Consider the following 121,615-nt stretch of genomic DNA (forward strand, 5'->3'; position numbering starts at 1 on the left):
CTGGAAGGTCAGAAGAAGAAGTCTGAACAACAGGAACCATCCATTGAGCACTGCTTGTTTGTTTAGTGGAGTGGGCATTTGTTTGGTGAATGAACTCAGTTGCTTCTGCTCCCACAGAAACTCCAGAAGCTTTGCCGTCCTGAAAAGATGAACAGCAACACAAAGCAACCTGAGCGGTACCCTTTGAACCCGGACAGCGGTCTTACACCTGGGGTTAGTGGATACAAGGGAAGTTATGCTTCTGAGATGGAGATGCAAGTGTGAAACACTTTTTGGTAAAGATATAAATATGGTTATTTTTGTTATTCTTAAGGCATTTTTTTAAGCTTTGTGTTTTTAGAAAATTATTACGAGCAACAACGACTTACAGATCAGATCTGGTCTGAAACCTGCATAAGAGGCAACTTTGAAGTTTTATGTGTAAACGATGTATGCACAGTGCTGTAGTGCTTTTAAGATTTATGTGAAAGATATTTTGATAAACAAAAATACACTAATTTCATGTGTCAATGTTCCTAATGGCCAAGGACTTGGTCATTATTAGCATTCTCTTTTTGATGCTGTTATACATTTTTTAATACGATCCCAAAAATGTATGTAAATGAATGAATACATTTAAAAGTAAATAAAAATTATTAAAAAATAAAGAGAATTGTTGGCATTCGTTTTTGGATTTATTTTACTGATTTGATTTTTTACTTTTGACTTTTTGTTTTTTGTTAACTGTTTTATCTTGTTTTTTCAATTACTGCATTTCTTTTAAGTCTGACCTGCAGTTCCTGCTTTGACTGAGTTCAGGTTTATTTCTTAGCAATATAATACGGTCAAGGTCATTTATTTAAACTTTGTTATATTTCTACAATTAAATGTAACAAGCACCAAGACAACATCTACAATAAATCACTACCATGTTCAACTCATCAAACAATTACATGCATGTAAAGCAGCATGAAGACGCCCTCTCATCATAGCACTCAGAAAGGAAAACAAGTCAAATGTCCAAATAAGTGTGGCTGACACAAGTCCTGGTCCAACATGGGCTAAAAAAACATTTAGAGACAAAGGAACCAATACTCCAAAAGCAGCATAAAAAGCCAGATTACAATTTGCAAATGCGCTGGAGGACAAGGAACTAAATTATAGGAGATGCACTGTAGTCTGATTAAATTAAAATTGATGTTTTTGATTATCATGACCACCATTACAGGAGAAATTTGCAAGCCTGAGGACACCATCCCGACTATGGAGGCATCATTTTGCTGTTTTTGTTGGTGAATTTCATAAAATAGACGGCGTAATGAGGAAAGAACATAATTTGCAAAATCATGTGTATTTATTCAATCATTTTAAATAGAAAATGTTGCTTATTTTGTCCATATGTGGTTTTCAATTAACATGTTAATTGTGATTAGTAAATCAATTGATTACACATTTTAATTGAGTCCCACCACTAGTTCATTCATATAGTTGCAGTTCACAACATGTCAAACAACTTTAAGACAATCAAATTTACATCCAAAAATAAGTAAATAAGTTCGATCATACAGACAGATTCAAATTCAGTTCCATGCATTCCAATAAAATCATGATTATTATACAATGCATTAAATTTCATTTAAAATGCCAACTAATAAGTTGCTTAAGAAAGCCTCATCAAATGCATCTAGTCACCAAATTTGCAATATTCTTTAATCTCTTAGTTTAGCCTTTTGTTCTGAGATCTACAGATCAGGATCCGGTGTAAAGAACTTGGAGAAGGGAAGAGATTAAAGTCACAATATCAAACTACGCTGCATTGTGTCCTATAATCCCATAGCATATTGTGTAAGCATATGGGGCTGTGATCTTAATGGATCAACTTGTATTGTATGAAAAGACCAAGTGATAAATAATGAGGATTTGTGATGCGGTGACAGCGGCGGGTTGATTGAATCAAATGGTCAAACGGTTGTCATTCCAGCAATCCTTCATCTTTGGTAAGCATGTGATGACAACAGGAAGAAACAGTCATATTTTTCAGAGAGCTTCCTATGAAAAGGAACACATTAATATCAGCAGTAGCTCTCTTACTGGTTTTGTTTTAGGGGGAAAAGAGTAGGTACAGATTGGTGCAGTGGGGGTCAAAAAATACAGATCACATGTCGTTTGTTTCTGCAGCAGCCCCTTTAATGGCTAGTTAAAATCAGAATGACTCAGCTGATCGGATCTTCGGCAGAGAAAGAACATTGAGTAATTGGCAGCAATGTCTTAGCTAACAGCCGCCTCCGGGAAGGTGATGGTTAAGCACATAGAAACGGAGCAAAAGACAGACAGAGAACATCAACCTGAAAACCGCAAAGAGTGCGTATAGTGCAAGGACCAGATGCTGAGTAAGCAGGTACATCACAATCTTTAAAAAAAACCACAAGAGACAAGTTAGGCTTTTTCCAAGTTCATGACTGTTGTTTCGGCAAGTCCTCAAGAACTTTTCAATATTACTGTGAGGATAACAGCCTGGTCTGGTGTTTTAGAACCAGGATCGAATTTTATGAGCACTCTGTCTATGTCCCAAGGTTTATCCTGGCTTGCCAAAAATCTTGTTGATCCCAAGTGAGAGTCTCACCAAAACTCAGCTGTCTGAACCATGTTTTTTTTTTTTAGCTTGCTGGTATTTGTGAGTCACTTCGTGCTCCTACAAGTCCACCAAAGCCTGGGGGACTCCTGCAACCTCCTGACTTCCTTCACCTCGTGTGCACGTGATTTACTGCCTAAATGTTGTCTGCCTAAACAAAGTGCCAATAAGTTATGAAGCACAGCCATTCCCCATCCCAACATCTCCCTCAAATAATAAGAAATGCATTGCATTATACAAAGCTACCAGCCTTTAAAGATTCAGTATGTAACTTTTATGAAAAATAAAAAATTTTCATAAAAGTTACATATAAAAAATTTGTATTTTTACATATTTTTTGAAACTGTCACTGTCATAATGAAAAAAATAGGCTCTTGTACCTTCTCCCAATTCTAACAAGAATCAACAAACAGAGTCAAGAAGAGGGTCTTAGCATTGTCAATCACCCTTGTGTCCATGTTGCTCAAATTAAATAATGTATATTATCATAAAATGTGACTGGCATATTATGTCAAAGAGGCATGATGCTATGTAGACAAAATAAAATGTTGGAAAAATAGTAGTATGGGTTTCCATGTCTACAGGGTGTAAAATACGTCTGTCCTTAAGAAAGTTTAGCTTGAGGCCCAGCAAATAAACTATCAGGCAGCAAAAGTAGCAGTTTTTTGACAAGCTATGAAGGAGAAGATACGTTTTTGTTTTACAGGAAATTATAATCTAAAAAAATAATTGTTTTACTGTTGTTTTTATTGTTACTGTTCTTTTTTATGCATAATTTTCAGTTTTCTTTAGTGGCCTAATGTGTCAAATACAATCCCTGAGGATGTTGGAATAGATAAATAAAAATATGAACCAGCTGAAATTATAGTTTAGTAAATGTGCAGGAAGAATGAAGAATTAAGGTATCAAAGTTATTAGAAGTTATTCTGCCAGAAGAAACATAAGCATAACAGACAATTCTTAGAATAATCTGTTTAAGAACTGCAGAGATAAATGTCAAGGTTAGAAAGTTTTACAATAAGTCAGCACACAAACAGGATGGATCAACAAGTACAATCTCTTCCTGGCATAAAGCCTCTGCTTTAAATCACAGGAGTTCAAGACTTTTTTGTCCAGTTTCTATGTCCACTGTGTGGATATTCTCCTGGATCTCCAGCTTCACATTCCTGAAATATTAATGTTAGGATAATAAGTATTTCCCCCATCTCATCTGGCGACTGTTCAGAAAGCCAGCAGCAATCCCCTGTGATGAGACTGCTGACATTTTTAAATTTGTGTGTATACAGAGCTGTACTTTGTTCTCACAGTTAATCACATGCTGCTTAGCAGACCGATGCTTCACATTACATATAAACAACTGATTAAAAACACTTGAAGCATTTTATTGTAATAACTAAGACTCTGTTGCTCTACTTGGGACCCAGTCAGCAATTTCTTGACTACAAAAAGTACTGTACAGCAGGATTAGCTCTTGTTAGCACCTTAGTGTAAAAATCATTTAACAACTTCATCATTTGTGGCTGTAGCATTTTGTCTCACTGGTTTCCCCGCCACCTCCTTTTTATTTTTGCATTTAGAGATATACTTCCTTAAACTTAACAACATTAATTAAATGGGGGAAAAAATCCTATGTTATCAAATAATTAACAAAATCACCAATGCGACAATTATTGGCTTCTTGGGTGTAAAGAAAAACTGTTTTTTGCATTTGAAAGCTTTAAGTCTTCTCTAGACTGTCATCAAATAATGTTGATTGACTTGTTAAACAATTTGTATTAATTTCAACATATTTTTGGCTCTTTATTATTGTCATGACGCATAATGAACAATGATGACCATGTTACATCACTGTGCTTCTCTGCAATAATAATTACAGAGAACTGAAAAGAATATGACAAAACTTACACAATATAAATAGATCGCCAAGAAATTATCAAAATACTAGCACAAAAGAAAACCAAAATCCAAATACTCCAGGATTGTGAGAGTTACAAGCTATGATAATGTAACAGAAACCCTATAAATTTGCAAATGCTTTGTTCATTCCATAAAAAAAATAGAGATTGCCTCCCAAACTTTCACTCCAGTTTTGTTGAGCATTGTTTAGTATATAGATTAAATGATTTTAAGTCCATCACTGGTTAATATTCAGACATTTGGCTGGAAGGGATAAAACGCTCCTGTGGGAAAACTGAAAATCCCAAATTGCCAGCCAACAAGCTGTAGCAGAGACATTGTAGATTATTGTGGTAGGAGGAGGGGCAACGGTCCTGAGGTGTGACTCCTGAGCTGAACAGAAGTAACCCTGGAGAGGAATGAATGACTGAAAGCCCTGAAACTGATTAAGACATCACTGCGACAACTCTATACTGAGAGGTGCAAGTATAAAACAAAAGTTTTTTATTTCTTGTGATTTATGTCTCCTGACATACAGTGTAATTACAGTTCATTACACTGACGTGTTCTGGTGAACATCAGCAAAGTTCATTGTGTGCCAGGTGAATAACAATAATCAGATATAGCTCTATCCCACAAAAATACCCAGATGTGAAAATTGCCTGTTTATAAAAACCCAAAAACTCTTTGCCACAGAAATGGTGCATTTTTAGGCTATTTAGAGCAGTAGTTGTAATTTAGACTTTAAAAGGAGATAACATGAGCAAAACATGCAATATGTACAAGGCTATGTGTGTAAATAAAAACTGGGCAGAATCATCTTGACTAAATGCTTTTCTTTTTTTGACAGAAAGATGGACAGAGCTAAATACACCGCAATCCTGTTGGAGGATGGTTGAGGTGGAAGTTCACTCTACAGCAGGAAAGCATTCCTGAGCTTTCAGCCAGAGTTATAAAAATGGTTTAGGACAAGGTCTGCTGATTTTTTGCGCAGGCCTAGTCAAAGTCTGGAATTAAATATAATTGAGGGCCTGTGGCAGAACTTCAAATTAGATGTTCAAACATGCTCCCAATGCAATTTGACTGACTTTGAGATGTTATGCAAAAAAAATTTGCCAAATGTTTCTGTCTCTGGATAAATAAAGTTGCTAGAGGGAGAGAGAGAGAGAGTTTCACACCCCCAAACTATTTAAGTTGTAAAGGGAGCATTTTCAAACATTTACAATGCGTCAGTTTCATCTGAATGATAATAATGAAAAAAATAGAAGCAATCAAAATCCTTTAGCCCATAAGTTTGTTTTTGCATCATTACAAAATGTGAAAAAGCTAAGTGTTACGAATATTTCTGCAAAGCTCTCTCCCCTCACAGGCAGCGCATATTTATACATTATTACTTAAATCTGACAAACTTATCTGTGTGAATGGAGACGATGCCTAGGGTAAAACTGTGTGTTACTGTAATTATTAGTCATTCATCAGGTATGAAAACACTCCTGTCAAAGTCATGTAATCACACTTCTGACATGTCAAACTCACGTTTCTGTTTTGGGACACTGCTGCAGCACCATCTTGTGGCTCATGCTAAGCACAACCTTTAAGTTAGGTAACCATTTAGGTAAGCCCATAACACCAGCTCCCACAGCAAGGCAATCCAAAGACCCACACCAGTCCTCCCAAAAGATCGTTTCTCTCTCAGCAGGATGGCAGACACTCCTTGCAAACTGGGCCATTTCCTGGAAAAGAAAGCCTCACGGGCTGCTGAGGAGCGCGGCAAGTGGGAGACCAAAAAAGAGTTCATCTTGAGTGTGGCTGGTGCTATTATTGGACTTGGTAATGTGTGGAGATTTCCATATCTTTGCTACAAAAATGGTGGGGGTGAGTATTTTTACTTACTAGTCCTCTAGTAAAAGATTAGAAGACTAGTTGGATAGTCATGCAAAAAATAAATTTAAAAAAGTTGTTCAAAAAACAAATTTACAGGCTTTGACAGGTAAGTCATAAAAGACTGGATGTGTTTTCCTAGCCAAGTTAAAGCAATGAGCACTCAACTTTTTAACTTTTACTGAAAACTGAAAACTTGTATTAGGTTTCAGACCATTCAAACATTTAAGACACATGATATATTCGGTAGGTAATCATTTAACTGGAAAATTGTATAAAATCATCTACACAAAATTAGAATATGAGTTCTGATAAGCTTGTATCAGATTATATGAGTCCTTTTGAAAAGCAAGAATTTAACATACTTTTCACTAAGCTAGCTTGTTTTCATAGCTGTAAGCAAAATATCATCATAATTCACATAAATAAAGCCTTTGAAACATTAGCTTTTGTGTAATTATGTACAATTTATTTCACTTTGTGAATCAAGTTGATAAAATAATTAAGTTGTCAATAATATTTTGGTAACACTTTATATGAAGGGGTGTGCATAAGACTGACATGAGACTGTCATAAACATGCATAACACGTTTCATGGATATGAAGGAATCTTCATAAATGTTTATGATTGTTGTCATGAAGTGTCACATGGCAAATAATGACACTTTTAATGCAAAGGTGCACTAAAAGTTTCATTAAAAGGGTCAACTTTGCATTATTCAGTAAATAGTAAAACTTTTAATGGAAAACTTCTTTATAAATTGCATGAAAAGTCAGTTAAGAAGGTAAACTTTGCATTAAAAGTGTTACTAATATTTTGATTAAAGAATTTGTCTTACATAGAATGTACTGTAGGTAATTTGGGCATTTAAATTAGACTTTTAAGATCCCTTTTTTACTCACACACTTTTAAAGAGGATATATGCAAATTTAACTTAATAAGATGTTTAAATTTGGTTTCAGTCCTGAATATGATGGAATGTGGTTTTATCTGAGGCCATGACCTCTAAACCAGTGTCGGCATGTCTAGTATTTCAATCAGTACAAAGGTGAGTTCATTTTGCAAGATGAAAACACTCAGCATTTCCTTTGAATTTGGTTTGAATAAATTTAAAGCTCATCAAACACTTCCCTTGTAAGTATTACAACTAACATGCTGCATATCTAACCCAACATCTCTAGGTAAACCCGACATTAAAGTTAACAGTTCATGAGGTAATAAATAAGTTTTAATATCGACATAACTGTCTGTTTGTAGAGTAAATAATTTGTAATGTAAATAGTTAACTTGGCCTTATTAGACTGAACTGGCTTTTTCTTTTTTAAAAATGCCCTGAGAGATATTTGTTGTTATTTGGTGCAATATAAAGAAGTTGAATTCAATTGTGGTGAGGCTGAAAGTCGCTCTTGATGTTTTCATTCTGCAAACTAGACAAAACAGTATGCATTCAAAGATTATGAACAGAACAGGATTGTATTTTCAACGGGACTCAGCTTCCAGAGAGACAGACTTTTCTGTTGGTCTAATTGGGAAATTCTGACTGTTTGCTGCTCCGAACAGCCGAGGTTAGCTACTTATATCAATGTGTTGCATTCCTCCCTGGTAATGGGATCTCAGGGTTCTGAAAAAAAAACAGTGGGAGTGCTTTTGATCAGCGCTTAGTTTTGTCTGCAGGCACCGCACACCACACCACAGGCTGCTGTGTTCTTTTCAAAACTTAAGTACAGTTTTTGATGGTATACTTAATTCAAAGGTCTGTTTGGTAAGAGTGTTACATAGTCTAATGTCACTTGCAGGCGCATTCTTCATCCCTTACTTCCTCTTCCTCATCACCTGCGGCGTTCCTCTGTTTGTCCTGGAAACATCACTGGGCCAGTACACCAGTCAGGGAGGAATCATGTGCTGGAGAAAGATCTGCCCCTTGTTTGAAGGTGAGTAACCTGCAAGATCAAATATAAAATTAAGACTATAAATTTCATAAAAAATGATTTGTTATTTCCAGGTATGGGATATGCCAGCCAGATTATCATTTTCTATGGAAACATCAGCTATGTTGTGATCTTAGCGTGGGCATTCCTCTACTTCTTCTTCTCGTTCTCCGGAAAGCTGCCATGGGCCAGCTGCAATAACACATGGAATACAGGTACATTATTTTAATTAAGCAAAAATACCCCCATGTAGCTCCTTAAAAGTAAGTGACTTTATTACTTCATGATCATCTACAAAACTATTTTATTTCATTGCATAAAGGATAACGGCCTTTTATAGGAAGTTTAAACTAAACCAAATCCACATCTCATGTTGCAAAATCAATATTGATAAGCCTACATGTTTAACAAAGATCTGCTATATTTCAGATCGTTGTGTGGAATTAGACAACTATAATACCACTGCTAACTGGACCTCATCTGTGAATGCGTCATCGTCATCTGTTATAGAGTTTTGGCAGTAAGTGTTTATGAATATGGGACTAATTTTAAGTTGAAATTAGTCACAGATCAACAGTGATTTGAAGGCGACGGACAACAACAACCTCCATCTTTCACTGGATGACTGTTGTGAGCTCCCTATGATCCTGAACAGGAAAAGGAGGGTTTGGACGGATGGACGGATGGATGGATGGACGGATGGATGGATGGATGGATGGATGGATGGATGGATGGATGGATGGATGGATGGATGGATGGATGGATGGATGGATGGATGGATGGATGGATGGATGGATGGATGGATGGATGGATGTGGGTCTCCACAGGAACAATATCTATGAACTTTGCAGTGCTGCACATTTCCATTTGAGGTATATCTCTCTAGAAGTCACTGATTATTTATTATAAATATGGTGGTAATTAGTCTTAATTTTGACAAAAAACGTCATTTAGTTTTAATCAGACTTTCAATAGAATTTAGTATAATTTCAGTCACACTTTTGACATCTGTACTGATTTCAGTTTAGTCAAATTTATTCAGCTAAATCCTACAATAAATAATAAGTCATAGAGGAAACCTTTTTGGAAAGCCTCTTGGGAAAATATTTTTTTAATTAAAAGTAAAACAGAAATAAGGCTGATATAATCAAAACAAGAGTAACACATCCAAACACAGATTACCAATGAACAAAACTACAGACCCAGATCCTGACCACGGTAAAGTAAAAGATAAAGCTAGTTGATTGCAAATAATTTTTAAAGATGTTTACTCAAACAAATGTTTTCATACATGGGATTCATTTCTTAGCCTGTGCAATGTCACCCTTTCTCTTTTCAGTCAGCTTTACTTCAGTCAGTGAAATTTTTCACCTGATTGTTGGGGTAAAAGAAAAACTGACCTATAGTCAGTTCAAATTATCCACATGCTCATTGTCCCCTAGCTCTTGGATGCCAACTTTATTTATAAAGCCACACAGACCATGTGTCACTTTTTCTTCTACTTTCCAGTTTTGTACTCATTTGTGTGGGTCTTTCACAAAAAATTCCTGTGAAAAAAATTTGAGTTTGTGTTTTTTGCAAAACACATACGATGAAAGACCTTATGGCTTATTTTACCAGGTCATGATCAACAGCAGTATGCGTATCACATGGACCATTACTGGAAAAGATCGTGGACCAAGACTAACCTCAGTTTAAATAAATAAACATGTCTAGCTAAATAGAAATAACACAAAACTATGATCCACTTTACCATTTTTGAATGCTGAGATGTTTTAAGATGTCATTAATCCCCTTTGGGACTGACTCTTTCCCAATAATAATAGTCAAATATAGCTAACACAAATAATCTGGTTATATCAACAACAGATATTATTTACTTCTAAGTTATTAACTTAGTAGTAAGTATAATGAAACCCTTTGCTCAATATGAAAACACCATGAAACTAAACTTAACAATTTTGTTCCGCATCATATTGCAAGATAACGACAGCTTTAACTTTCATCACTTTTATCCTTTTCTGAAATCAAATCATCTGACTTAAGCATTTTTACAAAAGTTAACTTGATGTAGTCATCTGTGTAGATCGAGTGAATAGATCCACAACAGTCTCAAACCTGCTGATTTGGGGTTATTATGCAGGTTTAATTACATTACTACCGTCCCCCTGCAGAGAGAAGCAGCAAAGCTGTCTGGCTTAGAATCAATTAATATTTCCCTTTACTACACTTTAAACAAATAAACAAAGTCTTCATTTGCTCTTGTTGCAGCTGTAGAAGTGATATTCTTTTTCTGTGTCACCAATTATTGCTGCATCTAAAACACCAAAAACTGACATAATCAACAAGCATATTTGAAAACTATCAAGCTAAGATATAAAACATTTTTGTAGTTATAATCAAAGAAATGGAAACAAATCGTCCATCATTGCAACTTGCCTCTAATCAGAACTAGACACCCAATAATCTGATTCAGATAATTCAGATATAAGAGCTAAAATAAAATGAGTAAAAAAAAGTAAACATCATCTATTTAAAAAGTTTGCCTTTAAAAATGGTTACCTGAAAGTCTGGCTCATTGGAAGCTTTTATTGTTTGATCCTGTACATTTCCTTTGCAAAGTAATTTTTCCAGATTATGTTGAGTTTGAGCATGCATAGATCTGTAAATATTTGTTTATCAATATTGACCTCACATACTTTTTGCAGGCGACGGGTGTTAAACATTTCCACGGGCATAGAGGCAATCGGAAACATTCGCTGGGACCTTTCATTGTGCCTTTTTCTGTCCTGGGTCATCTGCTACTTCTGTGTATGGAAGGGAGTGAGATCCACAGGGAAGGTAAGACTGAAATAAATTAATGTGCATCATGTGTGACGCAGGCTTTAATCTGAATGGACACCTTTCATTCAGACAGAAGATAATTGAATGATATTTTAAGTGTCATCACTTCTCACAATTAATCTGAAGGATGAATACTTCCTTTTGAAGGCTCTAACCAGTACCTGCTAAGTACAGAATACTGAAAACAAAAAATCAAAAATAAATAAACTTTTGGACAAAGGAGGATCGATTCACTCTTGGACAACTAAACCCCTCCCGGCCTCCCATTTTGTATTTATGAATGGGCATTTCATCTTTTCCATTAACAATTGTTTTCTCTTGGATAAGTATTTTTACACATCATGGAAAACGATGGTAATGGAGTGGAATGATTTAGTTCACTGTGTACCCATTCATTCTAATTATTTTGTGAAAGTGTTTGGAGCTCAAATTGAAGGTAAAGGTAGTTTGACACGTTATCAACCAGAATACAACACACAGCAGAGCTATCGGAATGTATTTCACAAAGAAAATAAGATACATCCAGCAAGGATGGATGTATCTTGCACTGATCAAGCACTGTAGGCTTGATCTGAGTCAAGCCTACAGTGCTTGACTCAGATCCAACAGTATTTTTCCTCAATGCCTGTGGATCAAATTACATTAGTTGACACTTGAACTCTTGGAGATCATTGGCGCCTCTAAGGTAACCTGAAGCTAATTCTTCTGTCACACATGAATAGATATGTTTTGTAATGCTCAAAGAGGAGGTGTGTAAATAGAAAATAAAACAGTGGGAGTTTTGCAACTAATTCAACATTTGACATCTGCTGATTTGTTGGATAACGTTTTGTCTCATCAGTTTAGAAACTGTATTTATGAATTTCCAAGCTGCCAAAGGTGTGAAATTTAAAAATTTGGTGGTCTCCTCTGATTGCATTCATTTATTACAGATGTTTTTAGGGGGGTTTTCTGTTTGTTTTTTATGCAGGCTACATACTTCACTGCCACATTCCCTTTTGTTTTATTGGTGGTGCTGTTCTTCAGAGGAATGACACTTCCTGGAGCATTGCATGGTATCAAGTACTACCTATACCCTAATCCTTCACGACTCGCTGACCCACAGGTACAAATGCGTCCACAGTTAAGCAAATAACCAGAGATTTTACAGTCATTGTGCTTTATTTAAATTATTATTATTTGCATATTTTAATTGAATTTCTGTATAAAGTCAAGATTGATACTAAACATCCACATGTCCAAATATGTCAGGAAAAACACGTCCTAAATTTTGACATGGCAGTACATTTCACTAACATTTAATATTTTTGCACGAGTAAATATGGTACATTATTAAAAATGATTTATTTTTGACTTCTTTAGGTCTGGATGGATGCTGGTACACAAATATTTTATTCCTATGCCATTTGCTTGGGGTACATGACCACATTTGGAAGCTACAACAAATACAACAACAACTGTTACAGGTGAGGAAATGATGGACATATTATTTTACATAAGTAAACAGCTTTTATTTGAAAATAAAAGTTTGAAGTTATTTTAATTCAATTCTCTACAAAAAAGATACAAGTTGCTTGTTGTATTTCAAACCCTTTTCTGTGCAAATTTTTGGTGCTTTATTTAACAGAACTTTTATGTTTTATGATTTTCTTGATTTTATACAAATAAGAATCTTTTTATGAGAATTCTTCCCGAACATTTGTGAGGTCAGACACTGATGCTGGACATGATGGCCTCACTGCCAGTCTCATCTCTAATTCATCTCAACAATGTTCTATAATGTTGAGGTCAAGACCCTAGACAGACAAATCAAGTTCCTCCACATTAAATGTGTTATTTTGCCTCCTAATAGACTTTGTTTTGTGCTCCATATGCAGTGATATTGGAACAGTCCAGGATTTTTTGGTTTTCTGCAGTTTAAGAGTTTCTTTCACCGGAACTAAGACCTGAGCCCAACTCATAAACAACCTTCATCATGGTTTTGTCATAATATCACACATATTGTTTCACAAATATTTATGAAGCCTTTGGGTTTTTACATGTGACCATAGATGGGATTGTAACACCTGAATTCAATGTATGGAGGGGAAAAAGTGTCTGAAAGATTCACTAGTTTACCCTCAAGAGATTATTTATTTAGCTGACTATTTATTGCTGTAATTAATCAAAATGGCATGTAAAATGATTAAACTGAGAACCAATAGTAACCACACTGGCACCAAACTCATAGTCATAACTGGGCAGCAAATAGGGGTGTATGCTCTGAACACACACTAGTTCGTTTTTAGCTAGCTTCTACACTAGCTAACTAAAAATAACAGCTTGATAAATTCAACGAGACAAAAAGAGTTTTACTTAGCATTCTCTGCACTATAATAAGTCATCCCAATTGTTTACTTCGGTGAAGATGTCTGTGCTGTGACTCAATAAATCACGAATAACAGCAAATAATTGTAATATTTCATCTGATTTGCAGAGACTCCTTCTATCTTTGCTTGCTGAACAGTGGGACCAGCATAGTGTCCGGATTTGCAATTTTCTCCGTTCTGGGCTACATGTCAACAAAACAGGGAGTTGATATTTCTGCAGTTGCTGAATCAGGTACAGATGCTCCAGGCCAGCATGAATGCTTGTTAACTGCCTTTTCTTTTCTCCAGAAAATGACCTTATTTTCCTTTTAAATGACACTGTGATTGATAAAAGAGGATCGCTAGATGTTTATAAGTTATTTGTTACTACATTTAATTTAGTACATTGCAGATATGGCTATGGTTTTGGACAGCAGTCTACCAATAGTATGTAATGTGTTGTTTACAAACAACCATTTCATATGACTAAAGTTTTGGCAACTTGAGTGACTTCCTTTGTGTATTTTCTGTAGGTCCTGGACTCGTCTTCATTGTCTATCCTCAAGCCGTAACTCTTCTGCCGTGGCCTCAGGTCTGGTCTGTGTGCTTCTTCTTCATGATCATCTTATTGGGAATTGATGGACAGGTCAGCATAATTATTTCTTTTATAACTTTAAGCTTTGTTCTAAGTTTTACTCTTGCAGTGTCTGTATTAAGCTCCCATTATGTTGCTTCATTGCAGTTTGCAGGGCTTGAAAGCAACATGACGTCTTTAACAGATCTTTACCCTTCCTACCTCCGAAAGGGATACCGCAGGGAGCTTCTTCTGTTGCTGTTCTGTATTGTTAGCTCTTTGTTTGGCTTGTTTTTGGTCACAGAGGTGAGTTCTTGGACATCATTTAAAGATGAGCAATAAATCCACAATAATTACAGCCATAAGGCTTAGTTCACATAAGCTTTGTTCCATCTGATGTGATGAATTTGATCGACTCTCAGGATATCATAAAAGAAAATAACATGCAGTCTGTGAGAAAGCAGAAGCTCGAGCATCATTGGACCTTCACAGAGGACAATGATCCAATGCTTCATTTAAAAATACATCCTGGATACTATAGAGAATGATTCTGCCTGACTTCAACTTTTCCAAAGAGTTAAAGTCAGGCAAGTTAGATGCAGAACAATTCAGACTTCTTAAAAATTGTCATAACACTAAAAGGATTCTCTCCTGTGTAGCAAAAATGCTTACCATAAAAATGTTGAATAGTTTTAAAACTGTTAGCAAAAAAAACTGCATTTTTTGTTTAATTTGGTGAAACCACTTGTAACACTAGAACCATTATTCTTTTTTTAATTTTGTCAGGTCTAAATACCTATTAAACAAACACAGGAAAGACAAGAGAGTTAGATTCTTTGTTTCTCGCGAGGAGAGCAGACAGAGATGTGCTTTCAGTTACAAATCTCCAACCGCTCTGAAACACATCTGTCTGTTCCTCTCTTTTTATTGCTCTTTAGGAACCCTGCCACAAGGGGCGCTGCAACTCTATGGGGTGGGGTCAAAGCATTCATCACATGGTTGCAGCGCTAAATAACATTCACTATCTAGACACATGTTATCTATACTCTAGATCCCTTTTGCTCCAAGAACGGCGTTGAATAAGACACGTTGCATAGCTTCAAAGCAACGGCTTTGTATCACAAAGCAGAGTTTATTGCAGGATTGTAAAACTCTGCTGGGAGCAACTAACACCTCTGTCTTGTAGGAAGTCCTGCAGGGCAACAGCTGCTGAGAGTAGCTGTCACCCCTATTTCCCAGGGAAGTCTCAGGATAGAATCAAAGTTATTTAACACACAGAAACATTATCTAAATTTAACTACAAGGCTACATGATACAACAAATATTTGATAATTACTAATAATACAATTTACCTAACAAATTTGTTTATTGCAAACAACTGCTTGACTCTTTTTAGTTGCAACTGTAACAGTTAAAACTTGTTTCACAAACTGGGGGGAAAAATGCACTAAACCACAATTGTTGTCTGTCTTGTTTTTAGGCTGGTGCATACATTCTGCAGATCTTTGATCATTATGTTTGTAGCGGCCCAACTCTCCTTCTAATGGCAATCTTCCAGTCAGTGATCATCGGATGGATTTATGGTAAGGCAGGTTTTAGTTCAATGAAGTTGCAGTAACATTTAGACTCTCAAAATGTCTTGTAAAAGACAACATGCAATTTTTAAAAACAATTTAACTTTATGATCTCTGTCCCAGCTGGTTAAGCAGCCTTGCGAAACTAGTCTGGCTGTCAATGACAAATGTGTTTTAACTTGTTTTAATCTTGATATGCAGGGTAAGCATTGGCAGTCAGGCCTGTCACCTGGTCCTAAGGGACACATCATGGATCCTGTTACTCTAATATCTGCTTGCCTTCTTTTTTGTTGAGACTCTATTTTCAGCCTGCTTTAAACACAATTTTTGTTAACTAAGCCCTCTCTCATGATGTACAGACCAACAATTTAGTCTGTTGTGCTTTAGCTCTCTTTGCATACAGCTAAATCTTTAGTGTATCTTATTAAATTAGTTTTCCTTTACACATACATTTGTGACTGAAACTTTATGTAAGCAAAGACACTGAAATGTGTCTTTTACCTTCTCAGCAAATGTGGATTATTGGCACATTTTATGAAAGTTAATTCCCAACTTTAGACATGATTGAATGTCATTCTTTCTTTTAAACAGTGCTTTGCAAATGTAATCATAACCCTTGAGATTTTCTACAGTTTGTCCTTTTGCAAATGTCAAAATTATATATTGAGGTTTTATGTGACGAACACCTAAGTATGTTGTTTGTCAGGTGGAAGAAGAAGAGGACATGGGTGTCTGATTTTTATTTTTGCTTAAAACAAAGCGGAAAGTCACTTGAAGTATATTTGTTACCAGCCTTGGTCATCTAGATTGATGCGGGTTTATCAGGTTACCCAACTTTCTCTGCTAATGCAGAGTGGCATCTCTGTAGAGTTGCTTCTCTGCAGAAGAAAACCGTTCCCACCACCTGGGTGTTCAAATTTGTCTCATTCTCTGCTGTTCTCTGCTGCAGATGGTGTGCAACCTTTGTACACTTTTTTCTTTTAGTAAAGCGACATATCTTTGTTGTTCTAGGTGCTGGGCGCTTTAGTGACAACATCGAAGACATGATTGGTTACAAACCTCTGCCGCTGTTCAAATACTGCTGGCTCTACATCACCCCTCTTGTTTGCAGTGTAAGAGGCCAAATAAGTGTAATCTGTATGGTTAATCTTTCACTTTGATTCAAACAATTTATTTTTTATTTTCTCTTCCTGTCAAGGCAACTCTTGTATTTTTGCTCCTGAAATACACGCCAATGAAGTTCAACAACACGTATGTGTATCCCTGGTGGACTTACTGGATTGGCTGGTTTCTGGCCATGTCATCGCTGTCCATGATCCCAATTACCATGATCTTCAAGCTGGCTAAAGAAAAAGGCTCTCTCTGGCAGGTCAGTAGATAATAAAGCATTCAAAGTTTTTAACATTATTGAAGTCTGTTATTTAGTGTATGTCTGGAGGTTCTGGGGAGAATTTATCACATTATTTATATTTTCTTCAGCGATTTAAGAAAACCTCCAAGCCTGCAGATGACCTTCCAGGAATGGCGGAATAGCCCTAAAATAAGAGTGTAAAGACACGATAAACATATAGAGACCACAATACATAACGCCCACACCTAACTATATATGCTTGCTGTCTTGCTCAGGCATTTTGGATAATGCCTGAGCAAGATAGGCTTAATTACATTAACATGCACATTGGGAGTAGAGAAGGACCTGCAAAAATGAATCAAAATATGGCAGTATAGCACCTTTCTGCAGAGCTGTGAGGGTGTGTTCACAATGTATTCGTATTGCAGAATGCAACTATCGTAAAACAATAGAAAAATAGCTTTTGTCTCATTTGTTTGCATTCAACTCTCCTTTTCCTGGAGGTAAAGTTTGAATGTTGAGTTTACAGACTGTAGGAATTATAAATTAGAGTACACCAACAATTAAGTCTGTTTTTTTGAATGTTTTTTTAAATAAACAACACAAAATCTAAAGACACATTTGTAAGAAAAGTTATTTTGTTAGTTGAGAGAGTGGGCCATGAAAAACTTTCCAAATCCTGCCTTTGCCAAATAGCTTTTGGAGGAGGCAGTGTGATAGTTTTTCATATTTTTATTTGTGCTTCTCAGCCAACACATATATTTTTATTTCAAATGAGTTATTTAAAAAGAAATAAACAAGCTGTAAATGGGATACAATTTAGAAGAATTGTTACAAGAACGAAATAACTGACCAAACACAAATTTTCTTAATTTTGAGGATAGTTTGTCTTGTGGAGGTTGTTTAGTTAAAATATGTGGCATTTGTTATTATTTTAGAAATGTTTCTTTTTAAAATCAGTTAATTTGTATTTAGTATTAAATATTTAAAGTAGAACTTGTGTAAATAAATAATGAAATGAAATTAAAGAGGTTGAGTTAAGCAATGATTCAACAATTGTACAAGAGAAATAGAGTACAATTAAGCTTCACAGCAACTCCATCGTTGAGTGACCAACCTGAATAATATATGTAATTTATTGTGATTTTTTTAAAACACAGGACCTCAAAAGTTACAGCATTCCTCTAAAACATACAAAAACTTATTTTATTTACCTTTTACAAAAGGTTCCATCAACAAAACATTGATACTTCTTATTGAGTAAAACTAAGCCTCTTTTTTGTTATTTAAGCACACAGTTCTCAAAATTAATCACATCTCTGTTTTCGCTTTACTTTTAAAGTTAGTCTTTGTTTCCTTTTACAGCCTGGAGAATAAATTTAAGTCTACATATTCCAATATGCATTAGTCTTTTTGGTTCCTTATTTTGCCTCAGAGGTTTTCTGTTGTGCAAGTCTTTATCCTTCATATTTGACCATGGGAACATGCTTCTTGAGATTAGGTGCTTATGATTTAATTTATCCAGCGAAACAAAGACTCAGGATGGTCCAATTTGGCTGCGGGGTAGCAATTTACCACTAAAACAATATGTGGAACCTCATACCATTTTGTCAAAGGAAACTTTTTTGTCACATATAAATTAGCCTTTGATGTCTGCGAACTGTAAAGAGGGAAATATGTATGAATGTAAAGAACCAAAAACTGTGTATGCACTGGTGAAGTAACCCTCCCCTTAACGTGTTAAGCTACGTGCTGACCCCCAATTTCAAGTTTCATTTGTATAGCACATTAAAGCAACAAGGCAACTTGCACTGATTTTGTTTCCACTCTGCAGTAACTACGCACTGGTTAGTCAATGAGAGCCTTTATGGTGCCTTTATTGTATGTTATATTATGTTTGATGTTGCAAAAGGAGTCAGTATGGGGATCTTTGCAAAGTTTGTGGCTTACTGAGAATCAGCATCTTTATGGGTGTATTAAGAAATGTTTTGGAGATGTCTAGCAATGACACAAACCCCATACTGGTGTTTACCAACCCAAAGAAAAGCCAAATAATGGTGATGTTAAAGCACACATCACTACTCAGTACAAATGCTTATAGCTTTACAGTAACTTTATCTCTTAATGTACAGGAAGGGCATTAAAGCTGTTTTATATTGTTGTAGTATCACTAGTATTTACATCACAATGCTGAAATGTGTAAAGAAAAACATTCAAAGTCAAAGCTAATTAGATTTTTCTGGAAAAGGCCATTCTAAACTTAGATTTGGGAAGAAAATAGATTTTAATGACTTTGTGGTGCTAAATTTGTGTATTACATTTGAGGAGAGCCATATCAGGCATTTTATTCTGATTGTGGCCAAACCAAACTGTTATGATGTGATTTTTATCCATTGGCAGGCAAGACAGTATACTATAAAGACATTTTTGACCACTGCTAATTTGATATGACTACTTATAATGGCTTTTATCTGACTTTTTTTTTTACATGAGATATACATATTTTATGCACTATATGAACCAAGTAAACATATTTTACGACTTTTAAGAAGCTACAAAACAACTTTTACAGAGCCTTATATCTTTTTTGGCACAAAGTATTTTTTAAAGTGTAATAAAGCCTTTTCTCTGTATGGCTGTAAAGTTGTACAATAAAATACTTTCTGGGGTAAGATAACTTTGTTCATTGTTATTGTGTGTGTCTTTGTAGAGTGAGTGACAGTTCAGTATTTTTAAAAAGAAAAAAAAAAACATAAAATGACCAAAGATGAAAAAAGCACTTGTTTATGAAAAATGTTTACTTAATGTTAAAAAACATAAAGGCTTGCAAATATAACAGGCACACAGTACAGATAGTCCGTCATGCATATCTGAAGCACATATGCAGACAGCATGATCTCAAGTTGGAAATTTTCTAACAAATTAAATCAATTAAGGGATACTTTTCCCCCACTTAATGTCGAACAGATAAAGCTGTTCACATATCGTCCACTGTGGGACAATATGTGTTTTAGAAAGCTCCAACTATCATCGTCTCATCAAGTCTCTGATTTTATTCTGGCCTGGTGAATCCATCTTTTGCCTCCTCCCGCAAGTCCTTTGACAGCACTTTGGTGGTTGAGAATTTCAAAGAAAGAAATGTGTTCATTTCTTTTTAAGAAAAATAATATTCCATAGGAGGGATTTATTTATATTTTTTAATGGAGATGGTGAATAGCTGAGCCAAACAGCAAAGTGCTTAATTTACTAATTTATGTAAATTGATAAAGGGTGCTTCCTGACTTTCATAAAAAGAAAGACATCCATGAGTTTCCCAGAGGACAGCTGATGTAGATAAATGTCAATGGGGATGAGGATATACAATTCATTTGGTTTCTTTAAAAGCTGGTGAAAACATGTCAAATGATTCTGTTGCGTTGACATAGAGGGAATATTATGTTTTAATTTTTCTTGCTATTGGTAATTGGCAATCTCTAAGCATTAACACTGCAAGGACAAAAATAAAAACTTTTGTGAAGTTTTAATATTTATTTTCCAAAGCAATAAAAAAATACAAATTAAAAAGAGACGTTTTGTCTAATTAGGTAAAGTGACTCTGACAATTTTAATATCATCGACCGAACGATCTTGACTGTTTGTTTCCACCAGCCCAATCCGGTTTAGCACTCCCATGCCTTGGCACACTCTTCCAAAAATACTATGCTTCCCGTCCAGCCACTGCGTGGGTCCAAGGGTGAGGAAGAACTGACTTCCATTGGTGTCTGGTCCTGCGTTGGCCATGGCCAGAATTCCAGCGCCTGGAACAAAAGAAAAAGAAAAGAGGTGATTTTCTCATGTTCACAGATACAGATATCTTAACAGAAAAACCAATGCACTTTTGGGCAGTCACAAGATAAATTATAGCAAAAAAAAAGACATTTATTGATTTAAAATTCTAAATTAAATATTGAATGTGGATAAAATCCACCTATGTGTTGACATATTTTTTTCCCTGAGATTACCTGTAAATTTCAGGTCCGGGTGAAGTTCATCCTCAAACTGTTTACCATAAATGGAGGCACCGCCTCGACCTAGAGGTCAAAACAAAGATCAGTAGCTGCAGATTTAGCCAACCAACCAACCAAAATAAAAATCACATACAGGACCTTCAACATTTACTAAAAATATAGCAAACATACATTTTAAAATAAATTGAGCCTAACAGCAGCACCATAATCTGACACTTTAAATTTAGAAAAATAAAATAATTAATTTGATTGCCTGTATTTGGTGGATTAAAAAAATCCTACATTATAAAATATCAGATTTTATGTGAAAAGCTCACACAAAACCTATGCACAAAAAATTGCGCACAAGGCTAAATCTGGTGCAAGGTGCCTCTTTTCATGGCGCTAAATGAACTCCACTATTTGATTGAATTTAAGGTTTCAGTTGGTGTAAAGTTTTTAAAAAACAGGCTTCTGTACTGAGCTCCCTGACTCTCTAAGAGATGAAAACATATTGAGCTAAACCAGCAGTCATAAGCTGCAAGTGGCTCTTTAGATCCTCCACTGTGGCTCTCAAACTGTTTTTTACCAACATTGTTAAAGATAATCTTTTAAAATCTTCTCAGCAATCTTTTAAAGTGCTATGATAAAAAAATAAAAACTACTTAGCAGTTCATTTATTGTTAAGAGTAATGAATACATTTGTGAAGTAATTATTTTGTGTTTATGCTGCAAACTATGTTTTTTTTTTTTTTTTTTTTACATAATTTTCTTTTAAATTTTAACATTCTGCTAACAGAAAAGTCATTTATCTTGCAATGTAAACATTTGGTTTTATTTTAAAACCCAAAAATATAAGTAAACTCTCTTTTGGCTTAAAAGTCAAAACAAATATACTATTGTACATAATGTAACAAGTAGATATTTTATTTTATACATACATTTTGCAGTTGTGGCACTGAACATATTTTGTTTAGTTGGAGCAAAGACATAAACGGCTGCTGACCCCTGATCTACATCATTGCACTGTATTTCTGGCTGCATGTTTTGGGTTGTTGTGTTGAAATGTAACCCAACCCTTCACCTTCAACTCTTTCAGGTGTTGTGCTCAACATGATGTTTCACTGTTTCTCCAATAAATGCCGTCTTTGCTCAACCTGTCAGCTGAGGAAGATAACAGGATGACCAATCCTTGGTAGTTTTTTTTCTTTTTTTCTTGTTTACTGCATTGATTCTTGGGTTTCATGATACAGTTTGTCCACTAATTCTCCCGAAAAACTTTTTACAATTATCTGTATTTGTACTTAAATTAGATTATCGACTGGTAGTGACTCTCTGAATTAGCTAACTTCTTAATGGACCTGGCAGAACTGGATTTTAATTAGGAGCATCAGAATAATGGAGGTTAAAGGTTAAAGCACTCCAAACTTTTTAAGTTATTTGTAAAGAGACGTGCACAATTTCCTTCCTTCAGGCTGCTTTGTGTTAAATCACAAAGAAATGCGATTTAACCTGAATGGGATCCTACCTGTTCCTGTAGGATCCCCCGCCTGCACCATGAAGTCTTTGATAATCCGGTGAAACTTGGTGTTGTTGTAGTAGCCTCTCCTGCCCAGCTCTGCGAAGTTCTTGCAGGTTTTTGGGGCATGGTTCCAGTAAAGCTCCACCAGAACCGTCCCCATCCTTAAAAACACATCATCTTTGCCATTAGTGTCGATCTGTTAAAAGGAGAACACGCTCTGCAGCACCACCTCGTAGTAAAATATGAAATTATGATATTAACAGGAGGTACGCTAATTTTTCAATTGGATTCAGAAGCACGTCTCCGTGCACACAAAAATTAAAGCTAGCAAGTTTAGCATGCAGTGTTTTCATACTGACGTGGTCTCCAAAGCCACGGTGGGCGGCTGCCATGTGTCTGGAGGTATCCCGGACATTATAACGGCACACAGTAGGATACAAGTCCAAGAAACCCAAACAAACCAGTTGGACAAAACAAATGAACAAACTATCGGAGCTGGTTGTTCATTCAAACCGATCTTGGAGCGGCTTTTAGTCTTCTTCTTTCAGTTCCTGTCGAGTCCTCTTGATGTTAAAAGTCTACTGTCCTCTGGTGGTAAAAGTCATACACAAACACATGTTTATTTTTCTTCTTCCTCGTCTTCTTCTTCTGAAGGAAGGCGGTTGGCAAACAGCTATTCAGTGTACATTACCGCCACCAACCGGTGAGGAGTTTTAGTTAGCGTGGTAATGTTATTCAAATTCGCTTAAAAAAAACTACCATTCTTCTACTCAGGGGTGTCGTTATTATTAAAAATGCTACCAACGCTGCTTCAGATAAAACAATTGATTATTCAAACAAGTCCGGGAATGTTTTCTTATTTCAAATCTTTGATGCACCAGTGACTTGATCAGTGTCTTGTGTATTAAAAAGACACAAGACACTGTGTTTATTGTGACTCTGCACCTTTTCGTGCAGAGTCCAGAAATAACTAAGGTTGTGTTGCACACAGTTGTGCTGTTGGATAGAAGTTCAGAGAAGATACTTTGCTTTCAGATTTTTTTTTGTGCTCCTCTGCTTATTGGGTAACACATTGATTTGAACATTTTGCTGAAATGTATCCTTGTCATTTTGAGTGACCCTTGTTCTTGTCATTCCTGTCAAGGTAAAACAGGAGTTTCTTTAATCATCTATAGATTATGTATAGTCTTACAATTAAATATCTGAAACAGTTCTTCATTCGTTAAGATACTGAAAAATAAATGTAAAAAAAACCTTGAAGTTTGCTTAAATAAAGAAATGTAAGTAAAATTAATTTATGTATCATTAATTACTATTATTATTATTAATTAGTATTATTATATTATTTTTACATCCCTTGTTAAAACAGTTTAAATGTTCCAGTTTTTTGTTTTACTTAGAGTAAATCTATGTGTAAGGTTTCTATATTCTCTATTTTCCTGCATGAGTCAATTATTTCTGCTGTATTTTGCAGATGTGTAGGCAGCCTGCCATCCTGCCTGATGTCAGCTCTGGATCGTGAAAGAAAGTTTTGTATTTAAAGTCCCTTTGGCTTCCAGAGAAGCCAAATTCACACCGGAGTTTTATCGTGGATTTCACAGTACAGTATCTATAGATTTTTAATGGCTTCACAAAACTTACTTTAACGCTTAATACAGGGAGTAAGAAACATAATATTTTCTCTAAAATTGTAGCTCTTCACTATACCTCACAATTACTCTTTGCACTCACAGTTAATATTTCTTGAGAAATGGACTAGATACTCAGAGACTTCCATTATTGAGGATATGAAACCATAAGATTGCAAAGACTAGAGTCTCTTTTGTGTCAAGAATTAAGCTGTAGGATTTTTTTTTAATTACTGCATGCAGGATCTAATGACCTAGATTGACATGTTATCACAAATTTCAAACATCAAAATGAAAACACTAAGCCTAATTGCGACGTGTCAGATTATTTAAAACTATTGAAACAGTGTCATCTAGTGGCTGCTCATGATTTAACAAGTTGGGAACCTTTCACATAGTCAGGTTAGTTTTGATAGTTTTTTCTTTGCCTTAATAACTGAAGTCATCCTTTGAAGACTGCTTTTTAGTCTGACTACATGTTCACAGTTTTTATTAACATCTATTGGCATTGGCAGGGGCATTTTTCATTCCTTACGGACTTTTTCTTATTACCTGTGGAATTCCCATGTTCATACTGGAAACATCACTGGGTGAACCTTGTGACCATCCCCGTTTGCTACATCTTTACTGACCTGTTCCATATATAAAATTATTTTTTTAAGGTTTTGTTGGCTCCAGTGGCCTTTATTTTTCAGTTGTCAGACAAAAAGGTTTTATGAGAGAGGGGGAAGACATGCGATAAAGGTCGTTGGCCAAACTCTAACCCCAGAGAGTGTGGTGGTCTAAGGCCTCCATACTTGTGTTGCTCTTTGCCGCCGCACCCTGCTGGACCCCATAAAAGGATTTTAGCCAGATATTTAGGTTAGGAGCATAATGTTCTGCTGCTTTCATGTTTTCAGAGCACGATTCATTTAACTTATAGAAAGCTGTTTTTGTAAAAGGGAGCTGTTTACAATGTAGACCTGGAAGACCAAAAATGTCCTTCACTTTTTGTTGGAATATGTTTTTCTGACAGACATCAGTTGACAGACATCAATGCCAGATCTTTGTTTTCCTGCTGCTTTGTGAACAAAATTTTGATCGATACTCACCATGAAATACATCTTGTAGTTTTTCTCTGAATGCCAATGGTATATAGGGATGTAATGAAAAGGGATATCATGATATATTATTTGATAGAGTGGCTATGGAGTGACAGGAGTTCTGTTTTAAACTTTCATGATGACTTGGCTAAAATTCAGAACTATAAACCCAAGCTTTCTAAAAGCAACTACACCCTTCACAGTCTCCAGTTCTCTGGCAGATGGGCTAAGTTCATTATCCTGCCATCCATGTGACTCATCAGCTGAACAAGCTTAATCCAATTAAAGTAGCAGTTTGTCTGTTGGCTCTCCTAAGCTTGCAGCAGGTCAGGATATTTTTGAGTACTCCAGGTAGAGGAAGAGGTTCAGTAATTATTATTACCTACTGATAACTTCATTTAAATCTTTTTGTTTGTTTCAGTATTAACAAGTGTACCTGTGTCTCATCTTCAGGTGTGCACCATGTCTATTATTAAGATTCACGCCAGAGAGATCTTTGATTCTCGTGGAAACCCCACAGTGGAGGTTGATCTTTACACTGACAAAGGTAGGCCTGCACACTTGACTTCAATATGTTTTTGTTCCTGGATTTCAGAGTGTAAATTGAATTGACAATGCATTCTTATAATGATAAACTATAACTGAACTTTGGGTGTCTTCCAGTTTCTCACCCGTCATTTAGGTGAACTCCCCCAAAGCACTTTAATTGCTTTACCAACAAACTGCTTGCAAACCTTTCAGGAAAAGTTGGAAAATATTGCCTTTGTGCTAAACTTGTATAGACTTTCCACCTGTGCTGATTAATGCAAAGAAATCTGGAAACAATGACTGAACATCTGTCTGTTTCTGGAAACTAAACAATTGTCTAGAAACTTGTTAAGCAGCAACCTGACTTTATATAATATTGCTGCTTTTGCACACTTTATGCACATTGTATTGTCACCACCATTACCATGTAGCATCCTCCTGCTAAACTTGAATATAGTACCAGTGTGGCTCAGTTAAAAAAATAAATCTTCTGAAGGGAAAATGTAGCTTTTTGAGTTGTTTACTCATTGTGTTTGGTGTTCTTGCTCCTCTGGATGATTTCCAGGTCTGTTTCGTGCTGCTGTTCCCAGCGGTGCTTCTACTGGGATCTATGAAGCTCTGGAGCTGAGAGACAATGACAAGTCTCGCTTCCTGGGGAAAGGTCTGTGTGTCATTATTGTTGTTTAATGCTAGAAACAACTCGCTGAATTTGTTCCTTTGCCTAAAATGTTAACAGGTTTATTTCCCTCATAGTTTAAATATTTACATCTATTTCAAGTATCTGTGTGCTCCCTCTCATTCATGTTCTTTGTTGTCTCTGCTATTTGACAGATGCACTGCATTTTAAATTAAAGACAATGTTTTCATGTCCATTTGGTAACAAAAGAATTATGCAATAAATGCTATCTCATTAGAAACTTTGTTTTGCAATTATTTATACATCGGTGCATGGTGAATGGAGAGCAAAATAGGATATTAATCAGACAATCGAAGGCATAATAAACCCTCCAAACCAGCAGGGGCCCCCTAGTTGCACTGGAACTGTATTTTGTACAAACATAAATTAGTTGGTTATCGAGGAAGAATTCTTGATGTTGAAAATGTTCCACTTTATTCCATGTAGTTGGACAGTAAAGACTTTCTATCTTTTTAAAATATTTTTATTATACCTTATAAGTTGGTTCTTTTACACATTCCTGCAGTGGATATGCATCTTTAGTCAAGCTGTAGTAGTTGATGCTAGCTGGAAGGCCCCCAAATCAAATTATTTTAATGTACAATATTGGATCGGCTCTGGCATCAATACAGGGTGGTTTTTTTTTGACTCCGATTAACTTCTCTATTAAACTAAAACATTGACACTCATACATTTGGTGCAAATTAGGGGCATTAAAGGTGTAATGTGTTCTGTAGTTTGTCCCTTTGAGTGACTTGTGCATTATGCAGTGAGAGCATAATTAACTCCTCATTACAGGCGTCTCCCAGGCTGTTGAACACATTAATTCAACTATTGCCCCTGCACTTGTCAGTGAGGTAAGACAGCAGTTATGTTCCCAGTATTTGATTTGTCTTCACTGATGTAAATCAGATGTGTGATACTTCCTCTTTCCTCAGGATGTATCTGTGGTTGATCAAGAGAAAATTGACCAGATGATGATCGATTTGGACGGCACCGAGAACAAATGTAAGAAACCATCTCTGTGTAACTTCACCTATCACTATCTTGTTCAATTTTAGCTGGAATCTCATGTGTATAAAATTTGTGCATTTTGTTGTCTTACTGCTATGCTTTCACTAATAATCTAAATGCATGAATTTGATTAAACCTTTTAATTTCTTGTAGCCAAATTTGGTGCAAACGCCATCCTCGGTGTTTCTCTGGCTGTTTGCAAAGCTGGCGCTGCAGAAAAAGACGTTCCCCTGTACCGCCACATTGCTGACCTGGCAGGTAACCCTGAGGTCATCTTGCCTGTGCCGGTGAGACTTTTCATTAAACAGCAAACACACATTCACAGGTTTCCTCTGATTCAGTTAACTACAGGCTTCGTGTCTCTTCTGTTTTCCTCCACCACCAGGCCTTCAATGTGATCAACGGCGGGTCTCACGCTGGTAACAAGCTCGCCATGCAGGAGTTCATGATCCTGCCCATTGGTGCCAGCACCTTCAAGGAAGCCATGCGTATCGGCGCAGAGGTTTACCACAACCTGAAAAATGTCATCAAGAAGAAATATGGACAGGATGCCACAAATGTGGGCGACGAAGGCGGCTTTGCTCCAAACATATTGGAAAATAAGGAGGGTGGGCATTCTTACTATTGATACTATCCCAACAAAGTGCAACTACAGAAACATGTGACTAACATAGATCTACATACAATTCAGTTCCCTGAAGACTTTCATGATCACATTTGTCATTTTAATAGCAAAAAGCAACAGAAAAATCACAACAGCATGTTGACAGTGAAATGTTTCATTTTTCCCACATGTGCTTGCGTTTTGCTGTGAAACCCTGAAGCTCTGGAGCTCCTGAAGGAGGCCATTACTAAAGCTGGGTACACAGAGGAGGTCGTGATTGGCATGGACGTAGCTGCGTCCGAGTTCTACCGGGACGGAAAATACGACCTGGACTTCAAGTCGCCTGACGACCCGAGCCGCTACATCACACCAGATGAGCTGGCTGATCTCTACAGGAGCTTTGTGAAGGATTATCCAGGTATGTAACTTTTTACACATTGATTAATTAATTATTTAACAACAAGATGATTAAGGGTAAACAGTGCCATGCAATCTGTTCATGCCCCTTGACATGACTTGGTTGTAGTTGTAACATGACATTTTCTCTTTTGTCATGTTACAACTACAACCTCTATTGTACTTAAGGGTGATTTTATGTGACAAACGAATGCAAATTATTGCATAACTAGGAAATAAGGAGCTCAAAAGTGTGTCATGCATTCATTTTTGGCCCATTTTATTCTGATACCCCTACAGAAAATCCACTACAACCAGACAACTTTAGAGGTTACCTGTTAAAGTTTCTACAGTCCTTTTTCTACAAAAAGGTGGAAGGTGTTCTTGTTAGATCGGATCAAATTTTAACTTTCTGGCCTACAGTGGACTCTAGCCTATTTATTATTCAAGAATTTACCCATTTACTGATTTTTCTGTGGAACTTAAAATCAAATTATTTAAAGAAAACTTACCTATTTGAAGATCTTTCTTTATTAGTGCATAAAATATTAGGAAGAAAAGCTTGGGAAGCTAAAACACCTAAGCACATTACTTGATTGGCTAATTTAGGAGCCATTATATATTTTAGTAGCACTGAAACTAACTGAGGTGATTCAGCTACATGTGACAAAAAGCCTAAATTTTAATATTGAAAAAGGTTTCAAAAGCTTATGGATATGGGGTGTTATTTGTACTATCACACACTATGTGTCTAATGAAAACCTGTTTATTCAGTGGTGTCTATTGAGGATCCGTTCGACCAGGACGACTGGGCGGCCTGGACTAACTTCACAGAGAGTACAGACATCCAGGTTGTTGGAGATGATTTAACTGTAACAAATCCCAGCCGCATCTGCAAGGCGGTGGAGGAAAAGGCCTGCAACTGTCTGCTGCTCAAAGTCAATCAGATTGGAACAGTTACAGAGTCAATGAGGGCGTAAGTCGACATCAGTTCACCCCAGAGTTACCAGTATGATGGTGACATTCCAACGAAATGTCTCTGCACCCTGCAGGTGTAAGATGGCCCAGGAGAGCGGTTGGGGTGTGATGGTGAGTCACCGCTCCGGGGAAACTGAGGACACCTTCATAGCCGATCTGGTGGTCGGACTGTGCACAGGACAGGTAATATGCAGAGCAATGTCCAAGCTTTAGATAAACATATATTCATGCAAACAGATAATATTCATGATGAACTTTCACCTTTTTGGAATGGATAATAAGTTACAGACTTGAAGCTGGTCACCAGCAGTCAATCATGTGTCTGGGAAACATACATTAGAACTAAAACTAAAAAAAAAACTAAATGTTTTTATCATGTCCAGATCAAGACGGGGGCTCCTTGTCGTTCTGAGCGCTTGGCTAAGTACAACCAGATCCTGAGGTGAACTTTAGTTTCATTGAAAAACATAATGATTTCTGTTACTTGGTCAAAATAACTTATTTCACTCTCTTCTTTTGTAGTAATAATTGCTTACAACTACATTGAACTAGAATTAGACTGAAAACTTTCTAAATACAATACCTTGCAAAAGTGTTTGCAAGTGTTACCCACTAACTGTAATTGGAGTCTCTCTGCCAGTTGTTCTGTCATATTAAACACAAAAAACACTAAATTTTACACTTGTATGACGGCATTATAAAGTTAAAGAACAATAAATATCTTTTGCAAAATACTCTATTGTATCATTTAGAATATCTAACACTGCAGTTTGAACAACCAGTTCAGAAATGTTTTAATGTTTGCTGCATTATAACACCCCGCTTTTTTCCCTCTCTCTGGCAGAATTGAGGAGGAGCTGGGGGACAAGGCTCAGTTTGCTGGGAAAAACTTCAGGAGTCCTGTGATTGAGTGAATGAGACATTTACTGGTGAATGCAAAAATGTGTGTGAACACTTCAGTTTAACGATTAGATGTGTAGAAGTCCTTCTCTCAGTACATAAAAACTACTATCCATGTCAGCCATGAGCTCTGATGAGGGAAATAATAGCTCTGATTGTAGTACAATATTGTTTTGACCACAAACACCTGCACTTTGGAAAGGAAGATAATAAAGTTTTGTTAGTGACAAAAATACCTTGAAATTTTGTGTCATTTTTCTCTTTTTGTCATTGATGTTTCCAATGCATGTTGGAACCATGAGTTTAAATCCCAGATTAGACCTTTCTGTTCTTCCTATTCATACCTGCTAACTGTTAACTGGAGAAAACATGTTTGCTGGTGATCTTTCTATGCCCTGTATGCTTTTTTTACTTATGTACAAGTAGATGGAGGGAGGAAACAGTAATATACGGTAAGTCATGCTATCAAGTCACTTCTGTGAGCCTTTCTGATGTTAAAGTTTTTACTTAAAGGAGTGTTTTCTTAGATCTTACACCAACTTTGGTTCTTTGCATGAGAAAGTATTGAATAGTTAAAGTTCAAACAGGAGTTGAGCACATTTTACATTGAGTTTGGTTTACAGAGTAACATGATACAGCCAATCAGTCTCACATCAACACAATCACAGAGGTTGATGTACAATGGCTGTTAGTTGTTTTGCAGACAGCTATGATCTGAACACCTTGCAGATAGTGATAGTGAGTTGACTATGAATCTTTCTGAATGCAAAAAGTGCCCATCTGTCCCAGAGCAGGTGGTTGCTCCACAGTGGGTCAAGCCACAGCATGACAAACCCAAGAACTACTGTAAATCCACAAATGAATGGGTGAAAAAGCAAGACCTCATTATCTTTCTGAGCCTAATGGCATAAAATGCTAAAAAAAAAAAATGCTGTTGCAAAGGGAGAAATGTCTTAAAATCGGCAAAAGCTACATAATTCTGGTTTTAGAACTGATAAGTTTGGAATAAATTACAATAAGTACCAAATGAATATGATATAACATGTCTCAAAGTTGCAGTGCTTTACAAACTATTGTCACCAGGAGCTTATTTTCAAATCACACTAAATCAGTGAAGGAGTGTGACAGAGCAGGAGAGAGATTGCTGCTGAATTTAGCCAATGGGATCCTCTGCTGGCCAAAGAGGAAGACAGCAATTAGAAAAAAAAATCTATACTAAAGAAAATAATTACAGTATGAAATCAGTACCATAATATTTATTCATCTATGCATGATGAATAAACCCAGCTCATAGGCCATAAAAACTATTCTCAGGAAACACAATGGGTTGTTCCCAGTCAGGTTGATTATCCTGCTTGTCAGGACCTGCAAGGCAGCATTTAAGAAAACAAAAAACAAGCCTGGCTGAAAAAGAAAGGGAAATTACAACAGCCAATGTGCTTAAAAAGATCTATACCACCTAGTAGAGTTAAGAGTTTATTGACTCCAATGTTAATACTAGTTGTGCCCTCCACAAGTTTGGAATTAAAAAAACAGGCTGGTTATAAACAAGAGGCTGATTATGAAAAGATGAATATTTTGTGTTGTGCCTAATTTTTTTTGTCTCAAGTTTGTCCTAATTAAATACCATCTGTCAACCAGCTTTAGTGCAGGGTCAAATTAGACCCATAATGCCAGTCGGGGGCCACAGAAAATCAGTCCTGGGGTCACAATGGACCCCAGGGGCCGCAGTTTTAACACCTCTAACCCTAAATCAGGTAGCGCCGTTACTGATAACGCAACGCAAATTTTGCAAACTTTACAATTCAAATAAGTTTTAATGCTCATTTTCCTTGTTTGATTTTAATAAAAATGTTTCTTTTGAAAACCGACAAAGTGTAACAAGATGCCTGCACCAGTTCTTACATTATTAAGAGCGCAGTTGTATTCGTGGTAGGAATGTCGTGCATAACAATGTTAATGACCGCAACAGTGCACACAGTATGATAAGCGGTTAAGATTCATGGCTGACTGTGCAGCAACAGCAGCACTAAGTGTTGATGAAGCCCAGCGTGTCTGCGGCACATGCTCAGTAATGTACATCCAGATAAAATGTGAACGCTACGCTGTGGCTGTTGAGGTCACTGCACTGAAAAAATAGAGCGAGTCTCTACACTACACCGCCTCCATTTTGAATAGCCATGTAATAGGGGATTCGCACAGTTGGTGTGTGTATGTGAGTGTGTGTGTCTCGCCCACTGTGCTGCGTAGTGTCAACAAGCCACAACCAACCAAACATCCGTCGACATGGACGACCTGTTCAGTCCGCGCAGGTAACTTCAATAACTTGTCATTCGCGTTGCGTTTGTGGTCAGTGTGTGCTAAATGCTTCTTTTCGTGTCCGGCGGCGTTACTTTGAGGGCCGTTCGTGTTTAATAGCCGGAGTGTCAGTGGTCACGAAGTTCGTGTGTGGCTAACAAGCTAGATGTTACCTCGTTAGCAGCTAGCGGCTCCCGCTGGGAAAACGCCTCTTTGCTCGCTTTAATGTGGCTAACACTTGTATCCCGAGGCATAATTTAAATTATTCTGTTATTAAAGACTTGTTTAAACATTTAGTGAACCAGCTGTTTAATTCACCCTGAGGCTAAGCGCCTATCTGTGCGGCTCGTTGCTAATGTACATTAACGTCTTATGGATGCTAACCTTTACGGTTTATTACTGATTGCACACTTTAGCCGCCGTTTTATCACTAAACAGGTACGCACAGCGTGCTTTACTGCCAACTTGTTAAGATCTGCGAACAGCACACACTGTTCTCGTAATGGTGACCGTAAAAATTAGCAGCTTATGCGTGATTGATTGACAGTGTTTTGCAGCCGCTGTGGAGTCGGATTTCATTCATGCAATAGAAGAAACAGTGAGCTGAGATTGGATCACAGGAGCGAGGGGCGGGATGATAATCTGTAACTAAAATCAGTGCCAGGCGATGGGAGGAAAGCCTCAGATGATACAGGAGGCTTATTAGATCATACTGTTTGTCTGCATATGCTGTATAAGAATTGGCTGTACTGTAGCATATCAGACGGATATGCTTTCACTCAGTTTCCTTTACAAAGAAATAATTTTTATATACTTTAAAATGCTGTTATAAGTTGAATTTATGTTTTATTTCAGGAGCCTGAACAGCACACAAGGTGAAATAAGAGTGGGACCAAGTCACCAGGTAAATTTAATTAAACTGTAGATGCTTATTCAGTGGTTATAAGAAAATGATTTAAAGTATTTCAGGTGTACGATTATTTAAAACTAGCTTTTGAGGCCTCATTTGCAGGTGCATTCATTACTGTTGCAAAGTTGGAGAAACAAAACCTTTTAAAGCTGAGCAATCTGCTCAGATATTATCATTGACACGCATCATACTGTGCATTGGAAAAACTGGATTTTTTTTTTTAACATTTCCTCAAATTGATTTAGGTCTGAACTTATTCATGCAGACATGTTCGGGTCTGTTGTCATGTTGGGAGGGAAACCTCTGTCCCAGTCTCAAGTCTTAAAACACTTTCAGTCCCAGCGGTTTCCTTTAAAATTGCCTGATATTTGGCTCAATCCATTTCCCTTTCCCTTCAGAAGTAATAATAAAAAAATCTTAACAGGATGATGCCACCATTACCATGTTTCACAGCGTGTTCAGGGTGATGTGCAGTGTTAGTTTTTCATAACTCATAACATTATGCATGTGTGCCAGAAAGTTGGTTTCACTCTTGCACATTTTTGCTTTGTTTCCTTACTTGTTTTGTGGTAAACATGACTTCCTGTGGCTTTCTTTGAACACTAGCTTTCTTCTTGCCACACTTCCATTAAGAGACAGTTTGTGAAATGAAAGATGAGTAGTTGTTCTGTCAACAGATCTTCCCACCTGAGCTGTGTATCCCTGCAGGTCCTCCAGAGTTACCTTCAGCCTCTTGACTGCTTCTCTTATTAACAATGTGCTTAAATGACATTGGTACATTTGCACCACAAGGCAACTACCATAAATATCTTCAGCATCTTATGGAATCTGTTATCCATTATGCAACACATTGTAGCAGCCTTTAGCGCTGCTCCCTCCCAGTAAGAACATGCTAGCTTCCAGTCTGAGCTGGGGTTTAGCTGTTTTGAGTTTGCTTTTTTTCTAAGTATTTCCATGGCTTCCTCTGAGCACTTTGGTGCTGACCCTTATCTATGGCCATGAGGAATGGATAATGACTGAAAGAGCTGGACACAAGCGAGTGTAATGATGAGCTTCTTTCGTATCATTTTTATTCAATACAATCAGACAATTCTGGAATATCGGAATATGTTCCAGTAACACCTTCCCAAGTTTTCTGTTTGTTGTTTAAATGTCAAATAATGTTTGTTTTGAGTTTTATTTCCTTTTTAAGTGTCGGAGCTCTTTCAGTTCACTCTTTGTTTGTTCTGCAGGCCAAGCTCCCAGAGCTGCAGCCACGACCAGCACCTAGTGCACAGACCCAGACGGACAATGAGGAGCTCATGTGGACACCTGGAGTCAATGACTGTGACCTTCTCATGTACCTCAGAGCAGCCAGGTCAGTAGCCCTCTTAGTGCACCTTTATTGCTATATGTTCAACGTAATTCTTTAAACATACATCTTTGTTTCCAAAGCACGTTAAACTATAAGCGTACTAATTAAAACATATTCTCAATAACGCATTTCACACAATATTTCATGATTTTGACCCTTTTTTAGGAGCATGGCAGCGTTTGCAGGGATGTGTGATGGTGGATCCACAGAGGATGGATGTTTGGCAGCTTCCCGTGACGATACCACGCTGAACGCTCTCAACATGGTGCGGAGCAAAATTTGTATTGTGTAACTTTGTATGAATGAGTGATTTCAATGCAGATATGGAAAAAGTATGTTGACATTGTTCCCATCTCAATTTTAGCTCCATGCAAGCCATTATGATGCAGCCAAAGCTCTGCAGCGTCTGGTCAAGAGGCCACTACCCAAACTGATTGAAAAATGCTGGTCAGAAGATGATGTGGTGAGACAACTTTTTGAAATGGTTCAATTCTAGAGATTTTCTTGCAGTGAGAAAGTCTTGGGCTTGAATCCCAGCCTGGAGACCTTTTCATGGAGTTTACTTGTTCTCCCTGTCCATGCATGGGTTCTCTCTGGCTACTCCAGTTTCCTAACTCTGCCTAAAAACACAACTGTAAGGTTAACATATCTGAACTGTCCTAAGGTGTGAGTGTGTGTGTGCATGGTTGCTTGTAATGTTTGTCTCTGTGTGTCCCCTCGATGGACAGGCGTCCTATCTAAACTAAAGCCTGGCTCTCACCCAAGATAGGCACCAGCCTTCTTTCAACCCTACAGACATTTGATAAACTATTAATTAATCAATAATCTTAATTAAGATACTTTGTAATTAAAATTTCAGACTTCTATAGCTACCAGATAACAGTTAACATTGATAATATTAGCTTCATTGGATATTGAACTGTATTAATATTCAAAATATTCTTTGCATTTATTTAAAATGTTAAATTAATGCAGTCATAATTAAAATATTTGTTTTAATTAATTGCTTTGATTCTGTCATCAGAATCAACTCACTATCATTTCAGTTCAGATAAGTGATTCGTTGAGGAAATTGATTTAAGTAAAAATGTTTCCTGTTTGCCTTCCAGAAACGCTTCATCAAAGGTCTGAGACAGTATGGAAAGAATTTCTTTCGCATCCGAAAAGACTTTCTCCCCAGCAAGAAGACTGTAAGTGTGTGGTTTGGATTAGTGTCTTGACATATATTACATGTTTTCCCTTTGTTACTGATATGTGAATAATGATTACAAATCATGCTTGTTATCAGGGAGAGTTGATCACATTTTATTACCACTGGAAGAAAACCCCAGAGGCCGCCGGGACCAGAGCTTATCGACAGCAACGCCGGCAGCCGTCCTCTCGCAAAGCAAAAACTCGATCTGCAGCGGCTACTGTCAACCCTCCATCTCGAAACTATTCAGGTCAGTTTCACTTTTTGGTTTTACTGTTCCAGTGAGAAGTTTGCATACATTAATCACAGCGATACATTTTCAAGACAAATTTGACTGCTTTTTGTTTTTTATTTCTGGTATTACTTAACGACTTAGTTTTTTAAATATCTCCTGTTGATTTTCTCTAAACCTCATAGTCAAAGCATACACAAAGGCACGAGCAAGAAAAAATGACCTTGTTAATGGCTGCAAAAAGTGTTTTTCTCTCCAATTTAGTTTGGAAATGTAAACTGCATATTGAAGAGGGTGTATGCCCATATATCTGGAGCTATAAAGTTAAGTTTGAACATTTTTAGAGAAAATCTATCATAACTTTATACTTGTTAACCAAATTGTATTTTGTAACCCTCATTCTAGTTATTTGTTGTATCATCATATATCACGCTGCTCAAAGGTGTTTTTAAAAAGCCCTAAACCAGTGATATTGAAGCCTGTAATCAGTTATGCACTGTTCTCACCTGTTTTTTATTTGATGCTGTTGAATGGAGAGGAACAAATTTGATCACAAAATGTTCCTGAATTTACACACGTGACGCTTACCCTCTGCAGTTGAGGCCAGTTCTGCCAGCGAGGATGATGTCGACAGTGAAGACAGCGAACAGGAAGCAAAGAGCTGCAGCCACTGTGGAACAACAAGTAGGTTGTTCAGCAGAAGAAAAGAGCTTTAACCAGCTTCTGAAACTTGCATCTAAAGCCGTTGTTTATTGAACAGCTTCTAAGGATTGGCACCAGGTCGGGAGAGACAACTCTCTGCTCTGCACAACTTGCCGCACATACGAAAACAAACACGGATGTCTGCCGCCTGCTTCTAAATCTGGGAATGCTTCCTTTATGTTCAAACCTGTGAAAGTGGAAGAAGAGGTGAACAACAAGCATGGCATGAGGACTCGGCAGAGCAGAGCACCTGTAAGCTCTTGTCTTCATATTGACTCACTATCGCAACTGAATTGTGCAACTGAAGCACAATTTAAACTTTATAACAAATATTTTTCATACAGAAAAAAAACAACATTTTATAAGTGATCTGGCTTCAGCTGTTGTTTGAAACAATAATTACTGTTGGTTGTGTTTTAAAGCAGCTGACATCGTTAAGAAGTGGCCTCAGGAGGTTCACTGGCTCTCCAAGCACGGAGGATTCACAGTCCGGTAACCAGAACTTCCCGACTGGAGGAATCTCTAGTTCCTTAAGATCCTCCGCAGATCATAAAAATGACTCCACAAAAAAAATAAACAAGGTGAGCATCGTGTTGTCATATCCAAATGATAAACTTAACCATACATCACCATTTTGAAAGAGAAATAAGCTGATTTAACTGTTTTTATTTTTGTAAAACTTGTATTACTGTGTTTTTAAATAAGGCTACACAGGTTGCTTAGACAGTTCTTTAATCTGAGAGGGGATGTTTTATGAGAGCAAGAACTAGCAGTGAAGACTCTTTGATAACACTGGTGTAATTATGTGTAATTTTGCTTTTTGTGCAGAAGATAAAAGAGGAGGCAACGGCGCCAAAGACAGCAAAACGTGTGCGGGAAAGTCCTGCTCTGGAGTCTGATGAACCTGAAAAGATGACACCTAAAAGGCCAAAGACACAGGTGAAATACTTCCACAAGTAAATTCTGCAGCGCACAGAACACACCAGATCAAGGCGTTTCATACTTCAAATTTATTCTCTTAACTACAGGAAACAAAGAGACAGTTACAGGCTCGGTAGAATAGCCTGAATCTGTAGTTCAATCAGATAAAAGCAGAAAGTCGTTCATTTTAACTACTGATAAGAAATTACACTATCATGACAAAATGATGTCTTCACAGCACCCTTGATGCATATCAGGGGGATTAAGGTTTGAATGATTAATTTCATTTTCTCACCACAATGTTCCCCATTCCGCACCGTGTCATCAGCAGAACAAATTATGCGAGGCTGGAGATCAGATTCAGCGAATTTAATTTCAGGATTTTTCAGGTCTGGATAAGCATGGAAACAGAAAATAACAGGATGTAAAAAAATATTTGTATATTAACACATTATTCCCTATTCCACTGTCTAAATATTATAACCTTTCATGTACTATTTATCCATCAGTCCTTCTGTCTGTCTATCCTTCTATCCTTCCTTCCTTCTCAATTGTAGCAGAACGTATTAAAAAACACCTATTAACTATTTGTTGTAATATTACTTAATAGCTGTTCTCAGCATCCAATGACTTAAATTAAATGCGGAAATTTTTTTAAAATTGATGTAATTTGGCAGTATTTAGTTAAAAACTGCTTTGATTTGATTGATAAAACAATATTTAAGCACACAATTATTAACTTAATGATACCATTTATGTGGCTCTAGAGTCTAGAGGGCCACATAAATAGCTACTGTGGGCCAGATTTGGCCCCCAGGCCTTAAGTTTGACGCATTTGATGGTTTGTACATCTTTGTTTACATTCATGTCTCTAAAGAATATAGCAGAGAAAATATTAGACACAATTTCCCTTTGACTGCCAGACTTGACTTGACTTGCTTCCCTGGTTTGCATCTGATTGGTTGATGCCTTCCCTTGAAGCTGTTAGATGAGAGGAGATATTTTAACCTTACATGGACTTATGCTTTGATGTTTTGTTCTCTGATATGAATCAAGTTTTTGTTCTTGAAGGAGCCACGAGGCGGGTCCCGGTCAGAGGGAGAGGCAGAGGAGGAAAGCTCTTCAGAAAGCCGCAGCGCGCAGGACGACGGCAGTGACACCAAAGACATTGACCAGGACAACCGCAGCTCCTCTCCCAGCATCCCCAGCCCTCAACAGGGCAACGAGAGCGACTCAGACTCTTCTGCCCAGCCCAGCGGGGCCCCAGCTGAGGCCGGTGCTGCGACTCTGACGGACGCCCCGGTCCTCCAAGCTGTCCCCCCTCAGGACCCTCAAATTCCTCCTCAACCGTCACAAAGCCTACCCTCCGCTGACCCAGCTCAGAGCCCCCCTTCATCCTCCCCAGACCCTCCACAGGGTGGAGCCACAGCCGGCTCAGGTTGCCGAGCAACGCCGGTCTCTTGTCCAAGGCCGCAGCCAGCAGCGGTGGGTCTGGACACGCCTCTCGCTCCTGCGTCGCACTTCTCACCTGCTCTCGGCTCCACGCAGCCCCCGCAGCCGAACGGTTCCCCCCCTCAAACCCTGCCGCGCTCTGTGCCCTTCTGTAGGGATGCTCAGCTGCCGCACCCACCTCAAGTCAAGCCCCCTCCTACAACCCCAATCCCACCGTCACACAAACAGCTGCCTCACCCATCTGCAGCAACTTTCCCCCAGATGCCCTCTAATCTCCCACCACCTCCTGCTCTGAAGCCTCTCAACTCTCTCCCCAACCAGCATCCTCCAGGCGCCCCTCCCCCTCCTCTGCAGCTCATGCCTCATCCTTTGCCTCCACACTCAGCTCCATCCCAACTTCCAGCGTCGTCTCAGGTGCAGAGCCACCCTGGGAAAAGTGGGACCTCTTCCCTCCCAGCGGCTCCGGCTCCGCTCCCTCTCACATCCTCCACTGCTGGCCCCGTTCCGACCCTGCAGCCATCCTTCCCAACGCTCCCACCCAGACCCTCTCCAAGCTCTGCTGCCGGAGGATCACAAGTTCAGATTAAAGAAGAGCCGCTGGATGAGGTGGAGGAGCCGGAGAGCCCGCCGTCTCCTCCCCGGAGTCCCTCACCAGAGCCCACTGTTGTCAACATGGCGAGCCACGCCAGTCAGTCTGCAAGGTATGTTCTGAGTCGTTCCGTAAATTGAGAAAAATAATGCAGCTTTGTCTCATAAAATACCAATAAAGTACATAAAAAAATGTGGGACAAAACTGTTGCAGGCATTATAAGGCAACCTATTATGCATATTTGAACATGTTAGGATGTTCATTACATCTTTTGGACAAAGTCATTGTTTTTGCCAAATGTGCTTGAGCTCTCCTTGGGTTGCTAGGTGATGACACAATGTTCATCAAATGAGACTTAACAAATGGGAGGTTTATGAGTTTACTCAATTTCCAGACCCCAAATTACATTAACGTATTCCCAAAAAACTGCTGGATGTTTTTATTTTTAAGTGCTTGAGCTGCTTTTAGAAACAGTTGAAACCCAAATGGAAGTACAAACGTACAAAATGTGAATTTTGTATAATTGGTCTTCTTTAGTGCTTTAGAAAAAAAATATTGATGCTGTGTGCTCATTAAATCTTCTTGTTACTTTGTCTTGCAGGTTTATAAAACACTTGGATCGAGGCTACAACTCCTGTGCAAGGACGGACCTTTTCTTTACTCCGCTGTCTTCCTCCAAGTTGGCCAAGAAGCGGGAGGAGGCCGTAGAAAGGATGAGGAGGGAGGCTGAGCTCGGCACGCGGCAGGAACGTGAGAGAGAGAAAGACAGAGAGCGGGAGAGAGAGACGGACAGAAACTCTGTAAGTTAGACTATGGTCACGCAGTTGGCAAATGCGACCTAACTCAATTTAAATTATATATATTTTTTGCTTGTATGCAACCTATATGTAGCATATTTGAAAATAACTAAATTGTTATTCAATATAAAATGGCTTTTAACCAAGTAGACAGGCTAGGTTTTCTTCCCGTATTCAGAAGAGTAGGTGCGACTCAAAAAAGGAGCAGGTAGGCTAGAGTTTTGCAGCTGCGAGTATTTTGTATTTGCATTGTGAATATTATATTTACATATTTACAGCCACACATTGTGATATGAAACATAAGCATGAATGAAAGAAAAAGGAAATAAAAAAAAGAAAAATACAAGGAAAAAAAAAACAACAAACGACAAAAAAACTAATTAATTAATCGGTCCCAAAGTTAAAGTTCATCTCACACCCCCCCTTAGTCCATCCACCCCGAATGGGGATCAATCAGGCTCACCAACAAGGCGAGTATCCGGAGCTTGATTCACGTCTTGGGTAAATGAAAGTCCAATCAAAGAAGGAGCAGAGTCCTTTGTAGGATTCTCCTACCGGCTGGGTAGGAGAAGTAAACAGTCCTTAATCACCAACAGGTGAATTCTTTCCTTGGCTCTAGGCCTGGTCTCATAGCTCGCCATCCATCTGGCCTGAACAACAAAACAGGACCACTTCCTCAATATAATTATATTTTCTAATATTCTTAGTGTATACACGGTTCAATAAATAATTCTATCATATTCAATCAATTGCAATAAATCTAAAATTCAATATAAATTACATTCATGAAACATTCAATAAATATACACCATATTATCAATTAACATGAAATGTAAAATACTAATACAAACCAGTGCTCAATAAATACTTCAGTTACCCGTTTTGGTTATCAAAAGCAATGTTCAATCAGTTTTTAGTGGCTACACAATAGCAGTGATTACAAGCCAACGCTAAGTCATTCATAAACACTCACCAGTTCCGCAGTTTTGTGTCATACTACCGGATCTTTTCCATCTCCCTTTCCGGCTCACAATAATGGGCTCCTACAGTTCAGTACATTAAGTGAGCATCGTACATATTTACAGACATTAAATGATACTATGCTTTAACTGACCTGCCAGCTCTGCTCCTTCCGACGCGATCTAACCTTCATGCCTTTCGCTCCAGCTAATATACCGAGCCAATAAACTGCGACGGTACACGTGACCCCAATACTTAGCCACGATTGGCTAAATAATCTCGCGAGAATCACTCCTAAGGTTATTAAAACATCGCGAGATTAAGGCTAAAAGGCAAAAGTAGAAAATCAAAAGACATGAAGGTTTAAAATGACACTTAGGTTACATATATTTGGCTTATTCATAGCAATCTGACTGGCCCAATTCCAATTTTCTACTCCTCAAAAATTACGATCTGTGCTATTTCCATACTTGATACTAATTCGGATATGCATTCGATTGTTTTCAAAGCGTCTGCAGTCTCAATGGTCATGTTGCATTTTATCCAGCTTTTTTGTCACTGATGTGAGACTGGCGTCATAATTCTGCACCAGATAAAGCCAGACGCAGTAAATCAGGGCGTAAACAATGGCTGAAAATCACTGTCAGTGAAGTGTGCATCTCAATCTCACCACTACTGGCTCTGACTACACATCAGACCAGCCTTCCCTACAGAACTTGCCATCTATGCTTCACAAAAGGCCATTGCTATTAGTTCTTTTTTTATTTTTATTAACTCCCGTCAACTTGCTATGATCTTGTGTTGATACTGTCAGTTCCTGTTGCTGAATAAACGTTAAAATTGTTCTTTGTGTTTGCGGGTCAGTTGAGGACATAAACACACAGAAGTCTCATTGCTGTCGGGTTTAATTAGTAGTATAAACATTTCTCTGACTGTATTTTTTTTTTCAGAGGGCGTCCAGCTCTTCCCATGACAGTCGCCTGAGTGAAGTGCAGATGACGGCTCAGATCCATGGCCGGCCCTCCTTTGACCAGCCCCCCACCACTGTAGCGGCCGTGCCCCCGTACATTGGCCCAGACACGCCGGCAATGCGCAGCCTGAACGACTATGCTCGGCCCCACGTCATGTCGCCCTCCAACCGCAACCATCCGTTCTACGTCTCGCTGAGCCCAGGCGACCCCCTGCTGGCCTATCACATGCCCGGCCTGTACAGCACGGACCCCGGCCTCAGAGAGCGGGAGCTCAGGAACTTCAGGGAGCGGGAGCTGCGCGAACGAATGAAGCCCGGCTTCGAGGTCAAACCCCCAGACTTGGAAACCCTTCACCCGTCAGCCAACCACCTGGAGCACTTTGCTAGACACGGGGCGCTGGCTCTGCCCCACATACCCGGACCATCCCACCCTTTTGCTCCCTTCCATCCGGGGCTGAGCCACCTGGAGCGCGAGAGGCTGGCGCTTGCTGGGCCTCAGATGCGCCCAGAGCTGAGTTACGCCGAGAGATTGACTGCGGAACGGCTTCATGCTGAGAGGATGGCCTCTGTGGCGACTGATCCAGCCGCCCGGCTCCAGATGCTCAACGTCACCCCTCATCATCACCAGCACTCTCACATTCATTCCCACCTGCACCTCCACCAGCAGGACCCCCTTGGTCAAGGTGAGGTCGAGTTGTTGGCACCTTTTCTGTTCGAAGGTTTGAAACTTAGTTCTTTTCATGTGTGACCCTTGTTCAGGTTCAAGTCCTCATCCTCTTGTCGACCCACTGGCTGCCGGACCACGTTTGGCTCGATTCCCGTTCCCTGGTGGCCCAATCCCAAACCCCTTACTCGCTGATCTCCCTCATGAGCATGAGATGCTGCGCCATCCACTATTTGGTTCGTAATTTCACCTCCTTCTGCAGCCTTTGCTCTGCTGGTTTTAATTAGTGGTTTGTTTTTTTTTTTACAGGAGCTGCATATCCTCGAGAGCTTCAGGGACCGATTCCTCACATGTCTGCCTCACATCAGCTCCAGGCCATGCATGCTCAGTCTGCAGAGCTGCAGCGGATGGCAATGGAGCAGCAGTGGCATCACCTGCACGGAGGCCCTCTGCCAAGTCAGGAAGATTATTACAGGTGAGCATTTTTAAGCAGATTTTATACCATCAAAAATCCTTGATGTTTTACCACTTAATTTACTGATACATCTCACTAAATGAGAATAAGATTCTTTATTCCTGTAATTTAATTCAACAAGTGAAACTCAAAGCCTAAATATAGATTAATTACATGCTGAGTTTTGAATTATGTCTTTCAGTTTCTCAGAAGATATGATATAGTCATTTTATGGTCTATGCAATCAAGAAAACAGCTACTGAGTTATCAGTTGTTCAGTTCTTGACTTCCTCCATATGGTGAATAAGCCACAGAAGTTTGTTGCTATGGATGGTGTCTGTTCATGTGCTGGTTTCAAGCTTTTTAATGGAAACTTGAGTGGAAGTAAAAAATGTCATTAAAAAGGTGCAGAGGCAACTGAAAAGCAAAGTCTGTCCATGTACAGTACAGTATATAGACTTGGTACATGGTTACATGAATTACTGTGATGTAGGAAAGAGGCGATCAGCCTGTGTTCCCTTGATATTCTAACCTTCTGAATAAACATGACTTTACGTTTTTATTACCTGGAAACCATAAATATCAAAATCAACAAAAAAGAATGCCTGAAATTAGTGTTTCAACAAATTCTTATCTTGGTAATCAATTTTCTATTGATTATTTTAAGGATCTATTATAAAAAATTAACACATTCTGCAGATTCTTAATAAATGAAAAATAAATATTTTTTAGCATAAAATTCAATAACATATTTCAGTTTGTTACATGGATGCATCTGCAGCTACAATAGGTACTTCTAACATCAAGATGTGAAAACCTCAGCCTAAGTCTAGGGCTAAACTGTTGACTCTTTTGATTAACCAATTAATAATTAGATAACAAAAGTTGCTTATTGGATATTTTTCTTTTACAGAGTTTGAACCAGGTGAAGCTAAAGGGTTTATTTTCTCAAGTGCAAAATGCATATATTTTTGTTCAGTTTTAACTTAATTACTGTTCTTAATATGTTGCTCCTACTGCAAATAATTGCCTTTTTGAGGTTGTATACTCTAGTAAACAAGTAATTGATCACTAAATTAGTTGACAATTATTTCAATCATCGATTCTTCATGACTAATTTGATTAATCGTTTCAGCTCTACTTGAAATGTCACCCAAGGTTTCCCCCAGAAAACTTGCTAAGCCCGGTGGATGGGCGCTAGGAAGGTCATTCATCCAGTGTCCCGTCGTGTTTTTGAGTTAAAAAATGTTTAAAGTCACTTGATAATTATTTTAATGAGAGATTGGAAGATTAATACCTGAACACCAACTATGTAAAAGTCTTAAAAAATGCAAACATTTTAAAAAGACTTAAATAAATAAGCAATACTTAGCCTGGTGGGGGCACAAGTAAAGTCTGGTTGGCCGCCAGGCTTATAATACACTGATCACCTTTAATTTGGATATACTCTACTTTTGTACAAGTACCAGAGTAAGATAAACAGATCTTCAGGGTAATGTTTATGTTATCTTTGGGTTTTTTCTCTCTGTTTGAATCACATTGGACTGAAAAGTATTCTGTAGATTTTAAATAAATTGTGACTGTTTTTAACTTTTGAAGCCGCCTGAAGAAAGAAGGTGACAAGCCGTCTTGAGGTGGTGCATGCTCTGAGCTCCTACAGATCAATGCTGTGTACTTTTAACACTCTAAATGTATTTTTGTGTGCTGTCTTCTGTTTGTTTGTGTTGATAAATTTTAGAAGAATAGTGGTGGAACTCAAAGTGTGTTTCGTGTTCTGCGCATCATGAAACCCTGAGATTTTCCTTAAGAATTTACACTAGTTTTATCATCCAATTAATGAACAGTCCCACCAACTGGGACTTAAAGTGACAGGTTTCCTCTCTAACCAACTATTAAACTGTTTCTTATGCAGTCATATGAGTTTGCTAAAGAATAATGAAAATAGACCGATTTTGGTGTTGACTTTAAATATGTTTATCGTTTCTAATAGAGTTACTGTACAGAATAATGTTTAAATCCATGTGTGTATGATAGATATGACCTAGCATGACTCACCCTTCAGTTTTTCCACTGAGATAGTAGATCGAAGTTGTATTGTGTTGGTAGGCTTTTAAAGCACTGTAGGGGACTGGATTTAATCCGAAATAAGATGAAATGTATCTTTAAATCCTAAATTTTTATATATCAATATATCTTTTCACAGTATAACCGAAGCTCATTTTTGAGAATGTAAATACTACATGTTCACAATAATCTATATGACTGAGTATTATTGATATATCAGTAGATGTAAACACTTGATTCAGCATGAGAACAATAAAATCCTAAGGTAGTGTTATAAAGTGTGCTAAATACTTGGACCATAACCTGCCTGTCTGTTTACTGACAGGAAGTTTTATTAGGAGAATCTATTTACATTGTTTCCCTGAAAATGTCACAGCTGGATAGAAACTAAATCTTAAACATTTGGGTGGAGTTTTTCTAAAAAAAAATAAAAAATACTGCCTAAATTCAGTATTTATGTGATATATATCAGTCTGTATCCATACCATATTTATTTCAATAAATATTTCTCCAATGATACAATTTTCTTGTCATTTTTGTCTCCAAGGCATTAATGATGCTTATAAAGTTAATCATTTGTTTAAGCTTTAATAATATGCAGCTTTCATATATTTTTATTGGGTGAATATGGCATATAATTAATAAAGGTTTTACAACTCCAGGTTTTAGAATGTTATTTAATGAGACCACAATAAATTCTCTCGTAACATTTTCCACCTTTATAGTGTAATATATATCTACCATTTAGCTGAAAAACAAACTAATCTGTTAAATGACAAATGTAAACAACTAACAAAATAATTGCATGCCTGCCTGTATAACTGATGCTGTTACAAAAGGTTTCAGCATTCAGTCTTTTTTGAGAGTTTATCAGCATTTTTACATCAACTTAACCTTCTGTCTGTGAGGACATCTCTTGTTCATGGCACATACTAATTAACTTTATCGGATTTAAAATCTTATTTGCTTACAGTGAAACCATACTTTTGCTTATTTACCATACTTATAAATTAAAACATCTGACTTCTTCAGATGTGAAGCAAGATTGATAGATTTAATTTTCACAAAAAGCAAAAATAACTCAAAAATGAGATACCGCCATCTACAATTTGTAACTCAATAATTTCATCCACCCCAACAAAATCCCTTGTTTCTCCTAAAGAAAAATAACCCCACACCATGATGGTGTCACCACCATGTGTTACTGCAAGCATAGTGAGTTGGTGATGCTCAATGTTGTTTTTGTGGACTAAAAGTTCAAATGGGGTTTCATCAGATCACAAATTATTCTACAACAGGTGTGTCCAAGTCCAGAGCTACCGTCCTGCATTATTTAGGTGCATCCTTCAAATCAAATAGTTGAATTTCCTCATCATCAGTAAACCAGCTCTGTAGAGCCCAGTCATTTGATTCAGCAACATTTTATTGCAGTAATAGTCACAGAGGTCAGTTACATGTGGAAAATCATTTTTTTAAAACAAGAAGGTATTGAGATAACCATTGAACTGATTTTTATCTTTATTACACATCCAGCAACAAAACCGTTACAAATATATGCACTAATATGTTTAAAGAAAATACGGTAACAGCTTTGGCCATTTTAAATATAATATAGAAAGTGTTGTTGCAAATATTGTAAAAGAATTACCAATAATATAAGTCATTATGTTGTTGGCTGTTATGGTGAAAAGAAAGCACACCCTTTGTCATTTCCAAGATTTCTGTTTACAGGGATTCTGTGCAGACTTTGAAAAAACAGTTGAAAAGTGTTACAAGAACATGTTGATTGACCTAAAGAGAATCATAGCAACTTTTCTTTGGACTGTTGAAGTCAAAACTGTTCTTTTACAGTCTAGGAGGTGCAGACAGTTTTGTCAAGTCATAACAAGGGTACGGAGATATTTCTTATGCTATGGTGTTGGGCATGTTTCTTGCATACAAAGGATTGTGGATTTGTTTGAATTCATAAGAGATTTTGAAGAAGTATTGCCTTTTGTCAACGAACAAATGCTCAGGTGTGTTCAACAAGACAGTGATCCCAAACACATCAGCAAGCGAGCAGCATTGTGGTTCCAGACCCACAATATCAGTTTTATGAAGCAATCAGGCCATAGTCCAGTGGAAAATGTGTGGGGTGACATCAGATGTGCATTTCCTGAGGTGAAACCAAGAAATACAGAGCAACAGCGAGATGCTCACAGGTGACCAAAGTTGGTCAATGTACAGTAGATGTGAAGCAGCTCTCAGAAACTGTTTATAAAGTGAAATATTAGTTTAGTGATTCAGATAAAAGCTCAAACTTTTATCTGTTTTAAAAATAATTATTTAAACAACAATCAATTAACACATATAGTAATATTTTCTTCATGTTTTGATTTGGAATAGATGGTTTACCAATACAGACATAAAGGTTATTAAAAGTATTTGAAGCTTTGCTGACTGTTTTTTTTAAACACATTTATGTTATTTTGAGCAGAGATGTACATTGCCAGCACTGGTTAGTCATTAAATACTAATTCAGATTTTTAATTTACTGAATCCTGTTTGTAGTTGAAACTGATTATTTGGTTTGTTTGTTTAGTATTATGGGGTGTTCACAGAATGACTCCTCTCCCACACAGACTCCTCCTTTCTATTTCACCAACCTCCATCTACTGTGTAGCTAATTGTGAATGTTTTCTGTGTTTTTAATCAACGTGGACCCAAGTGAGAATGTTTACAGTTTCTTCTTGTTTGTGTTCCTGTCAGAGGTCATCTCTGGGAGGGTTCTTCATCTTCATGTACTGCCGCAGGTACTGGATTGCAGACAGTGCACTCACGTTTGCTAGAAGAGCTGAACAATAGTTTAAACGTGTTAATTTCGTTTGATAGCCATCCCTGTGTTTGTTATCTTTTGATTACATTTTTTGCAGCCTAAATACCTTGAAAATTTCAGTATTTGCTTTAGAATGTTTTTCAGCTGCAAAAGTGGATTGTTGGGTATGACTATGTTTTAGTTCTGCAGGTTGTTTCAATGTGCCTCAGAATGACAGTGTAGTTGATAAACAGTAAAATCAAGAAAAATGTAGCAAATAGGTAGATACTATAGTATTAGAAAATTATTTTCTCTCAGCTAAATGTTATTCTTTAATAACATTTACTTGTCTGTTGTTAGAATGACAAAGGAAACGGTTCATACCTGCTTTCCAGGCATCTGCAGCCTCTGGATTAGAAGATCTTAGCACCCAAGAGGCAAAAGCAATGCAGACTAAACACATGTCTGACTGCTTCACTCTGGAGAAGAGGCCTTCTCGCTCTGTCAGAGGAATAAAATAGACTTTTAAAGAGAGATTTGTCATGTGTGGAATGCAAATCAATCAATTTGAAAATTACTTTAATCTCATTAAATGTAACATTATGGAGTTGATGTATTATTGTATTGTATACTGTGACTCTCAAAAGTGTGCACACCCCTGTTAACCAAGGCAGGTGTTAGAAATGCAAAAACAGAGTCTATGATCAACCATTTCAAAACCTTTTCCACATAATGTGACGTTTATCCTCGACAAATTAACTTATAAACAAACAAGTCCAAGATTAAAAAAAAACTAAATCTTGAAATAACAAGGTTGAATAAATCTTCAATTAAATGTATTAAAGGTAAATCTTCAAAGCTTTAATAAATTGAAGCACCTTTCGACTTAATTTGAACATGTTTTCTGTCGGGATTATGTCTGGACACTTGTTAAATAATTCCAAAACACAAATTTTCCTCTCATCAAATCAGACAGCATCAGTGCCACCCTGGGCAGTAAGCCATGTTGCCCATATCAAATTCCACTACTGAGTAGAAGCGACACAGAGCAGCAGAGAACAAGTGGCTCCACATGTTATGTTCTTTTTTTAATCTCTGACGTGAGAAATTGGGTATATGAACAACGTTACCTCCAAGTTCACATGGTTCTGGTTGCAATGTGGAAAACTATTAGCATGCTCAGGAGCCAGGCTCAAAATTGGCAACGAAAGCTAATTACGATGTATTTCTCGTTCACATTCAGACACCACAGGAACATGTTAACTAACAGCTTGTGTACTCCTTTGGAAATATTCAAATGAAAATAACATCTATATTACTGTAATTTACAGTATGTGGTAGCAGCCAAATTAGACTTTGATATCAGGGTGGATGAGAACCTTCAAATTTCCACTTGAAGTTTCTAATTCTAAGGACTTCCTGTTTATTTTTCCAAACTGGGCATTATTAGGCATAATTCTGCCTACAGTTCACCAAGGCCAACTGAACTGGTCTTGGTGAAATTTCAGAATAAGGTTAAAAATTTTCTCAAGAATTTATTTGTGTATTGGTGATTTAAAAAAATGAAGCTGCTGTGTTGTTTTGTTTTTGTCTCATTTATAAATTTCATTGCAGAAACATTGCTATTTGTTCATTATGAAATATTTCCTTTTTGTATCACATTTTTATGTGAGTGCTCTGAGAAGACTAAATCATATTTAAAGGTGAAAAAAAAACACTATCACCTTTATAGGTGATCCTGATTTGACTGCATTTACCCAGCTGTTCAATATTTTACAATTAACTGCTTAACATGGTATCCTCTAACAAAGCAGTTAACATTCATTGAAGTGTATCTTGCCATTGTTAGGCTTAAAACAGGACGCACTAATGGAGAAGTTGACACTGAGCTTAGACTGTCAGAGTGTTTAACCATCATAATCTGTTGCAACTCAGTAAGTTGCAACAGAGACACCGAGACTGGAAAAGTCATAGCAGTGGAAATCCTTTGGCCACATCCCATGCTGATGACAGCTTAATGATGAACTGGATGATCAATGGCACTAAACTCCAGATCCATATAAGGGAGACGAAACACCAGAGTTACATTAGACCATTTAAAACGTTGGGCTTTCATGGGTTTTTTCCCCCCCATGAAAATGTTTGAAATAAAGAAAAAAAATGGCACACTAATCATTCAACTTTTGCAGCGCATTATCACTTTAGCATGAACATTTCACTACGTCCACAATTTTCACCCGAAGGTCAAAATTCCCTAACTTTTTGCGAGCACTTAATGTGTCTGTGACATTTCAAAATCTTTCAATATAACTGGATTTAACTGATTACATATTTCAGTATCTAATTCAGTCATAAATTGGATCAGTTGTTTTTTTGTGTGTTTTGAAACATTTCAGTAAACTGAAAATTTTATGGAATTAAATGTCTTTCATGTGCGAGTGCATGGAAAACCTGGTATTTATAGAAGTGATGCTTGTTATAAAAAAAAATTCAAAGCAACTGACATAACCTGCTTTTTATGACAGCGTTGCATGCTGGGACTTACTTGTTGTCCATATAGTTTCCGAAATCCAGCATTGCTCTTCCAGCTCTCTGAACTCCTGAGAAAAATCCAGACAAGCTCTCCTCTCACTGAATGATGTTACTGCCTGATTCTGACTCCCCATCCGGATCTCTTTAGTGTCAACAGGAAAAATCCAGGCACCTGACTCGCTGCAGCAGATGCTGCCTTTGTCTGGAAAGCGAATTTTCCTCAAAGACAGAAAACTTTTCCAACTGTGGGATCCACCCACACCTGTTGCTCCTGAGGATCTGTTCAGACTGGCGTGAAAAAACGAATGAGATATGAGTCTCATTGGAGACACTTTGTCCATTTCCTCACAGTCTGTGCTCAGGAAAACGTGCGGATTTGGGAATGTGAGGTCTTGGACAGCAGGACGAGAGCAAGAGAAGATTGGGATGGGTTTCTCTGTGCTACACTGGAAAGGAGAGGTCCATGGATCTTCTCTGAAGGTACAGAGAGGAGAGTGAAAGACACGAGATACGAATATCTCTTCAGGATCACAAACAGAAAGAAACTGTGATGATGTGCTGTCGTCATATTCTGTGAAAAAATACTCAAAGATTTCCGGGAAGGATATTCTGTAATCCTCTAAGTCTGTGTGGGATAAAAAAGGTTGAGCCGCACTAAGAGGCAAATCGTTCTGGTCAATACTAAGAGAAGGTAGTGGAGCTACGTCCTCTGTGGTGATAGCCTGTATGTTGTACATACTTCTGCTTTTAGTCATCCTTCTTTGGCAGGAGATTATATTTTGGAAATCTTGACAGTCAAGACTTTGGTCTAGAGCAACTGGGGTTTCTCTTCGTTCGTAATCAGTGGAGTCGTCCTCATCTAACAAAAGACCAGAGTCACTTTGTTGGGATTTGTTTTGAAGGTCAGGGCTAGAGTTTTTACTTAAATTAGCAAACTGCCAGGGCTCTTCCTCAAAATCTGAGGTTGAAAACTCACAAACTGACCAATCACGCTTGGATTCATCTGGCTGTGTGAAGTAGTCTGAGTCTGCGGCGTCAGATGTGTCCATCATTGAGCTATCAAGAGGATCAACTTGGCTGGGGTCTGTAGGAAGGTTGCTTGCGTCGGGCCTGGCTGTTTCCTCTGGTAATCTACTGCTTCTCCCCATTCTGATCTGCAAAATATCGTTTATAGTCAGTTTTTCCACTTCATCCCAGAACGCAGAGATTGCATACACTGGCTGAGCCTGGCCTGCAGCTTTGGCGAATGTCTCTGGGCTGTCTGCTGCAGAGCAAAGTGACTGAGTTGAATCTGGACTGAGCTGAACCTTCTGGGAGCCACCAGATGGTGAAGGTGGTGGGTGGGTTTCAGAACATGTGTCATTTCCATAAATGAAGCTTTCATCTGGTATTTCTGGGGATGGAGGAGTGAAAAGGGGCTCCGGAGTGGCATAACCATCATAATTTGCTGCTGTTGCATCATTGGAGAGAGTCAAGCTGAAGTTTTGGTTGTCACATGTTGGGGATAATGGCCATTCCAGAGGGCGGTGTTTAATGAGATGCTCTTCAAGAGGATGCTGAGCTTCCTCCACTGATTCAACAGCTGACAAATAGCTGTCAGAATCCCAGCTGCCAGTGGAGGAAAATTCAGCACCATATTGAAGCTCTGAACATCGCAAGCACTCCAACGCTGTCGGTGAGGGTGAAAAGCTGTCATAGGATGTGTGTGCTGAGCTCCCTGGCTCCCATTTGTCTCTGTTCATTGCTGCAGCTGACCGAGAAATAAGCGGTTCTTCTGATAAATCTCCAGATTCCTTATTTTGGTTCAACTGAATACCTCTTGATTGTTCACGCTCTCGTTTGATATCTGAATTTTGACATTTTTCTCCCTCACCAGGTTTTTTTTGTTTGAGTTTTTTTTTATCAGAGGTAGAACGCCCTCGCCGCCATGCCAGATTGTCATTCACAGTCACGAACCAGCGCTCCTTCTCCGCTCTGCCTGTGGCGTCTGGCTCGCTCACACCCGGCGCTGCTTGTTTGCAGGAAAGTAGGTCAGGTTTCTTGTTGGATTTGAGGTCACTTGTCATTTGTGCAGCTCCATCTCTTGACAACATTCCTCTCCCTTCTGAATTGTAATTGCTCGGTGGATTTGTTTGCGGCGTGTTAGTGTTGCTGTCACTTGTCGTGACCAGAATTTCTTGTGCAATATCTTTGTGTGCAGACTTTGTGGAGATTGTGTTTCTTTCTTTACAGCTGACACCTATTTCCCCCTGTTTCATACATGTTGCATCACTTTGAAAAAGCTGCCCTAATAGTTGTATGCCACCTGTGCAGCTCTCCTCGGCGGTGTTGCTATCTGTACTCCCATTTGTCTCCGGTTTGCCTGTGTTGAAGTTTCCTGAATCCTCCGAGTCGCTGAGGCTGGAATCATCAGGGTAGGCAAGTGAGGCCTGCAGCAGATTACATTCCTCGCTGTCATCGTAGAAGCTACTCCAGTCATTCTCTGCAATGTGAATGCTGTGATCCAAATCATCCATGCTTGAGGGCTCACATTACTCTGAAAAACAAAGAGGATGAGAAAACGTAGTTTCAGTCTGATTGGAAATCAACTGCTTTTTGGGGTTATACGCAGTTTCCAGGTTCAGATTTCCAAGAGTTTTCAGCCCTTTTTAAACCAATAAACAGAAATGTTTATCAATAACTTAAGACATACATTTCAAAAGTGGTGAGGGTTTTTAAACGAAACCTTTAAAAGTAGATGGATGGGCAAAGTAGTGCCTTGCAAAGGTGTTCACCAAACATTTTCACATTTTGTCACCTGTCAACTACAGGTTTTGCTGCATTTTAATGGGATTTCATGTGATTGACCAACACAAAGCAGTGCAAAATTGTAAGGTGGAAAGAAAATAATATTTCATCTGAATTTATGCAAGAATTAAATTACACACAGGTGGAGTCTATTTGCTAACTAAGAGACCTTTGAAGGCAAATTGTTTCACAGAATATTTTAGGGGTGTCTTTCTCCCTCACAACTATGAACTCCTGTGTTGATCTATTACAATAAATCCTAATAACACAATAAGTTTGTTTGCAATATAATGAAGTGCAGCAAAACTCAGAACTTATTTTTCACAAGGCTACTGAAAACAATTGGATAAATAATAAAGAGTTGACATGAAAGTGTTTTCTTTTTCCATAATTATCTAAACCTGAAATTTCCCTGTATTAAATTTTATACAGACAGTGGAGGATCTCTGACTGAGCTGTTTGCTTGATACAATGGACCTAAATTTAGAACAGGAGCATTTGGTTGTTATCACCTGCCATGTTGGAAACTAGCAAACATTACCTGTTTTACTGTTAATAGTAAAGCAGAAAACCAATTCAAAAGCAATGCAGTCACATGCCAAACCCCAAAATACCCCCACAGCTCCACTCTTAGAAAACAAGTTACATGATCTGGTAGGGGGGGCAAAGAAAGCAGGGGTCCAACAGATCAGCTTAACAAACAAGATATGGGCAAAAGAAATTACACAGATACTACACATATTCATTTTAAAAAAATCCTGCCTTAAATGTTATGTTCTTCATGTTTTACAACTCGGGGAGCTTTATCTGTGGGACAAATACGCTTAAGATTCATATAAACAAACCTATTCAGCTCTCACAGCAAGGTCACACTGTTCTACATTAATCATGAAACATGCAATATTCTTTATAAACTCATTGATGTGTTAAGCAGCACAGAAGATCCTACCTGCTGCAGATGGACAAGTCATCCTGTGTGAAAGAGCTCTCAATGTTTTCCTGCTGGACATTTCAACTATGATGTCCATCTGTCCTTGCACATGTCCCTCCGTGGCCCTCCACTCCGCTGGTATAAATAGAGTAACGTGTCCTTGTCACATGCAGCTTTCCATGCTCAGAGGTGTGACATTTTACTTCTTCTAATAATTGATAATAGTAATTACTTACTAATAATGACAATTCTACAATTTAACAATGATGTTGAGTCTCTAAAAAGGAAGTGAGTGTTGTTTTGTTGAGTGGTATTTTTAAGAAGGTACACTATTTTTTTTTTTTTTTGCTGGTGGCAAACAATAACTGTCTTTTGACTAAAAAAGATTTCATGTGAGTCAATGCACAATAACCATTGTTTACAAGTCATGTTCTGGGTGTTCTCTCTTTTAATATAACAACTTGGTAACATAGCCTCTCCTCCATGCACCTCAACAAGCTAGACCAGGAAATTAATCAGGCCAGTAAGATTTTAGGTGTGTCACAGCTCTCGTTCAAGAAGTGACAGTACACAGTCATAATCAATGAATTAGAATATGTGTTCAGATGAGGCTTGTTTGCCAGTTTAATAATAGTCCTGTCCAAAAAAAAAACTGCTGGGGCTGAAGGTCACATAATCACATTGAAGATTTTGGGTTGCAACTGGACAAGTTGTGTAATGTAACTTTGCTAGGGTTTCCAGTTAATGAAAAGAGCAATGAAATCCCAATACAATGCATTTATCAGGTCGTTTTACACCTTCAGAAGACCCAAGTTAGATTCGCAACTATAAAGATTTCCAAGTGGATACAAACATTAATACTTAACTTATTTTCTTTGCATGTACATCAGGGAACCTTCATATTTAACTCTAAAAAATAAAATACAGCCTTTTGATTAGAGAAAGATTTATTTTTGCAAATTATACATCTTCTGAACTTTTATCATGGCAATAAAACAAAAAAAGGACATTACAAAAACACTCCATTTGTATAAAAACAATATATGCACATATCAAGCTTTTGTTTTACTGTACAACAAATACCATAAGTAGCAAAAAGGATGAATAGCTAAGGAGTGACGACTGCAATTGTGTGACTTGAAATAGTAAAACACATGGCTGCCATAGGGTTGTCAAAATAAAACAGAACAGAGACTTGGATGAGGAGTAGAGATACAGTAAAGGCCACTGGATACTATTCAAAAATCAAAATCATCACAGATATATCATCATCAAAAGCTCCTCAGCTGTGTTTAAAGCTCATAATGGCACAATTATCACAGTAATGTTATCACGCCATTTCCTTCTGATATTTGGCAAATTAAATATTAGGCAAACAGAATTCATGATGGAAAAAATATTGCTGCATCCTGGAGAAAAAACAACAAGAAAACAGCTATACTTGGTAAGATACTTGGAGTTTTTCTATTAAAAAGCACATTTTCATCATAAGCTTGGTACCTTAAAGTGCACATAAACCCGCAAAGGTTACGTTTTAAAAATATAAGTTTGAGTCTAAACTGAACTTTGCGGAACAAATTCAGTTGTTTAATTTGATACAATGATTTCTTTAATAAATATCCTTATAAATATTATGATTATGAAAGCCAGTGGAATGCAGTTCATGACAACTAGAATACAAGATAAACCTCAGTTGGTTACAAAAATAAATACAATGTCAACAACGCAAATTACAAAATTAAAAGATAGAAATATTGATCCATACAGTGCCTTTTGGAATTCTCCTTGATGAATTCTGACCCACCAGAAAACCAATATTGGTTTAATATAAGCAATAAAAATCAGTGCACAAAGCAAGAACAGAAGCAAAAACAAGCAGGTTCAGTAGAAAAAGAAAAAAAAAAAGAAAAAAGAATGTCAGTCAGTTTGCTTCACAAAAATCGCAGCTGCCGAACCCTTTTAGAGGAAAAATGTAACTATTATATGCCAAGTTATTTAGATGGAGCTGCTGAGCTCATATTCAGAAGCAGCAGATTAAAAACAGCTTATTTTAAAACATGTGTTGCAAACATAGAAAGGTCTTTCTATGTTTGCAACACACCAGGCTTTTCTCTGGTTTAAGCAGCTAATTTTCAACTATTTCAAGCATTTCAAACACAACTAGCCAACTCTGAAAAAGGGTCTACAATGCCCCTCTCTATTCTTGGCACTTAATTTATTATAGTGATCTGGGGGGAAAAAAAGAATCGTAAGGATGAACCAATAAAATTGGGGAAACAGTGTGTCAACTAAAAAACTGAAGTCATTCTAAAGATTTTCACTGGAAGAAAAAAGTAAAAAAAAAAGAAGAAGTGATTTTCCAGTGAATTTAGAGTATCAGTGTGACAGGCTATTGTTAAAAACACAAACAGTGTCAGCCTTAGTGATTCAAAGGCAGGAGCAGCAGCAGTAGTTTAATTTAGCCAACATTCCCAGAGTCAGCTGGTCTTCCTTCAGATCCGTCCTGAGCTTTCCTCCCTACCTGCACCAAACCCATCACTCCTCCTACAAATTATGCACCTGAGTGGCAGCTGAGGTGGGGATCGTGGTGATGTTTCGCGTTGAGGGCCGCTCCCTCCTCACATACCTTTGCTTCCTCCCTGCAGAAGAAAAACAATGCGTTTAATTAAATGTGCTCTGAAATCAGAGGACTTTCTGCTGACCTTAGGAGTTTTGAATCGAAGCATTTAAAGTTGTCGCTCAGCTTGAACATAACTAATTTAAACAGATTTGTATTTGCATTGTCCTGCAGAACCTGGTGAAAGGCTGAGGAGTGATACGATTCAATCACTTGAAGCAAACATATTGGAGTAGTGACAATCTAAAGATGCAAGACTTTTAGAATGTTATTGAAGTTGGGTTGTGCTGCGGTGGCGCAGGGGTTAAGCACAACCCACATATAAAGGCCCTAGTCCTCAACGCGACCGTCGCAGGTTCGATTCCCAGCCTAGAGACCTTTGCTGCATGTCTTCCCTTCTCTCATTACCCACTTTCCTGTCAATTAACTATCAAATAAAGGCCACTAGAGCCAGTGAAACCTTTTTTAAAAAAGAATGTCATTGCAGTGCTCATTTTTAATTTAAAGGCATTCCGTTTCTTGTGTGATGTACTCAAAACTCTCCTTAAAATTTATTTGCATTTCTTGAATTTGTCCACATTTTGTCACATAGACACCAAAGTCGATTTGTTTTATTTGGATTTCATGAAATAGACCATCATAAAAATAATTTGTTAAATTAAAGTAATGCAAGGCTTTGGAGGATTGGTGAAGGAACAACATCATGAAGACCAAAGAACACAACAGACAGCTTAAGGCTAGAGTCAGTTGAGACAATCTGTTAACAGAACAGCCAAATCTTGTGCTCCACAAAATCTGGCCTTAAGAAACAGTGGCAAGAATCAATCCAGTCAAAGGAAGGTCATATGAACACCTGCATAAACTTTGCCACAAACCGTTAAGGACAAAGCAAACAGGCGGAAGATGGTGCTGTGGTCAGATGAAACTAAAATATAACTTTGGGCAACATTTAAAATGGCCATGTCTAGCAAAAAGTAACACACATCACTGCAAACACACCATCCCAATCAGGACACATGGATGTTCCTAGGATGATGATATGAGCTGAGCCTTATTTAAAATAATAATAATAAAGCGAGTTGAGATATTGTTGGTAAATGTTAGGATGATGATATCAGCTGTGATTAGTCCAACTTTTCTTCTCCCCTCCATTCGTGACCTTCAGCATTTTGGGTTCTGTAATTCATGTCCGGTGTTGGCATTTAATGAGACTCAATTAACAGGTGAATATTACAACGTAAATACTACATGTGAGCTCCTGACAACTACTGCAGATCAAAGTCTCGTTTATCTTATTTATTGCACACACTGATGCTGTGATGATGAAGATATATGTGTGTTAAATTCTGCAGCTCTAGATGGGAAGCTTTTTTCCCCACCAGAAACTGATCAGAGCTGACAAGAAGTTGGAGAGAGTTAAAGCTACGTAATCTGGATTCCTGCACGACTGTTTCTGAAAACAGAAACAGTCGTGCAACCTTAACAACCTTAACAAAAAGAAAACATTTGAACTGCTGCAAAACATCTGAGCCAAACATTTTAGGCATTGCTTAATAGCTACACAACATTAAAACCTGTTGAGCAAGATCTTAAAACAGGTACTTTACAGACAGTCATCTTACCTGAAGGGATCATAACTGCCTGTAAGGGATAAAAACAAAAAAGCCATTAGCTTCTTTATGATTTCTAATGTTAAATTAAAATGTTTGGAAGAAAAAAGAAAGATTTACCGTCTCACTTGGTTGAAATATAAAAGCTGTAAATAGTAAAAAAAGGTATACATAAGATAAAAAAAAATACTAAGAGCCGATTCATAAGAGTCTTTCCTCTGAGCAGACTTGTACTCACCTTTGTTTCGCCGGTAGAAGAAACCAGGCAGCCGGTTGGAGCGTTTGAGGTAGAAAAAGGAGGCAACAGTGAGAATGAGGAACATACTGATCAACAGAGTTCCCAGAAGAACGGAGGCCGCCACGCCTGGGCCTCCTGCACAAAAACAGGAAACAACCCCCACTTACAACGCTGCCAGAACTCAGAACCTGGGAGACGGGTTTTAGTCTACCTTTCTTACCAATTTTAGGAATGACAGTAGTTACTGTTGTGTGGTTTTTACGCTCCAATGTGTAGTCTAGAAGAACAAAAGTCAAATTATATATATATATCTATTAAAACTCACTCTGAACAATTAGAATTAAAAAGCTCTTACTGTATGTGCAAACGGTTACATTCTCCAAATCCACAGCTGCAGAGTCACAGAATATGCAGACCACGTTGCTGTTCTCCAGCAAACGATAGAAGCAACCTGCAGAAGATAAGCAGTGAGTATTTCAGCATTTAGTATCTTTGATAATAAATCAAATAGAATAGAATAAATTATAATAAGCTAATATTCAAACTAACGTTACCCTACAATTTTTTGCTTTAATGTTGTTAAAATTTTAAAGTCTCCACAAGCACAAGAAAGAATATTAAAAAAGATCTTCAAACCCCTTGAATACCAAGCTTCAATATATTCTTTTGGTAGTTACAGCAAAAGGGGTCCTGAATTTCTTTACCTGTTAAAAATCTGAGGCCTGTTTAAGTGATGCCACTAAATAAAATTCAACACAACATATGGTCATAGCAGTAACACCACAATTAACATCCCAAAGCGGAAACATGTCAGTAGCTTTCTTTTCCTGCCAGGACATGGAACAGAAGTCTGGAGTGAAAACGCTGAAATCTTGGAAGAAAACTTGACATTCCTGATATAGGTTGCAAAAGACTCAAGGTAGAGGTGGAGTTTGACATTCTGGCAGGACAGTACCTCTAAAAATACAGCCAGAGCTGCAATGGTATGATTTGTATCCAATTTATGTGTTAGAATGGCGTAGTCAAAGTCCAGACCTAGATGTAACTGAGAATCTGCAGACTCAAAAACCTGACTGAGCTTGAGCTATTCTACAAAGAATGTCAGTTTTAGATGTGCAATGCTGATAGAGACATAATCCGAAAGACTTGCAACTGTAACAAAAGTTAAAGGTGATTTAACAAATTACAAACACGAGGTGTTGAATACAAACTATACGACACACTCTTATTTTATTTGAAAAAAAAAAGGTATTTTTCTTCTTCCAGTTCACAATTATTCTCAACTTGGTCACATATAAACCCAAGAAAAAAAAGCTAATTGAAGATTGTGGTTGTGATGTGATGGAATGTGGAAAAGTATGAACACTCCCACATTACCCGGTTCACAGTGAGTGTCATTAGAGCACGAATTGTTCACTTTCTGCTTCTCTCCACAGCACTCCACAGAGTTATGATGTAGGGCCTGTGAGCAAAGAACCAGGCTTGGATTAATAAAGCTGCACAACCTCAACTGCACATAGTAAAAGCAGATTACCATCCGTTCTGTACCTTCGTTACAGGCGTCTCCGGTCTGATCAGGATCACAGAGGCAGCCAAGACCAAAAGGAATGACAAACCCATACTTGAACCCTTGAAGATGAAACGGATTTAATTTAGACATAAATCAATGTTCCAAAGCGAGATAAAACCTTAACTCATAAACTCTCCTGTGGAAATAATCATGGTGACACATAAAGACAGCTTCTTTCAGGCACCAAACAGATCTCACCTAGCCTCAAAGTAGTTTAGCTTTAAAGTTAAAACTCAGAAGAAGTGCCTTCTTAAAGCTGCAGAGTGTAACTTTTATAAATATATACATATATATATATATATATATCTTTAGACATTTGTTGAAACTGTCAGCATGTCGTAACAGTATGGTATGAGAAAGATGATGCGTTTAAAATAAAAAAAATAAAAAAAATGAGCTCCTCTGCCTTCTCCCAGTGCTAACTGGGAACAACCAATCAGATCCAGGAGGAAGGTCTTAGTGCTGTCAATCACCCCTGTGTGTTTGACTCTTTTCTACTCTTTTCCCTCTACCTCCAACTCTTTCTCTCTATTACAGTTTCTTCCTGACAGCAGAAGAAAATTTTTTTTACACTATTGAGAAATAGTTTTGCTTGAGGAGCTCTGACTACATGCAGAGAAAGATATTAAAAACAAAGTTGTTTTTTGCAAATATCTTTTATTGTCATTACAATAAATACTGTCAATCAGAATCAACAAAATTAACAAGTTCGACCATCTCCAGTTAAGTTCAAATTGGAAGAACTGATTATTTCTAGCACATTTTCTTTTACAGTGACAAAAAGACCAACATTATTTTGATGTTATTAAGAAGCACAGACAGTTGTGGTTACACTGAATAAAGAAAAACATGTAGATACTATTTATTAATGTTTTATATCCTGCATTTGATTTCTGTTTATGATATAACTAAACTGCTCTTCCTCAAAATAACTGGAAAAAAAGTTCAAATGTTCATACAAATATTTTTAAATAAAACAAAGACAAATTAATGCATTTCATTTTCAACATATATCTGCCTATCTTGGTCCTCAGATTTCATTTTCTAGCCTTGCTTTCTCTAATTTTACAATCAAGGAACTATTATAAACGGATGCATTTAAAAACTCTAAAAATAATAGATGTCAATTTTAATGAAAAAGAAGTCAGCTTGTTCAGTGCTTGACATTTCAATCACCAATGCAAGAAAGAGAAATTTGCCTTTTTTTTGGTCAGCAAACTCTTATTTAAATGATGAAGATGTACTTTTATAACAGCACAACTATTGTAAAATGATTTTTTTCTTCTTATATTTTGTTTCGTTTTTTACTTTCTTATGAGTGGTGGAGTTTCAATGAGTAAGCTATGATTAATATTATGCTTCTTCAACTTGTTTAAACTAGCCACTTTTATATATATATATATATATATATATATAAAGTATGCATGTTGCGAGGCTACAGTAAACATAAGCTGCGTTTCTCTTGATTGCATCTGCATCTCTGCCAGCCACGTTGTTGTGTACAGAAACAATGTAAACAGAGGAGCAGCAGGTTAGCGTCAGCGGGCTGATGCACCAGGTGTTGAGCTAGCTAGCACCTGCCCTAATGTGAAATAATAACCAAAAGGTACGAGCAGGCAGAACCGAAACATCTAAACCAGTGTTGCATAAGAACATCTAAAAATCCACTTGAATTAGTTTCATCTCATCAGTTTGAATTACAGAGACAGACCCGTCTGCTGCGTGCTGAAACGTAAGAAAGTTAAACTCACCAGCCATACGGCGGCAGGCTTCGGCCTGACCGAACTCACCTGTATGGGTTAAAAAGCCGCAGGTCTGGTCTGCAGCAGGGCTGTTACCACACAGTCACTGGTGTTCGTTGGTGGATTTGTCATGGATCCACCTCTGTGACTGTCTCAGACAGATAATCCCACGACTCGGAGATACTCGTTTTAAAAAAATCTGGCAGGCTGACTTCCGGGAACGATTTTCAAAATAAAGTCCACACGCCACCGACTGCTTCTTCTTGGTGGAGCTCAACATTTCTCTGCCCCTAAAAGAACCTATTTCTCTTAATTCCCTCGGCACCTCTATAAATAAAATGTAAATAAACGTGCATATATATTAAAGTCTGCGCATTGACTGAACCAAAATAGCATATAGATCTTTATATAAATGTTTCCATTGTACTTTTATATAGAGTTGTTGAAGTTAAACTTTCACATACCTTCAGGTATTTTACAACTTCCAGCAAGGTTTCTTCATTCCTTCATTGCTTAGTTTAATTTCCCCGTCAGTTCTGACCAGTTTATGTCTCTTTTTCAAGAAAGGCCCTCCCTTAGCATGATGGTGCCTTGACCATGTTGAAAGATAAAGATGGTGTGTTCAGGGTATTTTGCCTGTTTTGAAGTGATATGGCAGTGTATATACTACTCACACCTGGCGTTGCCCACAACGTTGAAGATTACAGAGTGATAGAGTCACAAATGGAAAGGAGAGGAAAATAGAAAATAGGAGGGCAACTATCATCATGACAATATTCACAAATTGTATTGCCAGTGCAAGATTATTTAACATTGTGCAACCCTAAAAATAACAATAACTCTCAAATACAGAAAAAAAATACTTGTAATATTCACAAAAACAGGTAAGACCCCTGCAGGTCTTGTTAACAGGTTAATTGTTAACAAGGGCAAGTGTGCAGCATAACCAAAGGTGCTAAGCTAAGACAATTTCTTCTCTTCTATAATCCACAGTAAACGAGCTGCTTCAAGATTATCATGTTATAAGATCTCTTGTCTCTAAATTCAAACTAAGTCCGTATTGTTTTTCATAAGAGTAAATATTCCAAAAGGTATTAATAGGAGCATGATTACTAAGTGAACAGTAAATAGCAATCCAAAATGGTTGGATATTTTTACGTAATAAAAAGCTTTCTTTTCCACGGTCAGTAAACGCAACCTCGCCTCGCAATTAAGGTTTAAACGGCGGGAAATCTAAAACAGCTGAATAGCCTAAAGGTTTTCTTAAGCTATTTGCAAATAAGTCCCAGGGAGGAGTCCAAGCGACCTGTGAGTTGATTCATTTCTATATTAGTGTAGTTATGTCACCTACAGTTTAGATTTTAAACTTTACATATGTAATCTGTAGCATTCTTTAGCTAAATCCTTCTCTGTTTGACTGAAATAGCGAGCTAGCATGTTTAAGCTAACTTTTTTTTTTTTTTTTAAATATTGAGGTAACTTGTTTATCTTTCAAGCAGGAAACAAGACGCAATGAGTTATTTGAGGAACATCAAGGAAATGTTGAACATACCAGCAGGAACCAGGTAGTTAGCTATATTTTTAAATATTGTTTCTTGGCCACCAATGTGAATAAATAAGCTGTTATTTTGTATTACATTTATACTTAACATTGCCCTTTTATATACAAATATTTTTTTTAGTTAATTTGTGTTTGATTGTTTTCCTTCAACACCACATGATGGCGACTAATTAATGAGCAGAAATGTGGGCTCCAATGGACATCCCAGTTTGACAGATTCCCAGGTTTTCTTTGGCTCACAGTTTTGGCATGAACATTCCCAGGGTATGTCTCAGGAAATGAGTCTGTCATCCAGAAACTCCCAGCAAAGTTCGCAGGAGGTAAGTCTCTTTCCTGCATAAATTAGTATGTTATTAAAAAAGTTAATTTATTGCAATGAAACACATTATGATTAATTACACTCTGACTGATAGTCACACATGAGATGTTTTTATATTTTTGTTTTCAGGGAAGTGACCCAACAATTTTAAACAGATATACCTCTAAACCTCTTCTGTTTGGGGACATGAAGGACAGAACGAGAACCTCAGGCTTGCTTGACAAGTTTGAAGAGGACAGGAAAAAAGCAAAAGAGAGAAGTGACAGGTGAATCTGTGAACCATAAACTTAAATCAGTTCATTTGATTACAAACAGGTTGCCTAAAAATGTTTGTGTACTGCATCTACAATCCCTGTATTTTCTTTTAACAGTGACCACTTTTTAAAAGAATCCCAACATATTAGAGAAACTCTCATCAATGTAAGTGGACATGGACGGTCATTCAGTGTTCATCACTGACTTCTGTCCTCTAGATGTTTAAAACATATAACTTCTTTCAGATTCAGCAACTGGTGGCTGGCACTGAGAAAAACACATCTGTGTGCCAAACGATCTTTGAAAATTTTGACAGTTTTGCATCATCACGTAAGTTTTCCGCCGGTTGATTCTGCATTTTCTGGGATGGATTTATGTGATGCAACAAAGACAGGGTTGGGTGACCTCCTTTCTTTTAACATGCGCCTAATGCCTTTTTTTGTTTGTTTGTTTTCAATGCTGACTTTAGAATTGAGTTGGCCCCTATCTGTGATACATCATGTGTCTCACTCAATGCCACTACACTAATAAGAATAAAATAAATGTATTGTAAAATCTTACAATACATTTAATAATTTACAACAGCAAACATTTGCTTTCTCCAGTGTGTGGTGCTGTTTGCCCTATTATTACAATTTGTGCATACAGTATAAAACTCCCAAGTCACCCTTTATTTCTATACATTTTACTTCAGAGGAGCCAGACTTTTTTGTAATGTTTTAAGGTGGTCTTGATCAACATTTCTACATGCTTTCTGAAGGTTCTGCAAAGTTTGTCTCTGGCGCTTTTCTGCTTTTTTCACTTGTCTTTAGTGCACCACCATTTTTAGAGAAATTGTGATTTGTTCAAGTCACTAAGCACTTAGATATTAAATCTTCAGGCACATAAGCTCCTAAAGCTAAAAAGATAAACCTTTTTTTCTTTTTTTACATATATGCAGCAGACAACTTAGCAAACACTGATTTTATTATATGAAAAACACTAACAGCCTTCCTATATGTATGGAAATGGGAAATTTGTTTGAAATGATAATACACTGGGACAAATGGAAAAAGAATTTAATAAAATATTTGTCTTTTCAGAATTTCTTCTTATTATTATTATTTATCCATCTATCCGTCCATGGATTTGGTTCCAAATTTAATAGTTAACTTTTTGTTAACTTTAACAAAAAGTTAAAGAAAGTTGACTTTCTTCAAGTAAACTTAAGCTTTTCGTTTAAATCAAGCTCTTAAATCAAGTCAAACTTGATTTCTTTAGCTGAAATCCTGGCATGAAACACATGATGAAATGAAAAATGATGCTTCCCTCAGATTTTTTACCAGTTGTGTGGTGAACATTTAGAAACTGATCAACATTGGTTGATAATTTTTTTAACCTGACACTTTTTGGTCCCCAACTTGTCCATTTGCTATTTTTAAACATTTTAAGGCCTTCATAAAGCACTGCTAACTATTGATCAAGATCATTCTGTAAGATTAAAAGAAACATCTAACTCCTTTGATGTTGATTCAAACATCAAATAAAAGGAGTTGATGCTGAAGCTACAAGAATATAGATTCTTGTATTCATTTTAAAATGAACCGACTGCAGGGTAAGTTACGATGTCTGTCTTTCCACTATCACCTTAGTGAAAACTAGTTTGGAGAGCCTTAAGAGAGACATTTCCCAGATGTTTGAGACTTGGGTAGACAAATTAAGCTCTCAGAAGGAAGTAATGGCAGAGCTGGAGGAAAAACTGCAAAAGGTTAGCAATTTATGGTGGTATCTAATTTTTGACAGCAGTAGAAACAGATCATTGATCAATAATGAGCATAAATGTTTGCTTGTTTGTTTAGAATGGGGAAGCCACATCAGAGCTTGCAACACAACTAAAGAGCTTAAAGAGTAATGTGGAGTGTCTGAGAGGGGAGCAGGAAAGAGAACAAAAAATGCTGGAGGAGGCTCTGAAGCTGCTCAACTCTCTTGTTCCTAAGCCTTCAGATAAACCCAGTCCTAAATCAGTGTTAGACAGCGCCATTCAAACATCTCCAGAGCGGGAGATGTCAGCGCACAACATTCTGCAGAGCAGTCAAAGTGAAGGCACACAGCTTCCAAATGTGCCAAGCAACCTTAAACATCAGGGTGAAACTTCCACACAGGGCTGCAGGCGCGTCTTCGGAAAGAGAAGACTCAATCTGAAGGGCCAAAGGTGCAAAAAGAGACCGCTGGTGCTCTCTCAGAGTAGGAAGCAGTTTGTCCCAGATGAAAACACCAAACCTATAAATCCTTGTAAGAAGTCACAGAAAACATCAGGACCTCTTTACGAGAACCATGATCAGAACATCCTGGCCGACCAGCAGAACCTCGGTTCAGGCAGCCTGATACCAGGGAAGAAAGGAAGTAGATCCTCCATGGCCGCAGGATGTTTCATGAACCCGCCGAGCTCCTGGTCCCAGGACAGCAACAGCTCAGAGTGCCTCGCTGCCATCGAACCCATCCTGGAGATGCTCAGCCCAGTAAAACAAGGAGACTTATGGGAGTTGTTTGATTCTGAATTTGACTTTTAGAGAAAATCTACAGTCCTAAGCAGTCTTAGTTTTGTTTTTATAGGTGACATGAGTAAAATCTGTTAACATAAAACAATATTTATTATTACTTTACTAGAGTTATGTTGGAAAACTTTCCTGATTTGGTCTGAACTCAAGAATAGTTTAAGAATATATAGCTTAATATAAGAACTGTAGTAGCATATAAGAGTGCAGACTGATCCTCAAAGTATTGCACAATCTTATTGAAATACAGTACAGACCAAAAGTTTGGACACGCCTATGTGTCCAAACTTTTGGTCTGTACTCAATACAGACCAAAAGTTTGGACACATAGGTTTGTCCAAACTTTTGGTCTGTACTGTAGTCTTGTTGAATTTTTTTCATGGCTTACTTAAAACATTGTAGTTAAGTTTTGCACTGCTGTATCATTTAGTTCAATTATATTTCCAGTTTCAGAGTGAAAATAAAATGGTAAACAAATTAAACATTTGTGTCACTTGATTAAAGCTGATAATTTCTATGATCTATGTTTGAATTTAAAGTACATATTAATGTCTTTATTGCAATGTTGCAATAATGTAACATGAGTGGTTCATTGCTTTTCCTGATTGTTTCCACATGTCACTTTTTCCATTATTCGTCCCCACAATCCACCCTCTCTTTTCTGTTCTGTTCATCCCCCTCATTCATCTCCTACCTATGAGGAGAAATATGTAGAAACCCTGAAAACAACATACTTATGCAATAACGATTTAAAAAAATGATTGTGTATAATCAAGCTACAGCATCAATGCTCCAAATAAAGTGCATATTTATTTCCAAAACAATTACATTTTTATTCAGCTTCAGCAAGCATACTAAATACAGTTCAATGACTACGATGTAAAATGTTCAATTTATAAAACTATAACAGGTGCTTCCTGTACATGATTTACCATTTTGCATTTGTAGTCATCAAAAACTGAATAATCTTTTCTGGGGATGTCCAAGTCCAAGTTGGGGTTATATGTTATATCGAAGAAACACAAGTCATTATTAATCATGATAGATGTAAAGGGAATCACTTTTTTTATATTTGTAAAAATAGGCAGGTTTAAATATTCACCGAGTCTGCAAGATTCAGGAAATCCTCTCTGCAGGAGCAATACACACAAAATAGTATTTACAAATCACAACTCTGCCTACCAAAGTGCATTCAAGTCATTAAGCGCATACCTTCTTCCACTCAGACTAATAAGTGCATCACTGCTTAATTTCCTTTGCCGATTTCTCGCATCCAAACTCTACTCTGACTGACAGCTGTGGATCACAGTTTGACTACGTCTGAGGGTGGGGATAAGAGTCCCCTCGGATTGAGACTTGCCACCAAGCAGACATCATAGTTGTCATGCATCAGTGCGCGCCGGGTCACCACTGTCCACCGGTTCTCCCATGGATCCAGCTCCAGTATGTCCTTCGTTATATCGTCATGACGATCTGAGATGAAGGAGTTGACAGAAAGAAATGTAGTTGCATCTTGAAACTAAATTAAAGAAGAAAATTGTCAGTGCAAATTTCCTGTCAGTACCTGCTCCTTTGTAATATCCGCAAACATAAATTTTTCCTCCCACAGTTCCTGCATTAGAGGCATTAGTACGCAGTGAGAGTTGGGGACACGGGAGAGGAGGTCCATCCTTCCAGTAATCTCCATCTGGGTTGTAGATTTCCACAGCACTCAGACAATGACGTGACTGCCCTCGGTCCATTCCCTCACATCCTATTCCCCCTGCAAAACACGTAAGCACCAATAACCAAATCAATGCAATTGTAATTAATTAGCAATATTACGGACTTTCTTGTTTTTTTGTTGTTATCAGGTATGTCTCCACATAATACTTTTTCATCCTGTAAGTCTATGAGCCTTTTTGTGTCTGATTAACTCAGGTCAACAACATACAGCAGACGGGTCAGAGAGAAAGTTGCGGAGAAGATTGCAGCAGAATTAGGTTAACATTTCAAGCTTTTAGTTATAAGACATTGTTAAATGCAGAAGTGTGTGCATGTCGGAGATTTTCTTTTGCTGCTGTAAGGTTTCTGCACCCAGGAGGGCACAGTTGATTCCACATTGGCCATGAAGAGCAGAGTGTACAGTTGAAAGAAGAGATTTCTTGATCGTTTGACAGCATGTGTGCTGCATGAGTTAGGTGGAAAAGGTTAGTGTGTATAGAAGTATTTTGTTTAAATTTGACTGAATCGGATCTTGGTGTTTGTGATCTAGCTGAGTGGCTTGAATCTGAAGAGGGAAGTTAATTATCTTTTGTTTATCACATTAGGAGCATTGTCCTTCCAAATGTCACTATTTTTTGTTCTAATGTTACTTTATTGCCAAATGAATGAAAGTTCTAATAGTGAAGAGAAATGCATTGTAATCATTCCTAAGTTTTATCAGTTTAACTAGTCCAGAACCTACCTACCTATTACAAAGATTTCCCCATTCAACACCAAAGCACTGCAGCGGTACTTGGAGTACTTCATTGGAGCGAGCTCAGTCCATTTGTTTGTGTTTGGATTGTATTCCAGGAGGCGGTTACTAAGACGGTCCGGCTCATCATCCATACGGTATGACTGGAAGTTCAAGTGGGGTAGAGAATGAAAAGGCGGAGGAGGTGCAGACATGATAATAAGCTGCTGGCAAAAGTGTAAAGCTCTAAGTTTCACATAACCAAAGATAGATGTTAATAGTACCTGTGGAGTGCGTCCACCTATCACATAAAGGCAGTCTTTCATTCTGACCACACTGTGGTAGGCCAAAGGCAAAGGCAGAGGTGCTGCACTCCGCCAGGGCCCTCCCTGCAGAGACCACCGCTCCACACAATTTGTGATGAGAAACTGGTTCTTTAGCTTCATCTGCCCCCCCAAGAGGTACAGAGTGTCTCCCAGAGACCCCAGTGCGTAGGAATCCCGGTACTCTGCAGATGTTAGGTGTTCCCAGCTGCCCTGGGCTTCTACTTTATACCTGCAAACCCAGTCACACCACAATTAGTTTCTCAGAGAAAAAACAAGCTTTCAGCTGGAAACAATGTCACCTTATTCTTACCTGTAGATTTCAACGTTCATGTCTTTCTGTCGGGCCATTCTGCGTGCACTTGCCTCTCCTGCTACAATAATGTCATTTCTTTCAGTAACGACTCCACCACACACATATCCCAGAGCGTCTCCATAGCGAGGGGAGGTGATGTAGTAGGTTCGGCCAGTTGATGGGGCAAAGCAAAAGCTTCGTTCTGTGTAGTTGCCATACCTTGACCTGATCCCTCCGCCGTCGTTACCAACACAAAGCAGCAGGTCTGTGGTTTCCATTCCGTACCTGAGCTTCAGTTTGCGTGGCACAGCAGATGGATGCATGATTGCAGCCTCCAGGGCTTCATTCAACATCTTCAGACATTCAGCATCAGCCAGCAAAGCTGTGTTCCTCCTCATGGCCTCTCTTAAGTAGTCAGGGTTTACCAGCGGCAGACGGACCTTCTTCAGGAGCTCAGGTAGATGCCGAGCACGGAGCTCTCCATCCATCAGGGAGTTATGCTTCACCCAGCGAAGGACAACATCTAAGATAGTTTCTTCTCTTGTCACATTGAGATCATCAGAACTCAGGAGCTTTCCAAGTTGATGGGCCTCCAACTCCAGAACCTCCTCATTCTGGCAGACTTGGACAAAGTGCTGCCTTAGGAAGCGTTGAGCGTGATCAGCCAGCTCCTCTGCACCAAGGTCACGGGCAAAGAAATATACACCGAGACAGTTGGAAGCATCCATGTTCTCAGTCATGTGCTGCCGACAGTGTGCAAAGACCTCATCCATCTGCAGGAGAAAAGCTGCAATTGATATACCTTGCACATTGTCATTAGTGAGAGGAAGATCTGATGTGTACATGTAGTTCAGGAGGAGGGCCAGGCTGTCTGCAGGTGTGTCACGCAGGAAGATTTCCCTGTTACTGCACTCACGCAAACCACACGTGAACATAACGCGGAAGTAAGGGCTGAAGGCGGACAGAATGACTCGGTGGCAGGGGAAGCTGATGCCCTCAGCGACCAGCACCACGTCCGTCAGATGCTCAACCTCTCTCATCTTCCTGAGCTGTTCAAGCAGCACCAGCCCATGTTTGGATGTAAGATCCATTCTTTTCTAAATTTATCAGGAAACTGATTATTTACAAGAAAACACCGGAAACTTTACACAACCAGAATAAGTAATGTAGTGGTTTCTGAAAGACAAAAAACACAAAGAGATTTCAGTTCATTATATTGTTTTTTAGTATACTGAAGTGTATGCAGGTGCTCAATGCACACCAAAATATTTGCAGCAATTACTCCAAAAATAAACCATTTCTGATTATTAATCCAAATGTATTATTTGTGATTTGAATGACTGCCTCTTACATGACAGTTAAGGAGGGAGATGTATTTCTTTCCATTTAGCTCAATATAGTGCCTTTCCCATTTTTTCTAACCCTCGTAAAGATGTAGTAGAAGCATGTAATAAAATAAATGAAGATATTTTTTGAAAATTCTTTGGATAAATATTTTCCAACATATTTAACATAAATGGAACAATAATTCATCACCTTTAAAACATACAATAAGTAAAATGTATGTGAAGTATTATTTCCAAAAATAAAATGTCTCAGTTTCATGTTCTGATATAAAATCTAAACATAATTTTCTACTAAAAAAATAGTATGTGCAATTTATACAGGTTTCGTAGGAATATATATCGCTCGTATTTATTTTTTACTCCTCTCCGATATAATGTTTTGCTTGAAGGTCCTGGTTGAGATTTCCCAATCTGTTTACACAAACATTTATATCCAATTACAAAAATACATATTTCTTAACTAAAAAAGAAAAACATGCTGCATTGATGCGATTGGATTACTCTTTTAGATAGTTAATATAGTAAATTAGTTACGAGGTTATTCTGTCATTAGATAATTTTATAGAAAACTGTTTTTACAGTCTATCAAAATATCAAGTTTCGTCCTACAAAATTGGGATAAATTCTAATAAAATATTTGACAAAAATGTAAATAAAAAGGTTAGAAAATCAGTTGTGACAATTAATCTTTTCATTGTAATCAATCTAATGTGCAAATTAGTCAAGCTAAACTTTTTGCATTCTACATAAAGTAAAGTCAACATGCAGATGAGAACGTTGTGTTACAGTTTGTTTGCTTGTGATAAAATCTTACCAAAGTCATCTGCTCTTCTTGACTCACTGAGTTTTCGTCGGTCTATGAAAGCCGGTAAATATCCATGTTTTTCTTCAGGCCACACGTGTTGTTGATGTTGCTGAAAGTGCAAGTCAGAGGGCTCAGAGGGATCTGAGCAAACTCGATGGCCAAGGTATGTAACCCCCTCCGGTTCTGCTGCCCTCTGAGCTGTTGGCCCAAAAATAGAGACAGTGTTGTTGCTGGCAGTAAGTGGGTCAAAGGAGTTTGAGTTACATATAAAATGTCATATTTTGAAGCAATTGGGATGGCAAATGTGATCAAATTTGTTTTTATTTATAAATTGCTTTATTTGCCTTGTATCCCTACTTATTGGGCATAATTCTTCTTCCAGTTTCTTCATCTTTGCCATGTGCATGCTATCCTAGAAGAGATTAAACCTTTGCTCTCAGCTCAGAGTCAGGTTTCATGGCAGCGCTTTCCTAAGAACTGAGTACATCTTGTTTCTTCACAGGTTTCAGCTTTTTTTAAAAGCTTGAACTATAAATTGTAGCCCTGATCATTTAGGCTGCTAGGATTGCAATAAATGTCTTCAAATCCAAGAGAGAACACACTTTTGAATTAGACACACTTTAAGGTTAATTATTTAATAGAGGCTTCCTGTAATAATGTAGGAAGCCTTCCTTTTTGTTGCTGAGTAGAAATCTAGCCAGAATGGAAACACAAAGTCATCTAAAATCAACAGAGTCGACATCCGTTCCTTGTTCTGATCATTCATTAGTTTCAATGGTTCTGTCCACAATGTCCTGTCTATAGTTAACCATTACACACTGCTGCATATAAGAGCAGATCCAGCTGTGCTCTGGGCATATCGAGGGGTTCATTGACTTTTGCTGATGGCTTGTAGTTTTTATGCATTATAATAAATAGATCTAAGTTCTGCATCTGATGCTCAAATGGATTCAAGAGCAGGATCTGGGAAATATAGAGTGGAGAGGCAAGTCTTGGATGAGCAGAGTCTGGAAGAGCTAACAAAGAGAAAAACACTCTCAGAAATCCACAAACCTCTGACTGATTGTTTAAAAGACTCCTTCAGGTAAAGGGCTTGCTGTTTTAAAATACATCTTTCAATTTTTTTGCGGGAAAAATGATTTTGAAAATGAACGTTTCTATTTTTGTAGATGTACTCTGCCAAAACTGAAGCGAAGTGTAATGAGCAGCTGTCCTGTGCTGTACTGGCTACCAAAGTACTCGGTGTGGGACTATGGGATGCCTGACCTGGTTTCAGGGATCAGTGTGGGGATAATGCACCTGCCACAAGGTATGATAATTGTTAAAAATGAGTAGATGGATCTTGGCTGCAAGTGATTGAGGCAGTGACTAAAATGATCTTAACTTGATATTATTTTTGACATTTAGCTAAACTGTATTTCTGTATTTATTTTTTAAATTGAGCTAAAATTGTGCATTTCACAGGTATGGCATATGCACTACTGGCTTCTGTACCTCCTGTATTTGGGCTCTACACATCTCTCTATCCAGCTTTAATTTACTTCTTCTTCGGGACATCACGCCATAATTCCATTGGTGAGCACAGTCTCAATCATAAAACCCTTAGAATAAGAGATTTACAAGCTCTCAGCATGAATGTGAAATGATTTTGGGCCTTTTAATCTTTTTGTTGTTGTTGAAAATCTCACTTTTTTAAAGTTCAGATTAAATTAATTTAAAAAACAATAACTGATTGTACAGGTTATAATTTATGATCAGATTTCTCTAATCCATACATGATCTCAGTTTTAGATTTTTTGGCATAAAAGCTACATCTTTAATTTTTCTGAGCATGTAAAGATTTTTCACAAATCATTTGTTTGTCAATTATATTTACTTTGAAATTCTGTTGAGCTGAAGATTTTAGATCAGGGGCTTCTGTCTTAGTCCCTCAGTCAGTTTGGTGTAGAAATGACTCTACTGCGCAGTGCCTCTGGATTTTCTATAGTTTCCAGTTCACAGCAGGTTTAAACATCTTAATCTGTCATCTGAAGGAGAGTTTTTGAGTCTTCTTGTGGAAAATAGTAAGAGATTTAGGTAAATACATGTAATATATATGTATTTATGAGCCTGTGTGGATTGGAGAAAATCTTAAAAATGTCAAACAATTCTTAAAGCTCTTAATTAAATTTCTTAGCTTTGAATGTCATTTAAATATGCATTTCTTGCTGAAAATGTTTATGTCACTGCATATATGTTCATTTATTTTTTAGGTACTTTTACTGTCCTCAGCATCATGGTGGGCAGTGTGACAGAGAGACTCGCTCCTGATGAGTTTTTCTTGAAAACAAACGGGACCAATTTAACTTTAGAAATGGACGTAGCGGCCCGGGACGCTTACAGGGTGCAGGTGGCAGCCGTTACTACCTTCCTTGGAGGACTTATTCAGGTTTGGCAAACAGTGCAGAAAGTACGAGAAACTCTCAGGTTTTGATTTTGCAACTTCCTGACCACATAAATGACTGTGTTTGTGTAGGTGCTGTTGGGTGTTATAAAGTTTGGCTTCGTGGGAACATATCTGTCTGAACCTCTGGTGCGGGCTTACACATCAGCTGCAGCAGCACACGCTGTAGTGGCACAACTCAAGAACTTATTTAAAGTTTCCCCGAAGCGCTTCACTGGGCCTCTGTCGCAAGTTTATGTGAGTATCATCATCTGCTCACTCTGGCTTACTGGGCTTATTTGAGCCAACATATATGAGTACTCTTACAATTCCAACATATATGCAAAAAAAGAAAAGTAAAATAAAATAAAATAAAAGCTAAAAATATGTTGTTCAATAAACAACACTGACAAGTCAGGCTTTATTTCTAATCTCACAAAATACTACCTGCCATTAAAACCATTTTTAAAGTCTGCGAGTTCTTTACAGCTCTGTACCTTTTTCAAAATTTCTGTACAAATGTTTGATAAAATACAAACGTATGTAATTTTAAATGGATAAGTTTACAAAAATACATTAAAGTATGTTTACAGCTTCAAAGTTATGTTTGGTAAGCAACATTGTGCTTCCTAAAGATGAACTCAAGAGGCAACATGTTCAAAAATAAAAGCAGTGGACTCAGTATGGATCTCTGTAGGACCCCAAAGTGAGAAGGGACTGCAGAATAGAAATGGCCCCATAAACAACCTGAAAAACTCCTGCCTGCCCCAGTTAAACCAGGATGTTCCTGTACCTTGGTTACCAACAACATATTCCCCTATAAATTTCAGATTATTATGATGAGTGGTCTCAAAGGGTACTCATAAGTCTGAAAATACAAAAACAGAAGCATTTGCAGAAGTGTTTTTGTTCAAAAGGAATGTAATTAAAAATTGTTCAGCTAACTGTATCAGTGCTGTGGTGTAAAAACTGACTGAAACTTCCCACGGATGTCATGGGTTTCTAAAATCCTTTGAAGCTTAATAAGGACCACTTTTTCTAGATTAGAGAGAAATTATAGTTCTGATATTGGTCTTTAGTTCAAGAGAACAGTGGGAGTGATTTTTTGTTACATAAGGAGAGTGTTGAATAAAAGAGAGTGCTGCATTAACTTAGAAAATAGTTGCTTGTTTTGAATTTTACCTCAGACAAATTACAATAAATCACAATAACGATGAAGCAGCTTCTAGATAAGCATACAGCAACATTAAAGACCTCTGTTTCAGTATTTTAGGGCCCAATTTAAAGGATTACTAACTTTCCTTCTGCTTTGTCTTTTTTTAATTTTCAGACTCTGGTGGATCTTTGCCTCTTGCTGCCAAAAACTCATCTTCCCACTCTGCTGGTCAGCTCTGTAACGATCGTTCTCCTGATTGGAGCGAAGGAGCTTAACTCATTTCTGAGCACAAAGCTGCCGGTCCCCATTCCTGTGGAACTCATCACAGTCAGTGGATATAAAGATACACTCTTTGGCCTCTTTTTGCTTTATTAACACTGTGTGTATGGGTGTATACACTGCTCAGTGCTGCTGATGATGCAGCACAAAAAAAGAAGCATAGATGCAGTGGAAATAAGCAGCTGATTCAGCAGTAATGGAAGGACTCCTACATTTATGCACTTCACTGCAGAAATGTGTAATATATGGCTAATAATTAGGTCTACACCTGGTCCATGATTTACTATATTTCAATGAGTAATGTCCAGGGATGGAACAGTGTTGTGAAATATGCTTGTTTTTAATTCATGTCATATAATTTCTTTAGATTGTAGCAGCGACTCTGTTATCATCCACTATACACCTAAACAACAACTACAGTGTTTCAGTTGTTGGAGAGATCCCGAGTGGGTGAGTGTTTTGGATTTAGATTAGGCTGCTATTATTTCTGTTGAGGCTTTTTTCCCACCACTTTTGCATTTTTCTTCTTCCCCAGTTTAAGCGCTCCCTCTATGCCCAACCTGAGTCTTTTTGGAGACGTTATCGGTGACGCTTTTGCTCTGGCCATTGTTGGTTATGCTGTATCTATTTCACTTGGGAAAACATTTGCATTGAAGCATGGATACAAGGTGGACAGTAACCAGGCAAGTCTGTTCTCACATCAGGCTGTTTAATCTATCTGCTTTTACTCTTCTTTTGTATTTTCCTGCATTATTGATTCATTCTTTTTCTCCACCGTGGTGCAGGAGCTGGTGGCGCTGGGTCTCAGTAATGCAGTGGGAAGCTTCTTCCAGTGTTTCTCTGTCTGCTCCTCCATGTCTCGAAGTCTCGTCCAGGAGACCACTGGAGGAAAAACTCAAGTGAGTAAGCAGCAGACAAGATTTAAATTAGCTCTGTTTTCCCATTTTAAGTCATTCTGCAGTTTCTGAAATAGAAAACAAAACTTTTAGTTGCAAGTCAAAAGAAAACCCAAGTAAACAAATGAAACAAGACATGTTTAAAAGAGCTGTAGAAACACTTTTGTTTGCTAAAGCTTCTCCATAAGGAACAAAGTGAAATAGTTTTAAAGCAACAAATGACATGATATTGTAAATATTATTTGTTTCTACAAGGCAAATCATTTTGCTGGTAATACAGCATCTTACATTATGCATTAAGTGGAAATGGGAAATTATTTATTTCCATAAATATACAAAATATTCAATACCTGTTTTTTACCATTTGAAATTTTGCATACTGTTTTCAGTATGTTAAATGTAATAATTCACTTTCAAATTGTAGTATTTTTCCTAAAAATATATAAATCAGGCATGTCATGAGTTAAATTTACTGAATGACATTAAGAAGTAAAAGTGATTGTTTTAACTTGAACGGTTCTAAAATAAGTACTGTAAATGTCAGGATCAGCAATTTATTCAAATCTATTAATCATTTTGTTTGTTCAACCTACTATATAACTATATCTAATTTATTCTGACAAAACTGACTCATATGTTCCATACACATATTGTATAATAAAACTTCTGGTGTCATTCTTGTAGATGGCTGGAGTGGCCTCTGGTCTGATTGTACTGGTGACGATACTAAAACTTGGGATGTTGTTCCAGGAGCTGCCAAAGGTCAGATATTTTCCTCTCTTTTACGACTACAACGACAGTTCATATCCAGGACACAAGCGTTAGTGAGGTCACACTCTGGTTTAGGTCTAATTAAGTGTGTTGCTTTAGGCCGTCCTCGCATCGATTGTGCTTGTGAATTTGAAGGGCATGTTCAAGCAGTACTCTGATGTCATTACACTGTGGAGGAGAAGCAAAATCGATCTGGTGAGATGTTGTGATTAAACAGGGACTTTAATGTTTGCGTGCCATCATGATGGACCTTTTGATTTCTGCGACCCCCAGGTGGTTTGGTTAGTGACTTGGATGTCAACAATGCTGCTGAATCTGGACCTGGGTTTGGCTGCGTCCATTGCCTTTTCTCTGTTCACAGTTATCTTCAGGACTCAGATGTAAGATTCTTCATCACCTTATCAGAGTTTCAACATACTGTCCCACAACACAGACAAATGACAAATAAATACATGTTTCAACTTCTGTTAATTAGGCCTACATACTCTGTTCTGGGAAATGTTCCTGGTACAGAACTCTATGTGGACATAGAGACACACAGAGAGGTGAGATAAACATACAGAAAGCCAAAAATAGATGGGGTTTTTTTCTGCTCTGACTGCAAAATAATCTGGTGATATTTATGTATGTGACAGGCCAGAGAGGTTCCAGGTGTTACTATTTTCCGCTCCTCTGCTACAGTTTATTTTGCCAACGCTGAACTCTACCTGGAGGCCCTGAAAGAAAAGGTTGGTCCTCTTTCTTTCTGTTCTTTTGTTAAATTATCCTTTTATTAAACATTTCAGTATTACAATATATTGGTAACTGTAAGTGTTTCATATTTTTGTTCACATTATTTTATTTTTTTTACTTATATTGACAAAATAATTACTTATTTTATTGTAAAAGACCAGAATTCAATAAGATTTTATTTAAAAGATGTTGATTCTTCTCTGACATGTATTTTCTGGGGCATGTTTTAAATATTTTGTGACAACATCTCAGTCTACAATACACTATACCTTAAAGATAAGGTATAGTTGAGATGATATTGTTTCCAAACAATTCTTTGTGGTATGATTTTGTAAAAAGCAGGAGTAAATTACAGTGCTCTCTCTCTCTCTCTCTCTCTCTCTCTCTGTCTACTTTGTTGTAAAACTCCTCGTATTTCCTCCAGGTTAAGGGACAGGCAAACAACCATTTCATCTTGAGTCACCAGCTAAATCAGCCTAGATAATTAAAACACTGCAAACACTTGGTGGTTAAATGAAAAGTGACGAAGAAGCCTAAATATTGAATGAACAACTTGAAGTAAAAATTGGGAGTAGATAAAAATAGATGTCAGATGTTTACTTTAATCTTTTTTATTTTATAGGAGATTTTATAGCATACTAAGTTTACCAAAGCATCCATTTCTTGTTTCTGTTGTTTAACTGTGATGTTAACTTAATGTTTACCTGTTTCCAGAGTGGGCTTGAGATTGGTAAAATGATTATTTATAAGAGGAGGCAGGAGGCCAAACAGAGGAGAAGAGAAAGGAGAGCTGAAAGACGAGCAAAGAGGCAGGCTAAAGGAGAGGTGGGAAATGTCCAGCATAAAGCAAAAATGATGATTTTTTTTGTTCAGTTTTAATATTTGAATTTTTACTGTGATGTTTATGGCAACTTAAATGCAAAAACAAGACATTCATAATATCTGTGCTCTACACTGATGTAACCAAAGCTTAAACTACTTCCTTTTCTCTAATTATTCAGAAACGGGCACAGAAAGCAGCTAAACAGCATTCTGGGCCTCCAGAGATCTCAGTGGAGGAAGACGAGGCTGACGACTGGAGAGACACACACGTAGACATGACAGCTGCAGAGGAGGAGGAACAGAGCCGGGCTGAGAGGGGAAACGGGACAGTGTTTGTGATCCCAACCACTCCCCGGACGCCCGACGGTTGCTCCAGGTGGGAGTACCTCAAAGGAGGACATCCAGACAGCACCAGTTTGGGATGGATGTCGGAGCTGCAGGACGGGGACACCACCACTCTGGGCTCCAGCAGCGAGGACACTCTGAGTCGGGATTTAGAACAGGTCTCTCTTGGGTCTCTTGGGAAGTGGACATGGGACATTCACTCCATCATCCTTGACTTGTCCACGGCTAACTTCATTGACACTGTGGCCATACAGACACTGACAAATGTAAGTAACAAAGAAATTAAAGGACCTGGTCATGTCCCTTTACTGGAAGGGTTTATTGACTGAGTTCTCGCTCAGCAATCAACTTCACTCTCTGCCAGTTTTCTTGTTCAATAAAAGATAAATTGAGTTCAGTCTGTACTAGTACTTGTTTTCCTCGGCAGAGCAATGAAGAAGTTCTTGCTGACACTGACTTTGTGCAATTTGTTTGTTTTTCTTTGCCACATCCCGACTCAGTGCTTCTCAGCCTAATTGGAACTCCAATTACAATGAAGTTGGGATGTTGTGTAAAATATAAATGAAACCAAATTACGACTTGCAAATAATTTTCAACCTATATTCAACTTATAGGCAAGATATTTAATTTTCAAACAAATTAACTTTACTGCATGTCTTTAAATATTCACTCACTTGAAATTTGGTGCCTGTAGCACATTCCAAAAAAGTTGGGACAGTGGAAAACTGGGAAAGTTGAGGAGTGGTACCTCCTGCCCTCCACCCCCTTGTATTTAGACCATTCCACATGTGAACAGGTTCATTGAAAACAAGCGAGTGTCAACACTGGGTATAAAGGTAGCATCTCTGAAAGTTGTTCACAAATTCACCACTTAGTGAACAACAGTGTGAGCAAGCAGTCCTACTGTTTAAGAACAATATTTTTTCTGTGTTAACAGATCTTCCGGGACTTCAGTGAGATTGATGTGGATATCTACTTCTCTGGATGTCAAGGTGAGTGAAACTCACTTTTCTAAAGCTGATCTTTAAGAAATACATTTTGTCATCCCTTGACTCCCTTCCTTCTTTACAGCGTCCATTGTAGAACAACTGGAGCGTGGTGATTTCTTCTCGGAAACTCTAAGAAAACAACATGTTTTTGTGTCTGTTCATGATGCTGTACTCTACTGCCTCAACCATCGTGGGGCAGCATCGCTTCCCAGATACGACCCAACACCGGTGAGTAAAAGAGGCTGATTTACAAGTCACATGTGATGAATCCAGAAATAACACACAAATATCTCACCATTCATTGTCTGTGTGGCTTTTTACAGTAATTACAGTTTCTTATTATTATTGAATTCAAATTTCTGATGTCACATCCATGTTTGTTTCATGTACTGACTTTCTGAAAATTTTCTGTTACAGGCCCTGCAGTGCGGCACAAAATTTTAAAGGCAACAAGATATCAAACGAAAAGAAAAAAATGAATGTGAAAGAAGCTGTTAAATTTCATTTGGAGGTGAATGACCATGAGCAGAATGAAGTTTAAACAGGTATTAGGAACTAGCTATATAAAACGTACAGTGTGGTGCAGGAGTCAACGTTTATTTCTTTGGTTTGACTTTTTTAATCCTTTATACTTGATGGTTCCAAGTCTTCTGGTGGATTTTTAGTGATTTTTTGGACTTTGGAACTCATGTTCTGTTTAGTATCTGTCTATTGGGGGAATTGTTTTGTTTATCAAACTCCTAACTCCATTCATTTTGTTCTAATAGCCTTCAGAACTGAGAGAATGAACCTGTGTTGTTGTTACAGATAACACTGAACCTGTTTTAGATTTGATCTTTGGGCATCTTGTTACCAGTAACCTTTCACACATTTGTTCATATTTCTAAATCTTACAAGTTTGCCATGTTGCACAAAACGTTTATTTTTGTACCGATAATATGATTCTTAAATTTTAACATTAATCTGCAAAAAAAAAATAAAAAATACTACAATAATTTTAAAAGTTAAAGTAGATTTTAATGCAATAGCATATTCTCACAATGATTTTTTTTAGTCCAGCCTTTAATTTACTTAGAATTTTTTTTCTTACAAAATGAAAAAGTCACAATTAGTAGCAACTTTATAAATAAATAAATAAATTGGTACTCTTTAAGTCTAATTAAGTGCTTGATAATTTTTTAACATTAAATTCATGATTTTCTGCTTCCCTGGGCTTTAATTTTGATGAGACCCATAACCATTCTTCATCAAAATGGGAAAATTGCATCTATTGGCGCATAGATATCATGAAGTACATGCCATTCATTTAAATCAGGAAATAACTGCAAGAGCAAATTAGCGCCTCCTGAAAACAACTTTAAAATGTCAAACATTAACAACTAAGCCCAGACCAACATTTATCTTGTCACTGAATGCAGTGGAAGGATAATGTTAAGGAAGATAAAAAGATTTTATAAAGCAGCTGTTGGAAAACTACAACATTATGCTTTTGAAAAATATGTTTTATGAAATTGTACCTATCTCATTTTTCATCTGAAATTTAAAAAGTGTTGTAAGCTGAAAACTTGTTATAATGTAAATGATGAACTGATCTTTTAGATGCTGCATCAAATCTTCCCTGCTTCTTAAAGATAATGACTTTCAAATGATGGAGTTGAAGATCACACAGTGCAGAACAAGCTGTCATTATAAGGTCCAACAACTGGTCAGAATACATATGAAAAGCAGCCAAAGTCTAAAATTTGATCATAAAGAGCAGTTTTACAGATTAAAAGAAGGTCTGTCACCTCAATAGAAACAAATTAAGGAGAGTTTAAATCCTTTGCACCTCATTGTACTTTTGGTTATGTTTTTGTTTTCATTTTATTGTCATGTTAAAATGTAATTTAAGCATATTTAAAGTATTGTTGGAAAAGAAGGATTCAGAGGACTGTTGAGTTTCATTACATTTTATTCGGTGCAGGAACAGCGAGAGAGTGCATTTTCAGTAATTATTTAATAAATAAATAAAATTAACTCTGGACATCATTTTTATTCATTGTGCATTCTAGAAGAAAACAGTAGTATTGTACTGAAGAGACATAGACAAGGCATCATGCATCACACCGAGAGGTGTGAGCTTCTTTTGGTAACGGCAGCTGTCACAATTTTCTAGTGCAAATATTTGCTTGTTGCCACAGCAAAACCTTTTAAATTATGCATGCAAAGAAATGTGTCATTTTAAGTTCACGTGTGTAACATTTAGAGGAATCTACTGGCAGAAAGGCAAGATATCACAATAATATAAGAAACGCTGTGCTATTATTGAAAAAAAAATAGATGTTTACATAGAGATTGTTTGAGTCGCTTTTTTGCAGGTTCCTGCAGTATTTTTATAGTGGATCAGACAAACCCTGGCTATGTCAATAATTTTAAAAATACTTTTTCTCTTTGACAGCTGCTGATATTGACCTACAGGGTCTGGAAGATGAGTTTCAAAAAGGGAAAAAAAATCAACAGCATGCACTTGGAAACTTTGCCACTAGATGTCACTAAACCCTACACACTTTGAAACATTTAAAATTTACAATTCTTCCACAGGCTCTACTGCAACACTCCTACAGTGGGAAATAGAAATAGAATAATACACAAAATAAACAGACTGTTGTAGAAAAAGGATCTATTTCCCACAGTGAACTCGTTCCCTGAATAAATCTCAACCCTGCAAACTGGTCCAAAAAATGCTGTGCATGGGAAAGAGGAAGAGGTGGAAGATTTTGTTGTTAAACATATGAATGTATTGGTGTCGGAGCTACAAATCTTGATGGATGCTGGGATTCTGTATGTCTGCATTCGAAGTCAGATCGTCATCATTCTCATCATCTGGCAGCTGTGAAACCAACTGCTGGTAGCGAGCCTGGCGCTGGTAATCTGGATCAACATTGATCCATTTATTGGCTACCCACTTAGTGCCGTGGGTGACCACACAGCCTCCATGCAGAGCATATTCATCCTGCTCTCCTACCCAGCCTGACAAGAAAACAAAAACAGAGATGTTTGATTTACATTTACAGATGTAAATCCTATAAAACATCCTTTCAAGGAAAAAGATATTCCTAAAAATTTTGAAAACAATTTTAATCAGTATTTGTCTTTGCTTTCTAAACTAGTATTACAAGAAAGTCTTGATTTAGTACAGGAATAAGAACATGTGGAATGTTAGGAGACTTTTGCACACCATCAAATATTTTCTGATACATAGTTAATATTTAGGCGATTATAGAGAATGAACACATGGCCATTTTGTGAAACATACAACAACTAACATCTCTTGTTGGGTTTGACATTTTAAAAATCTACAAACAGGCAAGTCATGTACAAATGCGTTAATTTAGAATCTGTAAGAGCAGTGGTGAACAATATCCTTAAAATAATTCAAGCAGTTAAGGAAGAAAATGCAACTAGATGCAGTTCTGTGAAGCCTTGGGCAAACCCTTACCTATAATATCAAATTGAAACTGTGGACAATAAAACATAAATAAAAACATAAATAAAATTGTGTTTAGAATGTGAAAAATGCAAGAATGACAAATCAACCCTTCCTGCCTGTGTCATAAATCTAGCACAAATCGTCCAATAAACAAATGTCACTGTATGGGTTTAACACCTGATTTCAACAAGGAAAACATCACTTTTGAAACTAAAATCTTGCATTTGAAATGAAGTGGAATCTTTGCGAAAATTATTCCAAAAAAGCATGCGCTATAATTTCCGCACCTCTTCCATCGGAGAGGTAGTTGTACCAGAAAACAGCCATCCCTTTGGTGGGTTTCACTCTGAGGTTGCTCTTGTCACAGTTTCTTCTGGTGTCCATCAGATCCACATCATTCTGAATCAGAGACTAAAACACAAACTGGAACTAAGTGGAACAATGTCCCTCATGCCAAGCACAACCACTCGCTGACAAACAAGTGAGTTAGCACAGACGTGAAACCCAAGCACTGTACACTTTTTCCAACTCTCTTCGGACACATTTACGCACCACTTCATCATAGGTCCTGTTGTCTGCCACAGGGAATGCGGTCTCCCCGCCCCCATCAACAGAGTTCAGGTAGAAGAGAACTGTGATGTACCTAAGTGTGCAACACAGGTTTAAATTGACACACACACGTATGATGCAAACGAACACGCACACATGCATGTACAAACAGTTAGCAAACCAGCAGCAGACGCACAATGTCGAGTCACCAAACGTAGCATGCCAGCTGTCACACTGCACAGTTTAGTAATGACATCAGACAGATGAAATCCCAGCTGAACGTTCTGTCAGTGCCTCACCTGCAAGAAGTCTCAAAAGGAGTGGAGGTGTTTGCTGCAAGACGTGTGTGTGTGCATGCTGTTTCAGGGTAGACCGGCCCGCTGTCATGGTGGGCGTGGTAGTGGCCCCCCTCCTCATATCGAACCACCTGAAGCGGCTCACTCAGGTCCACTAAAGCGGCCGGCAGCCGAGTGAGGCGAGTCACCCTTTAATGGAAGAACAGCCACCTTTAAACATATATCAAGCAGAAACTTCTGAATCATCATCTGCAGTTTAGACTTGCTCACCTCTCTTTGATTTCCTGGAGGACCTGATGGGCTCCTTTGCCCTGATAGAGCCAGGTGTGCCGGCTGTTCCGAACCAGCTGACTCCTTTTCACCCCTCGCTCCAGCAGGAAGCGCTGGAAGGCGTCGCTGCTCAGTAGCCGAAACTCTTCCTGGTTCAGCAAACCTGTCACCATGACAACAGTAATTAACCTAAACACATTTGCACAAAACTTATAGATGAATCCAACAAACCTCCATAAGGCTTCAAACTGGAAAAAGACTATTGAAAATCCTTATGACTGCAAAGTTTTACAACCAAAGAAAAATAAAAAATAAAACTGCTTTATATGAATTACCTGGATGGATGGATGGATGGATGGATGGATGGATGGATGGATGGATGGATGGATGGATGGATGGATGGATGGATGGATGGATGGATGGATGGACAACTTAAAATATTTTCAGGGTGAAGAGCCTCATATAATCAGTTCACGCAGAAATCAGCTCTATTTCTTCTAAATACTCTTGCCAATCATTCATAGGGAAAATCCACATATCCACATAGAAGTAGTTTTTGGTGCGCACTACGAGTACAGCAGCATCAACTTTACCTTTACAATAGCAGTCCAAATTTGAATACAAGAACTGGCTTGAGTACAAACTTGTGTAAGTCCTTAAGCGGGTCCAGTTCTGTCTCTGATAAACCAATGCTGTTTCTACCTAATTCTATCTCTGGCTAACAAGAGGCTGAAAAAAAGAATTGGAAAAAAGCATTTTTCTCACCTGTAGCCGTACAGTTTGACTTTACTGTATAAGCAGTACTTCTATGTGCTTTTTCTAAGCTCAAGTATGTTTTGATATAAATATATTTTCAATGATTATATTTAACTTTGCACATCCTTGCAAAAAAAATGCTTTCAGTCTCTACTTTATTGCACTTACTGTTGCTTACTTACTGTTACTGTTGCTATCATGAAGAGGCTGGTTTGAAAAAGATCATTTTGGGTAAAACCCAGCAGTTATGATGAAGTACTACAGAGTTTCTTACCGTCACCATCCTTATCGGCTTTGAGCCCGTCATAAATTTCTCGCAGGTTCTCTGGAGTGAGCCAGATGCCGTCTCTCACTCTGGAATGAGTCAGTATCTTTGAGGCACAGCAGGAAAGACAGCATAAGATATTTCACTCTTAGAAGAAATAAATAACTTTCAAATCCACAAGCTGACATGCACCTCATGCAGCTGCAGCTGTCCATCCTGGTTGATATCAAGAAGGTTAAAGATCTCTTCAGGGCTCAGGTCGAGCTCTTTAGCCAGCTCCTCTTGGCCTTCTTGTACCATCAGCTGACTTTCCATCAGACCCTTCAGCTGAGCGAGCTGCATCACCACGCGGCACTCGTCCTCTGACAAAAACCCAGGGATCTCTGCATAAGACAACAACACACACTTAGAAACATAGATATTTCTAAAATAAATTTAGGGTGGTTTACATTTTGTGTTAAGATTTTTTGCTACGATGGTGTTTTGCTGCAGTGGATTAATGCAGACCCAATTAAAAGTACTAAAAAATTTAGACCTTACAAAACAAATGTTAAAACAACAAACATCAGGCTCAGACTGAGCCTGATGTTGGACCTTCTTGCCCAACATCAGTGTCTGATCTTATAAATGAGCTTCTGGAAAGAGGGTAAAGCGTTACCACAAACAATCTCCTAAACCTTGTGGAAAGCCTTCCTAGAAATGTCTAAGCATACCTGCAAAGGTTGGACTAAGATCTTATTAAACCCTAATGTTCTCTGAGAAGGCAAGTGATCCAATACTTTTAGCAACTGTAGGTTTGCAATAAGCACACAGATGTTTGCTTTATGCTTGGCTGTTAGAGACTCTCATAGGTATTTGTTCTTCTCACCAAACAGCAGCGGTTTCAGGCTCAAAGTCTTCATCTCATGCACTCTGCCTGGCACCAGAGACACCTTCTGGACATGTCCCACCTAAAAACATACATCACCGCTAGTTGACATGCAGCAGGTCAAATAAAAACTCCAAAGAGACTCATCATCACATATCTCGCACCCGTATCCCCTCGATTCTCGTCAGGGAAACATCCCGCACAAAGTCGGGCTTCGATGGCGACGGACGTCGCGCTTCCGAGCGCTGGGGTTGGCCACCTCCGCTGGGAGCATCGCTGCTTGAGCTGGCGTCCTCCTGCCCGCTGCTGTAGTGCACGTAAAACAGCAGCGCTATGACATTAATGATGTAGACATGGAAAAACACCATCACGACCACAAAGTAGGAGCGGGAGCACACGCTGCTCTTATGGCAGGGCAGGCGATCGCAGGGCGGCCGGAGCGGCAAGGTTGGGCTCCCGGACGGAGACGCGTCCTCAGCGTCGGTGTTCTCCTGGTTGTCCGTCATTTTTGGAATATTAAAAAAAAAAAGAAAAAACCAAGAAGTTGACTGCTTCGTTGCAGCTAAAACCGTTGAGGTGTTTAAAGGGCAATCTGGGAGTGGTGTTTGCACGGAAGTAGTAGATGCACTGAGTGACATATGTGGAGTTTAATTTGAAAAGGCGCAGAAAATCCTTTTAAAAGCGCCGATTAAATTAAGGTTATTATCCGCTTACAGAGATCGGAGAACAGGAAAAAAAAGACGCTTCTTGATCAACACAGTGTCTTTCAAGCAGCTGTCAAGAAGTGCGTGGTGATCTGCAGCTCCGCAGGCTCGGACAGTCTTGTTTACACTGCAGTCAGCAGCGCACTGCGCATCCCAAGCCACAGTGGATAACACCTCACCTCCTCCTCACATGAACACCAGCAGAGAACGGCCGAAGAATATATCTATACATATATATATAAAACTATAAGCAAGAAATCTCGACAAAACAGTCTGCGCTTCACCTGATTAATAACGGCAGCGATCAGCTCCCGCTGCAGACAGCAGCATCTACCGTCCAATGCTGACCCCTGGCGACCTAAACTAGCAGCAGCATGTTCCCGTCACTCATTTCACCACGTTTCCAAAATATCCATCAACCATGAACTTCAATAGCTTCTATTGGGACTGTGGGAAATATTGTGGGTGATTTTGTTTTTTTTTTCAAAAGGGATTTTTTTTTTCATGGATCTTCAACATTATATGCATAGATGCTGCTCTCTGTGACATATTGTGGTGTGGTCACATATGTTTGTCAGTTCTTTACTGAGTGCAGGGGGCACCTTTTTTTGATTCTGTAGAGGCATCGGCCATCTTCTGGGGTGATCTCTGTAGGAGCAGCACCTTATCTACAGCTAAGAGGAAGTGATTAGATAATCAGGGAGGCCAGCTCTGTCCTAGGACGACCCCTTGGCCCAGTGGAGGGGGTGGGAGACAGAAGAAATCTGATTAAAATAACCTCACTGACTGTTAAATAAAGTCTTGCACCCCATGCATGAAGCTGATGCTGAACTGGAGAGTTCCTTTAGTGACAGACTGATGCATTCTAGATGCACAAAGGAGAGTTATTAATGGTAATTTTAGGATCTACAACCATCACTGCTCACTACAGACTCAATCAGTGTTCACATCCCTGGTGTTTGTTGCACGTCCCTGCTGTATTTGCACAGTATATTTTATTCATTGTAAATAGTTTGTTGGAGCTTTCTACGCAAAAACTAACACTCTCTGTAAATGTTTTAAGTAACCCTTCTCTTTTTAATTTTTCTTTGGACCTTATGATAAATTTAATATCTATACTGTATTTTTTATATATGTTGTAAATTTGACTTTATTTTCTGTTTTCCTATTTCTTGCTTCTGGTACACCTGAATTACCCCACGGTGGGACAAAAGCACTGCCTTTCAATTCTCTGGTTAATATTTGCCAAGTGACACCAAATTGTCCACACAGCACCACTAGAGAGAGCCCGTGTACCACAGTTTAAGCAAAAATGGTTCTAAACATCTTGACCAAAAATGTGCTTATTTTTTGTGTCCTTGAATTGACATTTTTCTTTGGATAATTGCAATGGTGACAATAATTTTGTCACTCACAGACAGAAACCAGAAATTATAGCAGCAAAAATGAATAGCATGGACGGTTTTGATTGATTTGTAGTTGCAATAATCAACTACAAATCTTTTGTTCGTAGACTGGTGAGTTTTGCATACAGAGAAACTCAAATACATAGTGATTCTGTATAACCTTGTTTAGTGAGCACAGTATATCTGCTCATGAATATTTGTATTTGCATCAGTGCAAAAGTTTCCTATTCAAAGATGTTTGGAAACGAAAAATAACCTAATTGGTGATATTAGCTAACTGGCTTATGCTACAGTTATTTGACACTGACACAATAAGTTTAGTACAGTAGCTGCTCTGTGCTTGAATTGTCATTGCAGCTGCTGCTTTCTGTAAATGGTGAAGTTGAAGTTATAATTTCAAGTTTCTGTTCAAAAGTAACTATGTTACCTTCAGTTGTAATAAAAATGCTTTAAAAATAATAATTTAAAAAAATTGACTTTGGATCATATTTATTGAAATTGGCCTCTGTCTCTTTAAGAATCTTCTACCTCTTCCTACACCTACTCCTTCTTCGGTACGTCATCACAACAATACTTCTCCAGGCTGTCCATTGATGCCATTAACAACTGTTCAGAGGTTGCATGGTCCACCAGATGTTTACTAATTACTGGTGCTGCTAGTCTGGTAGAGCTGAGTGGGGGAGGTGCACCCCGGGTTGCTGTGTGGGGCCGGAAGCTCAACATGAAATAATCAACACTCCAGGTACGTTTTTAATGAGGGAATAAAAATATAAAGTTCAAAAAAGTCAGTTTCGTATAAGAATCCCTTTCAAATTATCCCCATTGGTTGATAATTATCTTACATTACCCATTAGCATATGCTAATTTAAATGCATTGCAGGCAGATGTGTTTGATGTGCTTTGAATTTTCTGTGTTTCAGTGAGGCATAAAAAGAAAGAAAACAAATTCATCAAACTCCGCTACGTTTATTGATTTGACAATATTCATGCATGCTTGACATGCTAAAGTCAGTGTGCAGCAAGTTACTCATATTGTATGATCCCTTGATACCACATACTGGAGGCATGTTTTCTTCATCACTCCTCTGAGTCTTTGGACTGAAATGGCAGGATAACAGTGATACTCCTCAGTACCGAGTCATCAGTTTTAAAGTCAAAAGGTTACATAAATGAGAGTTATGTCAGAGATTTGCTTTTGTACCTTGCCAATCTCCCGACTCTTGGCCCTCAGCTTGTTGACCTGGGACTCTGCGATGTCAGCACGCTCCTGAGCCTCCTCCATCTCATGCTGCACCTTCCTGTATCTGGTCAGATGAGCGTTGGCCTGCTCCTCCTGTTCAACAAGGCACCATAAAGTCAACTTCTCTATGCTTAAATGGATTTTAAAACAAATAAGTTTCGTTTACTTACAGCCTCCTCAGCCTGCCGCTTGTAGGATTTCACTTTCAGCTGCAGTTTGTCCACCAGATCCTGCAGTCGAGCAATATTCTTCTTGTCCTCCTCTGTCTGCAGTGCAAAATCAAAAGTTTCTCAAACTCTTTAATATTGTATGTTCTATGTGTGTTATATTTGTTGTGGCCACAGCCACTAACCTGATAGGTCAGCTCCTTCACTCTTCTTTCGTACTTTCGTACTCCCTTGATAGCATCTGCACTGCGTCTCACTTCAGCATCAATCTCACCCTCCAATTCACGAACCTTAATGAAAGAAAAGTAAAATGATAGTAAACACATAAATACATTGTCGTAACTGGGGAATAAAGACCTGCGAGGAGTGTTCCCCTTTCACATACCCTGGCCTCCAGTTTCTGGAGCTGCTTCTTGCCTCCCTTCATGGCCAGATTTTCAGCTTCATCCAGACGGTGCTGCAGGTCCTTCACTGTGACCTCCAGGTTCTTCTTCATCCTCTCCAAATGAGCACTGGTGTCCTGCTCCTTCTTCAGCTCCTCTGCCATCATAGCAGCCTGAAATTTTTAGGAGTCAGCTTTGTTGAAACGTTCGTGGTCTGTTATGGAAACCTGACTTTCATATAGACAAAATTCAGCAGGACTCACATCAGTGATGGCCTTCTTTGCCTTTTCTTCAGCATTTCTTGCCTCCTGAATGGCATCTTCCACCTCACCTTGGATCTGAATGAAGTCAGCCTCCAGCTTCTTCTTGGTGTTGATGAGGCTGGTATTCTAAACAGTCAATAGTTAAAATGATATTCAATAATTGTATGTTTGGTAACTTGAACGTGCTGATTTGATTATCAAATACCTGAGAGTGCAGCAGGGTAACACGCTCACTAGCATCCACCAGCTCCTGTTCAGCCACTTTGCGGCTTCTCTCCGTTTGCTCCAGAGCAGCTCTGAGCTCCTCGATCTCAGCAACCATCAGGTTGTTCCTGCGCTCCACCATCGCAACCTGCTCTCTCATGTCATCTTGGCCTCTCAGAGCCTCGTCAAGGTGCAGTTGTGCATCCTTAAAAATGTTAGAAACAAATAAGCAATGTAATCGGATTAATATTTGGCAAGAACCTCTCTACTCGGTGAAGTGCAAATACCTTAAACTGTCCCTGAACGTTTCTCAGCTGCTTCTGGGCTTCTGCCGCCTGCCGGTTGGCGTGGCTCAGTTGTATCTCCATCTCATTGAGATCTCCCTCCATCTTCTTCTTGATTCTCAGGGCGTCGTTCCTGCTCCTGACCTCAGCATCCAGAGTACTCTGCATGGACTCCATCACCCTCTGGCTGTTCCTCTTGATCTGCTCGATCTCTTCATCCTTTTCTGCAATTTTTCTGTCAACTTCACTCTTGACTTGGGTAAGCTCCAGCTGAACACGGAGAATCTTAGACTCCTCATGCTCCAGGGTGGCCTAAGAAAAGAAATTAGCCTGTTAATAACTATGAGTTCCAATAAACATTTTGAAATTAGTTTGGTGAAACCAATACCTCTGCCTCTTCAAGAGAAGTTTGAAGTTCAGTCTTCTCTGTCTCTACAACCTTTTTTGATTTCTCTAGTTCGTGAATGGTTTTTCCAGTTTCACTGATTTGCTCAGTCAGATCAGAAATTTCCTCTGCAAAAAAAAAAACAAATAGTTTTTTTGCTAAACACTGTACATATTGAGTACATGGTACTTTCTGAGATTTGCTAAACAATGGTCTACAATATTACACAAGTTTAAAAACAGTCAAAGACATGGAATAATGTATGAATGCATTCCCATGATTGTTCAGATACTATTCACCTTTTAATCTGTAACGTTTTATCAATTACAAGCACTGTCACTAGTTTCATTACTTGACTGAAAATCTAAAGTTGCTCTTACGTTGCAGGTTCTTATTCTCCCTCTTCAAGGTCTCCAGATGGTCCAGAGCTTCTTCATATGAATTCTTAAGCTTAAACATTTCAGTGCTGAGGGAGCGAGCTTCTTTTTGAGCTCCTTCCAGCTCAGCCTGGCTCTCCTCATACTTCTGCTTCCACTCTGCAAGAACCTGAAAACATAAATAGATCAAATATTTGTTGCGCATTGTTGACTTTGTGTCCCTCAGTAAGAACAGGACTGAAATGACAAGAACAAAACCTTGTCAAAGTTCCTCTGCTTCTTGTCAAGATTTGCAGCCAGAGCATTAGCTCTCTCCACGTCGATCATCAGGTCCTCCACCTCACCCTGCAGCCTCTGCTTGGTCTTTTCCAGTGAGGCGCATTTTGCATTCACAGCCTCAATGGACTCTTCTGCATCCTGAAGACGCTGGGCGAGCTTCTTCCTGCAGAGAGTATGTTGGATTTAAAAAACGTTAAATCCGTTGCAATTTCAGATCATCATCATAAGAGTAAAAGTTAGACTTACTTGGCCTCTTCCAGCTCCTCAGTGCGCTGAATGGCATCAGTCTCATACTTGGTTCTCCACTGAGCCACCTCGCTGTTAGCCTTGGACATAGCGCGCTGCAGCTCAGCTTTGGCCTCCTGCTCCTCTTCATACTGCTCTCTGAGCAGATCACAGTCATGACGAGCCGACTGAACCGCATGAGCCAGAGCATTCTTGGCCTTAAAAGAGTGAGAGGTGTTAGCGTTCATCTGTTAGTTAGTTTAAAAAATTGCAGTTTGACAGTGCATACTTTAACTTCTTCTTCAATACGCCTCTTAAATTCTTCAATCTGCTGAGTGAAAGCCTGCTTGCTCCTCGTCAGCTGAGAGATCAAGGCATCTTTCTCCTCCAGCTGGCGACTGATTTCACCTAATTAAGCAAAACAAACTGACATGGCAACAAAAAAATATCTGAGGAAGTTGCAAATACCAAAATATTGGTCAAACGCTTTACCATTCTCTGTTTGCAGTCTTGCCCTCTGTAAACCGATGTCATTCAGCTGTCGCACATTTTCTTCATTCTTTGTTTTCACCTCACTCAGTTGATCCTCAAGACTGCGACACATTTTCTCAAGGTTTGCCTTAATTAGAAAAAGGTGCATTGATACAAAGTGCATCTTTATAAGTGAAGTTTTTCAGTTCTACTTTAACCAACCTTTGCTTTTGCAATGGACTCCATGTTGCTGGAGAGGTCATCGATCTCCATCTTGTATTCACTTTTCTCTTTCTCCAGCTTCTGTTTGACTCTCTGGAGGTTATCAATCTGCTCTCCCAGCTCCGCCACGCTGTCGGCCTGCTTCTTACGGAGAGATGCGGCCGTGGCCTCATGCTGCAGGGTGGCCTCTTCAAGGTCACGGCGCAGCTTCTGAAACTCAGCCTCGCGCTTCTTGTTCATCTCGATCTGAACAGCAGTTGCTCCACCAGCTTCCTCAAGCCTCTCGCTGATCTCCTCAAGTTCCCTGGAAAGATCGGCCCTCTGCTTCTCCACTTTGGCCCGAGCAGCTCGCTCAGCCTCAATCTCCTCTTCTAGCTCCTCAATTCGGGCCTTGCAGATTTTCCAAGAAACACAAAAGCGTTACTTAGGGCTGAGTGTTATAAATGAGAAATGCATTCAACAGAGTTAGGTTAAAAAAGACAACATTTTAAAGAAACCTGAAGTTCTTTTATCTTCTTCTGAAGCTGAACACCAAGCACTTGCTCATCCTCAATTTTGCTGAGAAGCTGACTTGTTTCAAAGTCTTTCCTGCAAAAAGACAAAAATACAAACAATATAGACATATAATATTTAGGGGGTTTTGTGTTGAAAAGTTATTAATTGTTTTGTGTTAAGCAATATGTTACTTTAAGGTAGAGCTTTGAATTTATACAACTTCTGATAGCATCAGTTGTCTTGCAACTGAGGGAAATTTTTGACTCTTTAGGTTGTTGGGTTCACTGTTTTTTTGATAGTCTTTGTTAATGTTAATTTCAGATTTACTGACTTCTTTATCTTCTCTTCAGACTGCTGCTTGTCATTCTCCAGATCCATTATGGTTTCTTGAGCCAGTTTCAGATCTCCTTCCAGCTTCCTTTTTGCTCGCTCAAGATCCATACGGAGTTTCTTTTCCTGCTCCAGGGAACCTTCAAGCTGTTTAAAACAAAATAAGCACATTTATTAAATTTGAATATTTAATTAAATCGCTGTGAGCTTCAGTTAACCAATCTTACATCGTCCACTTGCTGCTCCAGTTTTGTCTTGGCTTTGGTCAGAGTGTTGACTTTGTCTTCCTCTGCCTGCAGATCATCCAGGGTCTGCTGATGGGCCTCTTGTAGGGCTTTTTTCTCCTTTGACAGCTTAGCAATGGTTTCATCTTGAGAAGCCATTTCCTCAACCAGGTTTTTAACCTGCATTGACAAATAAATTGCTTTAGTAATTTGGTCAAATTGCATTTAACAGTAATGTGATTCATAAACTCAAACCTTGTTTTCAGTGGCATGTTTCTCCTTTTCCACTTTGGCCAGAGTCAGCTCCAAGTCATCAATGTCCTTCTTCAACTCAGAGCATTCGTCCTCGAGTTTTCTCTTCTTTGCTGTCAGCTCAGCATTGATCTCTTCTTCATCCTCCAGTCTCTCAGCTGTCTCTTTGAGTTTGGCTTCAAGCTGGATTTTTGCTTTAATTAGTTGCTCGCACCTTTCCTCTGCATCAGCCAGGTTTTCACCCTCCTAGGTTTGCAGAAGAAATAAGAGTGTGTTCAAATATAGTAATATTTGTATCTAATGAAATTAGATCTCTGTGCTCGTAAACATACCGACTGAATCTGCAGCTGCAGGTCATTCTTTTCCTGAAGAAGAGAAACCATCTTCTCCTCCAGTTCTTTCTTCTTAGCCAAAGCCTTTGCCAGGTCCTCTTTGGTCTTGGCAAAGTCTTCTTTCATTTGGGCCATCTCCTTCTCCGTCTCTGCACTCTTCAGCAGAGGTTTGATCTTGAAGTACAGCTTCATCCATGGCCATGTCTTGACGTTCATGAATGCGCGGATGTTGTACTGGATGGAGTAAATGGCTTCCCTGGAAATGGTGAAATGTTGATTCAAACAGATTTGCTTAGAGTGCCTAATACTTGCAGCTTGCCTCTTATGTTTGAGACAATGTGGATAAATCACCTGCGTTCCATCATTTTGACAAACTCTCGTCTCATGAGGAAGCCTCTGCAGAGAGCCTGAGTCATTGTGACCAAGATTGCAAGTTTTTCATCTCGCATCTCCTCTAAGAGACCAAGCAGACCAGCCTTGAAGAACACCTGAAATGACATTGTTAACACATTAAAATACCAGAAAAGCAACACTACTTGCTTCTTTCAGCAACGTTTGTTGTGAAGTATCGTTTGATGCTTAAAACTATTTTTTTCTTACAGAACAATAACTCACAGCATTCAGTTGCGCTAGACTTAGCTGAATCAGATAACAGAGTTGTTTTTCAATGAATTAGAGTTGTTGTAAATTGGCCAATTAGACATAAATTCAGTTGAATGCAAGTTTACCTTAGTGTGTCCAAACTTGTACTGAGTGTGATCAACATCAATAGAGCCCAAGAGTTTCTCAGAAGCCTTCTTGTTGTCAATGAACTGTCCCTCAGGGATGACACTGGCATTCAACACTTTGTATCTGATAAAAGGTAGAAATATTGTTGAGTTATTCATCTGCAAATTATTCATTGAATTTGTAAATTCAATATTCACCTCTGCTTGAAGTCACCATAAAGGATTCTGCTGGGGAAACCTTTCCTGCAGATTCTGATACCCTCCAGCACACCGTTACACCTCAGCTGGTGGATGACCAGATGGTTCTCCATTAGACCTGAAATACACATAAAATTAGTCTTCTCTGTTTCACATGTTTGGATTATGTCAAACTCCAAATAGGGATTGAGCTCACCAGGAGTCTTTGATTCATTTGGAATCAAGCAGCGCACAAAATGTGGATGAGTGCTCCTCAAGTTGGTCATCAACTTGCCCAAATTCTCCTGAAAAATTTGGAAATTCAAATGTGGATATTTTGAATTGATCTGTTTCATTGCTTCTCAACATTTTAATTGCGAGTCATAGTAACATTTAGTAGTAAATCTTACCCTGAACAAAGCTGACACAGTCTGAAATGACCCACCCTTCTTCTTGCCACCTTTTTTTGCACCACCCTCAGCTGTAACATATAAAAAATATAGTAGGTTTAATATGGTGAAAGTAGATGATTGCTTATACGTCATGAAACTATTATATGTGATTGCTTTAAAAACTACAAACTCAAAAGTTAACTAAGAATATATTTCTTACCCTCTGTCGACGCATGAGATGCATACAGGTAAGCCAGCAGCTTCGCCGCTGACTTCTGGTAAAGCTGGACCACCGTGTCATTCAGGGGGTCCTTGTTCTTTTCCAGCCAACCAACAACATTGTAGTCCACAGTGCCAGCATAGTGCATCAGAGAGAAATGAGCCTCAGGTTTGCCTTTGACCGGTTTTGGTTTCTGGAAGGGAGCACTTTTTCCCAGATGTTGGTCATACAGTTTGCTCTTGAAGGTCATGTCTGTTGCCTTGGGAACAATACACTCCTCTTCAAGCATGGAGAAGATGCCTAGAGGCTGTCAGGATGGAAACATGCAAATAAAAAAAGAGATTTCAAGGTGAATGATAATTGACATATACTTCTATAGAGCCTTATCAAGACTAAGGGAGCTCAAAACGCTTCACTCTACATTCGGTCAGTCACACATTCAAGCACACATTCACACATTAATGCCATAATCAAAATGATTCTCTGTGTTGGTCAGTATGTGTCTGAGCTCGTTGCTGACCTTCTCAATGAGCTCAATGCACGCAGCCAAGTCCATGCCAAAGTCAATGAACTCCCATTCAATTCCCTCCTTCTTGTACTCTTCTTGCTCCAGGACGAACATGTGATGGTTGAAGAACTGTTGCAGTTTTTCATTGGTGAAGTTGATGCACAGCTGTTCCAAGCTGTTGAACTGTTGGAAGACAGACTCTGTTAGATATTTACTGTGCTGGTTCACTGATTTAAAGGTTAATCCCAATATTACTGACATCAAAGATTTCAAAACCAGCGATGTCCAAGACACCGATAAAGTAGCTCCTTGACTGCTTGGTGTCCAACATCTCATTGATTCTGACGACCATCCATAAGAACATCTTCTCATAGACAGACTTGCAGAGAGCACTCACTGCATTGTTGACCTTAATTTAGGCATAATATGCATCACATTAACTTAGATGTTGACTTGAAATGAACGTACCTGAATAAAATAAACTTAACAAACTTTGGCAATCATTAATTTGTAGATCATCTGAATTGATCACCTGGGGAACAGTTTGACCTTTGGTCACCATTTCATTCCCGACCTTCACTCGGGGGTAACACAAACCTTTGAGCAAATCAGCAGAGTTCAGACCCATGAGGTAGGCGATTTTATCGGCCACTGAAAGAAGAAAAAAACTCAGACGTTCTTCGAGACAAAATCTGGAAAACATTGAAACTTCATTGTTTGTTTTATACCCTCAGTGCCATCAGGTTCAGCCTGCTCTTCCCGCTGCTTCTGCTTGAACTTCATGTTTCCATGATGCATCACAGCTCCTGTCAGTTTATACATGCTGATCTTTTCCTCTGGAGTGAAACCCAGGATGTCGATGGCAGTCTGTGAAAAATTAGGTTTAAAAGATGTTCGTAGCACTGTGTATAATGTTAAAGAATATATTGGCTACACAAGAAGGCGATAAGGCAGCGTTAGATCTTGAAGATTAAGAACTTGTTGACAGTCTGTCAAAACAGAGGGAGACATTGTCTATTTTTGTTCATAGAGTTTAGCAAAACAGTTCCAGATCATTTGTCATTTAGAAGAAAATATGACATGCCTTTGCTGTATCTCCCAACCCTAGGTAGCTATAATGAAATATATTTGAAAATGTCTTACATCAGTAGCAATGAATTCTTCAATGTCATTGATACTCTTCACACTGATTTCACCCTGACTGATCATGGGATAGTCGTAGGGATTTGTGGTAATCAGGAGAGCCTCTAAAGAAAACACAAAGCAAATCTTCGTAAATATCAATAAACTAATTATGAAACTTATTCTATATAAATAGCCTGTGGTAAGACATTGTTAACTTGTGGAGTAACTGCAGTATTCATTTGTTTCTAACCTATTAGCTCGGGTTTGTGGCCTGTTGTGAGCTGATAGAAGATGTGGTAGCTCCTCTCAGCAGACAGCTGGAATGTCACTCGAGATTTCTCCAGCAGATCTGTGTAGATTTACATGATCAATTTTAAAAAATCTCTTTTTAACTATAAATAAAAATGTGTAAGAAGACTTAAACAGAAAGTTTTACATGTTTCAATATCAGCTGAAGCCAGCTTTCCAGTTGACCCAAAGTGGATTCTGATGAATTTTCCCTGTGTGGAAACAGGAAAGTATTTTATTTAAAATGCTGATATTGATTGCTTTCACCAAAGTAACAAGAGACAGTTTCAAGTTGAACTCACAAAACGGGAAGAGTTGTCATTCCTCACAGTCTTGGCATTTCCATAAGCCTCCAACAGTGGGTTGGCTGCAATGATCTGATCTTCCAGTGAACCCTGGAGGTGACATTCATCTCATTAGTTGAACAGTTCCAGTTTGTGTGTTTGTATCATTTTATTGCTTAGCAATGTCATTGACCTGCATTTTTCCAGCAACTGGCTCAGATTTCTTTCCACCAGCTACTGCAATTGTCGCAAAGTACTGGATGACACGTTTGGTGTTCACAGTCTTTCCTGCACCAGATTCTCCACTGGTTTGAAGATGCACAGTTTAGTAAAAAATATAGCGATGCATTTAATATGAAAATACCTCAAAATATTTGGCACTTACGTAATCAGGATAGATTGGTTTTCTCTGTCTGTAAGATGGAAAATGATGCACAAATGTCAGATGGATGTTTGAGGTGAAACTGCTGTATTTATGTATTGATTATAGAAAGTGTGTTACCTTGGAGCATGAACTGATAGGCGTTATCAGAGATGGAGAAGATGTGGGGAGGAGCCTCAATTCTCTTCTTCCCTCTGTATCCTGCAACAACCATTGAATCGTACACTGGTAGCCACTTATAGGGGTTCACAGTGACGCAGAACAACCCAGAGTAGGTCTGCAGGGTCACAGAGGATCATTCATGATGCATGTTTTCTTTCAGTCATCATCTGTTTCCACATTATATATTTAGGAAAACTTACATAGATCATCCATGCTGCATATCGCTCTTTGAGGTTATACAGCACAGTGGGCTCATTGAGGTGAGTCATCATGGCCATGTCCTCAATCTTGTCGAATTTTGGAGGGTTCATGGGGAAGATTTCATCTTCCTTCACGGTGATGCTCTGATGTCGTGTTCAACAAACACAAACAGACAGAACAGCTATGTTTACTGAGCTCTGCTAAATTTTCGGTTTGTACTTATGATTAACCAAGCATTAACCTTAATAACAATCCAAAATGGAGCATCACTGAAAATACCAAGTCTCTTTCCTTTAGGACTCCTTTTGCTATCACTCAGAAATTAGTGCAAAGACAAGTAAACAGTGTTATTCTTGTAAAACGTTACAATGTTAACACAAAAAGGTGTGTTTGTTCAACCAAGTCAATGTTTAGTAGGCCAGAACCGCTTGATCTTGACTTATTTATTTTCAGATGTCCAGTGTGGCAGAATCAGAAAATGACTGACTGGTTTCTCTATATTTAAATATAATTGTTTTTTGTGTCCTTTTTCTGTGATTACCCCTTTCTGTATTTCAACATAGTAAAATATATCTTTATTTAATGATTAACTCTTTGACATCAACCCACCATGAAATCTTGTTTTACTTTATTGAGTATTTGGGTAACCTACTAACTAATTTCAGACTTTATGAAGAAGTTTCACATTTGATTGAAGATTTAAGCATGTATTTTTTACCCTTCTTTATCACTTGTAGTGTAAGGAGTGTATTTAGTACATAATTGATCCTTTTTCTGCCACCTTCATCTTGAGTCTAATCTGAGGATCTAACAAAGAGCAATTCGGACATTAAGACAGACAAAACCTCTGAGCTATTTAAAGCTTGTCCCAGGGTGTGCATACATGACTTCTTAAAATCTAAAAAAAATGTTAGTCTGATGATCAAGAAATTCAGGTAAATATACTTTTTTCATTCAAGTTCAGACAAATTCTTTCAGAGATAAAAAAAATTGGATAAGTGAATGGAAAGGAAAGTGGAGGAGTTTTATCTCCAGTGCTGCATCCTCACCTTCCCAGTAAGAGTCTCCACGGTGGCTTTGCCGCCCTCTCTCTTGACCAGTTTCCCCTTTAAGTACATCTCAGAGGGCTCAGACACAAAATATGCTGATTTGGCATCAAAGGGAGTGTTCTGAGCTTCAAGACGCTCTCTTTCTGGCTTGCGGAGGTATGGGGCCGCCGCGCCAAAACACTCCATTTCCGAATCCCCCATGGTTCCGCTGTAAAAACACATATTCCCAAAATCATGTTCAAGGAAATACATTTAATAAAAATGAACTTACTCCCCCCAAAATAAAGAAATATATACATATATACATATTAAACTTTAACATTTTATCTCACCATAATAAAACATTTCCGGGTCACACAAGTGGTCAAAATATGTAAATCATAGCTCCATACCTTGTAGCACACCAGTTGAGCAGAAAGTATTGCAGCAGATGTTAAAACAGAGGTCTAAAAACAAGACAGATGAATTACATTTATTGATAATATTTGCTGAGTTTGTAGTACTTACTTTTAAAATAAGAAGCGCCAAAAAATTGGTTGAACAAATTTTAATTGACCAAATCTTTTATATAAATTGTGCCATTTTCTGAATCAGATTCGGATGTAATAATATCTTTAGTAACTTACCTTTGCAGAGAGGCTCTCGAGGGTGCTGTTTGCTGCTCCTTTTATATTGTCTGATGGGAGCCTATCACATGTTTGTCGCTGTATTTGGTCATGTCGCCTGTCGTTACACTTTTGCAGAAGTGCCTGTCGAAGGCCAAAAGGGTTTGTGGTTGTTGCATGCCATTCATCCCAGACAATAGATAGATCTCCATAAATGCCCCAATAAAAGAAAGAATACATTTTGTTTTTGCTTGTGGGATTTCTTAGAAATCCCTGTAAGTCACACATCTGATTCGAGTTGTTTTGTTTCCTCGGACTCTTGTCAAAAAATGCGGTGAGAAAATCAAAATTTTTTAAAACAGTGTGCTTATTTAGGTTGTATATCATGCAATGTGCAAGTTTACTCTTTCTTTGTCATACCATGTATATGAATAAACTTACAGGTGTTGGTTAAATTCATGTGAAGTTGAATCAGAAGTTGCAGAAATACCAAAGGTGTGACTAAAGCATCTTTTCAATGCCCTCTGGCACAAAAGCTGCCCTTTGCTATTTTTCTGTAAGGCTTTGAAAAGTCATCAATATCAAGTTTCAGAGTCCTTACAGGTCAGAAATGATTAAAAAATAAAATGAGTGCCACAGGGCTTTGAAGAAAAGTAGGGATTGCCAAAGGGATTACTTTACACAACAGTGCCAACAGCTGCTCTTATTCTTCTTCTTAAGGGATACACAAGGGAGGCTGAGACAATCGCTAAATGTAGAGCAGGGGAGGGATGGGTTACTGCTCTTCTTGTGGTTTTATAAATGACCCCACAATGAGGGATGTTTGTGTCAAAACATGTTGAAAACATTAATCTCTATTGTTTGTTTGCTTGACAAAGAATCTACTAAAAACCAACTTTTTTTGCCAGAGACTTTCGACATAGGTGGCAAGTTTTATAAGTGTGGGTTAAGGAGCTTGTAGCCACTGTTAGCCTGGAAATATGATCAAGATACATTGTTATAATGAAAAGAAATTCTAAAGTGGTTACCTAGAAGATATAATAGACCTCTGTATTAAGTGCCGGTAAGTGACATGATGCCAGCATTGAAGTCTTCTGTCTTATAAGGACAGATTTCAAATATAGCACCTAGGTTGTGTGGATGCTCAAGGAAAATACCACATGCTCAAGGGACATATTGTGTTTTATAACCTTTGATGTAGGTGTGTCAGCTTCTGTATTTGTCAAAGAGCAACAGCTGGGATCAGGAGAACAAACCAAGGTGAGTCTTGAGTAACATTCCAGTCTATTGAGTGGCAACAAAGAGCACGGATATATACTTACACAAAAAGCAGCACCGTTTTTTCAAATTTGTAAGTACTTTTTAGTGCATTTAAGGCATATTTGTTAGAAAATTTTGTCTGTAATCTGTATTTATTATTTTACTTTTTGTAGTACTGGAGGTTTGGGATGTGAAGTTAAGACTTGAAGAGGTGGAGATGCACATGGATATGAAAATTATCTTAAAGTTGCATCTTTGAACAATTTGAATTGTATCTAAAGAAGATAAAACGTTTACCAAATCTTTTCAACATCCATGTGTGTTGTTTATAACTTCTGCAACTTTAGAGCCAGGCGCTGGGTCACAGTCCTGACTGGCTCCTGAACATACTTATCTTTATTTATCTTTTTATTTTAGCAATTTCAAAACAAACCAGTTTTTTTTCACAACCTTGTAAATTATGTCTTTTAATGCATGCTCTTAAAAATCTGTGCCTGAATATGGGTGGAGACCTCCGTGTAAAAGCGTTTTTGGCAGCATCTGTCCAGTTTGAATATATATCTGGTTACTTGCATGTCTTGTATACGATAAATAGGATTAGAGATAGTGAGAAATTTTAAAAGCTAATTGCATCACTTAGTGGTGGATGAAGTTCATGTTTATTGTAAGACTAAAACAATTTTTAGATTCTTAGAAAGCCTACAAATTAGCTTTTATGACACAACAAACTTTGCACGTTGTGTTTGCTGTTCTTAAATTGTATTCTGTTTGGACATTCTCTGCTCCACCACATTAAGTTCATGTGCTGTCAGACCCTGCTGGTGTTAACTACTATCACGTGTGAGTACTTAGCCGTCGACGGCTGGGGTCATTGGCTCCGTATAAACACCAGAAGGAGCCTCAGGTTGCAGAGGTGCAAATGTGCTGCTTGTGTTACCAGCCTCTCTGTCATTATCATCGTCACCACCATCTTCATCATTAACATTACACGGTATCACGAACTGTTGCCAACACTAAATATTAAATTATCTGTCTCAACAGCCTTGTTTTGGAGATGTAATGATTTTTCTTTTCGTTGAATTAGGAAGAAACCTTTTAATGATCCCACCATGCTTTGGTCACAGTCCAGAAGAACTCTGTGGAGAATCAATGATGCTTCTGAAATATGGTATTGCACATTCATCATGCCATTTGTAAGCTATTTATAACAATTCACTCATGCATCCTAATTTTTCAATTCCACAGGAAGTGCAACATGGTGACAATAATATACACCTCAGGCAGAGGAAAGAGGAAGCCCTGCAAAAATGAGAGGTGAAAAACTTTGTTTAAATGAATTTTATAATGCTATTTCACAAAAAATCAGTAACTAATAAAAACAGGAGAAAAATCCAAACTTTTTTAACCACTTATATTAATATTACCATGGATGGCTGGATGAATGTATGGATGGAAACGTCATTAAACACAAGCTAAATATGAATTTTCAACAAAAAAGAGATACAAGATATGAATTGAAGGGTGTAAGATACACCCAATGAAAATCCTTCAGATATTCCAGTGATGAACAATAACCATTTTTTGCATCAAATGGGAAGTGACATTCAGAAAAATAAAATCTGTTTGTGACCATAGACTAGTGCACAAAACAGGCTCCATAAAAACATGTGGAAGAACTTGATTATATTTTACAGAATCATGACTTTATACAAAATAACTTCTTTAGGATGAATTAGACTGGAGAATGTGAGTCAGACCTTCTTTTCCAACATCAACGGATGACCTTGTAAATGTGTTTCTGGAAAAATTGCAAAAGATACATATATGCAGAGTTTTGACCACTAGTTTAGGGAGGCCTGCAGGACTTTATCTTTACATTCCTGATTTTAATGGCAACAAACAATCAAACTTTATAAGAGAAGTCAACAAAACATGTATATATAAATACATCACCCTAGTTATTTGATATACCATGGCATCAGGAATCCATCCATCCATTGTTTGTATTCACTTGTCTCTGCTGGGGTGTTGTGGGGGGCTGCTGTCTATTTTTAGCAGTTGTTGGGCGAGAAGAGGGATACGCTCTTTGGATAGGTGGGAAGTCCTTCACAACACAGAGACATACAGGACAAACTAACCATGAAAGCAAACACTCAGAACCTAATATGCATATTTTCATATTGTTGGAGGAAGTCAGAAAGGCCGAGAGACAACTGGACCCGATGGGAGAACATGAAAACTCCATATAAAAACACAGGAGCTTCATGCTGCAAAACAACCAACCTGCATCAGGAATGATTCAGGTTGTAAGCTATGTTGGCAGTTATTGCCAACATGCCTGCATGTGCAAACTATAGGGTGCAGTTTGTAAAGTTACACAGTCAAGTATTGACAGCAATAATTGTATTATTATTATCTAGCTTGTCATAAGAGAAAAAAATGGAGGCCTTTTTCAAAATTTTCAAAGCCATATTTTTTTAGTTTGCTAACTAAATATTTGGCATAAACTAAATATATAGCTTGGTAATTAAATATTTAGTTTTAAACTGTGACACGTATAAACGAATAAATAACATGATCAAAATATGACTTTGAAAAATGAACTCCCATTTTTTTTTATATTATGACTGGCTAAATAACAATAATGCAGTTAATTCTTGACTTTCTTTGACTTTGTAGCTTTACAAACGGCACTTATAGCAAACTTGCCAGCCAGAGCTTAAGAAAAAATAAACACCTGAGAATGCCTAAACATACACAACTTACCTGATCTTCAATTTGTTTGCAGTAAAAAATGCAAGTCATAAAGCACACCCAGTTTTATCTTTCCTCTCCTTAGTTGCTTACTATTTTAACTTTGGTCTAAACAAATGTGCATGCACAGCAGAAAGTGTTGATGACATGTTCTCAGAGATGTATTACTTATCACACACCGGGGAATAATCATTCCTCAAGAATTTAAAAACAGTATTTGCCTCTCAGATGTGTTGACAACATTGACCAGAAGCCAACAGGTGGTTCATTATATAAACAAATAGTTAATGTCTTCTTTCAGACAAAAAGTCAGACCCAGGTGTTTCTTAGCACATTCATGCCCACCATACTGCAAAGACGACTGAAACTGCAGCAATTATATGGATTGCTTAGTATGACTGAAATTATTGTACTAGTGCAACACATACACAATTGTCTTCATGAATGTTGTTTTTTTTTGTCTTATTCCAAATTTCAAACTATAAAAAAGACCAATCATCATTGTCACAATATAGCACAATGTCACTGCATTGACTATTAGCATTTAGGATCTAAGCTACAGAGAAACAAACACAGCAACCATTTTGCGATGGAGTGTACTTACCAGGATTCAGAACCCAGTTCAACTGAACCAAATGAGCTGATGACTAAATCACAATAAATGTATTAAAGAATATGGACCTTCCCAGAGCAGGACTGATGTAACAAGATGCTGAAAACTAGCTCACATGTAATTAACAGTGGCGTTCTAAGCATTTGTCAGCCATTGCGGTAGTAAGAGCTTGGGCATTTGTGTGTGAGAAGCTATATTTGCTTTAAGTCCTAATAAGACTGTAAAAGAAGGCCAAACATATCAAATGTTATTTTTTGTTGCAACATAATCATACCTCTGGAGAACTGCTTTATAACATGGTAGATCTGCTCCAAGTATAATGCACCATAATGGCTTCTTAAAATAGCTTTAAGTAAACTCCTCAGCCCTGGGCTTAAGAGCTGCTTTGAACCGAGTCACTGCCAAAGATTCGGTTGCGGAAAGAATTATTCATGTGAAGATGGAAAATATAGTATCTGCGTATGTTAAAAGTAATGGCATTAATGTTATCTTCCTTTATTTTAAAAATCTTTATTTATCTCAGCAACACAGAGTTTTTTGAATAATTTCTTCTTAGAACACTAAGTAAAGGTCTTAAGAGATGCACAGTCTTTCCTCCCAGTCTCAGTTGCAGCTAGGTTAAGTATGGAGAGCCCTAATCCTCTCCTCTTTGCCTGAGATTTTCCAGTCAAAGGCTGTTAATGGTGCCATGAACTCATTCTAAGATCAGAGGGGATAAGACCTTTATGGCTGTACCCCCAGACTGTGCCTTGATACTCTTGATGCTAGCAGCTGAAGACACATTTGTTCAGACTGGCTTTCAATTTTTTTAATTTTATTTAATATCACATGTGTTCTGTTTTATCTCTCCTTTTGTTTTATCTTCTGTGTTTTTATATCTTATATTTTGTAAAGCACTTTGTGGTTTCTGACTTGGGGTTTCAGTTAATAATTGTTTTGGCATTACATCGGATATGGTAACACCACTGGTGATGGAGAGATGTAGAGGACATCTGAGATCATGTATCTGGAGAAGGATAAGTAACCCTAAAAGGAGAGCTGTTCCTCCTTGACTGCCAGAGATTTCAGTATAAAACAAGAGCTCCCAGTTCACTCTGAAGTTCAGGACTGACCAGCTTCCTGAAAAGGTGAGTATTCAATCACACTTTCAAAGTTATTTGTGCTTTAAATTTATTTTATACGTGAAAATTATTGATAGTCTGATGAGCTTGAGTTTTTTCTTTTATGCTTTCTAACCTTTCTTAGTATCCACACACCAAGTGCATCACTGAAAAACAAACAAGGTAAATTCCATACATCCCATGCCAGAACACCAGAAAAAGCTAAAACCAAGTACTTTTAAAAGGAATTATGTTTTGGTTTTACTTATTTTTACAGTGGAGCCATGAGTTTGGAACCGGAGATGGAGTGTTTTGGCCCGGCGGCCATATACCTCCGGAAACCAGAAAGGGAGAGGATCGAGGCTCAGAACACTCCCTTTGATGCCAAAACAGCTTACTTTGTATCAGAGCCTGCTGAGATGTATTTGAAGGGTAAACTAGTGAAGAAGGAGGGTGGCAAAGCCACGGTAGAAGTTCAGGGTGGAAAGGTAGGTGGATGTCTAAGTACACTTAATGGAACATGATAGATCTATCTGTTCGATGTTTATTAGAAACTAAAACTTTACTCACATGCAATGCTGTTTTGTTGTAGAGCTACACTGTAAAGGAAGATGAAATCTTCCCTATGAACCCTCCAAAGTTCGACAAGATTGAAGACATGGCCATGATGACCCACCTCAGTGAGCCCTCTGTACTGTATAACCTCAAAGAGCGATATGCAGCATGGATGATCTACGTAAGAACATTTTATGAATTCAGCTAAAGACTTGTAGCACTTTTTGTTATACCCATAGCAGCTCATAACTTAATCCTTATTGGGGCAAAAGACATTTATTGCTCCGCTCATGTTATTTCAACAGATTTCATGCAGCTACTTAACCACTTCAATTGGCTAACAAGGAGAAGCTTACGGACCAACTTAGAGATGTTAACTTGGGTATCCATTTAAATTTGTTTGATGCCTCACTGCCTTTCACAGACCTATTCTGGGTTGTTCTGCGTCACTGTGAACCCCTACAAGTGGCTGCCAGTGTACGATGCAATGGTTGTTGCAGGATACAGAGGGAAGAAGAGAATTGAGGCTCCTCCCCACATCTTCTCCATCTCTGATAACGCTTATCAGTTCATGCTCCAAGGTATCTGTTATCTTTTTAGCTCGGACAGAATTGTGGACACAGTTGAATTTGTATGGACAAATTCACCTTCTAAGAACTTTACTTCAATGAGGCAGCAGGGTATAAGATGCTGTAATTTAATACTGAGTTGTATGGCTTTAAATTGCTTTTTTTTCTTCCAACAGACCGTGAGAATCAGTCGATCCTGATTACGTAAGTCCCACATACAGTATTATCAGATATAAGGGATTACTGACATTAATTGCATCAGTACTCCTCTAATTAAACTTTATATATTCAAACCAGCGGAGAATCTGGTGCAGGAAAGACTGTGAACACCAAACGTGTCATCCAGTACTTTGCGACAATCGCAGTAGCTGGTGGAAAGAAATTTGAGCCAATTCCTGGAAAAATGCAGGTGAGCAGGAAAAGTCTTCTATATATCTCTCATACCACTGAAGACATGAATGGCAGAATACAAAAATGTGTTTTGTAACTTTCTTTAAAGGGGTCGCTGGAAGATCAAATCATTGCAGCCAACCCCCTGCTGGAGGCCTATGGTAATGCCAAGACAGTGAGAAATGACAACTCATCTCGCTTTGTAAGTTTCCAAAGTTTTTCCAGTTTAAGGAGGTTTCATAACTTAATCCTTGTTGGATTAAGTTTAACATTTTTAAATTAGTGCAAAAATGTTTGCACATTTTTAAACTAGTACAAAAATGTTATGTCTGCTTGCTCTTTTAAAAAGCACTGCATTTCATTGCCTATATGAATGCCTATATGTTGATAGATAATATTTTATTTTTGGACGGCATGCAGTTTGCTGTAAGTGCGCAGTATGATCCACATCACATATCAATCTGGTTTAAAGAAAATTTATATATATATATATACTGTATACTGTATACTGTATATATATATACTGTATATATACTGTATATGGTAACCAACACTAATGACTTTGTTCTTATTTAGGGTAAATTCATCAGAATCCATTTCGGAACAACTGGAAAGCTGGCTTCAGCTGATATTGAAACATGTATGTGTTTTAGATTTCAAAACCTGCCATGAGATTTTATAAAAAGACAAACTGTAAAACCATTTTTATCTTTTTCTTAGATCTGCTGGAGAAGTCTCGTGTGACATTCCAGCTGTCTGCTGAGAGAAGTTATCACATCTTCTACCAGCTCGCAACAGGCCACAAACCTGAGCTAATTGGTAAGAAATGTAGCCTCACAGTACACAAAGTAATGATTCACTAGAGTCTAGATACTAAAATAGAAGTTTGTTTTTCAGAGAGTCTCCTCATCACCACCAACCCTTATGACTTTCCTATGATAAGTCAGGGAGAAATCACTGTCAAAAGTATCAATGACGTTGAAGAATTCATCGCCACTGATGTGAGTAAAATGTGATGAGAAGCACGATTTCTGGAGCGGCTGACACCAGCCTCAGAAAACAAGTTTGTTTAAATCTAAAGTATGAGAAATGAATGATAAATCTATGGTTTTGTATGCCAACTCTTCAGACTGCCATCGACATCCTGGGTTTCACTGCAGATGAAAAAGCTAACATTTACAAACTAACAGGAGCTGTGATGCATCACGGAAACATGAAGTTCAAGCAGAAGCAGCGGGAAGAGCAGGCTGAACCTGATGGCACTGAGGGTAAGAAGCCTGAGTCATAAAAAAATATAAATATAATTCGGTGCCACTGTTTTCTAAAGGAAATGTTAAAAGAACTGTGAAGCAAACCAGAAAATGTTGCATTTCATCTGCATTAAGAATGCAGTCTTATTGCATTCTTAATAAAACAGCTTGAAATCCCCACTTGCTCTGGTGACTGTGTTCAAAATTAAAATCACATGCCAGATGAATGGATTTCAGAATAGTTTTGTAATTTGCCATGTTGTAAATGCTCTTGTATTTATGTTTTTATCAGTGGCCGATAAAATCGCCTACCTCATGGGCCTGAACTCTGCTGACATGCTCAAAGCTTTGTGTTACCCCCGAGTGAAGGTCGGGAATGAAATGGTGGTCAAAGGTCAAACTGTGCCACAGGTAACAGACAATTCCAGTTTATGAGGTTAAATTGATTGACAGGATTTTTTTAAAATTATAGCATGTCTTTCTATCTTCAGGTCAACAATGCAGTGAGTGCTCTCTGCAAGTCTGTCTATGAGAAGATGTTCTTATGGATGGTTGTCAGAATCAACGAGATGTTGGACACCAGGCAGCCAAGGAGCTACTTTATCGGTGTCTTGGACATCGCTGGTTTTGAAATCTTTGATGTCAGTAATATTGGGATTAACCTTTAAATCAGTGAACCAGCACAGTAAATATCTAACAGAGTCTGTCTTCCAACAGTTCAACAGCTTGGAACAGCTGTGCATCAACTTCACCAATGAAAAACTGCAGCAGTTCTTCAACCATCACATGTTCGTCCTGGAGCAAGAAGAGTACAAGAAGGAGGGAATTGAATGGGAGTTCATTGACTTTGGCATGGACTTGGCTGCGTGCATTGAGCTCATTGAGAAGGTCAGCAACAAGCTCAGACACATACTGACCAACATAGAGAATCATTTAGATGCCTCAAGATGTCTTGATTTTAATTGCATGTTTCCATCCTGACAGCCTCTAGGCATCTTCTCCATGCTTGAAGAGGAGTGTATTGTTCCCAAGGCAACAGACATGACCTTCAAGAGCAAACTGTATGACCAACATCTGGGAAAAAGTGCTCCCTTCCAGAAACCAAAACCAGCCAAAGGCAAAGCTGAGGCTCATTTCTCTCTGGTGCACTATGCTGGCACTGTGGACTACAATGTTCTTGGCTGGTTAGACAAGAACAAGGACCCCCTGAATGACTCTGTGGTACAGCTTTACCAGAAGTCTTCATCGAAGCTGCTGACTCACCTCTATGCTTCCCATGCAGGAGCAGATGGTACCATTTATATGTTTACGGTGTCGAATGTTATGTCTCATGTTTAGAACTTATGAATCTGGTTTAATCTGCATCGTTTTATACACAAATAGTCTGTCTCTTTACTTACGCCTGTGTATTTTTTTTGCAGATGCCAAAGGGGGGAAGAAAGGTGGAGGCAAGAAGAAGGGAGGTTCCTTCCAAACTGTTTCAGCTCTCTTCAGGGTATATTTAAATTTTTGGATTATAACATAATGCAGTGTATTTAATGAACACATAAGTTGTTAATTCTTAGTCCTTCTATAGGCCTTCCCTTAGCTACTCTAAAGTGCATCATTGATAATGTAGATTTAAGGTCATCAGTCTACAAAGTATGAATCCTCTTTGATGTAGAATAATCATCAGTATGTAAAACCGGATATTTATGTCTTCCCTATAGTTCTGTAAGTGTCTTTTATCTTTTTTTATTTCTTTTTTCCTAACTTTCTTTTTGGACTCAAGTGTATGTAGTCGTAGACATTTGCACAGTGTCAAATTTCAAAAACTTCCTGGGTAAGGTTTGCCTGTAAAAGGTGTAGCATAAAATCTTTTGCAAAATCAAAATATGTTTCCTCTAGGTTGTTTTGCCTCTCTCTATTCGTGTACCATTCTTTACTAACTGGTCCGATTCCTTGTTGTTGTGTGAAGAATTTCCTTTTGTGTTATGGGCTATAATTATGTCACGGTTCTATAAAATAGCTTCCAGTGTTGTGAAGGTGAAAGTTCCCAGTTAACATAAATTAAAATATTATGTTTGGCCTTTTATAGGAAAACCTTGGGAAGTTGATGACCAACTTGAGGAGCACCCATCCACATTTCGTGCGTTGTCTCATTCCTAATGAATCCAAAACCCCAGGTCAGTCTCCAAGACAATACCTGTTCAAGACTTATAGATACAAATTAGATAAGTATACATCGGCAAAATGTACACTCCAATTTTGAGCACACTTGTTTTGTACCAAAAATAAGACATTTTGTCCACCCGTTTTGATCATTTATGGGGTTAGGTAATCATAGAAATGGAAAAATTTCTATTTAATTTAATTGTTTGTAAACTTATAAACATGTGACATGAATTGTCACTAGAAGTCCAACGTTTGAAACAATGATTTTGTTTCAAAATGATTGTTTTTGAAACAATGATTCAAAAACAATGATTTTTGAATCACCTGCCTGGACCAAATAAAGATGAGTTAAGAAATTTCAGATGAACTCTGTTTCCAATGATTGTGGTTTATTTGGACCAGATGATTCTCATGATGCCATGGTTAAGTTAGACAGTAATTACCATTCATGCGTTGTTGTTATTTCAGGTCTGATGGAAAACTTCTTGGTTATCCACCAACTGAGGTGTAATGGTGTGCTGGAAGGCATCAGGATCTGCAGGAAAGGTTTCCCCAGCAGGATCATCTATGGTGACTTCAAGCAGAGGTGCAGTGTCTGTACTTATTAAGTTACTATAATTTCCTCAGCTGTGTTGTTAATCGGATTAATGTGACCTTTTGCAGGTACAAAGTACTGAACGCTAGTGTTATTCCTGAAGGCCAATTCATTGACAACAAGAAGGCCTCTGAGAAACTCCTGGGATCCATCAATATTGACCACACTCAGTATAGGTTTGGCCACACCAAGGTAAATCAACAGATGTCAGAAAAATCAAAATTGAAAGCTGAATAAAATGTTAATCTAATGCTGTTTTACCTCTCAGGTGTTCTTTAAGGCTGGACTGCTGGGTACACTGGAGGAGATGAGGGATGAGAAACTGGTTGAACTGGTCACAATGACTCAGGCTCTCTGCAGAGGTTACGTGATGAGGCGGGAATTCGTAAAGATGATGGAAAGAAGGTAGATTTGCCAAAGCTGGATAAAAATGCAGTAACGCTAAAAGCAACAAAACATAACACTGTGCACAGCTTGTATTTTCTTAAAAGGACATTGTAGTTCAATGTTTTCTGCTAGAAAAGGTATTGCCATGTTTAGATGTATTCGTAGCACTCTTGTTTAATCTCTATTAAACTTGACTTTTTATTTATGTTGGGTTTTTTAGATTAGGATTAGGTTTTTGGTAATGTGAAAAGCATTTCAGACATCTGTTGTTTTGTTTAGGTTTTACAAGACTGAGCATAAGAATATTTATCTGCTTTATTCTCCAAGGGAAGCCATTTACTCCATCCAGTACAATATCCGTTCATTCATGAACGTCAAGACTTGGCCATGGATGAAGCTGTACTTCAAGATCAAACCTCTGCTCAAGAGTGCAGAGACAGAGAAGGAGATGGCCCAAATGAAAGAAGACTTTGCCAAGACCAAAGAGGAGCTGGCAAAGGCTTTGGCTAAGAAGAAAGAACTGGAGGAGAAGATGGTTTCTCTCCTTCAGGAAAAGAATGACCTGCAGCTGCAGATTCAGTCGGTATGTATAAGACCAGAGCAATTTTCTGTTTGACAATGCTAGGTCACTAACACTGACAATACCTGCGGTTCATTTGAATCTAGGAGGGCGAAACCCTGGCTGATGCAGAGGAAAGGTGTGAGGGGCTCATCAAAGCGAAAATCCAGCTTGAAGCCAAACTCAAAGAGACCAACGAGAGACTGGAGGATGAAGAAGAGATCAATGCTGAGCTGACAGCAAAGAAGAGAAAACTCGAGGACGAATGCTCTGAGTTGAAGAAGGACATTGATGACTTGGAGTTGACTCTGGCTAAAGTGGAAAAGGAGAAACATGCCACTGAAAACAAGGTTTGAGTTTATGAATCACATTACTGTTAAATGCAATTTGACCAAATTACTAAAGCAATTTATTTGTCAATGCAGGTTAAAAACCTGGTTGAGGAAATGGCTTCTCAAGATGAAACCATTGCTAAGCTGTCAAAGGAGAAAAAAGCCCTACAAGAGGCCCATCAGCAGATCCTGGATGATCTGCAGGCAGAGGAAGACAAAGTCAACACTCTGACCAAAGCCAAGACAAAATTGGAGCAGCAAGTGGACGATGTAAGCATCAGTGTTTTGTTTCAGTCACCAACAGTTCTGTTTTTTTAAATACATGTAATCACTGACTTATGATTCTTTCTTTGCACCAGCTTGAAGGTTCCCTGGAGCAGGAAAAGAAACTCCGTATGGATCTTGAGCGAGCAAAAAGGAAGCTGGAAGGAGATCTGAAACTGGCTCAAGAAACCATAATGGATCTGGAGAATGACAAGCAGCAGTCTGAAGAGAAGATAAAGAAGTGGGTAAAAAAAAACGACAAGTCAAATATAAATTTACATGTTAGCAGTTGAACTTGTGTGGAAGATAAATGGATTTCCTGCAGTAAATCTAAGATTTTTTGTAAAGGAGGGACTTTGAAATAAGTCAGCTTCTCAGCAAGATAGAGGATGAACAAACCATCGGTTCTCAGCTTCATAAGAAGATCAAGGAACTACAGGTAAGATGTAAATAGTTTGAGGACTTTGAATGTGGTGATTTGTTATTATTGCTTACAACATGAAGCATATTGTGTGTTTCCTCCCAAAACTAAAGACTGCTAAAACTGTTGCCATTCAAACAAAATACTTTAGAAAACGAGATTACTATGCTGTCTAATTTGTACTACATCAGATATTTAGCAATTAAAATGCTTCCAGGAATATCTTCTTGCAATTAGTTTTGATGACTCAATGTTCCATCTCCATTTTTGCATTACAGGCTCGTATTGAGGAGCTGGAAGAGGAGATTGAGGCTGAGCGAGCTGCTCGGGCCAAAGTGGAGAAGCAGAGGGCCGATCTCTCCAGGGAACTTGAGGAGATCAGTGAGAGGCTTGAGGAAGCTGGAGGTGCCACATCTGTTCAGATTGAGATGAACAAAAAGCGCGAGGCTGAGTTCCAGAAGCTGCGCCGTGACCTTGAAGAGGCCACGCTGCAGCATGAGGCCACGGCCGCATCTCTCCGTAAGAAGCAGGCCGACAGCGTGGCGGAGCTGGGAGAGCAGATTGATAACCTCCAGAGAGTCAAACAGAAGCTGGAGAAAGAGAAAAGTGAATACAAGATGGAGATCGATGACCTCTCCAGCAACATGGAGGCCACTGCAAAAGCAAAGGTGAAATTCATTAATATTTATTTTTTTAGAACTAAAAGTTGAAGAACATGTAACCTTGATTGTTCTGGATGTCTTCTAGGCTAACATGGAGAAGTTGTGCCGCTCTCTTGAGGATCAATTGAGTGAGGTGAAGACCAAGAATGACGAGCATATTCGTCAACTTAATGAAATTAATTCTCATAAAGCTAAACTGGTGTCTGAGAATGGTGAGTGAGGAATATTTAAAGTCAAATTCTTAGAAACACAAGGAACAATTTGCATCCATCCAATCATCCTCTACCCACTTTTATTCTGCTTGTTTCATCCAGGTGAAATCAGTCGTCAGCTGGAGGAAAAGGAATCTCTTGTTTCCCAGCTTACTAGAGGAAAACAAGCCTTTATGCATCAGATTGAGGAGCTCAAAAGACACCTTGAGGAAGAGGTTAAGGTAATAAAGCTTCCTTTGTTTTTTTATTTTAAAAAAATTCATGTGTCAAGAATAACGAATATTGCATGTTCTGTTTTGACCCATTAAGGCCAAGAATGCTCTGGCTCATGCGGTTCAGTCGGCTCGTCATGACTGTGATCTGCTCAGAGAGCAGTATGAAGAGGAGCAGGAGGCCAAAGCTGAGCTGCAGCGCGCTATGTCCAAGGCTAACAGCGAGGTGGCTCAGTGGAGAACCAAGTATGAGACTGATGCCATTCAGCGCACTGAGGAGCTGGAAGAGGCCAAGTAAGTCTAACTTTTACTCTTATGATGATGATTTGAAATTGCAACGGATTTAAAGTTTTTTAAATCCAACATACTCTCTGCAGGAAGAAGCTCGCCCAGCGTCTTCAGGATGCAGAAGAGTCCATTGAGGCTGTGAATGCAAAATGCGCCTCACTGGAAAAGACCAAGCAGAGGCTGCAGGGTGAGGTGGAGGACCTGATGATCGACGTGGAGAGAGCTAATGCTCTGGCTGCAAATCTTGACAAGAAGCAGAGGAACTTTGACAAGGTTTTGTTCTTGTCATTTCAGTCCTGTTCTTACTGAGGGACACAAAGTCAACATTGCGCAACAAATATTTGATCTATTTATGTTTTCAGGTTCTTGCAGAGTGGAAGCAGAAGTATGAGGAGAGCCAGGCTGAGCTGGAAGGAGCTCAAAAGGAAGCTCGTTCTTTGAACACAGAGATGTTCAAAATGAAAAACTCCTATGAAGAAGCTCTGGACCATCTGGAGACTCTGAAGAGGGAGAACAAGAACCTGCAACGTAAGACAAAAAGCATGCATGTGTCTGACAAGACTAAAAAGCCACAGCTTTGTTGATAATTGATAAAGAGTTATGTATTTTATCTTTTTCTATTGTATTGTAACATTTTGGATTTTGATCCCTCAACAGAGGAAATAAGTGATTTGACCGAACATATTAGTGAAACGGGAAAGACCATTCATGAATTGGAGAAGGGCAAGAAAACAGCAGAGAATGAGAAAGTAGAAATCCAAACAGCCCTGGAGGAAGCTGAGGTAATTGAAATAGCATGTTTGCAAAGAGCAATCCAAATGAGGAACTCTTTAACTGCATAATTTACTTTTCTGTGCAGGCCACCCTGGAGCATGAGGAGTCTAAGATTCTCCGTGTCCAGCTGGAGCTTACCCAAGTCAAGAGTGAAGTTGACAGAAAAATTGCAGAAAAGGATGAAGAGATCGAGCAGATCAAGAGGAACAGCCAGAGGGTGATGGAGTCCATGCAGAGTACTCTGGATGCTGAGGTCAGGAGCAGGAACGACGCCCTGAGAATCAAGAAGAAGATGGAGGGAGATCTCAATGAGATGGAGATACAACTGAGCCACGCCAACCGGCAGGCGGCAGAAGCCCAGAAGCAGCTGAGAAACGTTCAGGGACAGCTTAAGGTACTACAGTTCACTGAGTAGAGGTAGTTGTCTTCAAATTTGAGTGAAGACAGCTATATTGTTATTGTGTTTGTCATTTTTAAGGATGCACAACTGCACCTTGACGAGGCTGTTCGAGCACAAGATGACATGAGAGAGCAGGTTGCGATGGTGGAGCGCAGAAACACCCTGATGGTTGCTGAGATCGAGGAGCTCAGAGCTGCTCTGGAGCAAACGGAGAGAAGCCGCAAAGTGGCTGAACAGGAGCTGGTGGATGCTAGTGAGCGTGTTACCCTGCTGCACTCTCAGGTATTTATCTAAAACGCTTCTTATCTGTGACATCTGGTCTCTTTGGATGAACTTTTACATCTCTGAGCTACACAGTATGCTTTTTACAAGTTCAGCTGCATGTTTATGATTGTTTTGCTTGTGAAAGGATAAATGAGGACAAATAAACTGAACCTGCTTACTTTCGTGTTATTTCAGAATACCAGCCTTATCAACACCAAGAAGAAGCTGGAGGCCGACTTTGTCCAGGTTCAAGGTGAAGTGGAGGATGCCATTCAGGAGGCGAGAAATGCTGAAGAGAAGGCCAAGAAGGCCATCACTGATGTGAGTTCTCTAGTTTTATATCATTGCATTGATTAGTGATGGAATTGAGCTATTACTGACACCTAGTGGCAAATGTATAAACTGCATCCACATGTCTTCATCTTTGTAGTAGGAGCCAACTAAAGACATCAGATTCACTTCATATACATTATTAATTATTCATGCTGACTGCAGATAATTGTCATTCTCTGGTAATGTCAGATTTTTTCTGAGGGCTGAAGAAAGCAAGTTTATATTTTAAAAACTCTGAAGCTCAACTCTACAACTGTACAAGTGTGATAGAACAGGTTAAGAATAGAGTAGAACGAATCTGATATATGACAAATCCCTCAACAAAGAACAGATAAATTTATAGCAATGCTGCATTAGATGTGCTGCAATGGGATTTATTTCAAGTGAAGTAAATTGCTACATCATTCCATTAGTTCAACTAAATTGAATTATTCATGAAATGTGTATTTTCTGTGTCTAATGATTGCTTTAGGAGGTCCTGCAGTCACAGCTAAACTTAAATTGAGTAAATCTGCATTTCTGTCAAACCTGTCTAAAAATCTCAACATCTTCAATGCGTATCAATTACAGGCAGCCATGATGGCAGAGGAGCTGAAGAAGGAGCAGGACACCAGTGCTCATTTAGAGAGGATGAAGAAAAACCTGGAGGTCACAGTGAAGGACCTGCAGCACCGTCTGGAGGAGGCTGAGAATCTGGCTCTGAAGGGAGGCAAGAAGCAGCTCCAGAAACTGGAAGCTAGGGTATGTTTATTACTTAATATTAGATTTTGGTTTGCTTTATTGTGCCTCTGCTAGTGATGTATATGTCGATTATTTTCTCAGTTGAAATGTGAAAACAACATCTCACTGATTTTTTTTTCTTCTGGGAAGGTTCGTGAGCTGGAGGGGGAGGTTGAGGCTGAGCAGAGACGCGGAGCTGAAGCCATCAAAGGTGTCCGCAAGTATGAACGCAGAGTAAAGGAGCTCACCTATCAGGTAAGATTAAACTATTTTTGCTTTTCTGACATGCCTAGAAATGCATTCCAACAGGCAAACAACATAAATTCTGCTTTATGTGAAAATTGCAGCTTCTGTTTTTTTCTGCTGAACAGACATGCAGAACACGTTTAGGACCCATAGGGGGCATGAGTCACAATCGTTATGTTTTGGCTACCAGAGTGCTTAAGGTGGTCACAACTAAAAGTAAACACCCCGATGTCATCTGGAAAGATTTATAGTTTGGTGTTTCATTTGTTTGAATTTTCAAAAACCTTTCGGAAAGTCTGGATAAATATCAAAAAGTTAAACTGGGTTTAGAAAATGTGTGAAATTGCACACCCTAGTGTCTATTTTATTATCTATGAGAAAATATAGATAGAGATAAAGTGTCTTTTGATGGATGTATGTGTAGGTAACATTCATTTAACTCACTTTAATATGTCACAACTTGGGTTCACCGTTTAAGGGATCGGCAGACATAATCAGCATTTGTCTGTTGCTGTGAACACTCCTTCATTTTCACTTTTTTACAGACCACTTTAAATCAGGGTATCAAACCTGAGCTGTGGTTCTTGAACTGAGGGATGTTCTAACTTGATTCTGCCAAACAAACTAAACTAAAACACCTTTTTTTATATCTATAAACACAATAAAGGTATCACAAATATTCAACTGTGTTTTGATTAGCATAGATTTTTCAATCAAAATGACCTAATTGAATTCAAATGCCAAAAATGAATCTGAAGACGTTCAGCAGTATGTTGTTTCAAAACTTGTGGAAATATCTGAGTATTTCATGAATATGTTGAGCAATTTTTTTTTCTTAAATGTTTAGAGTATTCCTAAAAAAAGTATGAAAAAGTAGAAAAATCATGAAACCATGTTTCTGCTGCTTAGAATGATCTGTTTTGATAAACTTTGGTAAAAATAGAGTAGACTTAATTTTATTAATTCTACTCTATTTGTTACGTACACATATTGTCGTTTTTTGTTTTTGTTGGTCTTTGTTTATTTAATAAGATAAATGAAGGATTAAGTGTTCTTTGAATCAGTTTTAGACTTATTTTTTTGACAAAACAAGCAGTGATTAAGCGAACAGACTCTGCTGTGCACTGCTCCTAGACTGAGGAGGACAAGAAGAACATCGCCCGTCTTCAGGATCTGGTGGACAAGCTGCAGCTCAAAGTGAAATCCTACAAGCGTCAATCTGAGGACGCTGTGAGTGTGAAGTATTCGACACGTGAAATAAATAGGTGTTACACCAACAACACCCTAACTCAAAATGTGTTAACACCAGACTATTGACAGCATAATGAAAAATGATCTGGAGAGCAAACCGCAGAGACGATTTGAGAGTTTGACTTTGTGCTTTCCAGGAGGAGCAGGCCAACGCTCATCTGTCCAGGTACAGGAAGGTCCAGCATGAGCTGGAGGAGGCCCAGGAGCGAGCTGACATCGCTGAGTCACAGGTCAACAAGCTGCGGGCCAAGAGCCGCGAAATGGGCAGGGTATGATGATCTTTAGCTGCATTTTATCTTCACTTTAACTGTAATGATTTCAGCATTTCCGATCCTCTAATACGTTACTGCTTCTTGTTGATTTAAAGGGAAAGGAGGCTGAAGAGTGAACATGAAACCGATTGAAACACAAATCAAGAAATCATAAAATATGATGTTTTTGTCTGATGTGTCAATTGTGAAAAAGAAATAAACGAGCAAGCAATAACATCTTTTTTGTGGTGGTCCTTTTATTTTAAGCTAGTATAAAAGCAGTGTACCAGTTCCTACGTTTATTGTCCAAAACTAAATTATTTGAATAATTCAAGTATTCACTAATGTGTAAAGGTACAACAAATGTTCTCACTTCAAAGTCAACTGGTCACTCATTCAACAACTGGCCTTTTTGCCATTTCAAATAAAATCATGCTAACAAACAATCAACTCAAATATAATGATTTTTATATCATTACGTAGATATAAAAACAAAATATTAATTTGAAATAGACTCATTTGACTCCATGAAACACATTGGAAAACATTTCTTAATAACCAATTGGTGCACTTCTGAAAAACAGGAACACATAGAAATCAGAATAACTTAAATCCTAAGTTTAAAAAATCCTAAATACAGGTTGAATACATTTATGTTACAAGGAAACCTGGCGGTCAAGCCTCACCTGTTATCACATAAAAAATCCTCGAGCTTACACTAACTGCAAATCTCCACCTTGTGGCGATAATTTTACGGACGGTCTAAGTAACCTTACAGCTTTTATATGTGCTTCAAAGCATATGTTGCACTCTGTCAAGTTCCCAGTCTAAAAATAGACCCATTAGACACCCAAGACTCCCTGAAGCCTGTGTGGATGCCTAGGCTGACGCTTTGATGTCCTTGAAGACAGAGGTTAAGAAAGTGTGCATTAGTGCAGATAATGGTTTATTCTTCATTTAAAACCAACCATGC

The 121,615-nt window shown here is 38.3% G+C and overlaps 12 protein-coding genes and 1 long non-coding RNA gene across 15 annotated transcripts in view; 6 read left to right on the forward strand and 7 right to left on the reverse strand.

The window, feature by feature from the left end:
- LOC102229981 (sodium- and chloride-dependent GABA transporter 2-like) overlaps positions 1–583 on the forward strand; it is a 24,571-nt gene extending 23,988 nt beyond the window's left edge. The window contains exon 15 of the mRNA XM_023325324.1: positions 118–583. Within this exon, the coding sequence (XP_023181092.1) occupies positions 118–264 (147 nt within the window). The 3' untranslated portion in view covers positions 265–583. The remainder of the gene's footprint in view (positions 1–117) is intronic.
- A 5,565-nt stretch (positions 584–6,148) lies between these two features.
- Positions 6,149–19,660, forward strand: LOC102225156 (sodium- and chloride-dependent GABA transporter 2-like). Its single transcript, XM_023325325.1, has 14 exons — positions 6,149–6,382; positions 8,186–8,320; positions 8,392–8,532; positions 8,747–8,837; positions 11,026–11,158; positions 12,132–12,266; positions 12,524–12,627; positions 13,638–13,762; positions 14,043–14,155; positions 14,252–14,389; positions 15,564–15,666; positions 16,669–16,769; positions 16,856–17,026; positions 17,137–19,660. Exons 1-14 carry the CDS (start codon positions 6,208–6,210, stop codon positions 17,188–17,190), a joined length of 1,719 nt encoding a protein of 572 aa, XP_023181093.1. The 5' UTR covers positions 6,149–6,207; the 3' UTR covers positions 17,191–19,660.
- A 154-nt stretch (positions 19,661–19,814) lies between these two features.
- Positions 19,815–23,093, reverse strand: ppil1 (peptidylprolyl isomerase like 1). Its single transcript, XM_005807306.3, has 4 exons — positions 22,876–23,093; positions 22,523–22,677; positions 21,010–21,078; positions 19,815–20,805 (listed from the first exon to the last, which is right to left on the reverse strand). The coding sequence occupies exons 1-4, from the start codon at positions 22,929–22,931 to the stop codon at positions 20,585–20,587; spliced, it is 501 nt and encodes a 166-aa protein (XP_005807363.1). The 5' UTR covers positions 22,932–23,093; the 3' UTR covers positions 19,815–20,584.
- A 2,432-nt stretch (positions 23,094–25,525) lies between these two features.
- LOC102229255 (enolase-like) lies at positions 25,526–30,557 on the forward strand. Of its 2 annotated transcripts, none has more exons than XM_023324625.1 (12): positions 25,526–25,589; positions 25,680–25,773; positions 26,320–26,415; positions 27,229–27,287; positions 27,369–27,438; positions 27,598–27,731; positions 27,830–28,052; positions 28,269–28,466; positions 29,219–29,420; positions 29,497–29,605; positions 29,806–29,864; positions 30,267–30,557. In XM_023324625.1, exons 2-12 carry the CDS (start codon positions 25,689–25,691, stop codon positions 30,334–30,336), a joined length of 1,305 nt encoding a protein of 434 aa, XP_023180393.1. In that variant the 5' UTR covers positions 25,526–25,589; positions 25,680–25,688; the 3' UTR covers positions 30,337–30,557. The 2 variants fall into 2 exon arrangements, with proteins under 2 accessions (XP_023180393.1, XP_005807362.1); XM_005807305.2 differs by having other exon boundaries at positions 25,539–25,577.
- Positions 30,558–32,455: 1,898 nt separating this feature from the next.
- LOC102228837 (arginine-glutamic acid dipeptide repeats protein-like) lies at positions 32,456–46,400 on the forward strand. Of its 2 annotated transcripts, none has more exons than XM_005807304.2 (17): positions 32,456–32,634; positions 33,476–33,524; positions 34,763–34,887; positions 35,050–35,149; positions 35,249–35,347; positions 35,994–36,074; positions 36,173–36,326; positions 36,906–36,992; positions 37,069–37,262; positions 37,436–37,591; positions 37,839–37,949; positions 39,003–40,084; positions 40,574–40,772; positions 42,680–43,382; positions 43,459–43,599; positions 43,673–43,838; positions 45,417–46,400. In XM_005807304.2, the coding sequence occupies exons 1-17, from the start codon at positions 32,609–32,611 to the stop codon at positions 45,448–45,450; spliced, it is 3,507 nt and encodes a 1,168-aa protein (XP_005807361.1). In that variant the 5' UTR covers positions 32,456–32,608; the 3' UTR covers positions 45,451–46,400. The 2 variants fall into 2 exon arrangements, with proteins under 2 accessions (XP_005807361.1, XP_005807360.1); XM_005807303.2 differs by having other exon boundaries at positions 32,457–32,634; positions 37,433–37,591.
- On the reverse strand, positions 41,051–42,673 carry LOC111605838. Its single transcript, XR_002751852.1, has 2 exons — positions 41,743–42,673; positions 41,051–41,419 (listed from the first exon to the last, which is right to left on the reverse strand). It is a non-coding gene; the product is annotated as an uncharacterized LOC111605838 (long non-coding RNA).
- Positions 46,401–47,283: 883 nt separating the features above from the next.
- LOC102238327 (dentin sialophosphoprotein-like) lies at positions 47,284–55,065 on the reverse strand. Its single transcript, XM_023324743.1, has 4 exons — positions 54,944–55,065; positions 51,221–53,743; positions 49,060–49,176; positions 47,284–48,714 (listed from the first exon to the last, which is right to left on the reverse strand). Exons 2-4 carry the CDS (start codon positions 53,721–53,723, stop codon positions 48,626–48,628), a joined length of 2,709 nt encoding a protein of 902 aa, XP_023180511.1. The 5' UTR covers positions 53,724–53,743; positions 54,944–55,065; the 3' UTR covers positions 47,284–48,625.
- A 794-nt stretch (positions 55,066–55,859) lies between these two features.
- c20h1orf159 (chromosome 20 C1orf159 homolog) lies at positions 55,860–62,919 on the reverse strand. The gene is made up of 9 exons (XM_023353465.1): positions 62,751–62,919; positions 60,939–61,019; positions 60,768–60,852; positions 59,746–59,841; positions 59,611–59,667; positions 59,391–59,525; positions 59,273–59,298; positions 59,165–59,183; positions 55,860–57,564 (listed from the first exon to the last, which is right to left on the reverse strand). The coding sequence occupies exons 2-9, from the start codon at positions 61,008–61,010 to the stop codon at positions 57,470–57,472; spliced, it is 585 nt and encodes a 194-aa protein (XP_023209233.1). The 5' UTR covers positions 61,011–61,019; positions 62,751–62,919; the 3' UTR covers positions 55,860–57,469.
- A 5,249-nt stretch (positions 62,920–68,168) lies between these two features.
- Positions 68,169–72,704, reverse strand: kbtbd12 (kelch repeat and BTB domain containing 12). Its single transcript, XM_005807337.2, has 6 exons — positions 72,587–72,704; positions 70,445–71,602; positions 70,093–70,363; positions 69,822–69,972; positions 68,936–69,133; positions 68,169–68,844 (listed from the first exon to the last, which is right to left on the reverse strand). The coding sequence occupies exons 2-6, from the start codon at positions 71,515–71,517 to the stop codon at positions 68,675–68,677; spliced, it is 1,863 nt and encodes a 620-aa protein (XP_005807394.1). The 5' UTR covers positions 71,518–71,602; positions 72,587–72,704; the 3' UTR covers positions 68,169–68,674.
- Positions 72,705–73,443: 739 nt separating this feature from the next.
- LOC102237550 (solute carrier family 26 member 6-like) lies at positions 73,444–81,968 on the forward strand. The gene is made up of 19 exons (XM_023353429.1): positions 73,444–73,661; positions 73,747–73,886; positions 74,042–74,152; positions 74,830–75,005; positions 75,093–75,257; positions 76,330–76,482; positions 76,802–76,884; positions 76,970–77,117; positions 77,220–77,333; positions 78,015–78,092; positions 78,201–78,296; positions 78,375–78,481; positions 78,577–78,646; positions 78,737–78,829; positions 79,548–79,658; positions 79,835–80,266; positions 80,938–80,992; positions 81,072–81,217; positions 81,407–81,968. The coding sequence occupies exons 1-19, from the start codon at positions 73,522–73,524 to the stop codon at positions 81,431–81,433; spliced, it is 2,445 nt and encodes an 814-aa protein (XP_023209197.1). The 5' UTR covers positions 73,444–73,521; the 3' UTR covers positions 81,434–81,968.
- Positions 81,969–82,110: 142 nt separating this feature from the next.
- Positions 82,111–88,506, reverse strand: LOC102228382 (transmembrane prolyl 4-hydroxylase-like). The gene is made up of 9 exons (XM_005807302.2): positions 87,627–88,506; positions 87,463–87,544; positions 86,787–86,977; positions 86,604–86,700; positions 85,574–85,736; positions 85,307–85,492; positions 85,011–85,101; positions 84,746–84,869; positions 82,111–83,998 (listed from the first exon to the last, which is right to left on the reverse strand). Exons 1-9 carry the CDS (start codon positions 88,098–88,100, stop codon positions 83,781–83,783), a joined length of 1,626 nt encoding a protein of 541 aa, XP_005807359.2. The 5' UTR covers positions 88,101–88,506; the 3' UTR covers positions 82,111–83,780.
- A 2,012-nt stretch (positions 88,507–90,518) lies between these two features.
- Positions 90,519–101,673, reverse strand: LOC102227480 (myosin heavy chain, fast skeletal muscle-like). The gene is made up of 40 exons (XM_023353523.1): positions 101,614–101,673; positions 101,222–101,429; positions 100,172–100,315; positions 99,930–100,086; positions 99,813–99,840; positions 99,621–99,732; positions 99,446–99,538; positions 99,292–99,355; positions 99,106–99,204; positions 98,874–98,977; positions 98,459–98,597; positions 98,263–98,381; positions 97,990–98,139; positions 97,743–97,913; positions 97,223–97,529; positions 97,021–97,091; positions 96,828–96,915; positions 96,632–96,749; positions 96,434–96,557; positions 96,057–96,193; positions 95,706–95,961; positions 95,377–95,619; positions 95,125–95,301; positions 94,899–95,044; positions 94,570–94,660; positions 94,073–94,462; positions 93,872–93,998; positions 93,669–93,787; positions 93,401–93,597; positions 93,134–93,317; positions 92,879–93,044; positions 92,502–92,626; positions 92,117–92,425; positions 91,831–92,034; positions 91,626–91,751; positions 91,365–91,535; positions 91,165–91,269; positions 90,983–91,078; positions 90,774–90,905; positions 90,519–90,670 (listed from the first exon to the last, which is right to left on the reverse strand). Exons 2-40 carry the CDS (start codon positions 101,420–101,422, stop codon positions 90,650–90,652), a joined length of 5,811 nt encoding a protein of 1,936 aa, XP_023209291.1. The 5' UTR covers positions 101,423–101,429; positions 101,614–101,673; the 3' UTR covers positions 90,519–90,649.
- A 5,836-nt stretch (positions 101,674–107,509) lies between these two features.
- Positions 107,510–120,879, forward strand: LOC102227738 (myosin heavy chain, fast skeletal muscle-like). Its single transcript, XM_023353520.1, has 41 exons — positions 107,510–107,580; positions 107,699–107,736; positions 107,831–108,041; positions 108,146–108,289; positions 108,533–108,689; positions 108,854–108,881; positions 108,975–109,086; positions 109,177–109,269; positions 109,644–109,707; positions 109,788–109,886; positions 109,965–110,068; positions 110,197–110,335; positions 110,610–110,728; positions 110,809–110,958; positions 111,035–111,205; positions 111,302–111,608; positions 111,739–111,812; positions 112,395–112,482; positions 112,940–113,057; positions 113,135–113,258; positions 113,335–113,471; positions 113,781–114,036; positions 114,120–114,362; positions 114,438–114,614; positions 114,704–114,849; positions 114,957–115,047; positions 115,308–115,697; positions 115,777–115,903; positions 116,006–116,124; positions 116,213–116,409; positions 116,493–116,676; positions 116,766–116,931; positions 117,061–117,185; positions 117,263–117,571; positions 117,656–117,859; positions 118,037–118,162; positions 118,745–118,915; positions 119,045–119,149; positions 120,275–120,370; positions 120,529–120,660; positions 120,759–120,879. The coding sequence occupies exons 3-41, from the start codon at positions 107,838–107,840 to the stop codon at positions 120,777–120,779; spliced, it is 5,817 nt and encodes a 1,938-aa protein (XP_023209288.1). The 5' UTR covers positions 107,510–107,580; positions 107,699–107,736; positions 107,831–107,837; the 3' UTR covers positions 120,780–120,879.
- Positions 120,880–121,615: the final 736 nt, after the last annotated feature.

Source organism: Xiphophorus maculatus, chromosome 20 (assembly GCF_002775205.1).
Source record: "Xiphophorus maculatus strain JP 163 A chromosome 20, X_maculatus-5.0-male, whole genome shotgun sequence".
NCBI classification, from domain to species: Eukaryota; Metazoa; Chordata; class Actinopteri; order Cyprinodontiformes; family Poeciliidae; genus Xiphophorus; species Xiphophorus maculatus.

Coding starts and splice junctions, on each gene's coding strand:
- LOC102225156 (XM_023325325.1), top strand. CDS start 6,208: ATGGCAGACACTCCTTGCAAACTGGGCCATTTCCTGGAAAAGAAAGCC. Junction 12,267..12,523: donor CACGACTCGCTGACCCACAG/GTACAAATGCGT, acceptor TGACTTCTTTAG/GTCTGGATGGATGCTGGTAC. Junction 14,390..15,563: donor GCTTGTTTTTGGTCACAGAG/GTGAGTTCTTGG, acceptor TCTTGTTTTTAG/GCTGGTGCATACATTCTGCA.
- ppil1 (XM_005807306.3), bottom strand. CDS start 22,931: ATGTCCGGGATACCTCCAGACACATGGCAGCCGCCCACCGTGGCTTTG. Junction 21,079..22,522: donor GGGGGATCCTACAGGAACAG/GTAGGATCCCAT, acceptor TTTGACCTCTAG/GTCGAGGCGGTGCCTCCATT. Junction 20,806..21,009: donor CCCGGACCTGAAATTTACAG/GTAATCTCAGGG, acceptor CTTTTGTTCCAG/GCGCTGGAATTCTGGCCATG.
- LOC102229255 (XM_023324625.1), top strand. CDS start 25,689: ATGTCTATTATTAAGATTCACGCCAGAGAGATCTTTGATTCTCGTGGA. Junction 25,774..26,319: donor TGATCTTTACACTGACAAAG/GTAGGCCTGCAC, acceptor GATGATTTCCAG/GTCTGTTTCGTGCTGCTGTT. Junction 27,732..27,829: donor AGGTCATCTTGCCTGTGCCG/GTGAGACTTTTC, acceptor CTCCACCACCAG/GCCTTCAATGTGATCAACGG.
- LOC102228837 (XM_005807303.2), top strand. CDS start 32,609: ATGGACGACCTGTTCAGTCCGCGCAG. Junction 32,635..33,475: donor GACCTGTTCAGTCCGCGCAG/GTAACTTCAATA, acceptor GTTTTATTTCAG/GAGCCTGAACAGCACACAAG. Junction 43,600..43,672: donor GCTGCGCCATCCACTATTTG/GTTCGTAATTTC, acceptor TTTTTTTTACAG/GAGCTGCATATCCTCGAGAG.
- LOC102238327 (XM_023324743.1), bottom strand. CDS start 53,723: ATGGATGATTTGGATCACAGCATTCACATTGCAGAGAATGACTGGAGT. Junction 49,177..51,220: donor GGAAACTATATGGACAACAA/GTAAGTCCCAGC, acceptor TTCCTCTGACAG/AGCGAGAAGGCCTCTTCTCC. Junction 48,715..49,059: donor TGCAGATGCCTGGAAAGCAG/GTATGAACCGTT, acceptor ACTATTGTTCAG/CTCTTCTAGCAAACGTGAGT.
- c20h1orf159 (XM_023353465.1), bottom strand. CDS start 61,010: ATGGGTTTGTCATTCCTTTTGGTCTTGGCTGCCTCTGTGATCCTGATC. Junction 59,526..59,610: donor TACTGTCATTCCTAAAATTG/GTAAGAAAGGTA, acceptor GTTTTTGTGCAG/GAGGCCCAGGCGTGGCGGCC. Junction 59,299..59,390: donor CTTCTACCGGCGAAACAAAG/GTGAGTACAAGT, acceptor TACTATTTACAG/CTTTTATATTTCAACCAAGT.
- kbtbd12 (XM_005807337.2), bottom strand. CDS start 71,517: ATGGATCTTACATCCAAACATGGGCTGGTGCTGCTTGAACAGCTCAGG. Junction 70,364..70,444: donor ATGAACGTTGAAATCTACAG/GTAAGAATAAGG, acceptor CTGGGTTTGCAG/GTATAAAGTAGAAGCCCAGG. Junction 69,973..70,092: donor TAGGTGGACGCACTCCACAG/GTACTATTAACA, acceptor TTGAACTTCCAG/TCATACCGTATGGATGATGA.
- LOC102237550 (XM_023353429.1), top strand. CDS start 73,522: ATGGATTCAAGAGCAGGATCTGGGAAATATAGAGTGGAGAGGCAAGTC. Junction 77,118..77,219: donor ACAAGGTGGACAGTAACCAG/GCAAGTCTGTTC, acceptor ACCGTGGTGCAG/GAGCTGGTGGCGCTGGGTCT. Junction 78,482..78,576: donor GTTATCTTCAGGACTCAGAT/GTAAGATTCTTC, acceptor TCTGTTAATTAG/GCCTACATACTCTGTTCTGG.
- LOC102228382 (XM_005807302.2), bottom strand. CDS start 88,100: ATGTCACTCAGTGCATCTACTACTTCCGTGCAAACACCACTCCCAGAT. Junction 87,545..87,626: donor CGAGAATCGAGGGGATACGG/GTGCGAGATATG, acceptor GTATGTTTTTAG/GTGGGACATGTCCAGAAGGT. Junction 86,701..86,786: donor GACAGCTGCAGCTGCATGAG/GTGCATGTCAGC, acceptor TGTGCCTCAAAG/ATACTGACTCATTCCAGAGT.
- LOC102227480 (XM_023353523.1), bottom strand. CDS start 101,422: ATGGGGGATTCGGAAATGGAGTGTTTTGGCGCGGCGGCCCCATACCTC. Junction 100,087..100,171: donor ATGCAGCATGGATGATCTAT/GTAAGTTTTCCT, acceptor GTGACCCTGCAG/ACCTACTCTGGGTTGTTCTG. Junction 93,788..93,871: donor AAGACTGCAAACAGAGAATG/GTAAAGCGTTTG, acceptor TTGCTTAATTAG/GTGAAATCAGTCGCCAGCTG.
- LOC102227738 (XM_023353520.1), top strand. CDS start 107,838: ATGAGTTTGGAACCGGAGATGGAGTGTTTTGGCCCGGCGGCCATATAC. Junction 113,472..113,780: donor GTAAAGATGATGGAAAGAAG/GTAGATTTGCCA, acceptor TTATTCTCCAAG/GGAAGCCATTTACTCCATCC. Junction 119,150..120,274: donor TAAAGGAGCTCACCTATCAG/GTAAGATTAAAC, acceptor CACTGCTCCTAG/ACTGAGGAGGACAAGAAGAA.